This window comes from Procambarus clarkii, chromosome 20 (assembly GCF_040958095.1).
Source record: "Procambarus clarkii isolate CNS0578487 chromosome 20, FALCON_Pclarkii_2.0, whole genome shotgun sequence".
Classification (NCBI taxonomy): domain Eukaryota; kingdom Metazoa; phylum Arthropoda; class Malacostraca; order Decapoda; family Cambaridae; genus Procambarus; species Procambarus clarkii.
The window spans coordinates 37,906,064-38,018,563 of NC_091169.1; the positions used below are offsets into that span (position 1 = coordinate 37,906,064).

Sequence of the window (112,500 nt, forward strand, 5' to 3'; positions counted from 1 at the left end):
TCCTCACTCTTTTCCATGCACTTACACACACTTCCCTCTCGCACACAATTGCAGAGAATTATTGTTACAGTCCCACAGTCACTCTGGGAAATACCAGTGTTTACCCTAGTCACTCAACAAAAACATTGTGGAAAGCATTGGCCAAGCAAAGATTTTTGTGCCACAAGAAACCCAATAATAGCTGCTTGTGACGAACTTGGTAAATTTAATAGCAAATGATAAAAACAGCAATTACATGTTATATCATCTTGAGGTCATCTTGAGATGATTTAGGGGCTTAGCGTTTCTCAGGCCCAGTCCTCCTTTTTGTTACACACTCCATGAAGCAGCCTGACAATTGATGCATCATTGCCTGATGCATCAAATAAATTTTCTTTAATCACATGAATGAAATATGGATGGATGGGAGACGGACCCTTGCAAGGCCGGGTGCTGCCCCTGCCCCCAATATAACATAGTGTAATTAATATATAAATATATATTATATATATAAAAACATAAAATTATTACTGAATATATAATAAATATTTATAAATCTTTGACAATTTTATTACATAATTCAATATCATGGCATTGTATTAAATAAGGGCATCAACAGGTATTAAACAACAATCGTGAATCTTTCCTACATTAGTGATGTTTGTGCTCTGAGAAGCACATGAAGGGTAGGTGGCAGGAGGTGGAGGACCACGCATAATTATGTTGGCATCAAACCTGTTGGCACTCGAGTAGTATGTCATGATGAAACAGTCTAATATGTCAGGGTTTTACTGTTACTAAAGACAAATATTCTAACAGTTTTGTAAGCTTGCCTTATACTGTATAGACAGTAGGTAATGCATTGCATCATTATAATTAATAATAATAATAATAGTCAGCATTAATCTTGTTAGATGAGAGACAACCTGCTCAGAATAGTAGCATAATGCACAGCCTTACTCTATCATGTACAAAACTAGTAAAATCATTTACCATGATCAATTAATAATTTGGTGTCACAGTTCCTTAGTCATTGATGATAAACCCTTTTACTAAAAGTTAATATTGACGCTCTTATTTTTTTTATTTTTTTCAGATAGCTCATTACTTGGAGGAGAAGCTCGAAGATGAGGCAAAGCGCCTTCGAGAGTTGTATGGCCATATCGTCACTCTGAAAAAGATGAAATCCCTTGGGTGTGGCTCTCAACATGTTTGATTCCAATCTTTAATTTTCATGTCTTTTCAGTTCTTTTAATTCTCATTTCAGACTTAACAGAACTATTATTTTGAAAGACTATATATATATATATATATATCTATTATAATTTTAAGTATATGAACAGGACTTGAGATTTATTAAAATGCTAGTTTTCAAAAACAGCATGTAATTAACATATAAAGTTCACAAACCATATATGGTTCCCATAATGTAACTAAACCTTTCGAATTTTAATATTAATGCTGTACTGATATTAGAGGCTTGATTAAAAAAAGTACTGTACTGTATGTGCTTAAAAAAAAATATGAAGATAATCCTTGAATTTTTCGTTATACTTCGGTGATAATTATAATAGGGTGCAGAGCTTGCACACAATACAGTATAACATCCCAATTAATCTGTGGGTTATACTGTACCAAGTTGAGATGCTCAACTAAAATAATGGCTACACTTCTTTATGATGTGTGAAGGCTTTCTTCTGCTGGATGTACACCCCCCTCCCAACCATTTGGGCTGGACGGTAGAGTGACGGTCCTCGCTCCATGCTGGTCGGCATTCAATCCCCGACCGTCCAAGTGGCTGGGCACTATCTTTCCCCTTTGTCCTCATCCTACATCATTATTCTGTAGCCTAGTCCTAACCTTATGTGGTTAGGACCACACTATATCACTTTTGTGTTTTAAGTTTCAATCAATGCATTAAGAAGAAATACTGAGTGAAAACATACAAACAAAAATAGATTTCAATGTATTTTAATAAAGAATAACTGATACTGAAACTTGCTGTGTAACTCATTTACATTTTGACTGTCAACATGATTCATATTTTAAGATGCAGTATGGTAATTATTTTTTTCACAATTTATAAAATGCCTAAATTTGCTACCAATGTGTATATCCTGAGCAACTCTTTCATTTAATATTTTTTTCTGCTGCAGGCAACAGTGGTTACAGCTTTCAATGACAAAACCACACATAAGATAAAGAAACGACGAGGTTTTGGTCCATCCTGGACCATTATCAAGTCATGTGTGAGGAAGAGAAGACGGAACAAGCCGATAAATAAGGAAAACGAGTGAGGTGGGGAGCAGGTAAGAGTAAGGTAAGAATAGGAAGAACATAGGATAAAAAATCCAAACTTGTGTATTTATGTAAAGAATTTAATTTTTTGCACTCGTGAATGCTTTGTCAAGGTCTGAGTGTGTAATTAGGACGAGACTTGCATCTCGACATCTAATGGGAATGCTATCCTAGGTCCAATCCTCTTATCCTTCTTGATCTCCTGACTATGTCACCTTTCATTCTGACTGCCAATGTACCTGCGGTAATGTCTTCTATGGAAGACATTAAGGCCATGTGTCCTTTCTGTAATCATGCAAATTTGAGAACTGGAGGTGTTCATCATGATTACCAGGTTTACAGAAAGGAACCATGACCATAATTCCGTAGAAGACATTACCGCGGGTGTGTCGGAAAGAAAGGTGACAGTCAGGAGGTCAAGAGGATTGGACTTAGAATAGCAGCCCCATTAGACGTTGAGATGCAAGTCTTGTCCTAATCACATACTCCGACCTTGACAAAGCATTCAGGAGTGCAAAAAGACTAAATTCTTTACATAAATACACAAGTGTGGGTTTTTTATCCTATGTTATTACGTCTGTGAGAAGACATTACCTTTACTAATAGGAAGAATGTAGGCTTAAGTCGGGTCACTATTTTTAAGAAGGTTTAGAGCATTACAGTATGTATAGTGAAAGGGAAGAGTCAACAGCAACAGAGCCAGGACTAAGGTTCATGTTGTGTATCAGAGGCTGTTTGACAAGATGGTGTCTGAAGAGTAGAGGCAGAAAAGATTGTTTTAGAAGACCAATCCATAGGATGATCCTAACATGACAAGAGAGCTTTGTGTGTGTTTGCAGACTTAAGGAATTTGAAAGAAGTGTTGTTATTTAGTGTACAGCCAGTTTCAGCAAAGTGTTGGATAGGACAGGACGAACAGGAAATAAATACCAGCAGGAGGAGCAGTGTAAACCAGATTACTACGAAGAGTGTTAGTTTCTCGAAAAGCGAGCTTTATGTCCAGAGGATGAAGGGTATTTAGTGAGATATGAAGGGAAGGCAGAGCACAGTGGTACTAGTGTTGGAAACAGATTTGGAATGAAAGAAATTACATTTAGCTTTAGAATAGGCACAGTTGATAAAATGTAAGGGGTATCCTAGGCTAGAGATATTTGTAAATCAAACAAATTTCAGAATCAAGAAACAGGGTCACTTATGTGTAGAGCACAGAGGAAGAGAGAACACTTTTCTTAACAGGAGGAGGATGGTAGGAAATTAATTGAATATACATACCACTATTCATGGGTTTGTTGTAGACAAAGAAAAAACTGGACACAGCTGTGACAATGAACGTCAAGGAAAGGAAGGAGGTAATTGGATTCCCATTCAGCTTTGAGATTGATAGAAAAGAGCCAGATTGTTAAGAGAGGAGAGGATGGACTAGGGTCATGAGCCCATGGAGCAAAAATGTCAACATAGCAAAGCCAGAGAGAGGGACGAGTATCAATTGTGGGAAGAACAGGTTTGAAGTATTCAAGATAGAGATTGGCAAGAACAGGAAAGCCATAGCGACACTGGAAAATACTTCTCTAAAACTTTGTGTTTCTATGGCTTCCCTATTCTTGCCAATCTCTATCTTGAATACTTCAAACCTGTTCTTCCCACAATTGATACTCGTCCCTCTCTCTGGCTTTGCTATGTTGACATTTTTGCTCCATGGGCTCATGACCCTAGTCCATCCTCTCCTCTCTTAACAATCTGGCTCTTTCTATCAATCTCAAAGCTGAATGGGAATCCAATTACCTCCTTCCTTTTCTTGACGTTCATTGTCACAGCTGTGTCCAGTTTTTCTTTGTCTACAACAAACCCATGAATAGTGGTATGTATATTCAATTAATTTCCTACCATCCTCCTCCTGTTAAGAAAAGTGTTCTCTCTTCCTCTGTGCTCTACACATAAGTGACCCTGTTTCTTGATTCTGAAATTTGTTTGATTTACAAATATCTCTAGCCTAGGATACCCCTTACATTTTATCAACTGTGCCTATTCTAAAGCTAAATGTAATTTCTTTCATTCCAAATCTGTTTTCCAACACTAGTACCACTGTGCTCTGCCTTCCCTTCATATCTCACTAAATACCCTTCATCCTCTGGACATAAAGCTCGCTTTTCGAGAAACTAACACTCTTCGTAGTAATCTGGTTTACACTGCTCCTCCTGCTGGTATTTATTTCCTGTTCGTCCTGTCCTATCCAACACTTTGCTGAAACTGGCTGTACACTAAATGACAACACTTCTTTCAAATTCCTTAAGTCTGCAGACACACACATAATGCCCTCTTGTCATGTTAGGGATTTCTAATCATTCTATGGATTGGTCTTCTAAAATAAAATAATCTTTCCTGCCTCTACTCTTCAGACACCATCTTGTCAAACAGCCTCTGATACACATGAACCTTAGTCCTGGCTCTGTTGCTGTCGACTCTTCCCTTTCACTATACATACTGTAATGCTCTAAACCTTCTTAAAAATAGTGACCCGACTTAAGCCTACATTCTTCCTATTAGTAAAGGTAATGTCGTCTCACAGACGTAATAACATAGGATAAAAAATACACACTTGTGTATTTGTGCAAAGAATTTACAGTCTTGCAGGCAAAGAGTCACAATAACGTGGCTGAAGAATGTTCACCAGACCACACACTAGAAGGTGAAGGGATGACGACGTTTCGGTCCGTCCTGGACCACTCTCAAGTTGATTGTGATGTGGAAGTTGATGCAGGCAATAAATAGGCAAGAGAGTGGTGAGGAGCAAGGTAAAGTGTAGTAGAGGGGATAGTAGTAGGAATAAGAACTGCAGAAGGCCCATACGAGGCAGTGCCTATTATAACCACCAAATGAGAAGGGGATAGTAATAGGAATAAGAAGAGGATAGCAAGGGAACATAAGAGAAGACAATGAACAGAAAAAGAGAGAAAGAAAGATAAATGGAAGGGTAAGCTTATGGTAGGTCACGATTGTTAGAAAGATTAGAGTATTTGAGTATATACTGTGAAAGGGAAGAGTCCACAGCAACAAAGTCAGGACTCAAGTTCATGTTGGGTACGTTGTGTATTAGAGCCGATTCAACAAGACGGCGTCTGTGTAGAGTAGAGGCAGGAAAGATTATTTTGGAGGAAGACCAATCGATAGGATGATTAGAATCCCTCACATGACAGAAGAGAGAACTGTTAGTGTCTGCAGACTTAACACTTTTCTTGTGTTCTTTAAGTCTGTCATTGACTTAAGGAACACAAGAGAAGTGTTAAGTCTGCAGACACTAACAGTTCTCTCTTCTGTCATGTGAGGGATTCTAATCATCCTATTGATTGGTCTTCCTCCAAAATAATCTTTCCTGCCTCTACTCTACACAGACGCCGTCTTGTTGAATCGGCTCTAATACACAACGTACCCAACATGAACTTGAGTCCTGACTTTGTTGCTGTGGACTCTTCCCTTTCGCAGTATATACTCAAATACTCTAATCTTTCTAACAATCGTGACCTACCATAAGCTTACCCTTCCATTTATCTTTCTTTCTCTTTCCTTTTCTTTCTCTCTCTTTTCTGTTCATTGTCTTCTCTTATGTTCCCTTGCTATCCTCTTCTTATTCCTATTCCTATCCCCTTCTCATTCGGTGGTTATAATAGGAGCTGCCTTGTATGGGCCTTCTGCAGTTCTTATTCCTACTACTATCCTCTCGACTACACCTTACCTTGCTCCTCATCTCTCTCTTGCCTATTTATTGCCAGCATCAACTTCCTCATCACAATCTACTTGAGAATGGTCCAGAACGGACCGAAACGTCGTCGTCCCTTCACCTTCTAGTGTGTGGTCCGGTCAACAATTTACAGTCTTTTGTACTCTCCTAAATGCATGATTAGGACGAGACTTGCATCTTAATGTCTTATGAGCCTGCTATCCTAGGTCTAGTCCTTCTTGACCATGTCACCTCTCTCTCCGACTTCTGATGTACCTGCAGTAATGTCTGCTATGGAATTATGGTCATGTGTCCTTTCTGTAATCCTACTATTCTGAGAACTGGAGGTGTTCATCTGGATTACCAGATTTACAGAAAGGAACCTTGACTGTAATTCCATAGAAGATATTACCGCAGGTACATAAGAAGTCGGAAATAGAGGTGAGATGGTCAAGAGAGACTGGACCCAGGATAGCAGGCTCATAAGATGTTAAGATGCAAGTCTCGTCCTAATCACACACTTGGACCTTGATCAAAGCACACAGGAGAGTGCAAAAGACTTGGTGTAAATTCCTTACATAAATTTCACAAATGCACAAGTGTGGGTGTTTTATCCAATTCTTACCTTTCACCTTACTCTTACCTTCTTCTCTTCCCTGCTCCCCACCTCACTCTTTCCTTATTTATTGGCTTGTTCCTTCCTCTCTTTCTCACACACAACTTGATAATGGTCCACGACAGAGTGAAATGTTGTTGTTTCTCCATCATATCTTTGGCCACAGAATTCCAAAATGTTTGTCTGGAAATACAATACAATATTTTGAATGCTGTTGTCGGGTCTCCGAAATTAAAACCTAATTGTGTCCTTGGGCAACACTCAAAAAATCAGTTGGTGTAAAGAAACAGTTCACACGGCATACTGTATATGGAAAACTTGAAAGATATTGTTAATAGTTTTGATACTGATGACCTCAAATTAAAGAACATTACAAGCAGTGATGGGATAAATTTGCACTTAAGTCAACTAAAACAATTATTAAAAGAGGGCACCAAATCTGAAAGATTACTCTGACAGATAATACTACCAAATCATAAATTTCATTAAATCATTCAGGGTTCTAATAAAAGAGCAAAAAGATGACGAACAATGACAAAAAGTACATACCTGATTTGCTAAGAATTTTATCAATGGACACCAACTATAAAAAATATATTTAGCAAAAGAAAATACAACATTTATCAATCCACATTTTGGTTTAGCCTTCTGAACAATCACTAGAATTATCAATCGTTATGATTCGCCTCCTTTTGTATGAACTTGGCTGGTCACTAGCATCAGAATAACTATGTTCTGCATCAGAGGACGACTCCAGTAAAAAAGTTGCCGTCTCTGGTGATTTGGCTACACCTTTCGTATTGGATTTTTGCTCTGACTTCACCTGGCTTTTAACACAATTGCGTGCAGACTTCTTACTTTGAGAAAACTTTGATTTTTGAGTTTGGTCTTTGCAATTGTTGCTGCTGTTTTTCTTACTGTCACTTATACTGCTGGTTCTGCTAGATGCATCACAGTCACTGTTATTTCCAAATGAGAGATTGGCCTTTGATTTGATTTCACGTTTCTTTGTGGTTCCTGCTTGTTCTTCAGTTTTTGGGGCATGATTTCGTTGGCTATTGTCGGCAGCTTTTTCTGATGATTGACTGACAGAGATGCTTGATAATTTTCGAATGCCACCAACAATTAAGGCGCTTGGTGGGACTCCAGCTTCTGCTTTTGGACCTGTAACAGTAATATCTATATAAATATATTAGCAATATTTCAATGATTGGAAACAGTTGCTGTACCTGCAAACCAAACAAAATATGACAAGCAATGATGCTTTACAACTGAGCTACAAGAAAAACAACAAAATGCTTCTCAAAGCAGTGCAATCAACCAGCTGTTCCTAACAGTTGCCGAGAACTAATGAAGCTCTGAAATAAAAGATTTTAAAGTTTCCAAGAATCATGAAGAAAAAATGTATGTTCTAATTTTGTGTTTCTGGGATTTTTGTGGATCTGTTATATCCAACAATACACGTACTTATATTTTTACTATTTAGGTACCAATATAAGCACAGCAGACAATTGCTGGCGATTAGTCGGATATGGACAACCATTCTTAAAGCCCTCTTGTGCTTAATAAGTAAGTAATTATCCAAGGAGGCACCAAGGGCTTTAACAAATGGTAATACAGTATATTATCTCGCAGAAAAGAGCTAATTATGAATATTTTAGTATCCTCATTAATATAAATTAAAAAGTTGTTTGTTTTATATGAAGAAAACAATCCCAGTTTGTTGACAGCAATGTCATGGCAAATTCACCCTATTTGCTGAAATGGTGTGTAATAAATTATCACTATTCAAACTATAGCTGTCAAAGCACAAGTGAGACGATGGTTTTATCATAATTTAAAGCATATTTGCTTATGACCTTTAAATCTACGTGCATTTCATTCATCTCAAACACATTTTCACACATTCATAACATCTGATATAAGTCTAAGATCCTTTAGTATGTAATTCTCTGCTCTGTTTATTATAGTGCGTTACTGATATATCTCGTCAACAGGAGACAATGAATGCTCTGAGAGTTACCTGGTACAATGTAGCTGATGGTACTGTAAGGGGTAAAATGGAAGTCCTCTTTAAGGAAACCATCTATAAGGAAGAAAGCAACAATGTTTTCAGCTCGGTCTCTAGCTAATCCAGTTGCTATTGCTTCTTGTACGCGTAACTTTGGAGAACCCTTGCCTAGAAACAGATCGACAAGCTTTTGACCTGAAAATAGAAATGACTGGTAGAAAGTATAAACTGTAAATAATCATATAATTACTCTTCAATTTAGTTCAGTGCAGCACCCTTTATCCACAGTTTTTGTTGAAAAATAGAGGACTGGGCATAATGAAACATTTTATTTAGAGCGTGAACCTCAGATGACCCCCATAGCAGGCACCCGAATGGTCCACCAAGGACTTCTATCACCCACCAGGCTCTCAAAACTTTTATCCTCATCATAATAGTGAATTTTTCAAGGTGTCCTGTTGTGTATCTAAGGAAAGGGAGACATTGGTGAGTCTAACTCAAGCCAGCACCATGGCACTATAATACAATAATGAATGACAACTTTCAAACTGCCACCTATATATGAAAATTGGAAGTATCAAGACTACCAACTATCTCTCTTGATCTACAGGACTGAAAGTAGTTTTGCAAAGTTACACTGCCTGCAACCAGGTGACAACTATCATCCCAAAAGTGTTGAAGGAGCCAGCTACCTTCATTTGCAGTCCACAACATCCAAGTGCACTCAAGAAAGAAGGGTCCACAAGGGAGAGAATGAAGCATACGAGGGACATGCTCGGGAAAGAATAGACAACTAGGACAAGAATAGAGCATATGAGGGACATGCTCAGGAGAGAAGGGGCAACTAGGTCGAGAACAGAAGCATCTGAACAATATGCTCAGGAAGGAGCGTTTCACTGTGTTCACAATGCTATTTCTGAGCTAGGACTTTTTAGATATTTCCATAACCACTTCTGCAAAGTGAACAAATACTACATAAAAATTAATAGACAAGAGGGGCAACTTACTTGAGCAGGAAAATGAAGCTGGTTAGGCTGCTAAAGGGCTCTAGATACAAGACTGGTCAAGGTATCCAGATTGCTGGTACTGTACAACCTAAATGGGTCAAAGGCTGAGGAAAACAAGAGCACAAAGACAAAAGCTGCTCTAGAAGAAAAGCACAGGCAAAAAAGAATGAACTACCAGTTAAGAACCACACTGACAGCAGGTGGCAGTCGGGTAAGCAGTTACTGTGTGACTACCAGATGATGGTTCTGCACATCAATGTTCCCAGAGCCCAGGCTCTGACTGGGCCTCCTGGTTGGTGGATGGTCAACTAGGCTGTTAGATGCCACTTGTTAGTTAACTTGATTTCACCAGAGCAATAATAACTGGCTTTCTAAGTGTTTCCAATTACAGCTAGATGGTGGTGAGAGGTTTGCTCTGCTCTTTGGAGTTAAAACAGTTACCATACTGTTGGTAACTCCATACTTTGGAGTTAGGCTCTCTTGATGATAGATTTAGACTCTTCACTCTCCCAACCCCCTACACAATGTGGTAAAGCCATCTGCAAAATTCCTTGTCGCAATGGGGCCAAAACTCAATGAGATTCTGGGGTATGAGCAGTGGTATCCTGGGTGGACCCAGGCCCCAGGCTAAAGTAACTGAGTGGGCTTTGAAAAGAAATAATAATAAAAATATGAAACTTAAATATTAATACTTACCAGTCAGCTTCTGATCCAAACTAGCAGCCTTTGTGAGTATCATCAACAAATGCTCGCCATATTTTGTTGTGTCTAAATTTTTGGTTTCTCTTGGTGCTTTGCAATGATCACACATTCCTCGACAATCTGCAGTCTCCCATCTCTCATCAAAGTGCTCAGCTATAATATTTCTTCTGCATCTGCCAGTAATATGTAGCTATATTAATACATAATCTTTGCTATTATGCATGCTAGGTGATAAATTAATGATGCTACATACTGTAAACAAATGAGTAACCTTAGCCCAACATCACAATGAGGGGAATTTCATGGAGGCCCCCCCCCCCTCCCCTCCACTCATTCTCCCACTAAGATGAAAAGTTATATAAATTGGCTTCTGTCAGTCAATTTCAGCTGGACTGAATTGTTTTCTTTTGTTTCCTTAGCACCTATTATGATGCTGAAGTCAATATTTGCAAGCCTGTAGCAGAATGTTGTCGTATCTGGCTGTGCATAATTTATGTTCAAGGACATTGTGAAATCTTACAAATTAAATTTAATATGAAAGCAAGATAGCAAATTCCTTGTCAGGGACAAGGCTAGAAATGGAAGTTAGCCCCTGCAATAGGTAGATTTTTTTTCCCATGCAAAGAATATGCCTTACCTATGACTGTCTAGACAGTAGCTAATCAGCCCATACAGATTCTCTTGGCCAGTCTGTTCCGTGAACACCATAGTGCTCTGTCGAGATAGATCAGCAAATCTCCAGAAAATAATGCATTTTGCAGGTCTGCCATCTCTTCCTGCTCTTCCACTCTCCTATAAGCAAAAAACATTATCAAATGATTTTGTTGTTCTATTAATTTGTGAAGTAAATATAAGTATATACTTGTAAGTAAAAAATTTACCACGCTATCATTTATTCATTCAATATGACCATACCACAGCCTATTTAAATTTAGAAAAGCCAACATCTTTTATCCAAATGCCACTGTGAGTGAGCTCGGAGCACAATTACGAAGGATCTCCCAGAAATTAAGTCATTTTTCCAGTGGGGTTCTTTGCTTTTGCCGAAGAAGCTCAAGAGTAAAGGGGTAGTAGTTCGACTGGAATCCCTAGCGACCTGGGCCACCATCTGGTGGTGGTTGGGTACATCACAGTTAAATTAATAATTCTGTGGTATTGATAAACTGTTTTGTTTACCTAGACGTGGTTAGTTTCTTTCAAACAGTCGCTTGTTTTGTTGCACTTATTCTTTCTGGCAGGCTTTTCCAGTTTTCGGTTGGTGTCTGATACCTAAGCTCTCCTTTTCTTTTTAAAGTGAGTCAGATTCTGATTCTAACTGCCGGTAGGTAATGGATGGGCCTCATATGCTTAGCTAAGTCATACTAGAGCTAAGCTCGGTGAACCACTGAGGAATTCCTACCACATATCACCAAGTACGTGAACATCAAACAATGTAATAAGTGCACCATGTATAAAAACCTTGGTGGTAAGGCATGAAGAGCAATATCTCCCTCCTCCATAGTCACTGATAAGTAAGCATAGATATATAAGCACATTAGTCACTTCTGAGTTGCAAATTTTTGTATTCCATTCTATAACATGAAAGTTTGAAATGGATTTGATCCAAATTAGTTCATTCTATTGATATTACACTGTACACTACATTTTATATCTGGTCACAATTTGGCCAGACGGATGAGAAATAAATGTTGGTTATTATGCAAAAATATAATATAATTAGTTAAACACCTAGCAGTTGTTAAACCCTTCAATAAGTTAAATTCCAAGATTTTGGTCTTAAAGCTGACATAAATTTCTCCCATTATAAATACTGTATGAAGAAATATAAGAAAATTACAGCTTTAATATTAAGTGGTGATAATGACAACAATTTTAACATTATATGGTATGATTCTATGATATAAACATTAAAAATTAATTGAAGTAATTTTAACCATTCTTGTGATACATATAAATGTTTATACAGCAATTGGCTATATATTGAAAAACATCCTAGTGTATAATTTACAATTGTGAGTATGGAGTATGGGAATACCCCATACTCAGGTATGGAGTAGTTAGTACCTGACATACTCTATGTTAGGTTTTAACCACCTTCCCTCCACTGCTCCACTGGCAAATTGGCTGTAATGGTTCTAAAACTCGATAGCAGTGACACAATGACTACTGGGGTCCTAAGAGAGAGATACAAAAACCAGTGTTGAATGTAATAAAACTGCAGTTTCTAGGTGTGCCCAGGAGGCTTTCCCAGAAACTGGCATTTTTGGTTTATAACTTTTTTTTATAATATAACACTCAACTTCTTACTCACCTGGTAAAAGTTTTCCATCGATTTGGATATGCAATGGTGAATCACAAAGCGAACATCGGGTTTATCAATCCCCATGCCGAATGCAATGGTAGCTACAACAGCCTGTCGGAATTAAAATGGTGAAAGACGGGATCAACAGGTGGCACAGGATATTAGCGTTACTGTATTTGATTATGTTACTCAAACTTAAGAGAATCTAACCGATGTACAGTACTGATCATCCACACATAATAGCTTCATAATTTGTATAAAATATTTCATTATTGTAATGATTATGATTTCTAAAATCACAAAAGAACACCTTGTGGAAAGTTAGACAAAGAAAAAAAATAGTATGCTGAACCCTACCTCTTTGCACAAAAGAACCTATTTGTTTGCCCAAAAGAAACCTATCTGTTCTCAGAGCAGATATCAACATATTAATAAACATTTTTGCGCTCTGGTGACGCAGTCTGCGTCTGAAGTATTTGTATTATTTGAATTTGAGCAAATTTACCTGATATTCATTTTCCACCCACTTCCTATGGATTTTGCTTCTCACTTGTGCATCCAGCTGGGCATGGTACGGTGCCACACGCAAACCACGCGACTTGAGCCCTGACACCAGCTCTTCAGCATCCTTGATAGTCATAGTGTAGATAATGCCAGACTCATTTTTAAATTCCCCTTCAAGCAGCTGCTGAAGCTGAGTAGCACATTCTTCCTGGACTGGAGGCTTGGGTCGCACCTGTGATGAAAATATGCATGAAGGGTTGAGTGCTCAATGTATAGACAAGGAAATACCAGATGTTTCTGGTATCAGATGTATCAGATATCAATTGAACAAATTTTAAAGGTTAATTTTGTACTATTTTAAGGGTAATTTTCAGAAAAATTAAATATACAAGATTTTTTTATTTCAAACATTACTGTTGAGTAACTGGCTTGTCACAAGGGAGGTACTGTACCTACCTGTACCTACTAACCAGTTTCTCCACCATTTTCCTCATAATGTATATTAAAAAACAGTCATGGGAAAACGAAAAAAGCTGTGCTGTTGGACAGATTACTTTATAATTTTTTTACACGTTTTAATGTAATTTTGTATTATGCGTAGTGCAACTGTGAAAAAGTGAAGTATGTTGCTTACTAAATGTAGCTTGCTATATAAAATATGGATTTATACAATTAGGGGAGATTACAAGATAAAATCAATGTAAGAGTGATAATATGGATATATAGTATATGCAAAACCTTGGTGAATAAGAGGCAATGAGAGTAAAAAAAAAATTTGAGGTGAAATGGATTTATTAAATGAATGGGAAATATGTCTCCGATACTATAAAGACGCTGTCATTGGTGCCGAATACAATAAAACAAATTTGCATATAAAATACAGTACTTAAAACTAAAATAAATACTGTAAATTTTTTAATGAGGGACAAAGATGGCCGAGGCAGGTTTGACCAGCTCATGAGCTCACTCACTGCCAGACACATTCACATGTTCTGGATACCAGAAGAAATCTATTTGATGCTCACTTTTTTTGGCTAAAACTAACTTCTTTTTAATTTTCAAAATAATGGGATGCATCAATTTAAAGATTCCAAGTCTAGAAGGACACTTCTGGAATAACTAAAAATGGCAAAAATTATATAGTGTACTAATCTAACATCAAGCTGGATATCAGTAAGTTTGTTTGGTAGCTTGCAGAATGATAATTGGCTATCTTTATGTTAACAACATCTTCAAGCAATGATTGACAGAGTTTTGTTTATTTTATTGATATTATAGCTAACAGTCACTTGTTGTGTATTGGAGCTGTGTCATTTATTGTCTCCCTTTCCCTCCACCACATGGCATGATTATTTGAAACATTCCTTGTTATTTGGACATAAGGCAATAAAGCCTGACATAGGGGCAGTATCCTCGGCTGACCCTAGCCCTGGCTAGGGTCAAGCAACTGATGGGCTATTTTAGAAAGGGACATTTCAATTCAGTTAATGATTTTGTTTTCTTCAACAATCATTTTCTCCTTAAGTTCCTTCTAATCTCTATCCAGCAGATATATATATGGAGATTTCAGCTCATTCATACCTTATGATAAGTGATTGTAAATTAAATTTTATGCAAATTTACCTCATAAAATAGATTTGGCCGATTGAAAGATGCTTTAAGAACTAAACAGCCTTTGATGTCCAAAATTTTTTGCACATCTTGAATGACTCTTGAAGTAGCTGTGGCAGTAAGTCCCAAGATTGGTGTTCCTGGGAACATTTTATGCATGATACCAAGATATTTGTAATCTGCAAGAAAAGTGTGGTGTATAAAGAAAGCTGTACTTGAAAATTAAATAAAAGCTATAATCAATGTTTTACTTTATAATCAGTTTTACTTACAAAAGAAATCAAAATTTGTCAAACTTTCTTATATAGTAATACCCTAATATTGAGAACTCAAATGTTTGATCAAATAGAGTACTTGTTTCTACAATTATGGAAACTAGTTTAATGGTAATAAATTAATTTTGTATCACTGTAAATAAGGGGCTAAATGTGCATAATACAATTTCATGCCTAATATGTGCATTTGCATATGGCCATTGTGAGAGAGACTGCCATTAGTTTCATGCTTGTAAAGACTAGACAGCTTTATTCATAATGATTCAGACAATTATTATGTATATGCATAAATAAACAAACTTAATTCTACTATTTTTAGCACAAACTTTTGCTTCCACTAAGTATTCATGTGATCTAATCTGTGTTCTTACCCAAACATGAATTAAGTTGAAAGTATTTTTGTTTTTTTTCTGCAAGAACTATATTTAATAATTGAAGACAAGTTGTCTGGGTGTATATTTCAGACCTTAATATACCCAAATAAATAGAAACCATGAGGAATACTACCATACATGTATGCCTACAAGATAAATATTATACAAGTAAATTTGAAATGTCTTCAGTAGATATACACACATATGAGTTCTTTCATTAAAATTTACAATTCTGCACTATGGTAAATACACAGAATGGGTTAGCTTGCAGAATTCTTTTATGGCCAGGCTGATACAGTATAAGAATGTGATCTTACACCAACTTTGTCTAAAGCCCCTTCCATTTCTGAATGTTTGGAATTGTGGTTTTATTGATTTGTACTGTTAATTAACAAAAATTCCATGTTACTTCTAGTTAATAATGTTCATTGTTGCTAAAAATTTTGCACATTCTCTCTGTCTAACCATTCTTACTGACAAACAATTACTGTACATTATTTTTGTTGAAAAATAAATAATGTACTCCTACAACACATATACAGTAAATTATTTATGTAGCAATTTCATAAAAATCAGTCTTAAAGAAAGTCAAAGAAATATACAACATGCAGCATCCACTTACCTGGCCTAAAATCGTGTCCCCACTGTGAACAACAGTGAACTTCATCAATGGCTAAGCGAGCAAATCGACCAATTTGATGCATCTTCTGAAGCTTGGCCATAAATCGCTTAGATTTTGCAAGTTTCTCAGGAGTAACATACAGTAGCTTTAGTTGGCTATTAGGATTTGTCATATCCTGAAGATAAAATATACTCATTATAGAATGCACAGTAAACATAGTATTCACAATGAATTAATTCATTCTAGACCCTGATTATTGCAGAGGAAATTAAGTTGTAAACAACTTTAGCCATCTTAAGGCAATACTGTAATTGTGATTTGTTATACTTTCGTTATTTTCTGAGCTAAGACCGTTTGACAGCTTCCCGAAGCAGTATACCACAACTCCAGAGATTCCCAGCTAAACGCTGGGGCAGTAGGACCATCATATCCTTGATACTAATAGGCTCTTTTTACAATCATTCTCACAAGGCAATATATGGGAAAAAAGAAGAAGGCATAATGAAATGAGTTGAGGAATTGCAATGATAAAATGAAAACCAAATGATAAGAAAAATTAACTGTGGACTAATAAAATCTTTCCTATAGCTGGATTTGACAAGGCAAAAAACATGGCTGAGAAAAAGACTGACTACTATATTGTTAAACAAAACCAAGTATTAAGCTTCTAAAATATGGTGATAGAGGAGACTGCAGAAGCACAATGGGGGGTTTACAATAGATGATAATCCCAGCAGTGGATTAATGATGATGATTCAAGAAAAAGATATATAGATCATATAAACAATTAATGCTCTATGTTTACTAATTAATATGTATACCCTCAATAATTCATACAGAGTGGACTCCATTGACTTCTTCTCTAGTGGATGCAGCAGAGAGCATCCTCGCCTGAACTCCTCGAGCCTTCAGACTCATTAACTGATCCTCCATCAGTGACACCAGTGGAGAGACAACCAAGGTAATACCTGGAGAAAAACAAAACAAGGCTTTGAGAATCTAATGCATGAAAAGCACTTTCTTGGATGGCCCCTTCAGTAAATCGGGGAGCCACTGTTCTCTCTCGTGAACACTGCGTTCCCTTTTGAACACTGTGCACACTTGTGAACACTGTGCCCTTGTGAGCACTGCATCCTCGTGAATACTGTGCTCCTTCATGAATGCTCTGTTCCCTTATGAACACTGTGCTTCCTCATGAATGCTGTGTTTCCTCATGAATGCTGTGCTCCTCAGTCAGGACCAATGTGACTTTTCATGAACATAACAAACATCTTTAATGGTATAAGTACACTTCTGAAGTAAGTGATCATACCCATAGGAGGAGAAAGCAAGACACTGCAGAATCGACATTCCAGCCTGAAATGATAACCAGAAAGTGCATTCATATACATTCAAAACTTGAATTAACCTTACCCAAGCAATACTTAAGATTCAAATCTGCTGGCAAGGATTCCTCTGCTAATAACGAATAATTCAACAGCTGCTTGACCATCTGCTCACTATGTTTGACCTGCTTTTCATCTAAAGGGGTTAGCGGCAACAATCTCTCAAAACATTAATTAAAGGTCCCGGGTATTTATGTTGACACCAGTGCCTTAACACATTAAGTATGCACCATATCACAGACACCACACCCACACATACATATACACATTCACATAACAAATCCAACTCATATGACAACACCACACTCATTTATTCATCTATACACACTTATACACAAGTTCAGTTTCATTTACGTCGCCAACACACAACTACTTTCATCTACCAAAACATTGGCCTACACCCACCGTAATTCATATATATATACAGTATACGTTTTGAAGCACTGTACGTGGGTTATTTACCTTTAGATATAAGAGCTGGAAGCTGGAAGCATAAACTTTTCCCTCCTCCGGTAGGCATAATTAGAATGGTATCTATTCCAGACAATGTGGCATTCATGGTAGGAAGCTGGTGAGCTCTTAGTGTAGGGATTTTGAAGACTGTGTTCTGCAATTTCTCCAATTCTTTTGACCATGGAAAATCTGTAAAATATATATAAATCTTTTTCACAATTATAATCTTTTTTGGGGGAAAATTCTGACTTGTTGGTTATTTTCTAATGTTGGAATAAATAAAGCCTACTATCTAAATGTCAGATATCTTATTCCCCTCGAGGATCTCACCTTCCTTTATCTTGGTGCTTCAATCTCTACACATTCCCTGATGGGATGGCATCAGAGCTGCATCTTCTGATGCATTTAAATTCTTTGATGAACACTCAAAATTGTTCAATAAATTCATAAACCATAAGGACTCTTCAGTTACTAATAGATGCCTAGTTATATCCCTCTAAATTAGCAGTGTGTTAATTGAAATACCGTACATTTAGAATTCTTCACGTCCCATCTGGTTCTTAGTTCTGTATGCTGTGCCTGAACCCACTAATTGGTGGGGTTGATTTTCATAATAGCAACCCATGTAAATGTGTTCAGGCAAGAAAATGAACTGTTGTTTATGGCAACTAGCAAGTGACTAGGAATATGGGTCTTAAAACCACATTTGGTACAAAGTTCCAAATATTACATACAGAAATCACAATACCAGTAGTGTGATGCATCAAATGAACAAATCCACAAGGGCCGTGATGAGGGTTCGAACCAACGTCCAAGAGGATTCTCTACATATATTAAAGTGAATGAGAATGCAAAAATATTTATGCAATAATGCATTTCTGCACAATATTGAAAAGGGTTGTGAACTAACCTTGTCTATCCCAGTCTCGTTGAGCAAGATGTGCTGATTTCTGTTGCTGAATTGAATCTCTTAATTTCTCCTGTTTAGCCTCTAACGCTCGCTTACGCCCCTGAAGAATTTGCAGTTCACGTGTGACATTTTTCAGTTCTTGCTCCACTTTCCTAAGAGTAGACTCTGGGTCTGAAAAGTTGAGCATATGCCATTCCAGTTGAAATTCTGTTTTCTGAATATTATACCGACTTAATTAATCAGTTCATAAATAACTTCAGCAACTAAACATTATGTCTATTGTATGCTCTCCAAGAAATAAATAAACTTAGATATATGTAATGCATTTGATCATGAAGGAATCCCCAATCCTCTATGTCACGTAAATCTCGCAATACAAATGACATATATATTTAAGTGTAATAAACAAGCAATCCAGGTTGGTGGTATGATCAACCAGGCCATTTCATGCCACTGCTCACAGTCTGATGCATGAATTACAGCCCAGTGCACTGATCCTCAGAACCACTGCAAGGTAACCTCAAGGTAGGTTCAGGCCCAGCTGCTAAATCAGACTGCAAACATTGCATTAGGGTTCACATGTGAAAAATGGTAGGTATCCCACGACCCATAATTTGTATTACATATAATATAAAAATAATGTAAACTAGTGACAGCTAAATGTTAAGGTTTACTAGGTTTACTAACAGTTCAACACAGAACAAGTCTATTAAATAATGTAAAAAAAAATTCAGGTAAGGTACATACATACAAGAGATTTTACATAATTTGATCGATTTATAGATGGAGCTAGTACATACAATGCCTAAAGCCACTATTACGCAAAGCGTATATAATGTTTCTGTATAATTTTAAGGATTATTGACACAATAGAGGACACTTTATTTTTGTGTAAAAAATATGAAAGCATTGTTTTGTTATGCCCTGAGAAGGATCAAGGGTAAGAAAAAACTCACCATTAGTTTATCTTTGTGTATATCCATCAACATTGAAAGAAAGGAATGGGTATATGGGGTAACCAATGAACATATTTAAAACAAAGTCTATTATTGATTTTCACTTTGAATTTGATATGATTTCAGCACTTCTTATGCTAGGCTTTGAAAACCAGGGTTATGGATTAGCTACAACCTTACCTTTCGGTTACCTTTCGATGATATTGGGGCTCAATGTCCCTACAGCCCGGTCCACGCTCAGGCCTCCTGGTTGCTGGACTGGTCAACCAGGCTGTTGGATGTGACTGCTCGCAGCTTGAGGAATGAATCACAGCCCGGTTGATCAGGTATCCTTTGGTGGTGTATATCAAGTTCTCTCTCTTGAACACTGTGAGGGGTTGGCCAGTTATGCCCCTTAGGTGTAGTGGAAGCGTGTTGAACAGTCTCGTGCCTCTGATGTTGATAGAGTTCTCTCTCAGAGCACCTATTGCACCTCTGCTTTTCAACAGGGGTATTCTGCATATCCTGCCATGCCTTCTAGTCTCATATGATGTTATTTATTTGTACAGATTTGGGACCAGCCCCTCTACTATTTTCCATGTGTAAATTATTATGTATCTCTCCAGTCTGCACTCTAGAGAATACAGATTTAGGCATTTTAGTCGGTCCCAATAGTTTAGATGTTTTACTGAGCGGATTCTAGGAGTAAAGGTCCTTCTACGTGCTCTCCGGGGTCAGCAATTTCTCCAGCTTTAAAAGGGGCTGTTATTGTGCAACAGTATTTCACTCTAGAGAGCATTAGTATCTTGAAAAGTATCATAATTGGTATAGCATCTCTAGTTTGAAAGTTTCTTGTTATCCAACCTGTCATTTTTCTTGTAGTTGTGACGGCTACTTTATTGTGTTCTTTGAAGGTAAGGACTTTCAGCATGAGTACACCTAAAACCTTTACATTGCTTTTTCATTTTATGGTATGATTTGACTGCATTTTGTACGTGGTTTCCGTTTTTATATTTTCCTTTTTTTCAGCAGCGCACGAGCTTGAACTTATCTTCATTAAATACCATATTATTTTCTGTACCCCATTGAAAGACCTGATTGACATTTGATTGTAGGTTTGCCATGTCCTCTACGGTATCTACTCTCATAAAAATCCTAGTGTCATCTGCAAAGGATGATAAGGTACTATAGTTTGTGTCCTTGGCTATATCCAATATGAGAATGATAAAAAGTACTGTAGCAAGCACAGTACCCTGGGAGATTGAGCTCTTCACGGTTGATGGTCTGGATTTTATTTTGTTGACTATTACATATTGGGTTCTGTTAGTCAGGAAATTGTAGATCCATCTTCCTATTTTTCCAGTAATTCCTTTTGAAAACATTTTGTGTGCAATAACACCGTGGTCACATTTGTCGAAGGCTTTTGAGATTTCTGTGTAAATTACTTTCGTCTGTCTTCCATGGCATCTAACGCCATGACATAGTTGTCCAGCAACTGTGATAGGCAAGAGCACCCTGTTCTGAAACCATGTTGTCCAGGGTTATGGATATGTTGTGATTTCATGTATTTTGTGATCTTACTTCTTAGCACTTTTTCAAAGATTTTTATGATGTGTGATGTTAGTGGCTTCCTGTCGCAGCCAAAACCAATACTAATGGTGGTCCTCAGGTATATTTAGGTAATATTGATTTTCATGGCAACTAACCACAAGAGTTAAAGTTATGGAAAAGCCAATGTACTTACTAAAACCAAAATTTGATGGTGGTTTAATTTTAAATGTGATGTTTTAATTTCTTGAATAGTATCAACTCACATCATCTTACTGCCTTGTGTTAAACAGAGTTATCGACAAGTCTGTATTAAATTGGAAAAGTATTAAATAATTTCCTTATGAAGATATGAACCTCACTAAATCCCCACTGTACAGAACAAGTTTCCTGAATATAGTATTTATGTATAGTTTTCTGTACAAGAGTACAGGATTCAAAGGCCTTAGCATTGAAAAATATAAATTTTATGAAAGAACATCAGCTGCTGCTGTTGTTATTAATTGGCAAGCAATCACTCTCCTATTATTATTGTGCTGAAAATACTAACTAATCATCAAGGAATGGTTCTTGTGGCACAGTAGTAAGCGATCAAGCTACAATCGAAAGGTTCCAAGTTAGATTCCTGGTTTAGGATAGAAGTATTTGGGAAACATTTCCTTTTAGCTGATGTTCTGTTCATCTAGCTGGGAGTAGGTATCCAGGAATGAGGCAACTATTGTGGGGTGCACCCAGGGAAAGATCAGTAGTTGGCCTAAGGAGGATCTCGATAAGTCTAGGTTTCTCGTCTCTAGCTATGGGAAATAATAAACAGGAACTGCCACATGTGGGTCTGTAGTTTTCCTTAAATTATTATAATTCATTGTGTCGGGGGACAGGTAACCAGTTTATACATACAGTACATGTTAGACTTACATCGAGGCCCCTTCCCCACCTGGGTAGAATTACTGAACCTCCCCAGGATGCAACTCCATAACAAGCTGACTATCTCCTGGGTATCTATTTACTGCTAGGTGGACCGGGGACTTAGGTGAAAGGAAATGCGGCCAACCATTTCTGTCCCGCCTGGGATTCGAATCCGGAATTCTCGATTGTGAGTCGAAAAAGATTGAACCCTACTGTACTAACGAGACCCTTTAAACGTGACCGGTCATTACTATTCTTTAAATTCAATAACTCAACGTTACAAAAATACGGTACAAATGTTTTATATCTGGTGTACACGGTGTGTGATGTGTCTATAACATCATCATTTTAATGCTGGTACAGATTTTGACCATATTTCCTTAAAACCCGGCATCTACTCTACCTTGACTGCTACACTGTAGCTCTAATATTTCACAGCCATCCATACTTCTTCCTTTAATGTGAAGTCTTCTTCACTATACTATCCTCCTCCTTTCTTGTGTTATGTGTCACGTGTTGGCAGCTTCCTTTTTCCCCAAGATAGCAACAGTTTATTGTCTTCTTCTTCTTCTTGATAGTAGGTGCAGTTTATTGTACTTCAACACCGAAGCTGTTGTGATGTGTTGTTTGGGCGGTTAAACACATGTATCTGGTCCTCGTTTTCTTTTAGTGGCATATACATCGATTTCTGTCTTACGTGATTTTTCATCACCATGTATATTATAATAATATTAATATGTATTATTATTTGCATCTTAATATTATTATAGGTCTTCTATTCCATTGTCAGGAACAGGAAGCTTGTTAACGTTAGACTTATCGAGGTTTTCATAGGCCAATTACTGATCATCCCGAGGATATGGGACCAGCACCATAGTGCCCAACTCCTGAGTACCTATTGTACTGTTAGGTCAACAAAGGTATCAGGTGAAAGGAAACGTTCCCAATTATATCTGTCCTGCTCGGGGATGAAACTTTTGCCCCTCGGTTGTGAGCCGAGGACGTAGACTACTGCGATACAGAACCTATTTCATTGGTATCCTATTCTGGGGTGTTGTTATATATGTATTGGCAAGTAATGCTTCATTATTGCTCCATCAATAAAGGAGAAATAATGTTGGAAAATGCCTCTTACGTTTAAATAGATAAAAGGTTGGTTCCCATTATCAGTAAGTATAGGTATTGTAGAGTTTGTAAACAGCTGTAAAGTTGCATCCTTTATTTATTTATATATATATATATATATATATATATATATATATATATATATATATATATATATATATATATATATATATATATATATATATATATATACACGCAGCCAACCTGTCCCTCGACAAAACTAATTATATCCTATACCAAGAAATTTGTTTTCAAGTGTGTTTTCCTCAATTTGGCGAAGTCTTAACTCATTAGATTTGGGAGCGTAGATAGTTTATAATCTCTTAAAAAATAGACAAACGGGTATTGAAACACACGATAAGTCAACAATATATTCTCAATAAATTACAAGGTGGTAAGTCTAGTTCTTGAGATGAAGCGAGAGACGGCACCGGTGGAATTCATGGAACAGATGACCGGCGTTCACTGAGCTGCTGCTGCTGGGAAAGAAAAACACTTCCAAGAAGTTGAAATCCAATGAAAGCGCCAACCCATTACCACTATATAGCACTTAGAATGGATCAGGATAAGGGATGAGGGAAAGGAATGGTGCCCAACCACTTGGACGGTCGGGGATTGAACGCCGACCTGGATGAAGCGAGACCTGTCGTTCTACCGTCCAGCCCAAAAGGGTGTGATTGTTCAAGTGAGGATAGGAGAACAGTAGGATGGAGCAGGACTTAACCTATCTTGGTCAAGAGTATTTTTTTTGTGTGTGTGCATGCGGGTTGCGGGGGCGGGGCATGTATTTTGTTGAAGAGATTGTATATGTGTGCTTTTCTGGGTCTTCTGAGTACGTCACTAAATATAGTATGGCGTTCATGGCGTGTTGTAAGTGTGTGTGTGTGTGCAACCCGTCCTCGACTCAAGTCCATTACATCCAGCGGTCGACCCCACAGACACATTCATAAATTTTAATATGTTGTTCATTCAAAACTGGAATTTTCTCAAATATAAATTAATATTATAATATATTAGCATATTGTGCATATATAGGCATAGGTTAGGTTAGGTTAGGTTAGGTTAGGTTAGGTTAGGTTAGGTGTTTAGGTTCTGTTGGCGATTATTTGTATTTGTAGTACGTGGGTGAAGCATTTACAGCGTTGTGATTCGAACAAAATTCGTCAGTGAAGCACTTGTTCCGGATATGTTCGAACGTCAGCAGTTGTGAGTCGTGTGTAAACCGCTTTTCATTCATAAACAGGGGGTTTGGCGGGTGCATGGAATCACTTTTGGATCTTTGTTTGGAGGACGGGCTGGTGTGTGTGTTAATGGCGAATAAATTAACACATGATGAATAATATGAAAATATATAACCACGAAGGAAAAATTAAACAAGAAAGGACTTGTTTAATAATAAGACTACAACAATTCAATTATGTAATTGGTAAAATAATATAGGTATAGTAAATAAAAATACTCGTTTTATAGTTATTAAACAATTTAATCAATAATAACATAAAATCTTGTGGATCATTTCCGTCTCTCGTAGATCAACACGCAAGGGATATATATATACTATTCCACTTCTCGGCGTATACACACTGAGAGTAAACTTTAATCCTGATCTATGGTCAGGGCTAAAGTATACTTGCTGGTTAGTCAGTAAACTATTGTGGTGGGCTTAATAACCTTCCCGTGGATGCTAGGCTTCAAAGACCAACCTCACCCCAAAACCTACCAACCCAAATCATGAATGCTGGTATACACCTAAAGGTTCACATACACCTAGAGGTGCATATAGATCTTGATAGTTTACTTTAAGACTGAACTACGTTCAGGTTTTAAGTATACTTGCGGGTTCGATAATAAGCTATTGTGATTGAACCAAAACAACAATCTTCCCCTTGCGTTTGATAGGCTTTAAATCCAACATCAAACTAGATCAACTGCTAATGCTATGACACTCTGAAAGCCTTGTGTAATACAATTATTAAAAGGCACTTAGGTGCTATATATACTGACACACAGGACAGTAGTCACGTTCAACAGGTTAACATCACCCAACAATTAGTATAAAAATATATCACTTGTGATATGCAGATTTGGAAGCAGCGTGCGTGAAGAAATAGAGGAAGATCTATCGAGTTGTTGACTTAGAACAATCAACTTGTTTTATATATATCACGTCTCAAACGTTTTTTGTTTGTATATATTTTCCCAAAAATGGAATGAGTTAATGTATTTAAATCTGACGTTATACTAGGATAGCTCATCAACGTTAAGTAACATCTTCTGATGTCTTCTTATTGTATCCACTAGCGGCAGCTCAGGCATTGATAACATTATACAGTTTTGGTCAGAATTATTTGCTGTGACGTAGGCACTGACCAATCCTGAGTACTCTTTAAACCTGAGGGAAGCATCTCGTCCGTTGACTTCGCGGGCGCCACAATCCTCATAGTACTCCTCCCGAAGACTGCGCAGTGCGGCTACTTCGTCTGCCATGCGTTGAACTCCGAACTCAAAGACAGCATGGCGGTGCCTGGCCAGAAAATGATTATAAAGCAACACATCAGCACTGTTTAGTTCCCGGAGTGCCTGTTGTGTTGCAGGGCTCAACGTGGGTTTAACTTCCTGCCGACGGGCGTTTTTGGCAAAGACTACAGTGTCGTGAGGACTCCAGCACAAGAGGTGCCTCAGGAGTACAAGGGATTCGTCCATGTATTCAGAAATCATCACTAAGTCAAAACGCTTATCCAGTTCCTCAATAGCACGTCTTAATTCAGTCACTGACAAATCATCTAAATATCCAAAGTCAAAAAGCATCTGGTTCTTGCCAAATTTCCCGCCATATCTTGGAAGAGATGCCAGCTCCTGAAAATATAAAATCAATGTTTATTTCATCGAATGCCAGCTTTCATGTTTGTGTATCTACTATTTGTGTTTAATATTTGTGCCTGCAGGATCGAGCTGTTAGTTCTTGGACCCCGCCTTTCTAACCGTCAGCTGTCTAATACACTGATTCCCTACCTATTTTTGTTCTCTATCGTGTGTGTGCGTGTTAAATACAATAAACTGTAATAACTAATCTGAAAAGCAAAACAAAATGTTAATGCAAGGTCACAGTGGTCAGTGAACTCAAGCCTCTCAACAGCCGTCCCATCCCAAATCCTTGTCCTGACCCCTTCCCAGTGCTATATAGTCGTATTGGCTTGGCGCTTTCCCCCTGATAGTTCCATTCCATCTCCATCTAGCCCGGAAATTCTTTCTGCCATTTCTGGCACTTTTGTACTTCTGGTTTCCATCTATGGCCTACATTTCAGGCAGGTTCAAAACAACATATAATTTGGATTGTTCCCCAGGATACAACCTACAACAGTCGCCTAACACCAGGTTACCTATTTACTGTCGGGTGAAAGAAGACATCACGTGTAAAAGAAAGTACCCAAACATCTCACCCAGCCCGGGAATCGAACCCAGGACCATAAGGTTGTGAGCCGACTGAGCCAACCGCATACAATACAACAGCATCATCACAGTGGACAGCTGCTCAATAAAATTTATAAGGATAAAGGTCATACAGTTCAGTAAGTTTTACTAAGTGCGTACAGCATTTTAGGCAAGTCTTAAGACTAATGAATTGGTTGTTCTTATAAGGTCAATATATCTCAGATTATAACTTAGAGAAGGTGTATATTTTTATAGTAATCACCTTGTAGAAATTACATTAAAGTTTGATAATAATTATACGAAATTAGTACTCGGGAAGGGTGGTTCTATTAATAAATTAAGCTAGTGATGGAGTTTGAAGTTTGGAAAATAATAATAGGCAAACGAGCTGCAAGTTTGGGAGCATTTTTATGTGTGAAAGTTGAACTGCACTCTAATCTCAACTAATGAGTAGTTTGATTCTCATATTTGTTTCTGGCCATATCTCTTTAACCCCTAAACAGCGCAATTTAAACGTACTGTCGCGGGGTGCACCTCATAGTTAACAAATCAAATGGTGAAATCACATATGACAATTGCAACACAAGATAGAAATCACAAGATAAGAAATCACATATGAAATAGCAGATAGACTATTGGATCAGTTTAAGGGCTAAATATTGCTCTAAATGCTTTAATAAATAATATTCATTTATCATATTTCTAGCAAGATTTTATATCTAGATTAAATTTTGAATTTGATGGTGAATTTAGATTTTGGTCATATCTCCTCTCCTCCTTCTTCTTCGATATTCTTAAGGGTATTCTAATCTATCACAGAGTTAGGAACTCGATAATTTCAGGTTAGTGAGACAAGTTGTGTATCGAAACATATTTAAGACAGCTTTGTTAGTTGAGTGTTGTTTTACAGCATATTTTACCAAGGACTGTTATTTGTAATGATTTTCATTTTTTCCCATAAAATTCCTAATTAAATTCTATGTACTTAACTACAAAACTGAGCTTAAGATCAAGAATAAATCTTAATTAATTTATATACGCAAAAATGGTAAGTCTCGGTGTATATATATAGCTAATAGTACTTATACGTATGTATACTGAGAAGGGCAACTCATTGTACAATCGTTGAGACGGGCACATCTTGATATATACAAGCCTGCCTTGAGGAAGATATAAGAAATAGGGAATAGTTTATATATAGATGTGAATTTAAAGCAAAATTTAAGCCATGGGGGCTATGGAGTGACTGTAAAGCAACATTTTACAACGGCATAGACACAGAAAGAGGAATAATGTACAGGACAAAGACATGCTGGAAAGCCTAAGCTGGTAGAAATAGCCTAAGCTACTCTATCCTTTTGAGATGTATTTTTTTCTTGTCTCAATAAACATACTTAAACTTGAATGCTGGAATGATTCAACATGAAGATTCAAGATGAATGGAACAGGTTAGAAAGGTATGACAACATTCAGTTAGCCTGAATTTGTTTCTTACTTACCGACAGAGGTCTTGTGCTGAACTCTGATAGCTGAAAACCATAACCATTGTCCATGTGGAAAAAGTTGAATAGGCTTTCGTAGAGAGCAGAGGGATCCCGCACGATAGTGATCCAACGAGTGTCGTTGTGGAGGATCCGAGTGTGTTCCCGCGGGTTAAGGCGGGTGTGAAGGGCGAACACGTCCACTTTCTTCTTAAGAGGCATCAGCTTCTTAGGAATCATGTTCACCTGTAAATGTTGAATACTCATTAGGTGTGGCAAATCAATGAGAACGGGGCTGCATTCCGGGTGTGTCTACCTGGAATGCAGGAGGACACATTTTGAATTTGATGGTGAATTTAGATTTTGGTCATATCTCCTTTTACGATATTCTTAAGGTTAGTCTAATCTATCACAGAGTGAGTTAGTGACTCGATAATTCCAGGTCACTGAGACAGGAGAAATTGTGTACTACATTACCTTCATTACGAAGCCTCGCATGACTACTATGTGCACGCAAAATGTATGATGAATTAACTCATAGTTAATTTAAAACAAATGAGCTTCTAATATGTGTTTTGTACGTATGATTAAATATTGTTCATCTTAAGAAAATATGAGTTAATTTATCTTACATTTGGAGTGTAAATGAGAAGGTGAAAAGTAACTTACTTTGAAGGTTTCTGGGTTGCCGAGGTAGTTGTCTGCGGCAGGCAGAGCAAAGGTTAGGTTATGTGTGTATCCGTACCTCAGGAAGATATTCTGCAAAGAAATTGGTAGGTAACTCAAAATCAAATTCCCTGGGAGGTGGAGTGCAAAACGACTTTAACTTAAGAGGCTGAATCCACCTAAGAGACACCTTTGCCCGAAACGCTATGCGTACTAGTGGCTTTAGGTATTGTATGTACTAGCTGTATCTATAAATCAATCAGAATGTTTGTGACTGCATCTATGTATGTACTTTTCCTAAATAAAATATTATTATTATTATTATACATTAGAAATATGAGAATAATAATAAATCTTACATGGTTTGAGTCAGGAAAACATTGTCATATATGTATACACTCTTTTCTAAAGTAAAGCATATTAAAAATATATCAGTGTCAGGGTAGTTAACAAATGGAATGTATTGGGCAGTGATGTGGCAGAGGCAAACGCCATACACAGTTTCACATGTAGTTTTGATAGAGCTCAATAGACTCAAGAATCTGTACATCAGTTGATTGACAATTGAGAGGCGGGACCAAATAGCCTAATTTCAATCCCTACAAGCACAACTAGGGAAGTAAAACTAGGTGAGTACTCTTCTTAAAAGATTTCCCCTGATTTACAGCTGCAAGATAACGTAAATTTATGGGATGGTAAATACTAATCTTCTTGTTTGATAAGTTTTTCACTTGAGACAGATAAGTAAGTCCCACCTGCATCTGGGTACAAGTGACAGGATGAACAATCCAGCGGGTTTTCTTCCTATTGGGGAGTTTTGTACGTGCTGCTATGGCGGTGTGTTCACTCACAGGACGAGTGCCACTGCCCAATACTGTCGCTATGGCGGTATGTTCACTCATAGGATGAGTGGTGCTGCCCAATACTGTCACTATGGTGGTGTGTCCACTCACAGGATGAGTGGCGCTGCCCAATACTGTCACTATGGCGGTGTGTTCACTCATAGGATGAGTGACGCTGCTCTATACTGTCACTATGGCGGTGCGTTCACTCACAGGATGAGTGGTGCTGCCCAATACTGTCACTATGGCGGTGTGTCCACTCACAGGATGAGTGGCGCTACCCAATACTGTCACTATGGCGGTGTGTTCACTCACAGGATGAGTGGCGCAGCCCAATACTGTCACTATGGTGGTGTGTTCACTCACAGGATGAGTGGCGCTGCCCAATACCGTCACTGTGGCGGTGTGTCCACTCACAGGATGAGTGACGCTGCCCCATACTGTCAGTCTGGCGGCATGTTCACTCACAGGATGAGTGACGCTGCCCCATACTATCACTATGGCGGTGTGTCCACTCATAGGATGAGTGACGCTGCCCAATACTGTCACTATGGCGGTGTGTTCACTCACAGGAGGAGTGACGCTGCCCAATACTGTCACTATGGCGGTGTGTTCACTCACAGGAGGAGTGACGCTGCCCAATACTGTCACTATGGCGGTGTGCTCACTCACAGGATGAGTGACGCTGCCCCATACTGTCACTCTGGCGGCATGTTCACTCACAGGATGAGTGACGCTGCCCTTTGGTGGCAAAATTTAACTTACTTGTAAAAATCTGGACGACATTCAAAATACAGTTGAGGAAACACACGGACCAGCGAGAACGCTGTGAACGAGGGAAGCATTGGAATGGTAAAGATTGTTGATCTGGAAAATGTTCTGGTGGATTGCAATATTCGGGCTCAGTTGGGTTGCAATGGAAAGATCTATGGAGTGCAGCATTGCATGGTTGCCTTGGAATATTGCTTGATACCTGCTCAAGGGGGTTCTGGGAGTTCTTCTACTCCCCAAGCCCGGCCCGAGGCCAGGCTCGACTTGTGAGAACTTGGTACAACAGGCTGTTGCTTGGAGCGGCCCGTAAGCCCACATATCCACCACAGCAAAGTTGGTCCGGCACTTCTTGAAGAAAATGATCTAGTCGAAACATTAATTTTCAATATTGATATATAAAATATTAGGAAGATGTGCTTAAGCTCCTGGGCTCTATCAATAGGTTCACCCCATCCATCGACTCTCCAGCTTTACGTTAATGATTATAGAGTTAAAGAGCACTGACACAATTGCTTCCTTGTGGCTTCTGCCATCTAATCTTGAAATAAATTTGCTGGTGAGTGATTGGTCAGTTTTGAGATTACCCATCAACCTGTGATTGGCCAATTTTGAGACTAAACATGAAGCTGGTGTTTTATTGGTTAGTTCTGAGACTACCCATGAAGCTGGTATGTGATTGGTTATATGCCCACTATGCTATTACGATTAATTAATATTGTACAATAAATAATCAAACATAAGAGTATGTAAAATAGTTTACACTCTACCCAGTGGATATACAGACATATACAGTGGTGGAAGCATGGAGTATACACACCATACTCTGGGTTTACAGACAAGGGGCCAGATTCACGAAAGCACTTACGCATGCACTTACGAACCTGTGCATCTTTTCTCAATCTTTGGCGGCTTTGTTTGCAATTATTAAACAGTTAATGAGCTCCGAAGCACCAGGAGGCTGTTTATAACAATAACAACAGTTGATTGGGAAGTTTTCACGCTTGTAAACTGTTTAATAAATGTAACCAAAGCCGTCAAAGATTGTGGAAAGATGTACACGTTCGTAAGTGCTTGCGTAAGTACTTTCGTGAATCTGGCCCAAGGAACGTGGCGGACATATGAAGATATACACAGTATACTAAGAGTATACAGACCTGGACGGTGGTAGAGGCACACTTGTGAGTCTTGAGAAACATGATATGGGTGTGTGGTGAACACTTGGGCTGGTCCTCTCCTCCCAACACACTCAAACTGTCGAAACACAAATGATATCCTTAACTACCTGTCCCCAGATCTATCGTTATATCATCATGCTACTATGCCGGAGAACGGAAAGGGAACTATCAGGGGGGAAAGCTAGAAGCCATTACGACTATATAGCGCTGGGAAAGGGACCAGGATAAGGTTTTGGGATGGGACGGGGGGAAGGAATGGTGCCCAACCACTTGGAAGGTTGGGGATTAAACGCCGACCTGCATGAAGCGAGACCGTCGCTCTACCGTCCAACCCAAGTGGGTAGCTAATGGTTAGTTCATCTATCTTCACACTACCATGTGTGAAATGCCACATATCTATGGAATATCCTATAAGATTAGTAGATTTCTAGACAATAGTACTGCTAGGCTTTGGCTAGCTACTAGTAGATGGGGACGGGGGGGAGACCTATGACAGGCTGTCGGCTTCCTGTCCCTGTCAAGGCCACAAAAGATGGCCTCAGGTAAATTGAGGTAAATATCTGAGAGGTTACACTGTCTATTAATATATCATACATATATACCATATATCAGAATTTATATATCATACATTACAATGGGGGAGGGTGTGGTTGATAACAACTATGTGAGTAGTAGCTCAGGCAGAGTGTAGTAGATAACAGTCGCGAAAGTGTGATAGATAACAGCCATCGAATTATCCAGCCCGTCCTCCAAAAATGGGGAGGTAATGTAACAGCACAAGTGTAATTATGTACTATTCCTAGCAGTCAGGAATTGTACTTATTTTCACTTAGTATTAAACCGTACTGTCAAATATATTGTGAATACTTGAGTTTCCCCTGGAAAGCTGAATAGAAAACCACGACCTAACCTAACCTTCTTAGTGTTTGAAGATCAACAGCCATGGTAGTGTGGTAGGGTGCGGCTGATCACAACAATTGAATCGAAAGAGAAAAACAAAACAAACTTGTAACACAAAATATCACAATGTGAATATTACTAAATTCGTGTGAATAATTAATCCGAAAGAAATAGTAAAAAAATAGTCCTGAAGCCAAAATAGTGATGTATAAATGTATACAACAGAGCTATAGTAGCTGTATACATACCAATGTTGGTTTACAAAGGTACTCTCCCTCCCCCCCCCCAGTATTGGGATTAAAAGGATAGGCTAAGCATTGAGGTTACATTTTCTTAATCTCTGTCTCTGTCTGTCTGTCTGTCTGTCTCTCTCTCTCTCTCTCTCTGTCTCTCTCTCTCTCTGTCTCTCTCTCTCTCTCTCTCTCTCTCTCTCTCTCTCTCTCTCTCTCTCTCTCTCTCTCTCTCTCTCTCTCTCATGCTGTGAAACGTTATTTGACTGAATTATCCAAATGTACATACAAAAATATATAAAATAAGAAAGAATAGTCAAAATAAAGGGTTATAAACAAGATAGCGAAACTATCAGACCACGATAATTCGCCCTGATAGCCAATCACTGTTTACTCTTCAAAGCAGAAGGGCCACATACTTGAGATCCCTCTCATTGGAACCTAATATTATCATCTGCTACTTTCCTGTATATGGGGAGTATTGTTCCCCTTGTGTGTGGTGGTATTGGGTGGTTGTGGTGGTGGTGGGTGGTTGTGGTGGTGGTGGGTGGGGTTTCACGCTGGAGGGGACTCACCTGAGGCTGGTGGTGGTGGTGGAGAGTATGAAGGAGGTGGTGTTGGGGGTTGTGTAGAGAAGTAGAGTGAGCAGAGTAGCCAACACCAAACTCCCAACCACCGTCTTCAGATGTCGGGTGTACAGCCCCTGCAACACATCAAGAATGTTTAGCACCTGCAACACACTATGAATGAACACTCCCCCTGCAGCGCACTTTCAAATTACTTATGGATATTAAGTGGATAAGTTGAGATTCGGATAATTCCTGGAAAAATGACTGATTAGGAAAATGGGTGATCGATCTATGGCCCAAATTACAGAGTAAGATAATAGATGCGGGATCACTTGATATATATATATATATATATATATATATATATATATATATATATATATATATATATATATATATATATATATATATATATATATATATATATATATATATATATATATATATATATTAATGAATTTGGCTGGATATAAATAGTCGCTGCTTCGTAACAGGCCAATAGGCCTTATGCCTCTTTTTCTGTATTGTATCTACAGTCTCAGTTTAAACATTTATGTTCTCTGTATTCCATCATCTTATTCCTTAGTTGTTGTTTAAGATTCGCTACCTAGAACAAAAAGTTCGAAGTAGCACGGGCTATGGTGAGCCCGTCTTGTTCCTTAGTTCTGTTTCGGAATGGAATCTATGTATACTTTATTTCTTCTGAGTCCTCATGACTTTGATAAAGTCCCTAGTGTACTTACTAGGTACTTTATTTGATAAAGCTTATTTACCTAGTTGTACTCATCTGGTTGTGCTTGTGGGGGGGGGGGGGGGGTTGAGCTATGGCTCTTTGGGCCCGCCTCTCAACTGTCAATCAACTGGTGTACAGGTTCCTGAGCCTACTGGGCTCTATTATATCTACATTTAAAACTGTGTATGGAGTGTGTGTGTGTGTGTGTGTGTGTGTGTGTGTGTGTGTGTGTGTGTGTGTGTGTGTGTATGTGTGTGTGTGTGTGTGTGTGTGTGTGTGTGTGTGTGTGTGTGTGTGTGTGTGTGTGTGTGTGTGCGCGTGTTCACACAAACTATTGTAGACATTTCCATGGTACCATTATTACAATGAAAATCATCATATATATATTTTTTGTCTGGAATAATTTATTTTTCACCATCGAGTTCTCTTTCCCTTTGAATGGGCACTGGAAATGGTTTTAACAAATTGAATATGTTCGAAAATCGAACACTACTTAATAATACAATCTGCAACCAATATAGATCCGGTCAGTAATGTGATCATGAACAAAAACATCTACCGAACGACAAAAGTTATCACGATGTTTTGAAATTTAGAACGAAAATAGAGACTATTTTTGTTACGAGAAATTCTGGATTTGACTATTATTTTCACATAAACAATTTCAGTTGGACTGGAGACCCCGGATATATATTGGGGTTCAGCAGATTGGTCGAGGCGAGGTGAAAAGGGTTTTCTTCCACTGAAACGTGAGATATTAAATAAGAACCTTTGGAAATTTTGCTTTATAAGCACAGTTTTGTCTCTCTAATTTTTTTTTTTGAGATATATACAAGAGTTGTTACATTCTTGTACAGCCACTAGTACGCGTAGCGTTTCGGGCAAGTCCTTAATCCTATGGTCCCTGGAATACGATCCCCGGCCGCAAAGAATCGTTTTTTCATCCAAGTACACATTTTACTGTTGCGTTAAACAGAGGCTACAGTTAAGGAATTGCGCCCAGTAAATCCTCCCCGGCCAGGATACGAACCCATGACATAGCGCTCGCGGAACGCCAGGCGAGTGTCTTACCACTACACCACGAAGACTGCTAAACGTGGAACAGCTGACAGAAACCTTTAGATGGCAGACGCCATGCTCCTCTAATCCCCAGGGCAGACATCTGGCAGTGTTGCAGGACTGTGATGAGTGCAACAGATGTGTGTGTGAGTGCAACATGAGGGATGCTGGTGTGCCGCGTCCCTCATAATGCAACGCAATTTGCAAGATGGTCCCCATTGCTTAATTTATTACCTTTCACTCGTAGGTACACAGATAATTGGTCTTTATTAGTGGCACGGATACGTAAAACAAAATTATATGTGTGAGATATATAATAATATAACGTTTAAAAATATATATAGCCTAATGACATGTCTTTGGTCTGAATGACATGTTCTTGTTCAGAATGACATGTCCTTGTTCAGAATGACATGTTCTTGGTCAGAATGACATGTTCTTGTTCAGAATGACATGTTCTTGTTCAGAATGACATGTTCTTGTTCAGAATGACATGTCCTTGGTCAGAATGACATGTTCTTCGTCACAATAGCACATCCTTTGAACAAGAAACTCACATCCTTCGAAAGAATAATAGTCCTACTGCCGAATGGCAAGTCCTTTGAACGAATGGAGAGTCCTGTCAACAAATAGTGAGTCCTGTCAACAAATAGTGAGTCCTGAAAACGAAAGGTGAGTTCGGTGAACAAAAAGCTAATCCTGTGACTGAATAGTGAGTAATATGACCGAATAGTGAGTCCTTTAACCGAATAGTGAGTCATATGACATGACAAAACAGTGTTAGGCTCCCAGCATCGCTGTTTAAAGACTTTCAATATTATATAATTATTATTGCTATTATTAATAATTAATTGTATTGAATTTGTAGATATACAACAGTTTCGTGATCACTTTAGGCAGAGTTTGTGAATGTATTACATTTCTTAATTGCTTGTCTTAATGTTCATATAAAATGCGTTGTATTTCTTGGGGTCAAGCCGGAGTCAAGCTATTTTTATTTCAAATTTTCAGGTTATGTTTCATTTATTTCTGCATGAAGTAACTAAAAATTTCATAGTGAGCGCAAAGCGAAGTTACTTTGGTTAAGTAAAGTTTGTGAATTGCGAGTTGTAAAGGAGAGAGTTTGTTATTGAATTCGAGGTCTAACTTTCTCCATAAAAGCCAAACAGTTCGTACCTTTTGATGATACAGCTGTGTTGACTCATCAATTTATACTGGTGAAAGCTCAACACCTCATCAAACAGCCTTCACTATTTTATAATCATTTGAATGTTTACATTTTGAATGCCTTCTAAATGTGTCCAAATGAAGCCTTTGCTCCCTCGAGTTATGTAAATTAGCATTATGTAAACACACAACCCGTCCCCGACTCAAGTCCATTCCATCCAGCGGTCGACCCCACAGACGCATTCATAAATTTTAACACGCTGTTCATTCAAACCAGGAATTTTCTCAAATATAAATTAATATTATATAATATTAGCATTTTGTGCATATATAGGCATAGGTTAGGTGTTTAGGTTCTGTTGGCGATTATTTGTATTTGTAGTACGTGGGTGAAGCATTTATAGCGTTGTGATTCGAACAAAATTCCTCAGTGAAACACTTGTTCCGGAAGTGTTCGAACGTCAGCAGTTGTGAGTCGTGTGTAAACCGCTTTTCATTCATAAACAGGGGGTTTGGCGGGTGCATGGAATCACTTTTGTATCTTTGTTTGGAGGACGGGCTGCATTTACAGCGCTGTGGTTCGAAAAAAAGTCATCAGTGAAGCACTTGTTCCGGAAGTGTTCGACCGAAATCAGTTGTGAGTCGTGTGTAAACCGTTTTTCATTCATAAACAGGGGGTTTGGCGGGTGCATGGAATCACTTTTGGGTCTTTGTTTGACGGACGTGCTGAAACACAACAAACTTTGTGTCGAAGCCGTAAGAGTTTCGTGTGGATTCCACATTGTCTTAAAAAAAAAATATCAAAAACGTGTGTGCTTGACAGTAGGTTTTGGCATGACAATTATTTACACCAGAGTGAAAGTGAATGACGCGAAAGCTTGGATTAATCACCAGCTCGGTGGCTCCGAATTCTCAGTGGATCCGGGTGGAACCCAAGTTGTGAAACCTTTACCATATAATGATCCATGGGTTCATGCGTGCGACGGGGGTTCCCTAGGACGCTAGTTCGATCCCCCCGTCTTGCTCCAAAGATCTTCACACTATTATCTTCTTGTGGAGGTTCCAGTTTCCATTACATTAGTCAGTTATATACCACTCTGCTCTCGTAAGAGCCTTGAATGGCTAATGATGCTATGCTTAAAGTGAGAAAAACTCGAATTAGCGACAGGAATCAATCGGATAATATTAGTCAAATTGTCTTTACTGTGACAGACGTAATCAAATCAAATGAATTAGTAGAAGAGACCATAGAAACAACGTTAATAAACAGTTAAATAAGGAAAGATGGCAAAGAAAACGTGGAAAGGGAGGGATTACGTTGACGAGTGACTGGCTTCAAAGACAACTGATGCTTGACCCATTAAACGCATCCATCTAGGAGACCCCGCTGCCCTTCTCATCTCCCAGGGGTCCGGAACTGGTATCCTATTCTCAGCCCTCAGGTTCCTAGCTACAAAATACACTAGCTACAAAATACAACATACCTCTCTGTCAGGTGTTTATCACCTGCTTACACTGCCACAAAATACACCATACCTCCCACAGATCCTTGTAAATACTTCACCCCATAAAAGTTCCTGATAGATGTGTAAACAGAAGCACCTCAGTTCACATGTGTAAATACACCGCCACGAAACACACTACACCCCCACTCAGATCGTCGCTACAGAACACACTGCCCCACTCAACTTTCAATTGCTCGCTTTACCTCTCTGAAAAAGCTGCGGGGATCACTGTCCCTTTAAGGTTCCAGTCGTCTGGATCACGCCAAAGAGTCACAGATAGCTGGACGTTTCCCGGATCTACATTCCCAGTCTGACAAAGGCACAGGTAATCGTCAGGTGGCTTGATGTTCAGGGATATTATTTCCCCCTGCTGGCTTCACAAGGCTTCTCTAGTTCTGCTGTATAATGTATTGACGGTTGTATAATGTATTGACCACGACTCTTGCTATTTTCATACAGTTACTCGAAAATTCCTCATGTTTCCTATATTAGAGTCATCGAAGTGTCTATATTCTCTTGGGTACTCAACTGTGGTTGGAGGGGGTTGAGCTTCGGTTCTTTGGTCCCGCCTCTCAATTGTCAGTTAACTGGTGTACGGGTTCCTGAGTCTATTGGGCTCTATCATATCTGTATTGGGAGCTGTGTATGGAGTCTGCCTCCACCACATCACTGCCTAATGTATTCCGTTTGTTAACTACTCTGGCAATGAAACAATAATTATTTCTATTGTCTCTGTGGTTCGCCTGTCTCCCCCTTGTGTGTGTGTGTGTGTGTGTGTGTGTGTGTGTGTGTGTGTGTGTGTGTGTGTGTGTGTGTGTGTGTGTGTGTGTGTTTACTATTTGTGCCTGCAGAATCGAGCTATACGCTCTTGGACTCCGCCTTTCTAACCAATCTATTGTTCCTCTATTGCGTATACTACATATATTTCTCTCCACAGTTACAGCCCCGCTCCTGTGCCAGGTAAGTCCACGACGGGCTCGCCATATCCCGTGCTACTAACCATGTTCACATCTTACCAGCCAGATTTGAGCTGTCTAGTGTACCCATGTAATTAGACGATCTTTGCTAAGTGACATCTAATTGCAATAACGTCTGCCTTATATTAACCTACCTGATTGTTACTTGGTTATGGTTATATGTATATAGAGATTGTAAATAAACTGTGTCATTTATATAAGTTCGCCGCAGTAAACTGGTGGATTGTACTTAAGACTTTCACGCAACTCTAGACACTTTGAACTTACATATTTGAGGCCAGGAGGTTCACTGATTTATGAGGGAAAGTTCTACTCCACGAGCCATGGTAGAGAGCGTGACATAACAACCCATTATAACTCAAGACGGTCAGCCACCAGCAGTATCACTTTAACTCTACATTTCTCACGAATATCATTCAATTGATCATTCACTCATTAACTAATTCATTTAGAATATGTTCTAAATACAAATACATTCAACAAACTAAAATCCAGAGAGAAAGAGTTGACAGAAATTAAAATACTCGATGTTAAACTAATATTTACACCTCAAAGAGAAAACAAATGGATTAAAATATAATAGACTTTTCAATCTGTAAAAGACAAAAGAATCGTCAATGGGCTGAAATATTTCAGTAAATTGAAAGTTTACGAGGATTCATATGCCTTGTATAAGACTTCCTTGTGTCACCAGCTGCTCATTGAAAGATATAAGACTTTCTCTTGTCGCTTGAAGATTTGTGGTATATATATATATATATATATATATATATATATATATATATATATATATATATATATATATATGGGAATTAATAATATAAATCACATCGATATTGTGGGGTTGAAGAATGCCATGGGCTGAGGAGCAGCCGTTTGGTGCTGGTGAGGTTGCTATGAACTTGGTCTGCTTCGTGACCTCCTCCGCGCACGCTCGGTCTTGTTGGCCTACTGAACCGAATATTTACCTGAATTTACCTGAGGGCCACTTACCCTAGTGGCCTCGGCGAGGGACAGGAAGCCGGCGGCTTGTTAAAAGGTATTCCCTCTCCTCCATTTGCCCTAAAATTATGCGAATTAATTATTCATGTATTGACAACTGACATATGGTGTGAACCTAAATTACCTGGAGCCTTCGGTGAACCAGTTTCACCTTGACGTGACCTGTGGTTCACTGTGATTATACTATCCATATATAATGACCCTCCAAGTGTCATTCGGGTCACGACCATAGAATAACCTTCTAGACTATTATCTGGATAGATAACCACGATACAGTTTGTCATGTGTCATCACCAAAGGAGGAAATAGGGACGACTTCTAACCTGTCCCAATTTCAGACCTATTTGAGGACCAGAGGTTCCTAGTAGGACATAAGCCATAAACCGCCCAATCAGCGGCAACCTCTCATCTTGCAAATTACGTCTGAATTTGACTGTTTACCCGAATGGCCGAAAATGGACGTAATTTGAAAATTAAACAAAATTGAAAATAAAATATGGATTTTTTTTTCCGAAACAGTAAGTTAAGAGGCCTCTAGTAGGTTAGGAGGGCAGGAAGTTCTCCTAAGGTTTCAAAACGTCATGAAAACCGTTAATTGAAAGTTTCCTCTCCTAACCTAACCGAGTAAGCCGGAGGACTCAAACAGAAAACTGGACAGTACATTACTTTCGTGATCCGATTTCATTTCAAATTGCGTCCGTTTTTGGCCATAGCGCGCATACGAGCGAAAAGCCACGTTATTTTTAAGAGGACGGATTACACTGTCAACGGCTGCTGATGCGACCGTCAACCTGTCCACTGTCAAACGGTAAACAGTGTTTCCGTGACCTGTTCAGATCACTGTTTAGAAAAGTAATCAAAGGTTATCTTGTAAGTGCTTGTTCAGATAAGACGGAGCTTATCAGTATGAATATGAGGACTAATATTTGTTCTGTATTCGTGATCATGCTGCCTCGTACGGGGTCAATAGGAGCTGCTCGCATGGGTCAATAGGAGCTGCTCGCATGGGTCAATAGGAGCTGCTCGCATGGGTCAATAGGAGCTGCTCGCATGGGTCAATAGGAGCTGCTCGCATGGGTCAATAGAAGCTGCTCGCATGGGTCAATAGAATCTGCTCGCATGGGGTCAATAGGAGCTGCTCGCATGGGGTCAATAGAAGCTGCTCGCATGGGGTCAATAGGAGCTGCTCGTATGGGGTCAATAGAAGCTGCTCGCATGGGGTTAATAGGAGCTGCTCGCATGGGTCAATAGGAGCTGCTTGTATTGATCATTCATAACTGCCAGCACTCATCATGGAGGGATGATAACTTCCAGCACTCATCATGGAGAAGGATGATAACTCCCAGCACCCATCATGGAGAAGAATGATAACTCCCAGCACCCATCAATGGGAAGAATGATAACTCCCAGCACCCATCAAGGAGGATTATAACTCCCAGCACCCGTCAATGGGAAGAATGATAACTCCCAGCACCCGTCAATGGGAAGAATGATAACTCCCAGCACTCATCATGGAGAGGAATGATAACTCCCAGCACTCATCAATGGGAAGAATGATAACTCCCAGCACTCATCATGGAGAGGAATGATAACTCCCAGCACTCATCAATGGGAAGAATGATAACTCCCAGCACTCATCATAGAGAGGAATGATAACTCCCAGCACTCATCAATGGGAAGAATGATAACTCCCAGCACTCATCAATGGGAAGAATGATAACTCCCAGCACTCATCATAGAGAAGAATGATAACTCCCAGCACTCATCATGGAGAAGAATGATAACTCCCAGCACTCATAATGGAGAAGAATGATAACTCCCAGCACTCATCATGGAGAAGAATGATAACTCCCAGCACTCATCATGGAGAAGAATGATAACTCCCAGCACTCATCATGGAGAAGAATGATAACTCCCAGCACTCATCATGGAGAGGGATGATAACTCCCAGCACTCATCAATGGGAAGAATGATAACTCCCAGCACTCATCAATGAGAAGAATGATAACTCCCAGCACTCATCATGAAGGAGGATGATAACTCACAGCACTCATCATACAGGGGATCACTGCAGGTGTAATTACTGAAGTAAATGTTGCGTCATCAGAAAATCGATTGCCAGCCCCCCCCCCTCTCCTCCCCCTCTAGTCCTGTCTCGGTTTACCGCACTTGCGTTAGTTTACGTTAGAGTTTACGTAAGAGTTTACATAAGAGTTTATGTAAGAGTTTACGTAAGAGTTTATGTAAGAGTTTACGTAAGAGTTTACGTAAGAGTTTGCGTTAGAGTTTACGTAAGAGTTTACGTAAGAGTTTACGTAAGAGTTTACCTGACTAGCGTATGAGTATACCCCTCCCCCCCTTACACACACGTACATACATACATTCCATTCATTGTTTCAAATGTGGATATGATAGAGCTCAATAGGCTCAGGTACATATACACCAGTTGATTGACAGATGAAAGGCGGGACCAAAGAGTCGAGACTCAACCCTCTCTCCTCCCAGCATGCGAAATTATGTGACAGAATCGTAAATACACACACACACGCGCACGTGCACACTAGTCTAGTGGCATACCTTTTGGACTTTTTCCAGCTTCGTCTTGTGCTTGACAAGGTACGGGCTCCATGCGGCCCCAGCATGGAGCCCGTACCTTGTCAAGCACAAGACGAAGCTGGAAAAAGTCCAAAGGTATGCCACTAGACTAGTCCCAGAACTAAGAGGCATGAGTTACGAGGAAAGGCTGCGGGAAATGCACCTTACGACACTGGAAGACAGAAGAGTAAGGGGAGACATGATCACAACCTACAAAATCCTCAGAGGAATCGACCGGGTAAACAAGGATAAACTATTCAACACTGGTGGGACGCGAACAAGGGGACACAGGTGGAAACTGAGAACTCACATGAGCCACAGAGACGTTAGAAGGAACTTTTTCAGTGTCAGAGTAGTTAACGGATGGAATGCATTAGGAAGTGATGTGGTGGAGGCTGACTCCATACACAGTTTTAAATGTAGATATGATAGAGCCCAGTAGGCTCAGGAATCTGTACACCAGTTGATTGACAGTTGAGAGGCGGGACCAAAGAGCCAAAGCTCAACCCCCGCAAGCACAAATAGGTGAGTACAAATAGGTGAGTACACACACACACACCACTCAGTCTTACACAATACACAGTCATACCACACCACGCAACATTCCACACCGGCACTCATGTACCGCAATCTATTATACTATTTATCTTCTACCTTATTCATGGGTATCGAACCGAAATGAGTTGTGACGCGCACTGCCTCCCGCGCAGCTCATTTCGACCTCAAATATTATATATATATATATATACCTGTGATAGCCAATTCGAACGCCATATTGGACATCCCTGTTTACTAAAGACAGGTCAATATGTATATTTTGTCCTATTTTACTGTGAATTAGGACATCAGCCTGCTGTTAGCCTGCCAGCAGGACATCTGACGACTGCTAGCAGGCTGAGAGCTTTCCTGGTCTGTTTTAATCCCTAGTTTTCACTTGGAGTGGCTTATTACGCATATAAATATTATTTTTCGCGTTCGTGACTTATTTGCTAAACGGACTATGTGTAAGAAGCAACTTCCGATTGATATTCTTTTAAAATCACCTTGAAAGAGGTCAGGGACGCGAGTTTGATCCCAATGTATAACCTGAATATTTTTTTTTCAGCTATATCATATTTTCTGAGTTCATTGTCCACTATGCCCCTTCAATGGCTCACTTCAATTATTTTATTCCCCAAAAACTATAAATGGAGAAGATTGCTTTAAGTGGAAAGAATTACTATAAGTGGGTGGAATTACTTATAATTACAGCTATAGAAACTATAGAACGCTTAGCATTTCGGATAACATTTATGAACGCACACCTTTTCGGGCAAAATTTACGAACCCACAACGTTTCGGGCAAAATTTATGATATATTTCTGGAAAATATCGAAGTTCGATCTTCGGAGCAAGCGGAAACAAATGGGCAAAGTTTCTTTCACCCTGATGCCCTCTGTTACCTAGCAGTAAATAGGTACCTGGGAGTTAGACAGCTGTTACGGGCTGCTTCCTAGGGGGAGGGGTGTAACAAAAAGGAGGCCTGATCGAGGACCGAGCCGTGGGGACGCTAAGGCCCGAAATCATCTCATAATAACCTCAAGATAGCCCGACACTGGTTTAGTACCTCCTATCTGTCCCGTTTTCTGAATATTGGGACTATGTTTGCATTTTTAAAAATTCTGAAAAGTTTCGAGTCTCAAGTGTTTTATTGAAAAGGTTATTTCACCAGTGACAAAGAACCTCTGCAACCTCATTCAACGCCACGGTGATATTAAGTCTGGTTCTATAGCTCTGGGGCCTGATTCACGCAGCAGTTACGCAAGTACTTACGAACGTGTACATCTTTCCTCAACCTTTGACGGCTTTGGTTACATTTATTAAACAGTTTACAAGCATGAAAACTTTTCAGTCAACTGTTGTTATTGTTATAAACAGCCTCCTGGTGCTTCGGAGCTCATTAACTGCTTAATATTTGTAAACAAAGCGGCCAAAGATTGAAAAAAGATGTATAGGTTCATAAGTGCGTGCGTAACTGCTTCGTGAATCTGACCCCTGGCTTTTAATCTCGCAGTCTGATCTACACGCTGGTTCTTTTGTAGAGACCTGAAATATATTCTTGAGTTCCTCACATACCTCCTTGTCGTTTTCTGTGAGAATTCCATTTTGCTCCTTCATAATGAGGATATAGTCTCATACTATTGTTTTCCTTCTTATAGGGCTATACAAATTAATTTTGGTTGGTTCTTAGGCTTGGAATACACAAGTACTCCACAGAAAAACGTCCCAATGTCGTTTTAAAATATTCCTTGAGCTTCCTTACTGATTCAGGTGAATTAATTTCCTGAGTGGGATCCCGGGATATTTGTCAAGCATAGGTAAAGGGAATGTGCGAATGAATTGGGCTGGATATATATAGGAGCTGCCTCGTATGGGTCAATAGGCTTTCTGCAGGTTTCTTAATTCTTATGTTCATGTGTTAGAGCAAGATGACGGTGGTACATTAGTTTTTAAAAGTGTGTGTGTGTGTGCCTGAGGAGTCTAGGGACGCGGGTTCGATTCCATCGTATGACTTCATTATCTTTACATAGATACATTACGTTCATGGGAGTTCATTAGTTGTTCATGATGTTATGTCTTCTTCTTTCCTTCCTTCTCTCTCTCTCTCTCTCTCTCTCTCTCTCTCTCTCTCTCTCTCTCTCTCTCTCTCTCTCTCTCTCTCTCTACATATCATATAGTTTTCAACGCCAAATAAAACACATAATTTTAACAGAACAATGCTAATAGGAACATGTACTGAAGATACGAAATATTTACATACATAAACCCGTTGCTTTCCAGTTTCCAGTCAGCTGTCAGCTGTATAATGACAGGTCTGGTTTTTTCCAACTCTGACGCGCCTTCTTCCCTTTTTAACATAAAACCTAATTATGAGATCAGCGTAAAATTTGGGCGCGCAATTACGGTTGCCTTTGAGACGAAAATAGCATAATAGAACGCCATTAAGCCCCACTGTAAGTCTGTAGTTGATTAAATTGATAGTCTCGCTACGGGAACAATGTCAAATAGATCCGAGGCGGTCGCCGAAATGTAGTTTCTACAAGAAAATGTTGAGATGGGTATATGTCTGTATTATTGTGAGAAGGGAAACAAATGAAACTCGACGCCATTTCCTAAATTCAGTCATCCTGCAAAGTTTGGTGAGGCTAGCCGTTCGCCTCTGGCCTCCATCTTCGAAGACACAGACATTTTTGGTAAATATAAATATGTTTTATTTTAACATAAGATATGCATTTAATTTTCATGGAGCCATTATCAGGTTCTTCGGTAAATCTAGTGTAGATTAACGTAGTTAATGTTTACAAAATTGGGACCTCGACATGGCTAACTGCAGGCTTCCGGTCCCCGACAAAGGGAATTATTATTATAATGTGATGAGGTAACACGTGATCAGTGAGTGACTATCAAAACTCATTAACAGTAAACTCATGTTTTTGTTCATTCATGTTTCACACAATCATGAGTCAACATCAGTTACTCACTTTTCTCACAATCACGAGGCAGCATCACTCATCTCCCACACCATCTTGATGCAGCATCAGTCACTCACCTTCTAACAGACGTTTCCACTTTAAATCCCATGAATAAAACCTTCCTTTGAGCTTAATCAAATTTCCTCATAATTAATCCCTCATTCATTTCAGCTCTTGCCAACACGACATTCACAGCTCATAATATTTGCTTCGATATTACTCATAACTTTTATTTTACACACACGTGTCAGAATTCAAATGTTTTCAGACCTTCGACCTCATTTGGAACGTTATAAGCTTCAGGTCGCAAATGAATGTTGCTTGTATAATGAATGTGAAAGTTGAAAAGAATGAGTTACTAGGAATAACATGAGAATTAAGAAACTGCAGAAGGCATGTCGGTATATACGAGAAAGATTCTGTTTATATCCACCCAAAGTCATGTGAATTCAAAGTTGTTTGGTTAAGGGGTGAGGCGAGGATGGGAGTAAACAAACCCACAGGGGCCGTGACGAGGATTCGAACCTACGTTTCGAGAGGATCCTAGACGCTGCCTTAAGCTAGGCAGCGTCTGGGATCCTATCGGACGTAGGTTCGAATCCTCGTCACAGCCCTTGTCGATTTGTTCATTTGATGCATAAGGCTATTGTGATTTCTGTGTGTAGTGAGAATGGGGATGTTTGGTTGATGAGTGAGGCAAGAAATGGGCTGCCTGGTTGAGGAGAGAGGCGATGGTTGGGTATTAACATGTTATCAGTACATATGAACTCTGTACAGTGATACCAATGTGCGGAGTTCATTTGTCGTGTTATGGGAGCCGGTCGGCCGAGCGGACAGCACGCTGGATTTGTGATCCTGTGGTCCTGGGTTCGATCCCAGGCGCCGGCGAGAAACAATGGGCAGAGTTTCTTTCACCCTATGCCCCTGTTACCTAGCAGTAAAATAGGTACCTGGGTGTTAGTCAGCTGTCATGGGCTGCTTCCTGGGGGTGGAGGCCTGGTCGAGGACCGGACCGCGGGGACACTAAAAAGCCCCGAAATCATCTTAAGGTAACCTCATGGTATGGGGGTTTAAAACGCTCAAACCACCTTAGCCTCACTAGTCGCTGTATTACTCTTCAGCTTCATGATCTATAATACAATATTTACACCATTGTATTATGAATGTTCCAGTGGCGTTTTCCGGATGGAATCAACTAAATAATCTTGTAGTACTTCTGAGTGACGTTCTTTTGAACTCATGAACGTTCACGCATGAACGAGTGAACGTTCTTTTGAACATGGTTCCGTTGGAAGTGTATGTGCTTGGTGAGGCCAGAGACGCGGGTTCAATCCAATTGTATAACCCCAGGTATGTTCTCACAGATACATTAGGTTACTGTGATTCCATTGTGCATCAATTCATAACATAGTTTTTTTCCTTCTAACAAAAGTTTTCCTCTTCCCATACTTATTCGCTAGCTTTACTCCTACTGGGCTATTGTCCTTCTCAACCATGTAACCTCGTCCAATGGCCAGTCAGGTAGATTCTTCATTAATCACTGAGGTAGAAAAACTATCTCGAATTGTTTTTCAGTAAACCTGCCTCCCAAAGTCTTCCCACAGCTCCCTAATGCTATCTCGCAGCATTGGCAGCTGAGAGGAATTGGGGAAGAAAGGTTGGAGATAGATGGAAAGAGATAGATAGAGAGAGAGAGAGAGAGAGAGAGAGAGAGAGAGAGAGAGAGAGAGAGAGAGAGAGAGAGAGAGAGAGAGAGAGAGAGAGAGAGAGAGAGAGAGAGAGAGAGAGAGAGAGGCCAATAGAAGCTAGAGAGCAAAGTAACCACACAGCTTATCTTAGATACTTAATTATATTTACAAAGACAGTATGTAAGTTAAAACCGATTCTCACCCTTCGAAACAATTTAGAACAATATTTGTTAACATTGGAACGTGTTTTACATATTCACTCTATGTGAGAAAGCTGCATGAACGCGCAAGCCATAGATCACTCAGAACTCTATTTGACCCGGCCAGGATTCGAACCCATTCCGTCCAGGATCACCCCTAAACGTACACAGTACCGTGACCACCGCACCAATGATCGTCTATAAGGATTTAGAGAATCCTAGTAGACGAAATTTAACACGTGATGAAGAATGTGACAGTTTCAGACTACGAAAGAAGGATTGAAACAGGAATTTCCTTAAGTACTTTCGTATTTAATAATACATCTTCAGAAGGATCTTTATTTATTTAATAGTCCTTTAATTAAATGGTGACGTTTAGTACGTCGGTGATAGTGACGTCTGGTACGTCGGTGATAGTGACGTCTGATACGTCGGTGATAGTGACGCCTGGTATGTCGGTGATAGTGAAGTCTGGTACGTCGGTGATAGTGACGTCTGGTACGTCGGTGATAGTGACGCCTGGTACGTCGGTGATAGTGATGCCTGGTACGTCGGTGATAGTGACGTCTGATACGTCGGTGAAATCTTGCTTGTTATCAGTTGCATGTCATTAGTATGTTATGGACTCCCTGGGAATATGTTGCAGATGCCATTAGTACAATGTGGGGGGTCCTGTAAATGTGGAATTCTTTGGGATAACTCAAGTAGATGTTTCTTGATCTCTAATGCAGTTAGCAACAGTACTATTAAACTAATACATCCACAGGAGCCTTAAAGAGGGTTCGAATCCGTGCGCTGGGTGTAACAGAACTATTGTTAACATGCACTGTTGTGCTTCATAAATAATGTCTTATAGTTAAAGGTTTATTGGTCACGTGTCAGAAGTGCTGTGACCACTGACAGGTGTTTTCTCAACACCTGTTGTGAACAGGTGTACAGAATGAAGTACTTACACAGTTCTTGGACTCCATAGATAGTGTTATCTAGCAAGCTCCTATTGGCCAATATGAAGCAGCTCCTTCTGATATCCACCCGAACTCATAGGTCTAACCTACGCTTGAAACAATCCACCGATGCAGGCGATGAGTCACAATAACGTGGCTAAATTATGTTGACCAGACTACACACTAGAAGGTGAAGGGACGACGACGTTTCGGTCCGTCCAGGACCATTCTCAAGTCGATTGAGAATGGTCCAGGACGGACCGAAACGTCGTCGTCGTCCCTTCACCTTCTAGTGTGTGGTCTGGTCAACAATCCACCGATCCCACGTCAACTGTGTTACCCGCCAAATTGTTCCATAGATCATCCACCTTATTCGCAAATGAGTGTAACTAAACAAGCAACTTCAATCAGAAGACAAAAACTGCCTCTCCGTCCTGGTAACAAATCACCGTAACAATTCTAGATAAGATAGAGTAACAACGTTGTATTATGACGCTGTATTTATGCTGGCGGGAACCCCCCCCCCTCCCCCCCTTTTGGCACGCGATCACGTGACCCACAGACCAAACCTCCCCCCCCCTGCGGTAGAGTTTTTGCTTCTCCAAGCAAAGTCCCGCGGCGCGCTCCGTCTAATCAATGAGCCAAGCAGTTTGTTGATAATATTAACAACTTGTTAATATTAACTTACACAATAACTTATTGTGTAAGTTACCTTGTGTAACTTACACAAGGAGTTGCGCTGGAAGATCGTGGTGAATTTTAGCGTTTTATTTCATTTTATTTAAGCGAAGGAGTGGGTTTTTCTATAGGGGTTTAACTGAGTGTATTATCCCTAGTTGTATTTACCTGTATTGCTGTTGTATTTGTGCCTACTAAATCGAGCTTTTATCGAGGATGTAGACTGAGAGTAAAATCGAAATGAAAACAGGAATACGTATTGAAAATAGTCAGCTGTATAAGGTCATATGACAGGTGTTGAGAAAACACCTGTATAAGGTCATATGACAGGTGTTGAGAAAACAGCTGTATAAGGTCATATGACAGGTGTTGAGAAAACACCTGTATAAGGTCATGACAGGTGTTGAGAAAACACCTGTATAAGGTCATATGACAGGTGTTGAGAAAACACCTGTATAAGGTCATATGACAGGTGTTGAGAAAACACTTGTCAGTGGTCACAGCACTTCTGACACGTGACCAATACAACTTTTTCTATAAGACATTATTTATGAAACACAACAGTGCATGTTAATTAACACTACTACTGTTACACCCAGCGTACGGTTTCGAACCCTCTTTAAGGGCCCTGTGGATGTATTAGTTTAATAGTACTGTTGCTAACTGCATTAGAGATCAAGAAACATCTACTTGAGTTATCCCAAAGAATTCCACATTTACAGGACCCCCCCACATTGCACTAATGGCATCTGCAACATATTCCCAGGGAGTCCATAACATACTAATGACATGCAACAGATAACAAGCAAGATTTCACCGACGTATCAGACGTCACTATCACCGACGTATCAGACGTCACCATCACCGACGTATCAGACGTCACCATCACCGACGTATCAGACGTCACTATCACCGACGTATCAGACGTCACCATCACCGACGTATCAGACGTCACCATCACCGACGTATCAGACGTCACCATCACCGACGTATCAGACGTCACCATCTTTCCGATACCAGCATTCAACAGTACTTAAGCTCCGAGTGGACAGCACTTGGGGGGTCGTAGTCCAAATGGTCCTGGGTTCGATTCCCGGCGGAGGCGGAAACAAATGGGTAGAATGTCTATCACCTCTCATGCACCTATTTACCCAGTGGTAAATAGGTACCTGGGAGTTAGACAGCTGCTACAGGCTGTTTCCTGGGGATGTGTGTGTGTATGTGTGTGTGTGTGTGTTAGAGAGAAATATATGTAGTAGATATACTAGAGGAAAAATAAATTGGTTAAAAAGGCGGGGTCCAAGAGCTAGTAGCTCGATTCTGCAGACACAAATAGTATACACACACACACACACACACACACACACACACACACACACACACACACACACACACACACACACACACACTACCAGCACTACGAGGGGGCCTCACACACACACACACTTATTACACACACACACACACCACAGCACTACGAGGGGGGCCTCGTAGCCTGGTGGATAGCGCGCAGGACTCGTAATTCTGTGGCGCGGGAGGCGGGCCGAAAGAGCAAAGCTCAACCCCCGCAAAACACAACTAGTAAACACAACTAGTAAACACACACACACACACACTGAACACAAAGAAAGAATGCCATTATCTTGTCTGGACAAAAATAGATTGTTTAATTGTTATTACTATAAACACATCTAGGGATAGTTCATCTAGTGTTGCAGTCTCACGAAATACAAACAATTCGAGCCATTGCCTTGATTGGCTGTAGAAGCGCTGCTAAGTTGCCTGATATTCCCCTAAATATATTCCTCGATAAATGCGAGAATGTAGCAGTCAAGACAGGATATGAGTGACATTGGCTGGCCAGAAAGCAGCCGGTTAGCCGAACTCTCCGGACACCAGCAGCCAGAAAGCAGCTAGAGAAGGCCATCCCGTCTAGTGGTCGCCACCATAACATCTCCCATGTTGTTTCTCGTCAGCTTGGAGCATAATTCAGTCTTGATCACATAGCTTAGTTGGGTTATATTGCTTGAAATGTATTGCTATTGTTGATACAGACTAGAATCCTCCTCTGTTTCCCCACAGTCGTGGAGAAATGTTATTACTGGAAGCATGCACACACACACACACACACGCACGCAGAGAGAGAGAGAGAGAGAGAGAGAGAGAGAGAGAGAGAGAGAGAGAGAGAGAGAGAGAGAGAGAGAGAGAGAGAGAGAGAGAGAGAGAGAGAAAGAGAGAGAGAGAGAGAGAGAGAGAGAGAGAGAGAGAGAGAGAGAGAGAGAGAGAGAGAGAGAGAGAGAGAGAGAGAGAGAGAGAAAGAGAGAGAGAGAGAGAGAGAGAGAGAGAGAGAGAGAGAGAGAGAGAGAGAGAGAGAGAGAGAGAGAGAGAGAGAGAGAGAGAGAGAGAGAGAGAGACAGAGAGATGTAAACACAGAAATAGCAGACAGCTTAACCAGAGGCCCTCCCGGATGTAGAGAAAGTTTCGCGAACGCCAGATTATGACCGATAACCGCGGATTTGCTGTCACGAACGAGCATTGCCGTAACGATATGCTCGAAGAACGAATATGTTTGTGTGTGTGTGTGTGTGTGTGTGTGTGTGTGTGTGTGTGTGTGTGTGTGTGTGTGTGTGTGTGTCCCGACAAAATGAATCATTATTACACAACAGAATAACAGTCTTCTTTACAAACTGAATATTAAAAAATAGCTGAACTTCTATCGACTTGGCTCTTGCTCTCAACCCCAAACAGAAATCTATTTCCCTTCCCTAACACCCAAACCCCCAAACAAACCCCCATCCCTTAATGTCAACAAAAACTCCAATTCCCATCCCAATACCAACACCTTAAAACCTAGTCTTAAATACCCTACACCCTACACCCAACCCTGCACAAACTCTCCCTCCATCCTCCCCCCCCCCCCCGATCTGTCTGCAGCTTAACTCTTGGCGCCTTACACGATTCCCCCCTCCCTACACCCCCCACCTCAACCCACCTCTCCATCCCCTCAGTTCCCCCGCCCATGTTGCTGAGGGCCGCATGGGGGAATGTGTCTCTCCTCTTTCACTGTCACCATACCCCATTCTATCCCAGCTACTTGTCCTCATTTTTCTCCTGTTGGTATGGGTTCCACCGGAATCTCTTCTGTTTTCCATGTGTTCCAAAGGAATCTCTCCTGTTTTTCAAGTGTTCCAAAGGAATCTCTTCTGTGTTCCAAGTGTTCCAAAGGAATCTCTTCTGTTTTTCAAGTGTTCCAAAGGAATCTCTTCTGTGTTCCAAGTGTTCCACTGGAATCTCTCCTGTTTTCCATGTGTTCCACCGGAATCTTTTGTTTTCTAATGTGTTACATTTGAATCTCATGTTAATTACTCTCTGTTCATTAGTTTCATTCAGTTCCATTTAATGTGTGACTAGATTCCTTTAGTGTTTCACTGACTTCTTGCATTCCCATCTTTCTTAATATTCTATCATTATTCCTCTCGTTCAGACGTAAGATAAGATAAGATAAGTTGCAGGAGAAAGCACTAAGCCATTGCGACTATATATAATATTGAGAAAGAATAAGGATTTAGGATAAGATGAAGGAAGGAAATTTTGCCAGGAACTCAGACGATCGGGGATTGAACGCCGACCAGCAGGAAACGAGTCCATCCCCCTACCGCCCCCAGTCCAAGAACCTCGGTTTCTCTTCGTGTTTAATGACGTTCAGATTACGAGTCAGACTATATGCATGTACTAAAATTATATAAGTGGAAAATGGTAAGTGGTTTTGCCTACATAAATTAAATAATTACCATGTTGTTTGGAGCTCACTACCCAAGCATGGTAGAGTATGCTCAGTGTTACTTGTAATACTGACGTTTAAATACCATTTTTAAATGAGTAAATACACTGTTTTACAGCAAACATGGGTATGGGGCGCATAATAAATGAACTAAACTAACGTTAACTGCTGAGTGATTTGCAAAATGCTTAGCATTAATTTGCATAGACCTACTAAAGCATTATGTTAATTCCTCGGCATTTAATGCTAAACAATTTGTTAGATGTTTAGTATTTAGTTTAATGCTGATATGACTTTAGACAGTGTAAGCCATGCTGATGCCCATGAAGCCCGTTCTCTCCAGCATTCCCAACGTCAAGAAACTGTCATGCTAAAGTGCCCTTATCCTAACCTACCAGAGCACCTAAAACAGAAAACGGGACAGTATGTCAATTTTGCGAGCCATTTTCTAGTCCTTAGATAAAGAAAACGTCAAAATACGTCCTGCTATTAAGAGGTTGGTGAGACAATGTCATATATCAGACAATGCGGGAAGGTTATCTTGAGGGTTATCTTGAGATGATTTCGGGGCTTTAGTGTCCCCGTGGCCCGGTCCTCGACCAGGCCTTCACCCCCAGGAAGCTGCCCGTGACAGCTGACTAACACCCAGGTACCTATTTTACTGCTAGGTAACAGAGGGCATAGGGTGAAAGAAACTCTGCCCATTGTTTCTCACCGGCGCCCGGGATCGAACCCGGGACCACAGGATTACAAGTCCAGTGGGCTGTCCGCTCGGTCGACCGGCTCCCTAAAGTTATATTGGAGGCGATGAGGGGTAACTGACTCAATTAATGAGTACCTCAGATCAAAAAATAATGACAATAACATAACATAAATGAGATAAACGGAAGACTCCCGGAAAGTCTAGAAGTAGAATCTTTATAGACTTCGGACTTGGGAGACTTTGACGTATTTAAGACTTATGTTACCTTAACGTACTTCAGATCTGGATAAGTAACGACCCGTTTGTGAAAGTGATATGGGAGCGATCCTAAATTTGTGAAAGTGATATGACAGTGATCTTAGTTTGTGAAAGTGATATGATCGCAATCCTACGTCTGGGAAAGTGATATGGAGGCGATCCTACGGTCGTGAAAGTGATATGGGGGCGATCCTACGGTCGTGAAAGTGATATAGGGACAATCCTATGGTCGTGAAAGTGATATGGGGACAATCCTACGGTCGTGAAAGTGATATGGGGGCGATCCTACGGTCGTGAAAGTGATATGGGGACAATCCTACGGTCGTGAAAGTGATATGGGAGCAATCCTACGGTCGTGAAAGTGATATGGGGGCGATCCTGCGGTCGTGAAAGTGATATGGGAGCAATCCTACGATAAAACAGTTCCCCTTTACAAGGATGTGAGACAGGTCACATCTACAAAAGGATGGTAAGCAAGTAACTTTAAAAATGCTATATGGTAAGTCACCTTGCAATAGGCTTTGCTATCTTGGGGGCCTCGTAGCCTGGTGTATAGCGCGCAGGACTCGTAAGTCTGTGGAGCGGGTTCGATTCCCGCACGAGGCAGAAACAAATGGGCAAAGTTTCTTTCACCCTGAATGCCCCTGTTACCTAGCAGTAAATAGGTACCTGGGAGTTAGTCAGCTGTCACGGGCTGCTTCCTGGGGGTGGAGGCCTGGTCGAGGACCGGGCCGCGGGGACACTAAAGCCCCGAAATCATCTCAAGATAACCTCAAGATAGATCTTATGCAGCAAACGATACTGGCCACCTTATTCAGAGCTACAGGTCACCTCGTAACATTTTTCATAAGATGTGTCGCCTAAATAGCTACCAAACAAACCTTCACACATAGTTGAAAGGCGGGACCAAAGAGCCAGAGCTCAACCCCCCCGCAAGCACAACTAGGTGAGTACATAAGCACAGTAACTGTCTATCAGACACTCTCCCCCCCAAAAAAAAAATCTTAATAACCTGAATGGTTATTGGGATGGGTATCGGATGCAATAGCACTCAGGATGGGTATCGGATCCACTACCACTCACAGGATGGGTATCGGATCCAATACCATTCACAGGATGGGTATCGGATCCAATACCATTCACAGGATGGGTATTGGATCCACTACCACTCACAGGATGGATATTGGATCCACTACCACTCACAGGATGAGTATCGGATCCACTACCACTCACAGGATGGGTATTGGATCCACTACCACTCACAGGATGGATATTGGATCCACTACCACTCACAGGATGGGTATCGGATCCAATACCACTCACAGGATGGATATTGGATCCACTACCACTCACAGGATGGATATTGGATCCACTACCACTCACAGGATGAGTATCGGATCCACTACCACTCACAGGATGGGTATCGGATCCACTACCACTCACAGGATGGGTATCGGATCCACTACCACTCACAGGATGGGTATCGGATCCAATACCACTCACAGGATGGATATTGGATCCACTACCACTCACAGGATGGATATTGGATCCACTACCACTCACAGGATGAGTATCGGATCCACTACCACTCACAAGATGGGTATTGGATCCACTACCACTCACAGGATGGATATTGGATCCACTACCACTCACAGGATGGGTATCGGATCCACTACCACTCACAGGATGGGTATCGGATGCTCTACCACTCACAGGATGGGTATCGGATCCACTACCACTCACAGGATGGGTACCGGCTCCACTACCACTCACAGGATGGGTACCGGCTCCACTACCACTCACAGGATGGGTACCGGCTCCACTACCACTCACAGGATGGGTACCGGCTCCACTACCACTCACAGGATGGATATTGGATCCACTACCACTCACAGGATGGGTATCGGATCCACTACCACTCACAGGATGGGTATCGGATGCTCTACCACTCACAGGATGGGTATCGGATCCACTACCACTCAGAGGATGGGTACCAGATCCACTACCTCTCACAGGATGGGTATCGGATCCACTACCACTCACAGGATGGGTAACAGCTCCACTACCACTCACAGGATGAGTACCGGCTCCACTACAACTCACAGGATAGTGCATGATAAATTAACTAATCAGAATTATAACTCACCTGACAGAGATGACAGTTTGCGTGGTGTAAAAGTTCTTCCTTCATCCCGTCTCGCAAACTTCAATGAAATCTCTTCTGTCTGTTCAATGAAATCACAAAATTTTTATATATCTACAATATAATATTGGAGTCATACATTGGGATCGAACCCGCGTATCTGTTTTACCATTTGGGATTACGTTGTAGGCTAGAAATATATTTTTTCCCCCTCCTTGTGGGATTTAATGGCCACTGAAGTCATTTATTGAGGTGAGGTGCATGTTTACACTTCCAAAACTTTTCCAAGTTCAATGGCACCTTTTTTTAGCATTGTAACGTTTATTTCTGAATTGCCTTGTTAGTTGCTTGTTATTATACATGTCATATCACGCAGAGTAATCAGTAAGGGTTTATTTTTAATAAATCCCATAGCTTTGAATAATTCATTCATAAGACACAAACGTTTCTGGCACTTGAGGTGGTAAAATTAACGCTGGCACTCAACTTCCACGGGACTGGTAGTGTTGGCTGGCATGACATAAGCAGCCTCGAGGCACTGCCGGACGAGGAGGAGGCGGCGGCTCAACAAGTACACCAGTGCCAAGCGCCGGGGGCACTGTAGTCACGGTGCCAGATGCAGCAAGCGAGAGTGGCGTGCGTCCTTCCTCCACGGCGGCCACCGGCACACTGATATATCCTCGGCTCCCTCTCCCTTGGGTCTTCACGCTGAGCTCCACATGCGATTGTCGCGCGCTTCACACCGCTATCTTTTGCCCCACGCATTGTTTTTGTATACCTGGAGTATACCTGGAGTATACCCGGAGTATACCTGGAGTATACCTGGAGTATACCAGGAGTATACCTGGAGTGGGTCCTGGGAGACCTTCCACTACCCAAGCTCAGGCTATGGCCAAGCTTGACGTCTGATAACTAGGTCTAACAGGCTGTTGCTTAGGCCCGCAGGCCGATATATTCACTACATCTCAGCTGGTCTGATTATCAGGAAGATTAAGTACATAAGTGATAGGTAGATGCAAGGGGGGGGGGGGAGATAGAGTACTGCTGTATTTACAGTGTTCATTGTTCATAGTCACCACAATGAAACTTTGCATTTGCACGAAAGCTTACATATAAGTACACACACACACGCTCACATACGCGTGCACACACACACACAACTAGGTGAGTACACATATACACACAAATCTACCTGTTGACTGACGGTTGAGAGGCGGGACCAAAGAGCCAGAGCTCAACCCCCGCAAGCACAATTAGGTGAGTACACATACAAACACGCACACACACACACACGTACTCACCTAGTTTTGTAGTCACGCAAGCACAACTAGGTAAGTACAACTAGGTGAATACAACTAGGTAAGTACACACACACACACACACACACACACACACTCACCAGTTTTAGAGTATGCCGCCCCATCATGGAATCCCCTACCTGAAGAAACACACTAGGAAACTGGAAAAGGTTAAAAAATTTGCGACGAGGCTCGTCGCAAAAATAGGCTCGTTCCAGAGTTCCGAGGATGAAGAGCGACTGAAGGAACTGAACCTGACGCCGCTAGGAAAAAAGGGAGGGCGCGGGGAGAAATGATAGTGATTTATAAAATACTTAGGGGGGGGGGGATTGACATTGTGGAAATATATGAAATGTGCATACTGAATACCGATAGAACAAGGGGGACATGGGTGGAAGCTGGAAACTCAGATGAGTCACAGAGAGGTTAGAAAGTTTTCTTTTAACGTAAGAGTAGTGGGAAAATGAATTGAACTAAAGGATCACGCTGTTGAAGCAAACAATATTAATTGTTTTAAATGTAGATATGATAGGGAAATAGGACAGGAGTCATTGCTTTAAACAACCGGTGGCTAGAAAACTGGGATCCAGGAGCCAATGTTCGATCCAGCAGGCACAAACTGGTGAGTACAAATAGGGCCGTGAACACACACACACACACACACACACACACACACACACACACACACACACACACACACACACACACACACACACACACAGTGTGTGTGTGTGTGTATAGGAAGTGATGTGGTGGAGGCTGACTCCATACACACATTCAAATGTAGATATGATAGAGCCCAGTAGGCTCAGGAATCTATACATCAGTTGATTGACAGTTGAGAGGCGGGACCAAAGAGCCAAAGCTCAACCCCCGCAAGCACAATTAGGTGAGTACACACACACGGAATAGATGTAACAGGAATAAGAAGAACAACATAAATATAATAAAGATGTCAGAGAGAAACTATGAAAATAATATTGCTTCTAATGCAAAGCAAAAATTAAAACTCCAACATAGTCACATATGAAGGAAAACGACAGTGAACAACCAAGTGACTAGCTTACCAAAAAAGGGGATGTGAATATTCAGGAAATTATAAGGAAATTTGCAAGGAACTCAATGCGAGTTTCTTTAGAGTGCTCACGACTGAATCTGAGCAGCTCCCGGTACTAGAGGAGGTTACCCTAGATGAGAGACTATTACATATTGAGGTAACAGCAAGGGAATGTAAAGAAACAATTAGCATCACTACACGAAACTTCAGCTATTGGACCAGACGACGTATCACCGTGAATGTTAAAAGAATATACACAGGCCCTCAGCATAACTCTAGCATTGATTTTTACTAAATCACTTACAAAGGACGAATTACCCAGCTGCCGAAAGAGGCAAATGTGGTACCAATTTAGAAGACAGGTACCAATTTAGAAGACAGGTACCAATTTAGAAGACAGGTACCAATTTAGAAGACAGGTACCAATTTAGAAGACAGGTACCAATTTAGAAGACAGGTACCAATTTAGAAGACAGGTACCAATTTAGAAGACAGGTACCAATTTACAAAAACAGAGATAGAGAAGATGCACTTAACTACTGACCAGTGCCACTGGTAAGCATCTCCTGCAAGATATAGAAAGGAATAACAAGGGATAAGACTAGTTGCACATCTAGAGAGACTTAAATATGTAAACAAACATCAACATAGCTTTAGGGAAGGAAAATCGTGCCTAATGAACGTATGATAAACGTTCAATGATAAAGTAACAAAAGTAAGGCAGGAAATGTTGGGTAGATTGCGTATTTCCGGACTGACAAAAAGCCTTTGATATAGTACCTTTAAAGAGATTATTACACAAATTGAGAGGCAGGCGGGAGTAAGAGGAAAATTTTATATGGTGAAAAATTATCCTAACAGACAGGAGTCAGAGAGTCACAGTGAAGGGCGAGAAGGGAGTTAAGAGCACTTGTGTGCTCCTACCAAATAGATGTAATTGCAGTCACTGAAACATGGATAAATATTAAATCCAGGGAACTATTTGTGAAGTAAAAAATAGGGACATAAATTGTTTCACTGTGATAGAGCAATTTAACAACAAACCGATGATATTAGTACACATTAACAATTAAATAAAAACAGTGTCATATGGAAATCTATAGAATCTATGTATCTATGGAAAAAATCTTTAGCGCAATGTGGTGGAATCAAGGGTATTAATATTTGTCAGAGATGCCGAAACAGTGTTAAAAATAAGGTACATACGAGGCAATTTACCTGAATTTACCTTTACCTGAACCTGGACTTGCAACAAGTCCCCAAGAGCATCACAATGGGAAGCAGCAGTCACGTGTTGTCCCCTCTCGTCCATTTCATATAACCCACCTTCAATACTTTTACCAATATACAGATTTAATTGACTTAAACACTGGAATTAAACCACGGTCCTTCAAAATGCCAGCCAGGCAGATTTCCGTTCATATGACATGGGAGGAAGCAGTAGTGATAAGAGACGCTTAAGTGCCTCGTTGACTCTATAAACTATCCCTACCGCTTATCTCGTTAGATGTGTAATCAGCTAAAAATAGATAGCGGTTATCATTCACTTGCTGAAACTATGTAGAAACAAAATTCCCTGGTGTTGTGACTTTTGATGGCTGCAGATTCTATACACTATCTTCTAATGTTATTTTCTTCTTTAATGATGAGTTTAGTGTCTAAGAAAAAATGCAATCTCTTCAAATTTCTAAATCGTTTCAATGTTCAGTAACCTGTATAGTAACTCCGGGACCTTGAACCGGAAAATTAATTAATAAATTTGATTTAGTATTTTTCCATCCTCGTTCTCCTGATTTACCTGAGAGCCACTAACACTAGTGGCCTCGATGAGGACAGGAAGCCGGCGGCTTGTCGAAGGTCCCCTCCCCCATTTAGTTCAAATGGGTGGGAATTGGTTTGAGGAACACACTTTGAGATTCAAGAGTGCATTCTCATGTTTGCCTAAACGGCTTGGAACATTTGTACAGTATTCTCGTTTTTCTAAAGTCAGTTTGGAGCATCTTTTTCTTGAAGTTATCTTGAGATGATTTCGGGGCTTAGCGTCCTCGCGGCCCGGTCCTCGACCAGACCTCCATTTTGCTACACATCCCCAGGAAGCAGCCCGTAGCCGCTGTCTAACTCCCAGGTACCTATTTACTGCTAGAAGAACAGGTGCATCAGGGTGAAATAAACTCTGTCCATTTGTTTCTGCCTCCGCCGGGGATCGAACCCGGAACCTTAGGACTACGAATATCGAGCGCTATCCACTCACCCGTCAGGCCCCTTATTGAATTAAATTGAACTATCAGGGGAAAGGGCCAAGCCATTACGACTATATAGCACTAGGAAGGGGGGTCAGGATAAGGATTTGGGATGGGACGGGTGGGAAAGGAATGGTGCCTAACCACTTGGACAGTTCGGAATTGAACGCCGACCTACATGAAGAGAGACCGGCGCTCTACCGTCCAGCCCAAGTGGTTGAAGCATTCCCTTATTGAACCATTGGAACATTTGCGGAACTCTTCCTTTGTAAAGTTAATTTGGAACATAAGTGGAGCAGGTTCGCCTTTGTAATGTTAGTTTGGAGCATTAGTGGGACATTCACTTATAATGTTAGTTTCTGGCTCTACTGGATAATTTTCACCCTTGTAAAGTGAGTGAAGTGGACATTAGAAGACCACTGTGGCAAGTGTACCGCTTGACTGATTCACAAATGGAGCATTTTAACCTTGTAAAGTCCATTTAGAACACTATTTCAACATTCTCCTTTCTCTAAGGTCAGTCTAGATTATCAGCAGAACATTCTCAACCTTCAATGATCATCAAGAATTCAAAAGTCAAGTGTTAGTCCAGAGCTTCCTCCTGTGTTTTATAGTTTGGCGTGACTCAGTAAGTAAAGGGGATACGGCGTTAGGACTTCGCTACTGTGTGCTATGGGTCAAATCGATAAGCCGTGTGTGTGTGTGTGTGTGTGTGTGTATGTGTGTGTGTGTGTGTGTGTGTGTGTGTGTGTGTGTGTGTGTGTGTGTGTGTGTGTGTGTGTGTGGCCCATTTGGCTTCCGTTAACGTGGGCTTCAAATGACTCTTTTCTGTGTGACTTATGTGAAGAAACATACTCGTGAAATTTTTAATGCACTGCAAGCTAATAAACACTTATAAATTGATCTCTCTTTCTCTTGAGGTCAGGCAAAGAACAGTATAATTTTATGGTAGTAAATGTCTATGTACAAAGATTCTATGTCCCTATGTAAAGTGCACATTATTGATAGGCACTTTATGATCAATTTGTAATAGCAGCATTATCGGTCGGGAATAATGGGGGGGGGGGAACTACTGACAACCCGCTGGCTTCCTGCCCTCTCCCCCTCTCTCGCACTGATCTCCATATGTGGTGGCTATCAGGTAAATTCAGGTAAACTTAGATTGTTCTTGTACATCTTCAAGTTCGCATCCTTCGCTGGCAGAGACGGTGTTGCAACGCCCCTGTACCAGTCTGTTGCACAGTGTTGCAGCTAAAATTGGGTTGCAATGAGGTCTATATACCCATTAGAAGCTTCCACATATTGGTGACATGTTTCCTATGGTGTGGAATGATTCCTTCATTCCTTTGGTGTGGAATGATTCCTTCATTCCTTTGGTGTGGAATGATTCCTTCATTCCTTTGGTGTGGAATGATTCCTTCATTCCTTTGGTGTGGAATGATTCCTTCATTCCTTTGGTGTGGAATGATTCCTTCATTCCTTTGGTGTGGAATGATTCCTTCATTCCTTTGGTGTGGAATGATTCCTTCATTCCTTTGGTGTGGAATGATTCCTTCATTCCTTTGGTGTGGAATGATTCCTTCATTCCTTTGGTGTGGAATGATTCCTTCATTCCTTTGGTGTGGAATGATTCCTTCATTCCTTTGGTGTGGAATGATTCCTTCATTCCTTTGGTGTGGAATGATTCCTTCATTCCTTTGGTGTGGAATGATTCCTTCATTCCTTTGGTGTGGAATGATTCCTTCATTCCTTTGGTGTGGAATGATTCCTTCATTCCTTTGGTGTGGAATGATTCCTTCATTCCTTTGGTGTGGAATGATTCCTTTGCCTCCGTTCACAAAATATTTACTCGAGTCTATTCATAGATCTCACACCTTGTTCTTAACCTTATCTCTCATCTAATACCTCCCCTTATCTCTCATCTTATACCTCGCCCTTATACCTCATCTTCGTCTTCCTTTCATCTCCCCAGTCCTGGAAAATCAAGAGGAAAAATGTCTATCTGGTTTGTTGACTTCTATAAAAGTCTTATTTTGATATTACAAAATTCAGAAGCACGACATTACTAACTAGGAATGATTTCTATTCTCAATCTAACGTAATATAAAATAAAGTTATAGTTAGTAAAGTTCTCTGGGAAATATTACAAAGGTAAATTTCCCCTAGGATTACCGGGTTAATCCCACTTCTAAGAGAGAAGCTGCAGGGATTAATATGGTTCTAATCAGTTCCACGAGTTCAGGCTTATGCTGTTGCAAACGAGTGGGATTCGAATCTGTTTACCAATCGACTTCCATCCCTCTTTGAAAGCATTAATTGTACCATTGAAGATTCACCACAGCATACAACGAGTGAGATTCGAATCTACTGCTCAGCATTGTCAATAAAACTATCAGACTCTCCGGATTTTGTGATAATAGTCGTATAATATTACGACCATTATATAGACCAGAGGAGGCCCTGGTTGCGGACCGGGCCGCGGGGACATTGAGCCCCGAAGTCACCGCAAGGTAAACACAAAAAGCAACCCCCCTTCCTTCCCGGCTTAGACAGTCTTAGTACAGGCACCTTTCTAAACGGTTTACTTCTCAATTTAGAAGAAATTGTCTAAATTACTGCGATTAACTATGCATTAGTTTTTTTGCATTTCATGACAGATCTTTAGATTAAATAATTACGTTCATGGCTTTACACTACTTATTAAAACCAAAACAAAATAGTGACCTGAGAATATGAAAAGAAAGGAAAGTGGCGATGTTTCGGTCTGTCTCGGACCATTGGTTAGGGTTCAGGACGGACCGAAACATCGTTCCACGACTTGATAAGGGTTCAGGATGGACCGAAACATCGTTCCACGACTTGATAAGGGTTCAGGATGGACCGAAACATCGTTCCACGACTTGATAAGGGTTCAGGATGGACCGAAACATCGTTCCACGACTTGATAAGGGTTCAGGATGGACCGAAACATCGTTCCACGACTTGATAAGGGTTCAAGACGGACCGAAACATCGTTTCACGACTTGATAAGGGTTCAGGACGGACCGAAAACGTTGTCACGACTTGATAAGGGTTCAGGACGGACCGAAACATCGTTCCACGACTTGATAAGGTTCAAGACGGACCGAAACGTCGTCACGACTTGATAAGGGTTCAGGACGGACCGAAACATCGTTCCACGACTTGATAAGGTTCAAGACGGACCGAAACGTCGTCACGACTTGATAAGAGTTCAGGACTGACCGAAACGTCGTCACAACTTGATAAGGGTTCTGGACGGACCGAAACGTCGTCACGACTTGATAAGGGTTCAGGACGGACCGAAACGTTTTCACGACTTGATAAGGTTCGGGACGGACCGAAACATCGTTTCACGACTTGATAAGGGTCCAGGACGGACCGAAATGTCGTTCCACGACTTGATATGGGTCCAGGACGGACCGAAACATCGTTCCACGACTTGATAAGGGTTCAAGACGGACCGAAACGTCGTCACTTTTAATTCAGATTTTGGTTTTTGGCAATTTCTTTTGAGCGACGTTTTTGCGACTTATTCTCAGCAACTCAATGTTTCCTAAATGTCGGTTTGCATGTTTAACGGCGATCAACGAGAATAAACGTAGCCAGAGGGGACAATATCCTCGAGTAACGTCAAACTAAACGGTAAAACAACGTTACTCTTCGTTACCTTGCCTCGCCGGGTCAACACTCTCAAAGTCTTGGTTTCGTTGTTTGAATTTAGACGGATTTTGCTCGAGTATATTGACCAAGTGACCCTCAGGAGTGTTGATGTTGCTCTCGAGTTGTGGCGGACACTGAAAGCTCTCTGTGGTCACCACAACTCCAGATGTCAGAGTTCTTTCTTCATTCTTCTATATCATTCTTATATCTCACGTTATCGCAGAATTCTTCTTTCAAACTCTTCATATCAGAGTTTCCCCTCTGGCTCAGATGTCACATTTTCTCTCTCTCGTGATCTCTGGGTTCATCACTTTTGGCTTGTTTATATCTGAACGAGACAAGAAGGACATCTGGATTATTGTATAATTATGCTATGTATGAAATTACGTAGGTACGAATGGAGTCTTTCGCCACTAGGTACTGCAGAGAGAGACGAACCAGCGTGACAGCGAAACGACTGCAGTGTTGGAACGAACAATTCCCCACAGCAATACAGCACTTGCAAAGCATTTGCAAGTGCTGTATTGCATCAGGTGCAGCACGAAGCACGTGCTGCAACGAAGCATCGCGTGTTGCAAAACAGGTCTCCTGCTCTTAGACTACAGGGGCCAGATTCACGAAAGCACTTACGCAAATACTTACGAACGTGTACATCTTCCCTCAATCTTTGACGGCTTTGTTTACATTTATTAAACAGTTTACAAGCATGAAAATTTGCCAATCAACTGTTGTTATTGTTATAAACAGCCTCCTGGTGCTTCGGAGCTCATTAACTGTTTAATAATTGGAAACAAAGCCGCCAAAGATTGACAAAAGATGTACAGGTTCGTAAGTGCTGGCGTAAGTCCTTTCATGAATCTGGCTCCAGGTGTCCAAACGAGGGGAACCAGGTGTATGTAGTTGGGAAGACCGTAAATTGGATGATACAGCCTGCATATCCTGTCAGAATACAGTACTGACAGACTGTAAAAATTACCTTCTGGCATGTGTGGCTGATCCCAGTCTGCGACGCGTACATAAAGTAGCAGTAAAAGTTTTATTGTGATTATAAACCGCATTCCAGCTGTCCTCTGACTTGTAGATTTTTACCCAACAAGCTCTTTTGCTGCTCTGTCATGACCTCCCACGTCACCCACGCTCCAGAAGCACAGCTAGTATGCTCCAGGAACATAGAATGCTTCAGGCCTTCTAGGAGTTGAGACCACAAAGTCCTAACAACATTGTAGAGAAACAATGCCCGAAACCCTTTGCGTAATAGTGGCTTTAGGCATTGTATGTACTAGCTCTATCTATAAAGCCAACAAACTTTGTAAAATCTCTTTATGTATGTACCTTTACCTAAATAAAAATTATTATTATTATTATTATTAAACAAAAATATTTTATATACTAATGATTGGTTGTTTACTGATAAATTCCAAGTCTCGAAGATGCTCCGTATTCCTCTCTTTATGCTGTTTAAATTTGGATTGTGTGTGATTTTTTGTTCCTATTAGCGTTCTTTACTGTATTTTTTTCAATTTTTGTTGTTATCTTTGATATCTCCTCGTTTATCTGTTCCTCCTACTCCCACCGTTTATCTGTTCTTCCTACTCCCACCGTTTATCAGTTTTTTCTACTCTATTGTTTCCTTAGCTGTGTGTCCCCTTTGACAATATCTCTATCGTCGTTTTTTTACCAACAATATATTTCTCTATATTTTATTTCCTGGTCTTTATAAACCCTGTAAATTTAAATAGGAATTTCCATAAGTTTCCACTTATGGAAACTGTTTGCAAATGTTTCCCATTATCTGGGGATAGATAACTGTGAATTTGTCGAGTTTCCCTTAAATTCAACCCCATTAACACTGGTCTAACTCTCTGGTACCTATTTACTACTAGGTGAGCTGGGCCTCAGGGGACAGCAAACGTGCCCAAACGTCTCTGTTCTTTGTCAGGTATAACCAGAGATCTTCGACTGTAACTCGTCTGCGCCGACTACTGCGTTTTTCTAGTAATCAACTGCTCATCTATTAATCCAAAAATTTTGAGTATCGGGTACTATTGCTTATTGCAGGTCGGCGTTCGATCCCCGAGGGTTCAAGTGGTTGAGCTCCCTCTGTTCTATTATAGCTCTTTGTCCTCATGTCCCAGCTCCTTGTCCTCACATCTCAGCTCCTTGTCCTCCCTCATATCCCAGCTCCTTGTCCTCATATCCCAGCTCCTTGTCCTCATATCCCAGCTCCTTGTCCTCATATTCCAGCTCCTTGTCCTTACATCCCAGTTCCTTGTCCTCACATCCCAGCTCCTTGTCCTCACATCCCAGCTCCTTGTCCTCACATCTCAGCTCCTTGTCCTCATATCCCAGCTCCTTGTCCTCATATTCCAGCTCCTTGTCCTTACATCCCAGCTCCTTGTCCTCACATCCCAGCTCCTTGTCCTCACATCCCAGCTCCTTGTCCTCACATCCCAGCTCCTTGTCCTCATATCCCTTCCAAGTGCTATAGAGTCGTACTGACTTAGTGTTTCTGTTTCTTAATAACCTCATCTCGTTTTCTGTCCAGTATCGGTTTTGCTTTAAAATATATATTTCACGGTGTAGAGGAGGCAACGGACACGTCAGGGCGGAGAAGTAATCAAATTTCTGCAACTTGCACATAGAGCCATGCTCAAGTTCTTCATTGCTGGCAGACAGGATGCAATTTGTTGGGTGGGGAAGGGGAGGGGGGAGGGGTGGGGGGGGGGGTGGGGGAAGGGGAGGGGGAGGGGGAAACTTTAGATAACTTTTAGAAGAAAAGTTATCTTAAGTTACCTTAACCTATTTATGTTAAAGAATGGATGCAAAAACTGGATCAGTTTCCACATCTGATCTCCAGGCCGAGACACCATGGGGACGCTCAGACCCATCTCCTGATTGCTGTTCATACACTTGGAAATCGAAGATTTATGGGAAATGAACACTAAGAAGAGTGTTCATTTTATTGTTCAAAAAATGAACAATAACAAACTAGTAAGTATAATTTAAATAAAATTGGCGAGTTTTCCTTCGAAGGGTAATTTTTTACACATAAAATATAAATTTCTATAACTCTAAAATAAACGAAATTATTAAACTAATAATTTTTTTTAATGTGAAAGATCAGAGGGTAGTTTTAAGGTGTGGTACACCAGCCAGCTCTCTTGATTTACCACTCCGTAAAAAATCCAACCTACTAACCGAGCCAGAAACGTATCAACCCATGCAACCCGCCTAACCTATCGAGTCCGATGCATAGAAAACGTAGATATTTGTGAGCCGTTACTTTTCATAGTAGATTGCATTTGTAATATTGATTACTATGACCTGAGAGTTGAGAAGGTGGATTGAATCACTTCCATCATGGGGGGATTGAACCTGAGTCAATCGTTCTGGTGTTCCTCACATTGAATGCTCCATATATATCTATTTGGTCAATTAAAATCTTGCACGTAGTAATCATGTCTCCCCCTATTTGTTCTTGTAGTGTGGTGAGGGTCAATCCCCCCTTACACTCTCTTCGCTGCTATATTGCGTGTTTGGTCATATTTGGCGTGCATGCGTGCGTGGTTGTGTATGCTCCCTGGGTGATATACTTGCTTGCATAGGTGTATTTCAGCTGTGATTTGTTCCACTTCTATTTCTGGAACAAAGCGATCAAATTTAATGCACACTAAACAAGCCGTTAAGGCTATTAACCTGCTATTAAAACTACCTCTTCTTCTTTGACTCTTTCTGCCCCCCCCCTCCCAATCCGCTCCCCAATCCCCAACCCAACCACTTGGTCTGGACGGTAGAGCGACGGTCTCGCGTCATGCAGGTCGGCGTTCAATCCCCGATCGTCCAAGTGGTTGGGTACCATTCCTTTCCCCCCATCTCATCCCAAATCCTTATCCTGACCCCTTCCCAGTGCTATATAGTCGTAATGGCTTGGCGCTCCCCCTCCCCCCTGATAATTCCCTTCCCCAATCCCCACCCTGACCCTAGGTTTCAGAAAACACCCCAGACACAGGAGGTGTACACACACACCAGGAGTGAACACACATAGGTGTATTCTGATTTTTTGGTGAATATCTTCCGAGTTTAATTTATCATAGGACTATATTCAAGCCTAAAGTATGCTTTCTGGTTGATCCAGTAACCTGTTATCTATTTAAGGTTTCTAGAGTTATATTTCTGCTGCTGGTTTGTGACCAGCCTTATATGATGGACTGTGAGGGTGTTTGGCTTCGTAATCTGGGGCCCCCACATAGCCATCACAGCCAGGCTGATCCAGTAACCCAAACTGAAATCTGTTCAGTTCTCTCTTAAAAGCTTCTCTCCACTGCTGTTGCAGCGACATTTCATAAGAAAAAAGTTCACTACGGGCTCACCATAGCCCGTGCTACTTGAAACTTTCTGTTCCAAGGAGTGAATCTTAAACAACAGACATTTCATAAATTTGTTGGGAGGAGATTGAGAAGTTGTCATTTGTATGTTTACCAGTGTTCTCTAATGGTCTATATATCACAACTGATAGGCCTATAAAGCTTATCTCTAAACCTATTTATGTCATATTGACCCCTAGTAATGTCCAGCCTATAATCACCACATTCGACCTAATCACACTCTCCCTCCCGGTAAAATGAGTTACGCCATCACCGGAGTCATTAAACTTACAACCCTGCTTACACCGTAACGCCAGCACTAATGCCCCCAGGGCGAGGTCACAGTGCCAGTGGGAGGTCACAGTGCCAGGGGCGAGGTCACAGTGCCAGGGGGAGGTCACAGTGCCAGGGGGAGGTCACAGTGCCAGGGGCGAGGTCACAGTGCCAGGGTGAGGTCACAGTGCCAGGGTGAGGTCACAGTGCCAGGGGGAGGTCACAGTGCCAGGGCGAGGTCACAGTGCCAGGGCGAGGTCACAGTGCCAGGGGCGAGGTCACAGTGCCAGTGGGAGGTCACAGTGCCAGGGTGAGGTCACAGTGCCAGGGGGAGGTCACAGTGCCAGGGCGAGGTCACAGTGCCAGGGGAGGTCACAGTGCCAGGATGAGGTCACAGTGCCAGGGCAAGGTCACAGTGCCTGGGCAAGGTCACAGTGCCAGGGCGAGGTCACAGTGCCAACCCCAAAATTTATGAGATTTTATTTACAAGTTCAAGGTTTCACTCTCAAAATAACTCCTACGAATCTTTGTAAATTTGGTCCGTGTCTTCTCGTCGAATTAGAAAAAGCATTGAACAAGTAGTCACATTTTGGGGCAAGGGGCTTTTCTCGCAAGGATTTTGTCTCTATTACAAATTAAAGTTCATTTCATTATATAAACTTATTGCAAAACTAACGTCGCGTGCAGCTTGCAACTCCAAAGACTCCCATAATCTTTATAGGTTCAGAGTGGAATGCAATACGAAAAGGTACCCTAAATTTGAAGAGTGACAAACTCAATACATAAAAAAGGAGTTACACAGGAGTAAGACTGAGTCTTTGAGCTGGTGCTCTGATGGTGGTCAGTTGACGATGCTTCGCCAGGCGAACCAGAGCATTCTTTACGACAAGTTATTGTTAAAAAAAAATCTTGATAAACATCATTAAATGTTGATCAAACGGGTTGTGATTCGGATTGATGTTAGATTGAGAGCAGCATCCAACAGCCAGGTTGACCAAATCATCATTCCTCGTGTCGCAAGGAATCTTCGGAACTACCTCAAGGTGACCTCAAGGTAACTGCCACGTTCTGTGCTTTACCCTCGGAAGGAAGTATATAGTGACATTATCAACCCCATTCAACAGGATCAGAACCCCAGCAGTTCCTGGTTTCACTGACGACCAAACACGACATGTAACTGTGTTGCAATAGTTAGTGGCAATTGGATCATTTAAGGCATCGCATGCTGAATAACATTTAGGATAACTCGAGACCAAGATAACTCGAGACCAATAACCTATGTGAAGAATAGATTTAGTTGTTAGATAATAATAAATATATGTGGTTATAACGTCAGATTCAATAACGTTCAAGGTATAGATTTCTTTGTGGGTCTTTAGTTGGTTAGCAGTTTGTGGCAGGTTAGATTGGGGCACAACGAGGCACATGGGCAGTCAATTTGGTCTTAAAGAACGGATCAATCCAGAGGTTGAATTCCCGTGTGGAAAGGGTTGTGGGACGGGTTGTGGGAGGGTGTGCAGGAGGGCTGTGTGGGATGGAGTGTGAGAGAGAGAGTGTAGGAGTAAGGGTGTGTGGGAGTGTGCGTGGGCAAGTGAGTGTGTGGGGAAGGGGGGGAGGTGTAGTGTGTGGGAGGGTGTGTGTGTGTGTGTGGGCGTGTTCTCACCAAACGGAGCTTGCTGGAATGAGCTTCAGCTCTTGTGCTCCGTCTCTCCATATATCGGTCGTCTAATGCAACGGCCAGTTGATTCTTGTCGTGTTTTCGTAAACTTATAGTTGGTGATATAAAATACTTATTTGTAAATTTTATATGACACATTCAGTGTGGGAGATTGTTTATCCAGCCCTGAGTAGGGGAAGACAGGCTCTCACAAAATATATCCTGTATGGTGTTGAATTTTCCGATGAGTGAGGTTTCTTATTGAATGTCGTAGAGCATCATTTTTCTCTCCCTCTTGCAGCCTCCCTACATCCTTCCGTCCCTCCTTCCTACCCATTTCCCTCCCACCTACATCTTCCTTTCATCCTTCTTATCCACATCTTAACTCTCTAACACCATCCTCCTCCCTCCCTCCCAGCCAACACAGTCTCTCCTACTTCCATCCGTACCTCTTTCCTCTCCCTCTCTATATCTCTCTACTCCATCATTCCGTCTCCTCCTCTCCCTCTCTTCCCTCCCTCCCCCCCCCCTGCCTTACATACCCCTGACTATCATCCGGCAGATGGTAAGTAGCGGATGGGGGAGTTTTTATGGAGACTCCCGTAAACAAAGTAGAGTAGCATACGAGGTTCTGAGTATACAACAGTCTCCCATGATGACACACACACACACACACACACACACACACACACACACACAAGATCATACACAGGAAACGAGCTCTGCTCCCTTAAGGTGCAATTACCCTCAGTGATTGTTTTACTCACAAGTTTAGATTCAGGAACGACTTGAGTAAATATTGGTATATAGAGTGACTGTTCTAGGGAACATATTTGAGGGTGAGTTAATAAACGTGGGGAGCACTTGATTGTTTCAAGCGTAGGTTAGACATCTATATGAACGAGTTTGTTTGGATTTAAACAAAGATTTTGTCTCGTATGGGCCAATAAGTCTTCTGTAGTTTACGTTCTTCATATTCTCTTATCATCTGAACAATTACTTGTGCATCTGTTACTACACGTGTGACCTCCAAAAACATGTGCAGAATATATACTGGCTAAGAAATTACTGTTAAGTGAAGATCCTGTGCTTCTCCTCGCCTTGCACACGCAAGATAACATGAGCATGACCTTGCACACGCAAGATAACATGAGCATGGCGGATTGCAAATATTGTACACGCCTTATTTGACCATCTGTTCACTTGAGACAGTTAAGCAAGTCCCAGCTGCGTCTGGGTACAAGTGACAGGATGAACAACCCAGTTTAGTTTTCTTCCTATGGGGGGTAAGGTGAGTAACAGGGAGGGGGGGGGGGTTGTTGTGCACGCTGCAATGATGGTGGGGGTCACTCAAAAAGTGAGTGACGCTGCCCAATTAACTCACTCTTGCTATATGAATTAAAAAAAAACATTTGCTCTACAAGTCGCCTCAGTGACAGATGCTGGTCTTATTCTCTTAAATATAATACTCTACTACAACGTTTTACGAAGCATGTTGATCTTAGGTGATTATATATATTATATAATACGAGAGTGCTGGACTCACAACCACTCAAAATCCCTAATCACCACCTCTAATATTATCTACCATAACAAACTACTTCTACCTGTTGATCTCACGACACATCCACTCGGCAACACCCACGCCAATTCCTGCCCCATCGCCTGTCATACACCTCTGCTGTCAATCACTGTCACACCCACTACCACTACTGTCAGCCCTTGACACACCGACTGTCATACCCACACCCCCTTCTGTTAGCTCCTGTCACTTCCATACCACTAGTACCAGCCTCTCCAAGACCAGTACTACCAGCCCACGACAAAATCTCTTACCAGCCATTATCACACCGATACAACCACAATTAATACCATCAACAACCACACACCACTACCACCAACTAGTAACCACGCCAACCCAATAACGGTGTCGTTGTCTAATTCCCTCTCTCATCCATTAATGTCGGTAATATGCACTTGACACATTAGCATAGGAGGCCACGAGATGTATGTGTGTCAAGGATCAATTACTCTTTGGGGCTTTAATTTGAGTTCTCACCAAGCCTTAACAGTGAAACATTGCTGATGCCCTGCATCGAGAAGACATGATCATGCTTAATACCCGAGTAATATGTAGCTACACGCTTGTTCTCTCCAGGATACGTATAAGTTATTCTGAGGCATTAGGAACTTTGTTTTAAAAAGAGGCTAAGAAAAGTTAATTTTCATTATCTACAAAACCATATAGCAGAGGGGATATAACTGAAGCATACGAATGTTTATATATATATATATATATAACCAATCTTTGGACAACACCCACCAGTGGGACTCGAACCCAGAAAGCACAACTACCTTCCAGTAGCTGGCATAACTAGTATGCTTTCTGGGTTCGAGTCCCACTGGTGGGTGTTGTCCAAAGATTGTTTATCTTCACTTGTGGTTTATGCAAGTATAGGCATATATATATATATATATATATATATATATATATATATATATATATATATATATATATATATATATATATATATATATATATATATATATATATATATATATGTCGTACCTAATAGCCAGAACGCACTTCTCAGCCTACTATACAAGGCCCGATTTGCCTAATAAGCCAAGTTTTCATGAATTAATGATTTTTCGACCACCTAACCTACCTAACCTAACCTAACCTAACTTTTTCGGCTACCTAACCAAACCTAACCTTTAAAGATAGGTTAGGTTAGGTTAGGTAGGGTTGGTTAGGTTCGGTCATATATCTACGTTAATTTTAACTCCAATAATTTCTTTTTTACCTCATACGTAATGAAATGGGTAGCTTTATCATTTCATAAGAAAAAAAATAGAGAAAATATAATAATTCAGGAAAACTTGGCTTATTAGGCAAATCGGGCCTTGCATAGTAGGCTGAGAAGTGCGTTCTGGCTATTAGGTACGATATATATATATATATATATATATATATATATATATATATATATATATATATATATATATATATATATATATATATATATATGTATATATATATATATATATATATATATATATATATATATATATATATATATATATATATATATATATATATATATATATATATATATATATATATGTATTTCAGAAAATGTCGTCTGACTCCTACATGTTAGTAGGCTTGGAACTCTCCCTTCCCACAGCTCATTTTAACCCTTACCCAACTCGATTTCCCTAGAACACGATTCACCAATTGATTTGCAACCAGATCCCCCCAATTATTGCTGAGTGAACAGGGGCAAACAGTGAAAGATCTGTTGAATCTATGCCCAATCGTCCTTCTCTCGATCCCGTGCCCAATCCCCCTAACGAAGCACCTTTTTCACTTACGAACGAATCACATATACATATTTAATGCTCTAACTAATCAATGGCTCTTGCCTGACATGAACGTTTTAATGGCTATTGAGTTCTTCGAATTTAATAAAGAACTGTAAAATTCAATAATCCGGTTTATTTAGGATCTAAACACGAACTATCAGATTGAACACGTGCGCCAAAAATGTCAAGAATTTAGAGATACCTGGGTAAGGAAAGACCTGGGTAAATACTGGTTTGGTAACATGGGGTTTGGTGATTTATAGAATAAATTAAAGGAGCTGCCTCGTATGGGCCAATAGTCCTATTATTTTATTATTTCCTTTATTCTTCTTATGTTTACGAATTATAGACAAAGTGCAAACTGTGTAAGCTCGTGTTGTCTCCTAGTTTCTTGCTTCTCTTCTGGTCTCTCTCAAGGTCAGAGCGCCTGACAGCTGAGTGGACAGCGCTTCGGATTCGTAGTCCTGAGGTTCCGGGTTCAATCCTCGGTGGAGACGGAGACAAATGGGCAAAATGTTTCTTTCATCCTGATGTTCCTGTTACGTAGTAGTAAATAGATACCTGGGAGTTAGGCGGCTGCTTCCTGGGGGATGTGTAGAGCAATAAGAAGGCCTGTTCGAGGACCGGGCCGCGGGGATTCTAAGCCCCGAAATCATCTCAAGATAACCTCAAGATGGCCATACTCATAACATAAAAACCGGTTCCCTCGGCTAATAAGCCTCATTTTATACGTTATGCTTCTGAACGTGAAAATGTACAAATGACAAAGTACTGTAAAAAGCAGCGGCTCACACATACGTTTTCTATGAATCGATATTAAGGTTAGGTTAGGGCGGGTTGCTTAAAGTTGTTGCGTTTCTGGTTAGGTTAACACTATGTAATGTTATGAAGAGATGAAGAAAACGGGCTGAACATTAACTATTATAATTAGACTACTTACCGTTGAAGCCTGATCTCTAATTCAGGTAAATAAAAATGGTTTGCAACTAATTCATTGCAAAAGTTAACCTAATTAACTTTTAGTTACTAGTTAACTAAAAGTTAACTAGTAACTATAATTAGGTTAACCTAGTTAACCTAATTATACTGACAAAAGTCAGTATAAAGAATATTGAAATACAGTTCCTGTACACGTTACGTGACTGTTGCTTTTCCGTCACCGCTCACAGGATGAGTATATGATCCTATTTACTGCCTGGTAACAGGGGAATCAGGGTGAAAAAAAACTCTGGCCATTTTTGTTTCTAGCCGGCGCTGGGAATCGAACCCGGGCCTCAGGATTACGTGTCCAGCGTGCTATCCACACAAGCCAGGGCGCCGGTGGCTGTGTGTGTGTGTGTGTGTGTGTGTGTGTGTGTGTGTGTGTGTGTGTGTGTGTGTGTGTGTGTGTGTGTGTGTGTGGAAAAAAATTGTTAGTAGTTAGTAACAGTTGATTGACAGTTAAGAGGCGAGCCGAAAGAGCAGAGCTCTATCCCCGCAAGCACAACTAGGTGAATACACACACACACACACACACACAACTCACCTAGTTGAGTTTGTATTCACCTAGTTGTACTCACCTAGTTGTGCTTGCGGGGGTTGAGCTCTGGCTCTTTGATCCCGCCTCTCAACCGTCAATCAACAGGTGTACAGGTTCCCAATAGGCTCAGGAACCTGTACACCTGTTGATTGACGGTTGAGAGGCGGGACCAAAGAGCCTGAGCTCAACCCCCGCAAGCACAACTAGGTGAGTACAAACTCGCAAACTTATAAATATATTCTTGCACTTCTGAAGAAGAATTTTTAACGCTGAGAGCGACCACATATTCGCTTAAAATAGACATTGCTTGCTATACCTGTTCAATAATCGTACTACTGACGCACGACATCGTTTGTCCTGAGTTAAAAGCACAATCATTCACATCACACCACTCCAATGGTGACGTCCGTCACTCACCCTCATGGAGGCTTCAACTCCATTTGGACCGCTACTAATTCCGCATTTATGTATTTATAAGGTAAAGTTGTTCAGTGTGCTTGATGGAAGGGTTTCTGTTTTGGGAGAGTTCGTGTTTAATAAATAAATATACGGTCAATAAAGTATAAATTGTAACTGATATATATATATATGTGTGTGTGTGTGTGTATGTGTGTGAGTGTGTACTCACCTAGTTGTGTCTGCAGGATCCCGCCTGTGTGTGTCTGTGTCTGTGTGTGTGTGTGTGTGTGTGTGTGTGTGTGTGTGTGTGTGTGTGTGTGTGTGTGTGTGTGTGTGTCTGTGTGTGTGTGTACTCACCTAGTTGTGTCTGCAGGATCGAGCATTGACTCTTGGATCCCGCCTGTGTGTGTGTCTGTGTGTGTGTGTGTATGTGTGTGTGTGTGTGTGTGTGTGTGTGTGTGTGTGTGTGTGTGTGTGTGTGTGTGTGTGTGTGTGTGTGTGTGTGTGTGTGTGTGGTTCACTTTCTTTTGGTGGCTATTGGAGTTCTTCTCAGTTTCATGTTCCTGAATATCGCATGATGTATGCTGAAAGACATTATTTTTAGACTCGAAAGTCGGTCTTCCCTTTCCCCCCTTGAAAAGAGTAGGTTCTAGGATCTGAGGAAAGTATGTGTACCCCAGCAACCAGGAGGCCTGGTCGACGACCGGGCCGCGGGGACGCTAAGCCCCGGAAGCACCTCAAGATAACCTCAAGGTAACCCCTCTACGCCACACCTACTCAATATACAAACCTAACCTAACCCAACCGAATTTAACCGAATGAAGTGATACACTTGTTTAATTTAAATAGAGTGCATGAGCTTTGACGACACTGACATTGTGGTGACTATTTCGGAACAGGTTGTAGACACAGAAATCACAATAGCGTGATGCATCATATGAACCACAAGGGCCGTGACGAGGATTCGAACCTATGTCTGAGAGCCTCCCAGACGCTGCCTTAATCGACTGGGCTACGACATGGTAAAAGAATTGCAACCAGAAATTCTACTGAATTCACTTGGATCCTCCAGCCTCCCCGAGACAAACCAGGATTTTACACAATTCCCTCCATGCACTCGAGCTAGGATGTAGCCCCATGCTCTCGGACGTAGGTTCGAATCCTCGTCACGGCCCTTGTGGATTTGTTCAGGTTGTAGACACTATTGCCTGAAACCCCCCATCCTAGTCTTGTGGACCCTGGGCTGGGTGGAATCGAACGACGGCCTTGTGTCCTGCAGGACCGGCTCACTATAAGCCACATTTTCCCACATGGGAACTGAAAGCAGAATTGGTGCCCCCCAGCAGCTGAGCTGCTGTGTTCTAGGTGATTAACGATCTACCAATGGTACTGGATTGCTCACCTGCAGTGTTCATTTTCCGACTCGTGTTGGTGTGGAACTAGGGGCACGATCGTTAGTCAACCATCGTTACATCCTGTATTGAGCGTTCATCAACCATCTACGTAACATATGTCCAAGCAATTCTTTGATAAGAGGTCGGTATCATATATAAATTAATATTATTATTCAATATAATTCAATGTATAGTTAGACATAGGTTAGGTTAGGTTAGGTGTTTAGGGTCTGTTGGCGATTATTTATGCTTGAAGTGGGTGAAGCATTTAAAGACTTGCGATTTGAGCAGATATTCAAGGCGTGTGTAAACCGTTTTACACACGAAACGATTGGCGGCTGGATTTACGAGCCTTTGTTGATGAGGACGGGATGCTGTGTTGATGAGGACGGAATGCTTTGTTGATGAGGACGTACTGTATATATGAGGACTGTCTACTTAAAGAAGTGTCGGGCACTATACTCACGCAGAAAGTGACGAGGCCAAGAAGCTTCATAGGGTCGTAATCTGCAAGACAAGAAAGAAAACGGTCAGTAGCTCAAGTTTTTAACAAGACATCGAGGACTGAATTATTCATACGTCGCGAGTTTGTTGAAGTTGATATATTGTGTATGAGGGGATATGCTAAGCCTGCATCCCGCCTTCTGTGGGGGCATACACAAGGCCTGCATCCCGCCTCCTGTGGGGGCATACACTAGGCCTGCATCAGGCCTCCTGTGGGGGCATACACTAGACCTGCATCAGGCCTTCTGTGGGGGCATACACTAGGCCTGCATCAAGCCTTCTGTAGAGGCATACACAAGGCCTGCATCCCACCTCCTGTGGGGGCATACACTAGACCTGCATCAGGCCTTCTGTGGGGGCATACACTAGACCTGCATCAGGCCTTCTGTGGGGGCATACACTAGACCTGCATCAGGCCTTCTGTGGGGGCATACACTAGACCTGCATCAGGCCTTCTGTGGGGGCATACACTAGGCCTGCATCCCACCTCCTGTGGGGGCATACACAAGGCCTGCATCAGGCCTTCTGTGGGGGCATACACTAGGCCTGCATCAGGCCTCCTGTGGGGGCATACACTAGGCCTGCATCCCACCTCCTGTGGACAGAACCATAAGCCAACACCATGCATCTTTAGGGAGCACCAAGTGCCTTTCACTTGCGCTCTCGTCTTCCAAACTCTGACCAAGAAGCAAGGAACACCAAGGAGCAAGGACCGATGACCATGGACCGATGACCATGGACCGAAGGCCAGGGACCTAAGATGTTGAACCGTATAATGCCAAGTTAATGCAATAAAATAGTAGACTAGATATGGTTACCTCAGGCGTCAGATTCGGTGCTTATCTTAGAGACTGTTGTGGTTCAGCTCTTGAACAAATTGTTGACCTATATCAACAATAATATATCAACAATAATATATATGATATATCAACAATGGTATATAATATATCAACAATGGTATATAATATATCAACAATGACATATAATTGACTGTATGACTTATCAAGACTGTAACTTGCTTAGCCAAATGAATTTTGGGGTTCAGTTTCTGAGCCTGTTTTGTGGGGGGTGATAGGGGGTGGGGGGTTAGCACAACCCACAGCATGGGGTATGGGGACCACTATCACTCACAGGATGGGTATATGAGGTCCATTCCTACCTACAGGATAAGTATGGGGCCCACTGCCACCCACAGGATGGGTATTAGGTGTATTATAAATTAACTCAACTCAACCCCATACCTAAAAAGATACACCAAGAATAATTAAACTAGAATCAAATAACTAGGACCAGAGTATGGGAGACCATTCGCTTCGGACCAAAGGTCACGAACCGTAATTTGCATTGAAAAAAATGTGTAGTGAAAACGACGTATACCTTAGGGTCATAACTAGGGTGTGAGTGTACAGGTAGGGTGTGAGAGTGTAGGTAGGGTGTGTGAGAGTGTAGGTAGGGTGTGGTAGAGAGCGTTGGTAGGGTGTGGGAGAGTGTAGGGGTAGTGCTTAGAGAGCGTCATTAGCGAGAGTGATATTATGTTTGGCCAAGCCCACTTCACCTGAGTTTGCGCTTCTCTCACCTGTTTTACACACACACACACACACACACACACACACACACACACACACACACACACACACACACACACACACACACATGCACCTCACGACACTGGAAGATAGAGGAGTAAGGGGAGACATGATCACTATCTACAAAATTCTCAGAGAAATTGATAGTAGTAGATAAAGATAAACTGTTTAACACGGGTGGTACGCGAACAAGGGGGACACAGGTGGAAACTGAGTACCCAAATGAGCCACAGGGACGTTAGAAAGAATTTTTTCAGTGTCAGAGTAAGTTAACAGATGGAATGCATTAGGCAGTGATATGGTGGAAGCTGACTCCATACACAGTTTCAAATGTAGATATGATAGAGCCCAGTAGGCACGGGAATCTGTACACCAGTTAATTGACAATTGAGAGGCGGGACCAAAGAGCCAAAGCTCAACCCCCGCAAGCACAACTAGGTGAGTACACCGACTCAACTGCCATTCTTATCTTCAATCACACATTCTCCCTTTCCTTACTTATCTTTCATGTCTCCTGTTTCACTTCCATTTCTATTTGTTCCTCCTCTCTTCTCGATATCCCGTTCTCTTCATTCCCTCTCTCCTTTCTTCCCCCTCTCTCTCAAGAAAGAGAGAGAGAGAGAGAGAGAGAGAGAGAGAGAGAGAGAGAGAGAGAGAGAGAGAGAGAGAGAGAGAGAGAGAGAGAGAGAGAGAGAGAGAGAGAAAGAGAGAGAGATAGAGAGAGAGAGAGAGAGAGAGAGAGAGAGAGAGAGAGAGAGAGAGAGAGAGAGAGAGAGAAAGAGAGAGAGATAGAGAGAGAGAGAGAGAGAGAGAAAGAGAGAGAGATAGAGAGAGAGAGAGAGAGAGAGAGAGAGAGAGAGAGAGAGAGAGAGAGAGAGAGAGAGAGAGAGAGAGAGAGAGAGAGAGAGAGAGAGAGAGAGAGAGAGAGAGAGAGAGAGAGAGAGAGAGAGAGAGAGAGAGAGAGAGAGAGAGAGAGAGAGAGAGAGAGAGAGAGAGAGAGAGAAAGAGAGATACAAATAAGTGCTGATCACTAGCAAGGGGATAATATCCTCCCGAAGATGCTACTGTAAGTTACCTAAGGATGCAGCTGTTCCCAATCCCTCCCAATCCTTCCCAATCCTTCCCAATCCAACACTCTAGGCCTTCACCTAATCTACACCACAGCATCCCACAGGTCACATTTAACTCAGCTGCTGATGCAAATCTGCCCATGTGTAGGCAGGGAAGTAATGGAAAAAATGTAGATTCTTAAAAAAAAAATACTCCTGTAGTCAGAATTTTTTTCCTTCAAGGGGAATTATCTGTTTGATGATAAAGGGAAATTCCTGCTGGAAAGGAAGGGGGAAATTCTCCGGAGAAACCCGAGCTTCCAGAGGAAATGGGGAAATTTTGTGGGGAGTAAAGAAGACATTTCCTGAGGAAGAAGTAAATCCTGAGACGGGGGAAAAATTCTCAGAAGAGAGAAGTCTTCAAGGTGCAGGAGAACGAACTGGGAGAAGCCTCCTGTGGCTCGCCCCCACAAAAACAGTCTCCAAGAATACAACACACTCAAGCCACACTACAGACTACAACACACTCAAGCCACACTACAGACTACAACACACTCAAGCCACACTACAGACTACAACACACTCAAGCCACACTATAGACTACAACACACTCAAGCCACACTACAGACTACAACACACTCAAGCCACACAATAGACTACAACACACTCAAGCCACGCTACAGACTACAACACACTCAAGCCACACTACAGACTACAACACACTCAAGCCACGCTACAAACTACAACACACTCAAGCCACGCTACAAACTACAACACACTCAAGCCACACTACAGACTACAACACACTCAAGCCACACTACAAACTACAACACACTCAAGCCACACAATAAACTACAACACACTCAAGCCACACTACAGACTACAACACACTCAAGCCACACTACAGACTACAACACACTCAAGCCACACAATAGACTACAACACACTCAAGCCACACTATAGACTACAACACACTCAAGCCACACTACAAACTACAACACACTCAAGCTACGCTACAGACTACAACACACTCAAGCCACACAATAGACTACAACACACTCAAGCCACACTACAAACTACAACACACTCAAGCCACATTACAGACTACAACACACTCAAACCACACTATAGACTACAACACACTCAAGCCACACTACAGACTACAACACACTCAAACCACACTACAGACTACAACACACTCAAACCACACTACTGACTACAACACACTCAAGCTACGCTACAGACTACAACACACTCAAGCCACACAATAGACTACAACACACTCAAGCCACACTATAGACTACAACACACTCAAGCCACACTACAAACTACAACACACTCAAGCTACGCTACAGACTACAACACACTCAAGCCACACAATAGACTACAACACACTCAAGCCACACTACAGACTACAACACACTCAAGCCACACTACAAACTACAACACACTCAAGCCACACAATAGACTACAACACACTCAAGCCACACTACAGACTACAACACACTCAAGCCACACTACAGACTACAACACACTCAAACCACACTACAGACTACAACACACTCAAACCACACTACTGACTACAACACACTCAAACCACACTACTGACTACAACACACTCAAACCACACTACAGACTACAACACACTCAAATCACACTACAGACTACAACACACTCAAGCCACACTACAGACTACAACACACTTAAGCCACGATAAAGCTCCTACATCATTGTATTCCAAAGAAACCGCTACATAAATCGAAAGTCCAAATGTACACAACTTTAGAAATATGTTCCATTTATACATTATTTTCAATAGTAACGAGTGTATGGCATACAAGTAGAAAACGAGATGAATAACTGGGGTAATAGATATATGATGTATAGAAGAGGTGAATGAAGTGAATGGTGAATACAATGGGGAAACTGGGTAGCACAGAGTACGTATACTAGGGGATGGGGAGAGAATGGGTTGATCCAGTAGATAGTTCCGATAGAAGGAATAGCGGACGGTTATTGCTGTGCTTGATAGTTAGTGGAAATTGATGGCTCAATAGCGAGTATAGTGAGGATACAGTGACTGGTGAGTAGAGTGAGGTTGGTGAAGGAGGAGGAGGAAGAGGCGAAAAAAGAGGGGAAAGATGAGATGGAAAACGTCAAGAAAGAGGGAGAAGAGGAGTGGTAAGATCAGCTTGACTTGAGTATTATTGTCATAGGAAAGTTACTTCAGTATATATATATATATATATATATATATATATATATATATATATATATATATATATAATGTTTTATATATATATATATATATATATATATATATATATATATATATATATATATATATATATATATATATATATATATATATATATATATATATATATATATATATATATATAATGTTTGAAAACTCCCCACCCCAGAAGTGACTCGAAGCCCGACCGCCAGGAGCACATTGCAACTGGTGTCACGGTGCCTAAAACCACTCGACCATCAGTGACCGTACAAAAAGTGGTGATAGCCGAGGCTATTTGAACCACCACCACGACGGCACTTTGATGGTAATCATAGCTATTTCATGAAATCACCTCATTTTTGAGGGGCTACGTGAGCAACACAAATGCGAACAAGCTTGAATGGTCTCTAAGCATACATGCGTCTGAACTCCCTCCTCTTGTCTGTAATCTCGCTGTAACCCATTCTGCTTGATTCAGTTACAGCAGTCCAACAGCGGATCACTTCCTAGTCACGGCTGTAATCTCACTGTACTTAACACCTCCTAATTCTGTATTAGAAGACCTACATTGTCATTGCATCAGAGTGACTATAGCTATTTTCCTTTGGTCCTAGCCATACTAGGGTCAGATATATAGTGAACACTGAAACAAGGAAAACCCCTGCCCAGAAATCCAATGGATAAAATCAGAATGACGTGAGTAATGAAGATTTCGCTGTTGCCTTGACGAAAGTTCACAAAATATCCGGAAGTTTGGGAAGATATTCAGCGTGATGGTGAGGTTCAGGAGCCTCTATGGCAGTGATGGACGAGGGATCACCAGTGAAAGATGGGAGGAAGGAAGAGGAGGGGGAGAAATGGGGAGGAGAAGGGGGAGATAACATCATCAAGTGTCGAAATTGCGTGAGACGCCGACACTTCCGACTGCGGCCGACATCTATTTGATAGCTTCCTCGGCTCCTTCTCCCTCTTCTTCCGCCAATCGTCTTCTCAAATCTAAATGAATAATCTCTTCTCCAGATCCTCAGCCTAATCTTCCTTGCCTCCACTTCTCTCCTCCACCCCACAAGGCATCTATCCTCCCCCACAAGGCATCTATCCTCCCCCACAAGGCATCTATCCTCCCCCACAAGGCATCTATCCTCCCCACAAAGCATCTATCCTCCCCACAAGGCATCTCTCCTCCCCCACAAGGCATCTATCCTCCCCCACAAGGCATCTATCCTTCCCACAAAGCATCTATCCTCCCCACAAGGCATCTATCATCCTCCACAAGGCATCTATCCTCCCCCACAAGGCATCTATCCTCCCCCACAAGGCATCTATCCTCCCCCACAAGGCATCTATCAGTAGTAGGGAAGGCGCCTCACAGGTACCTTTTTTTCTGGGAGAAAAAAGGTACCTGTGCGCCCCAAGGGTTTCAGGTAAATTTAGAATATCCCCTGTGCGCCCCAAGGGTTTCAGGTCCAAAGGGAAAAAAAGTGCCTGTGCGCCCCAAGGGTTTCAGGTCCAAAGGGAAAAAAGGTACCTGTGCGCCCCAAGGGTTTCAGGTCCAAAGGGAAAAAAGGTACCTGTGCGCCCCAAGGGTTTCAGGTAAATTTAGAATATCCCCTGTGCGCCCCAAGGGTTTTCAGGTAAATTTTGTCAGTCGCAGATTTTAGAAGTAAGGATTTCTTATAATGAAAAATAATGGCATACGAGTTTGTTAAGTTCTTATGAGAAAAATAATTTCCGAGACTTAGAAGTTTGTTAAGGCCTTATGGGAGAAATTCAAATAACGTGTGTAGCACTTTAGGGCTTCCAGGAGAACTCTACGGACATATTTTACATGTTTTCAACTTACAAAATCGTCTATGTAAGCCTTAGTTATTCATATAAATTTAGAAAATCACCTGTGTAAGTCATTGTTTTCAGGGTTTCGTACATCACACCCCCCTCCCTCCCCCCGTACCTCGCAATCTGTCGCCTCACCTGTGTTTACTTTACGCCCGGTCAGCCAGACCTCTTATCTTATGTTATCTTCTCATAATATCTGGACCGTCCCTCCTCTCTCTCTCTCCTTTCATTCAGTTCAACTATTTTCCAACATCGTATGTTTGCTCCTTTTCATTAAGCAAGTCAGTATGTTTGCTCCTTTTCATTAAGCAAGTCAGTTTTACACAAATAAATCATGTTAGTAAGCAAGTTCTAGCTCACGTTCCCCACCTTAGTCCCCTGTCGTATAAAGAATACTATCATTCCAATCCCTCTAAAATTTAAAAATAATCATATTTCAAACGTAGTTCAATACAGTAATTAGTTACCAAGCTCCAGCTCTTGTCCTCCGCCTTAGCTCTCTCTCGTATCTTCGTTAGTATCAGTCCAATTTCCCTGAAATTTCTACCCTCTGTATTTCAGACATAGTTTAGTAAATGCAAACAATTATCAAACTCTAGCTCTTGTCCCCAGCTTAGTTCATTTGTACAAAATCATTAGTAACAGTCCAAATTTCCCTGAAATTTCTACCCTCTGTATTTCAGACATAGTTTAGTAAATGCAAACAATTATCAAACTCTAGCTCTTGTCCCCAGCTTAGTTCATTTGTACAAAATCATTAGTAACAGTCCAAATTTCCCTGAAATTTCTACCCTCTGTATTTCAGACATAGTTTAGTAAATGCAAACAATTATCAAACTCTAGCTCTTGTCCCCAGCTTAGTTCATTTGTACAAAATCATTAGTAACAGTCCAAATTCCCTGAGATTTTTAGCCTCTGTATTTCAGACACCGTAAATAAGATCAAAACAGTTACCAAGCTCCAGCTCTTGTCCTCCACCTTAGCTCTCTCTCGTATCTTCGTTAGTAACAGATCAATTCCCCTGAAATTTCTACCCTCCGTATTTCAGACACCGTAAATAAAATCAAAATAGTTATCGAGCTCCAGCTCTCGTCCCCCGCCTTAATTCTCTTTCGTATCTTTGTAAATAACCCATCAATTTCCCTAAAATTAAAAGCAGACATACTTCAAAGTTAGTAAATAAGATCAAGTCAGTTACTGAGCTCCAGCTCTCGTCCCCGCCTTAGTTCTCTTTCATATCTTTGTAAATAAACCATCAATTTCCCTGAAATTTTTACCCTCTGTATTTCAGACATAGTAAATATGAAGTAAACAATTATAAAACTCTAGCTCTTGTCCTCTGTCCAAGCTCACTTTTGTAAAATCATTACTCTCAGTCCAAATCACCCAACTACATTTTCAGACATAGTAAATAAAAAACCAGTTCAGTTATCAAGTTTCAACTCTTGTGCCCCAGCTTAGTTCATTTGTACAAGTTCTTTATTTCCAACTAAATCACCCTGAGATTTAAGATCACCTTATTTCTAACGTAGTAAAATTAATCAGGGCATTAACCAAGCTACATTTCCTCAGCCTTAGATCATCAAACATAAATATTTTCGATCAAGTCCGTCTCCTGCCTATCTGTTTATCAGAATAATTACATTACCCTCCCCTCCCCAACGTATCCAAAACTTCAATAATCGTACTGTATTTGCATATTTTCTCTATATTCAGCTGTGTTCTTCACATTTTGTCCATGTTTTCTATGTTCACTCCATGTTCTTCAAATGTTCACAGTCCCATTCAGTTCATATTTTCACAAGTATCTCCATTTTTTCTGTAATCTTTCTCTTAGTGTCATTACTTTCTCTACAAATTCTAGTCATATTTTCTATGTTTTCATGTTCATCACATGTTCTCTTTACAACTTTTATACTCAATATTCATGCTAACTTCCATATTTTGTGTTCTTTGCAATATTCATGTTCCTCTACAAGTTCATGTTCCGCACAAGATCACTTCGTTTTTTCACCTTCACTTACATGTTTTCTACATTCTTTGTCATATTCTCCATGTTCTTCACAAATCCATTGTTCATTCTTTGTATTCCCTATTCCCCTTATCATGTTTTCATGTTCTCTGTAAGTTCATATTCCCAGCATGTTCACTGTATTCATCAACTTTTCTTACATATGTTCTTTGCCATGTTCCCCATATGTTCTCTAGGTTTTTCCCCTTACATGTTATCTAACGTTCCTTAACTAAAAAATCTTTCACCAATCAACTAAAAACATAGTCACTTTCGTCATTTCTCAACTAAACTTATTATCCAGTCAACTAAAAATAGTCAGAAATAGCCTCGTTCAACACTGTTCTTAACTAAAACAACCTTTCTCTTAGCTAAAAATTGTCAAAGGAAACTTCTTTCAGCACTTTCTTAACAGGCGCTATGTTTCATCAAGAAAAAAAATTGTCAAAGGAAACTTTCCAAAACTGTTCATAACTAGCTTTTATCCATCGCCAATCAACTAAAAATAATAACTTTCATCATTTCTTAACTAAACATATTCCCCATTCATCAGAAAATAACCGTGTTCATCATGTTTCATTGTCATTTCATAACTAAAAATTATCTGCCAATCATCAGAAAAAGTCATGTTCATCATGTTTTGGCTTTTGCTCAACTAAAAGTATTCATCGGTCAACTAAAAATAGTTACTTCATCATGTTTCCTTGTCATTTCTTAACTGAAATATCACTTCTCTCATCTGAAAATAGTCAGGATTAACCTCATTCAACACCGTTCTTAACTAAAACAGCCTTTCGCTTAGCTAAAAATTGTCAAAGGAATCTTTTCAGCACTGTTCATAACTAACTTTATCCATAGTCAAGTAAGAAAATATAGTCAAAGATATCTATCATCGTCGTTCTTAACTGGCATTATACTTTGTGGAGCACTAAAATAGTCACTGTCGTCATATTTTGTCTTTTTCCTCAACTAAAAGAGTAAAATGTAACTTTTTCAACACTTTCGTAACTAAAATTATATGTCGCTAAGTAAGAAAAAATAGTCAAATGTAACTTTTTCAACACTTTCGTAACTAAAATTATATGTCGCTAAGTAAGAAAAATAGTCAAAGGTGCTCTCCGTTACACCAAAGTTACTCTTCGATAAATCAAAGACACTCTTCAATACATGATGAACATGGCTTTTTCTGTTGATTGATGGATAATTTTAGTTATGAAATGACAATGAAACATGAAGAACACGGCTATTTTCTGATGACTGGGGGAATAAGTTTAGTTAAGAAATGATGAAAGTTATTATTTAGTTGATTGACGATGGATAAAAGCTAGTTATGAACAGTTTTGGAAAGTTTCCTTTGACAATTTTCAGCTAAGAGAAAGGGTGTTTTAGTTAAGAACAGTGTTGAACGAGGTTATTTCTGACTATTTTTAGTTGACTGGATAATAAGTTTAGTTGAGAAATGACGAAAGTGACTATGTTTTTAGTTGATTGGCGAAAGATTTTTAGTTAAGAAGTTACAAGAAAGGTTTGTCTTTGTAAATTTGGAACTGAATAAATTGTAGATTTGTTTAAGAACGGGGTTGGTAGAACTATTAAGTTGACTACGAGAATTACTTTGACATAGTTTTGCAAATAAAAACTTGGTGACTAAAATTGTTGAGGAAACTGTATTGCTGATGCTAATATTTGACAAAGAACTAGTTAGTGAATGGAAGAAACAAAGAACATAAAAAAATTGAGGTTAAGTAAGGGAATGAACACAGTGAACATACGGTGAACACAGAAAACATGTAAGAAAAAGTTGATGAATACAGTGAACATGCTGGGAATATGAACTTACAGAGAACATGAAAACATGATAAGGAGAATAGGGAATACAAAGAATGAACAATGGACTTGTGAAGAACATGGAGAATATGACAAAGAATGTAGAAAACATGTAAGTGAAGGTGAAAACGAAGTGATCTTGTGAGGAACATGAACTTGTAGAGGAACATGAATATTGACAAAGAACACAAAAAATATGGAAGTTAGCATGAATATTGAGTATAAAAGTTGTAAAGAGAACATGTGATGAATATGAAAACATAGAAAATATGACTAGAATTTGTAGAGAACATAATGAGACTAAGAGAAAGATTACATAAAAAATGGAGATACTTGTGAAAATATGAACTGAATGGGACTGTGAACATTTTGAAGAACATGGAGTGAACACGGATGAGAATACGAAGAACACAGTGAATATAGAGAAAATATGCAAATACAGTACGATTATTGAAGGTTTGGATAAGTTGGGGATGAGAAGGTAAGGGAGGGAAAGGGTAAGAGTTAAGCTGGAGACGGACTTGATCGAAAATATTTATGTCTGATGATCTAAGGCAGAGGGAATGGAGCTTGGTTAATGCCCCGATTAATTTTACTACGTTAGAAATACGGTGATCTTAAATCTCAGGGTGATTTAGTTGGAAAATAAAGAACTTGTACAAATGAACTAAGCTGGGGCACAAGAGTTGAAACTTGATAACTGAACTGGTTTTTATTTACTATGTCTGAAAATGTAGTTGGGTGATTTGGACTGAGAGTAATGATTTTACAAAAGTGAGCTTGGACAGAGGACAAGAGCTAGAGTTTTATAATTGTTTACTTCATATTTACTATGTCTGAAATACAGAGGGTAAAAATTTCAGGGAAATTGATGGTTTATTTACAAAGATATGAAAGAGAACTAAGGCGGGGACGAGAGCTGGAGCTCAGTAACTGACTTGATCTTATTTACTAACTTTGAAGTATGTCTGCTTTTAATTTTAGGGAAATTGATGGGTTATTTATAAAGATACGAAAGAGAATTAAGGCGGGGACGAGAGCTGGAGCTCGATAACTATTTTGATTTTATTTACGGTGTCTGAAATACAGAGGGTAGAAATTTCAGGGGAATTGATCTGTTACTAACGAAGATACGAGAGAGAGCTAAGGCGGAGGACAAGAGCTGGAGCTTGGTAACTGTTTTGATCTTATTTACGGTGTCTGAAATACAGAGGGTAGAAATTTCAGGGAATTTGGACTGTTACTAATGATTTTGTACAAATGAACTAAGCTGGGGACAAGAGCTAGAGTTTGATAATTGTTTGCATTTACTAAACTATGTCTGAAATACAGAGGGTAGAAATTTCAGGGAAATTTGGACTGTTACTAATGATTTTGTACAAATGAACTAAGCTGGGGACAAGAGCTAGAGTTTGATAATTGTTTGCATTTACTAAACTATGTCTGAAATACAGAGGGTAGAAATTTCAGGGAAATTGGACTGATACTAACGAAGATACGAGAGAGAGCTAAGGCGGAGGACAAGAGCTGGAGCTTGGTAACTAATTACTGTATTGAACTACATTTGAAATATGATTATTTTAAAATTTTAGAGGGATTGGAATGATAGTATTCTTTATACGACAGGGGACTAAGGTGGGGAACGTGAGCTAGAACTTGCTTACTAACACGATTTATTTGTGTAAAACTGACTTGCTTAATGAAAAGGAGAAAACATACGATGTTGGAAAATAGCAAGAGAGAGAATAATATGAAGAGGAGAGAGAGAGAGAGAGGAGGGACGGTCCAGATATTATGAGAAGATAAGATAAGATAAGAGGTCTGGCTGACCGGGCGTAAAGTAAACACAGGTGAGGCGACAGATTGCGAGGTAAGGGGGAGAGGGAGGGGGGTGTGATGTACGAAACCCTGAAAACAATGACTTACACAGGTGATTTTCTAAATTTATATGAATAACTAAGGCTTACATAGACGATTTTGTAAGTTGAAAACATGTAAAATATGTCCGTAGAGTTCTCCTGGAAGCCCTAAAGTGCTACACACGTTATTTGAATTTCTCCCATAAGGCCTTAACAAACTTCTAAGTCTCGGAAATTATTTTTCTCATAAGAAATCCTTACTTCTAAAATCTGCGACTGACAAAATTTACCTGAAAACCCCCAAGCGCTATACACGATTTTCTAAATTTACCTGAAACCCTTGGGGCGCACAGGGGATATTCTAAATTTACCTGAAACCCTTGGGGCGCACAGGTACCTTTTTTCCCAGAAAAAAAAGGTACCTGTGTGGAGCCATCCCTACTACTTCTATCCTCCCCCACAAGGCATCTATCCTCCCCACAAAGCATCTATCCTCCCCACAAGGCATCTATCCTTCCCCACAAGGCATCTATTCTCCCCACAAGGCATCTATTCTCCCCACAAGGCATCTATCCTCCCCCACAAGGTATCTATCCTCCCCCACAAGGTATCTATCCTCCCCCACAAGGTATCTATCCTCCCCCACTAGGCATATATCCTCCCCCACAAGGCATCTATCCTTCCCCACAAAGCATCTATCTTCCCCACAAGGCATCTATTCTCCCCACAAGGCATCTATCCTCCCCCACAAGGCATCTATCCTCCCCCACAAGGCATATATCCTCCCCCACAAGGCATCTATCCTTCCCCACAAAGCATCTATCTTCCCCACAAGGCATCTATCCTTCCCCACAAGGCATCTATTCTCCCCACAAGGCATCTATTCTCCCCACAAGGCATCTATCCTCCCCCACAAGGTATCTATCCTCCCCCACAAGGTATCTATCCTCCCCCACAAGGTATCTATCCTCCCCCACTAGGCATATATCCTCCCCCACAAGGCATCTATCCTTCCCCACAAAGCATCTATCTTCCCCACAAGGCATCTATTCTCCCCACAAGGCATCTATCCTCCCCCACAAGGCATCTATCCTCCCCCACAAGGCAAACATCCACAATAGTTGTGAATGTTTTAGTGATTGTGTTTTTTAGTGATTGTGGCGTTTAGTGATTTTAGTGATTGTGATTTTTAGTGATTTGGTGATTAATTGCCGTTACCACTAACACATTGTCGTGCAGTGATTATTTGATCGGGATTAGTACTCTATGTGGTGATACTAGTGATTGTGACGATTGTTCAAAATGTCATGTTGGAGGTGATTGTTTCGGCATCTATAACGATTGTTCGTCGGTGGTTTTCATAGGTTATCACATGTCATGTTCACGACCAGTATGTAAAGTAACCCAAAGTGCCGTTTGTTTCTCGTTCAATCAACGCAATTTCAACGCTAACGAGGTCGATTAGAAGTTGAATTGACGTTGCTATTGGTTACTGTGGCCCAGAGGGCGTGTACAAGCAGCAAGCAATCCGAGTGACGTCTACAGTATGACCTACATACACGAAGCAAGATCGCTATATACCGTGTGTGAACTACGGCTCAATATATCAGAATAATTCATGAAAGCAATCGATCAAGATTCATATTTTCTATTTATGTGACGGTAACGAATTTATTACCGTCACAGTTAGTTTAGTTCATTTATTATGCACCCCATACCCATCTTGTGGGCGGTAGTGGAAAGGGTTACATGTGCCTCTGTAACCCTTTCCACTACCGCCCACAAGATGGGTATGGGGTGCATAATAAATGAACTAAACTAACTGTGACGGTAATAAATTCTTTACGAACATTCTAAGAGAGTGTCGGAGACTGATGTCGATATATTGAGCGGTCAGAAACCTTCTCTGCTTCGTGAATTAGTTAAACATTCGCCGGTAACACTAGTCAATGTTTCACTGCTGTTCTTTAGGTGACCGGACGCCTGTAAGACGGGTTATCTTGAGGTTATCTTGAGATGATTTCGGGGCTTTAGTGTCCCCGCGGCACGGTCCTCGACCAGGCCTCCACCCCCCAGGAAGCAGCCTGTAACAGCTGACTAACACCCAGGTACCTATTTTACTGCTAGATAACAGGGGACATAGGGTGAAAGAAACTCTGCCCATTGTTTCTCGCCCGGGATCGAACCCGGGGCCACAGGATCATAAGTCCAGTGTGCTGTCCGCTCGGCCGACCGGCTCGGTGGGTAGACATATCGACTTTCAAGACGGGTGAAAGCGACAGCTGTATGTCCGATTAAGAGATCAATTCTTAAGAATAATCGAAGCGATAGTTCGTAGGACGAATTAAGACACCAGCTGCCAAGAATGGTGCAAGCGAGAATCAATCAATAAAGGTTCATTCTAGCAATGCACATTATTAAAAACCTTATTTGAATGAAGGGAAGGGAAATTTCAGGGGAAAGCGCCAAGACATCACGACTATATAGCACTGGGAAGGGGTTAGGATAAGGTTTTGGGATGGGACAGGGGAAAGGAATAGTAACCAACCACTTGGACAGTCGGGGATTGAACGTCGACCTGCATGAAGCGAGACCGTCGCTCTACCGTCCAGCCCAAGTGGACGGTAAACCTTATTTGAACTCATATCTATTCGACTAAGGTGATTTTGAGAAGAATAAAATGTATATCTTGCTAATACCACTTTGAGACGTGTGACTCCTCAGATGACTGTTGTCTTTGATCTTGTATATTGTTTTTGTTGCGTTTAGATCCTTTATATATATATATATATATATATATATATATATATATATATATATATATATATATATATATATATATATATATATATATATATATATATATATATATATATGTCGTACCTAGTAGCCAGAACGCACTTCTCAGCCTACTATGCAAGGGCCGATTTGCCTAATAAGCCAAGTTTTACTGAATTAATATATTTTCTCTAATTTTTTTCTTATGAAATGATAAAGTTACCCATTTCATTATGAATGAGGTCAATTTTTTTTTATTGGAGTCAAAATTAACGTAGATATATGACCGAACGTAACCAACCCTACCTAACCTAACCTAACCTATCTTTATAGGTTAGGTTAGGTTAGGTAGCCAAAAAAGTTAGGTTAGGTTAGGTTAGGTAGGTTAGGTAGTCGAAAAAACATTAATTCATGAAAACTTGGCTTATTAGGCAAATTTAGCCTTGCATAGTAGGCTGAGAAGTGAGTTCTGGCTACTAGGTACGACATATATATATATATATATATATATATATATATATATATATATATATATATATATATATATATATATATTTATATTGTGTTTTGATCATGTATACTGCTTTAAAATTTTGCACTTTAATCCTCTTTGTTTTTCTATCGTGTTTTCATCCTGTATATTGTTTCTTAGTCGTGTGATCCTGTGCATTATCTTTTATATTGAGCCTTGATCCTATATGTGGATTTTCTATTGCATTTTATAGTTTCTTCCAAGAGCTTCCAGTATATAGGTAGAGCAGCTGCTTATTTGCATTATTCACCCACAGAGAGTAGATTTATTCATAGCCTTTCTCTCCAGAAGAAATGTATAAAGTCAGTTGCCTGTTTGATGGGGAGAATTTACACACACACAAAAAAAAATAACAATATACTAGAGAGCTCTATATGGCAGGATATGCTGGATAGAGCCAGGGAAGAGTAGAGGTGCCACAGGAACAATCAGACAACACTATGAACAACAGTGGTTCACGGCTGTTCAATATCCTTCCAACAAGCATAAGAAATATTGTCAGAACAAAAGTGGACTTCTTCATGAACCAAAATTAAACACTTTCCTGCAAGAAGTGTAGAACCAAGCGAGATGTAGTGGATAAGTTGGCCTGCGGGCCTCTCCGAGCAATAGTCTGTTATCACAAGTTATCACAAGTGAAGCCTGGCCCCAGGTTATCACAAGTGAAGCCTGGCCCCAGGTTATCACAAGTGAAGCCTGGCCTCAGGCCGGGCTTGAGGAGTAGATGAACTGCTAGAATCCACTACAGGTATCATTCAGGCAAGGTACAAACTTTTATAGCCTTGGCTGCCTGCTGACATCAGTGAAAAGGCTGGACAAATGGACACCATTTGACTTAATGATTTGTACTGCTCGTCTCTCTAGCCAAAACAACCCAGGATCGAAACCATAGTAGAGTGGAAAACTGGGCATCGTTCCTACACTGGTCGCCTATGTAAATCCAGCAGTACATGTATAAGGGTTACATATAAATTGATAGACGGATAGTACTCAATGAGAAACGTGTCATAGATTAACCTAACTGGTTCTAGAAGTTGGCCTTAGGCCTGAACCGAAAACAAAATACATATTAACCTGATGATGATACAAATAAGAAATATTGCCGGAACAACCGTGGACATCTTCAAGAGAAAACTGGACGGTTTTCTACGAGAAGTTCCGGATCAGCCAGGCTGTGGTGGGTATGTGGGCCTGCGGGCTGCTCCAAGCAACAGCCTGGTGGACCAGACTCTCACAAGTCGAGCCTGGCCTCGGGCCGGGCTTGGGGAGTAGAAGAACCCTCAGAACCCCATCAACCAGGTATCAATTCTGGCCAAACTGAATGTGAACTGTCTTGAAAAGACCAATGAAACTTAAGTCACCGAGTCTTGAACCAGAGGTAGAAAATTTACCATTCAGATCTCCAAAAAGATTTGTTGAGTTTCCAAGATGTTCAACTACAAAATATAACAACTATGTTAACTGATAACCGAGCGAAATACAACATGAACACCTTATAAACTATCCTACCACATGCCACGCTTAAAACAAATGCAAGTAGGAGCATAAATACATCAGATATCTTTTATATCTGATGTATCGTTATACATCAGATATCGTTATATCTTAAGGTGTAACCTACAGCTGGTTTCAAACTACCATCAACTATCGCAGGATTTACCCATTAAAAATTAAAAACAGCCGATTGTAATATGACGTATCTGATGGCAGCCATATTACAATTCAATATGGCGATTTTCCGGGTCAGAATTTTAAATGAATATTGCTTATAAATAAAATTCCTTTCCAAATCTACCAGTGTGCCAAATTCAATGCATGATTCATGACATGAATAATTTTGTGCTTATCCGATGGATTACGATGGTGGCGGTAGTGGTGGTGAGAGGAGGAGAGAGAGGAGGAGGAGACAGAGAGGAGGAGGAGACAGAGAAGGAGGAGGAGACAGAAAAGGAGGAGACAGAGAAGGAGGAGGACGATGAAGAGAAGCAGCAAGAGGAGGAGAGGAAGAGAGGAAGAGGTAGAAGTTAGAAACACAACAAAGTCGAAGAAATGAAAGGAAATCCTGACAACTTGTTCGGGTGGTCAACAAGTGGAATGCACTTAAAGAAGAAGTTGTGGAAGCCAACGCCAACCATACGCCAGGTTCTACAAAGAATTCGAACATTCAGACAGTGAAATTATAACGCAAGAAGTACAACAAGGCAAGTAGGCGGGGCCTGAGGAGCTAGATCTGACTGCTTCCTTGTCACTGATAGATAAGCTCAGTTGGGTTAGAGTAAAGCTATAAAAGTTTACACATTAGTGATGGTGGTGATGGTGATGGTGGTGATGGTGATGGTGATGGTGATGGTGGTGCGGCCTATCCTCCTACAAAGAACGTCGCTTTTCGCTCGTTTGCGTCACATACGGCCAAAAATTGTCGTACTAGAAAATGAAAGCGGCTCGCGAAAGCGACCTACTGTCCCGTTTTCTGTTTTAGGTACTCTAATAGGTTAGGAGAATAAATTAGAAGTCCTAATTTAAAGTTCTAATCTAAAGTAGAAGTTACTTTAAAAGGACACTTTAAATTAGAAGTCCTCATCCTTGCTCAAGTACCTCCTTAATATGTTTCAATTTCTCAAAATTGTTACTTGTTTAGCTAAATGGACTGTGAGGTTCAATAGGGTTCAGTTCCTGAACCAATATATGAACCTCTGTAACCCCATCCACCAGCGCCCACGGGATGGGTATGGGGTGCATAATAAAGAACTGAACTAAGAAACTCTATTGTCTGCTAACACATTCACAAGTTGCAACATTTATTCACTTGTTGCAACATTTGTAAACAGATCAAGATTCGTGTTAGCATACAACCTTCCTTGCAAAACGCTAGTGACTTTTGTCCTTACTCAGTACGGTAAAACTTGGAAGAAATAAAGTAGTTTTGTGGTATGTAAATGCTAATAAGATTTTGAATAAATAAAGTATAACAAAACTCGAATGGATATAACTTGGATAATATTAGATTAAAGAAAAAGACCTGGGTAAATACTGGTTTTGAAACAGGTAACATTTTTAGACATGGGCTCCATGGATTGCTTCAAGCGTAGGTTAAACCTGTATATGAACGAGTTTGCGTGGACATAAATAGGAGCTGCCTCATATGGATCAATATCTGCAATTCCCATGTTCATAGTTCTGAGTCATAGGATCGAATGGTTGGAAGCAGTCACGGGAACCAAGTTTAACAGCGGTAAACACTCCATTAAGACCAAGCATTAACAATGCACGCGCGTGTGTGCTTGTGTGGTAGCGTACTCTTCCCAGGGTATGGCATTAAGGCCCATAAGGGTCCTGAACACACCATCACTCCCGGCCCTAAGTGCACTGTTTTAGTGTCAGGTATATTTTAGCCAGGTGTTTAAAGGTGTGTGTTGCGCTGTGTATTACTTCTCTCTGGTGCCTCGTTGTGGCTCCGGTCGACGACACTAAATAAGGAACTCGCTCTTAAAACCTTTTTTTTCCTTGTCGACGCCAGACGACTCTTTAATGATATGAATGTGGGATGTTCCGTTCCTCTCTGACTTTGATCTGTTGGTGCGTGTTAAGAGAAACCTTCTTCTGATGGCTGGTATTCTTCTGATGGCTGAGATTCCATCAGAAGAATATTAGTCAAGCGCGGGTTGGACAAGTATATGAGTGGGATCGGGTGGTTATAGATAGGAGCTGCCTCGTGTGAGCCAATAGGCCTTCTGCAGTTACCTTTGTTCTTATGTTCTTATGTTCTTATTTTTCTGATGGCTAATATTCTTATGATGGTTAATATTCTTCTGATGGCTAATAGTCTTCTGATGGCTGGACGTGTTCGGATGGCTGGACGTGTTCGGATGGCTGGACGTGTTCGGATGGCTGGACGTGTTCGGATGGCTGACCTTGTTCTGATGGCTGACCTTCTTATGGCTGACCTTCTCTGAAGGCGGAAGTAGAACCACTCTTGATACTGGATAAAGATAATCTAGAGATAATCCACCAATAGACAGGAGTTCGACCAATAGACACTAACAGGAGGACAGAGGAACACAAGGTCGCCGCCACAGGACCGGCGGGACCAAAGAGCCAAAGCTCAACCCCCGCAAGCACAAATAGGTGAGTACAGGGGGTTCCAGGAGAGACGCCTTGATATTCTGATTACTCAACACTAGCAAGCCATTCTGGCATGTGATTACCACTTGGGGTGGACGGTAGAGCGACGGTCTCGCTTCGTGCAGGTCGGCGTTCAATCCCCGACTGTCCACAAGTGATTAGGCACCATTCCTTCCTTTCCCCCGTCCCATCCCAAATCTTTATCCTGACCCTTTCCCAGTGCTATATAGTCGTAATGGTTTGGCGCTTTCTCCTAATAGTTACCTTCCCTTCTCACCATTGGCCACTTCGTAAAAAATGCGACTGTTTTGCCTAACCAGTAACGTACAAACCCTATCAACCCACCAAACCTATCTGAAGCCGATTCATATGAAAATACGTTAATATTATGGTGATTTAACGTCACTAATACGTCATATATATATGTGTGTGTGTGTGTGTGTGTGTGTGTGTGTGTGTGTGTGTAATATATGGATACAGGCTTCCTGTCCCCAACAAAACGAATTATGTGTGAAAATATTAAGATTTTATAGAATCTGTAATTTGTTAAAGTTGTCATCTTATTGAGGATATAATATATTACAAGTTTTATAGCATGATAAATTTATTATGAGCAAGAGAGAACATTTTATGGGGGGGGGGGAAGGGGAAGGGTGTGTGTGTGTGTGTGTGTGGGTGGGGGGGGGTGTGGGGGGTGGGGTGGGTAGGGTGTGTGTGTGTGTGTGGGTGGGGGGGTGTTTGTGTGGGGGGTGGGGTGGGTAGGGTGTGTGTGGGTGGGGGGGTGTGTGTGTGGGGGTGGGGGTGGGTAGGGTGTGTGTGTGGGTGGAGTGGTGTGGGTGGGGTGGGGTGGGTAGGGTGTGTGTGTGTGGGGGGGGGGGGTAGGAAGAAGGGGGTTGTGAAGTGAATTACTGAATTGAACAATTCTTGTTATCTATTTGTTGAAAATAATTATTATAGTGGTCGAGATATCGCGTTAAAGATAACTCATAAATTCCCTGTATGTTAGAACTAGTTTTTAAATATTTGATATCTAAAGACCTGTCCTTGTGTACGGAATGACGCTTGACTCTAAGAAACTTTGGCAATAAATCTTGCACATTGTATTGTGTAGTGTATAATGGTTGTATAAATCCTGATCACTGCCTTGCTTAGTGCAGAATGGTTGTATAACTCTGGCAAATACCAATTTTCAATTCATTTGTGCAACCATTAACTGAAGTTAAATTGCAATCTTTGTAAAAAATAGCAACCTAATAACGCATTTACAGGTTCCTAACCATTAACGCTGACACGTGCTGCCCAGACAAGGGTCAACAATGCTTGCAACAAGCAAAGGAAGACTCACAGAGCATAGACAAGGCAGTTCCCGACCAGTGGTTGCAGATCAACCCGAGCAGGTTAGGCTGGGCGTATTGGTGGCGCTAACTCAGACTCAGACAGGGAGTTGTAACCTGCAGTGTTGGGTTCGAACTGGATACAACATTTAGTTTTAATGTCGACTTTGGTGCCGGAACTGCGCACGAGGACAATATTGCAAAGGGTAGAGCCCCCCTTGAGTTTCTAAACGATATTTATTCAACTTTCATGATTAGCACATTAAAAGACAGGTTTAACAACGCTTAAGATCATAAATGATGTTGACCAAACCACACACTAGAAAGTGAAGGGACGACGACGTTTCGGTCCGTCATGGACCATTCTCAAGTCGATTCACAATCGACTTGAGAATGTTCCAGAACGGACCGAAACGTCGTCGTCCCTTCACTTTCTAGTGTGTGGTTTGGTCAACATATTTCAGCCACGTTATTGTGACTCCTCGTCTGCATAAATGATACTTCAGGAAGTTGGCCCATACGAGGCAATTCCTATCTTTATCCATCCGAAACTCATTCACATACACGTCTAACCTGCGCTTGAAACAATCTCACGACCCCACTGACGGCGGAACACGAAGGTAGCACCTTGAAACTAACCCACTCACAGACGAGTTAATTCAATCCCTCTGTGATAACATTTCGAACGTGAGAGTTATTTAACACTCACGTAAATACCTGCAAATGTTTGCACACTATGCATGCAGGAATATTGCTGCAATAATTATATGCAAATGCAAGGGATGGGATTGGAAAGGCAGTTACGCGAGTCCAAGTGCCACTTTGGATCACAGCTCACAGTTAAGTGAGCCCTTCTGACACTTTGTATCACTGTTAACAGTTAAGTGCGCCCTCGTAGGAAGCGTTGGTAGAAGATACTCTGCTATAAATGTATATGAAATTTAAAATATTTATGGTAAGTTGTGTGGATAATATTTATTATCCACACACACAGACACACACACACACACACACACACACACACACACACACACACACACACACACACACACAGACACAGACACAGACACAGACACAGACACACACACACACACACACACACACACACACAGACACACACACACACACACACACACACACACACACACACACAGACACAGACACACACACACACACACACACACACACACACACACACACACACACACAGACACAGACACACACACACACACACACACACACACACACACACACACACACACACACACAGACACACACACACACACACACACGGTCGTGATAACTGCTAGTGTGTGTACAACCGTCATAAATTTATAGAAAAATATAAACTATTAAAAATATTTAAGAATATTATTGTCGCAGAATTGTTTTAAAAATAGGCAGGAGTAGTGACAGACTCCACGAACTTGGGTCGATGCGTCGACCTAATCTAGCGGAATGTGTTGATCTCTTGTTATCACAGTTGGAAGATCCCTAGCTCTATCCACCAGGCGGCAAGTGACGTTTGGGCAAGCTTTTTTTGTACACTTGGTACGTCTCTAGCTAAGAAAACGAAGGTGCCCCAAAAAAATTAGAAAGTTTTCTTTTACAAACAGTGATACAGACGGTTGGTAGAAGCAAAGCAAGAAGGCGGAGGCCAAAACAGTCAGTAGTTTCAAAGCGTTATACGGCAAAGAGTACTGGGAAGACGGGACACCACGAGCATAGCTCTCATCCTGTAACTACACTCAGATAATTACACTTAGGTAATTACACACACACACCTACCCTTAGACTGTGGGGCGTGGTCATCTCTCCCCTACTCACAGTAGGGGAGGGGAATGAGGGGTTGGTGGGGAGGTGCTGAGAATAGATCAAGATGAAGTATGAGAAGCGTCTCTTATGTGTGGTAGGGGAACCTTCTAGCAGGTTATACAGCTCCCAGGGACCTCTTCCCCTAGTCCCCTCACCTCATAACTCCTTCCTCGTTACCTTCTTACCTTCTTCCCTTCCTACTTCTTACCCGCCACCCTGCTTTTCCTCTCCTTCTCTTCTCTTCTCTCTCTCTCTCTCTCTCTCTCTCTCTCTCTCTCTCTCTCTCTCTCTCTCTCTCTCTCTCTCTCTCTCTCTCTCTTTCTAAGGAGATTTTTTCAGAAGATTTTCGAGGATTTTTAGTTTTTATGTTTTCTATACAAATTTACGAGTGATCGTAAGTCGTAAGAGGTGGAGGACGAGGACGTAAGAGGTGGCTCATGCACGTATGTCCTATAATTAATATCTAAAAGAACTCCATTGTTTACAACTATTTGCAATTAATCCAATAATGGTGTCCATTCAAGAGGCTCTGTAGACTATATTGAATAATACTTACCTAGTTATATTTAAGTGTGGGGGGAAGATGAGCCTCGGCTCTTGGGTCCCGCCTCTCATCCCTTAATCGACTTGTACTCACCTAATTGTACTCACCTAATTGTGCTTGCGGGGGTTGAACTCTGGCCCTTTGGTCCCGCCTCTCAACCGTCAATTAACAGGTGTACAATCAACAGGTGTACAGGTACAAGAACAGGTGTACACCAAGTTCCTGTACTTGTGTGTGTGCATATATGTTCTAGAGCCTATTGTATTCTACCACATATATACCTCCCAAGCTGTGTATCTTAGCTTCTCCAAGTAGACTGAGGCTAATGGCGATAAAAAAGCATACTAGACTACTAATTATGGGACAAGTTTCTGTAAGCTGCCCTACACCATTGTAAGCCTACAATGTAAGCTTTCCTATGCAGGCGATGAGTCACAATAACGTGGCTAAAGTATGTTGACCAGACCACACACTAGAAGGTGAAGGGACGACGACGTTTCGGTCCGTCCTGGACCATTCTCAAGTCGATTGTGTGTGTGCTCCAGGACGAACCGAAACGTCGTCGTCCCTTCACCTTCTAGTGTGTAGTCTGGTCAACAATAAGCTTTCCTAATGAAGCTTAACATCGACTGCTCTTTAGCACTGTAGCAGCTCTTTAACACTGTCAATGTCAAACAGACGGGAATATAAGCTCTCTAAACCCTGTCTATGTAGGACAGAGCAAGTTTGGATGATTCTGCAGACATTTCAGTAAGTTTAAGTGATTTAGCTTACGACTCTCGGCTAGTTTTAAGTGTCTTGGTGAGTCTGGGGTTTATGACCTCTTGAGTTCTACAACTCTCTTACATTCTAAACAGCGCTCAATAATGTTCCACAGCGCTCAATAATGTTCTACAGCGCTCAATAATGTTCCGCAGCGCTCAATAATGTTCTACAGCGCTCAATAATGTTCCACAGCGCTCAATAATGTTCTACAGTGCTCAATAATGTTCTACAGCTCTCAATAATGTTCCACAGCGCTCAATAATGTTCTACAGCGCTCAATAATGTTCTACAGCGCTCAATAATGTTCCACAGCGCTCAATAATGTTCTTCAGGGTTCAATAATGTTCTACAGCGCTCAATAATGTTCTACAGTGCTCAGTAATGTTCCACAGCGCTCAATAATGTTCTACAGCGCTCAATAATGTTCTACAGTGCTCAATAATGTTCTACAGCGCTCAATAATGTTCTACAGCGCTCAATAATGTTCTACAGCGCGTATTAATGCTCAACATTTTTCCGGATATTTTGTCTGGAGTTTTGAGATCCAAAGCATCTAACAAGGTATTGTTCCGTCATCTATAAATAACATGACGATAATATCTGCGATATATCTGCGATATATCTGCGATATATCTGCGATTTATCTGCGATATATCTGCGATTTATCTGCGATATATCTGCGATTTATCTGCGATTTAACTGTGATAGTCTTCCGTGAGATCAATACCACCCACGCTTAAATAATACTGATATTAAAAATAAGATCAATATTCTCACAGCTGAGAAAATTATTTTTTCTACGAGATATTTACCTTTCCATAGCAGCTATATTCTTCTAAATAAAGAAAATATCCTCTCAATATAGACATAGCGATATTATTTATAGTCATATCCTTTGATAAGGGCGACACGAGAGCACATTTCAGAGGAATATTGCTCATAAAATATGACTTTATGATAGGAATATTCTCTCATAACAGAGGTAATATCGGTATTCCTTTTTGAAAGCAATATCCGCCCATGACAAGGATTATGGCAAACGCGATTTGAAAGGAATTTCATTGCAAAATGGAAATTGCAATATCTGCCACAATTGCTAGGGTTAAGTTAAAGGATTTAGTTAGCAGATATGACAATAGACAATACTATTACCTGTGTGGGGAGGGAGATTATATGCAGGTGGTGCTGGTGGTCTGTACATGGGATCAGGTGGTGGGTAGGTGGCCCCACTGTTTTGTGTAGGTGGGGGACAGGTGATGTGAAGGGGAGGTCAGGTAGGTCAGGTCAGGAGGTCAACTAGCCTGTAGGTGTGGCTAGTTGACAGGTAACATCAATAGGTCACAAAAAAACATCAACAGCTGACAGGAAACACATCAACAGCTGACAGGAAACATATCAACAGCTGACAGGAAACACATCAACAGCTGACAGGAAACATATCAACAGCTGACAGGAAACACATCAACAGCTGACAGGAAACACATCAACAGCTGACAGGAAACATATCAACAGCTGACAGGAAACATATCAACAGATGATATATTCCGCGTTTCTTTCAAAATATCTATTTTTCAACATTAAAATTTCCCGTGGCAATTAGCGTATGCAACACATTAACACAGAAAACTACACATCTGAAACTGGCCAGTAAACTCATTTATAGTATAATCACATGCTTTGATGTTTCATATATATTGACATGACTCTCTATTTTGCTGTATTAACGCTAACTCACATTTCCTCTCAGTTGATCACACACACACAAAATATAAAGTGATGTTTATGTGTTAAAACCACAAAGTTCGAACCAAAAATATGTTTTTGGCAAATAATATATAGACAGAAGGTAACTTATTTTGAAATCTATTCAAGTGAATGTCTCTTTTTGACTGTGCTATTGAGCGGTAATAATAAGGAAAGCTATGAATGAATATATCTTGGTCTGTATTTCTGAGGTTGCAGGGCTAGGCACTCAGTGTTAGATTCACCTTTGACCTTTGCAGATTGATAGGTAAGCAATATGGGTTGGTTGGGGCGTTGGCCAAATCGCCCTCATCAACAATTGGGCAGCTCCCATTGATAGCAACTCCATGAAGTCAGTATGGAGGGACTACGGGCTCACCATAGCCCGTGCTACATGGACACTTCGTTCTGAGTAGCTAAGTCTGAAACAACAACAACAGTATGGAGACCCAAGACATCCTGGCCACCCAGCTAAACCAAATCAAAACTGTTAATTTTTGGTTTCTACATTACAAAACATCACACACTGATGTCAGGAAAATTACACAAATTAATCTACTCACGAGTAGTTGGCTGTAGTGAGGCGATAAACTGTTGATGTTATGGAAATTATATAGTTACCAGAGAGTTTTGTAACGTGTTCGTATATATAAGTCGGAGGTGGCATATATATATATATATATATATATATATATATATATATATATATATATATATATATATATATATATATATATATATATATATATATGTTCCCATTTATTACCATTATATCTCATCGTGTTTCTATTTTTATTCTCTCAGTGGAATAATACCGGGTGAAGCACCAGGTCGACTTGGCCACTGAGCTGACCCAGACGTCCCTATAGTCACCCCAGCGGGAAGAGAATAAATGACATCCGAGAGAGCTATTATGAACACCGTGTATGTACTTGCATATTATCTCATCCTACGTCCCCCTGGCCCCCTCTGTGTGTACTTTAATGTGCAATGTTAATTGGTTACAATCTTGATTAGCAACAAAACACGAACTCTGATTTTCTTTTTAGATTTGAGCATCAGGTCTGTGTATGAACTCAATGCATCAGATTTGAACATAAATTCTGAGCATTAAATAGGACGGGCATCAAGTCTGGCCTTTATGTTTGGGCACGACTTTCTGGGCATCAAGTCTAGGCATAAATTCTGGAAATTATGTCTGGGCATCAAGGATGAGCCCCAAGGTTTAGGCATCAAGTCTGAACATCAAGTCTGGGTATTAATTTAATAGTAATACCTCATAATACCATAGTCAACCTTGACGTCGCCACCGTGAATCACAAGACACTAATCCTCGAATAAGAAACCAAATTTAAAAATCATCTAAAATACGAACATTAAAACAAAATCCAATTTCCAAAATTGTCAAAAAATTATTCAAATAAAAATCTTCGATAAATTCTCCAGACACTCAAGAAGCGAGGCTCGCTAACTAATGGGCTGTGCTCTAAATCAATGAACACCTTTCTGATCATTAAGAAACATAAAATACCTTGGATGAAAATCATGTCTTTCTTTCCCCCCTGGCGAGTCGTTAAACACTTTCTTTTCAGCTCCGCGGACTAAAGAATTTTGCAAAACACCATTAACGATCAGAACGCAGCGATCCACCCTAGATATAATGGACGAAGCTGGGGAGCAATTTTGTGTGTTGAAGCGTAATGGTGAAGACTCTGGGCCCCAGATACTTGAAGTGCGCCATCTGAGCTTTGTTGAAGGAGGTGAACTTAGTTGTGTGTGGGGGGGGGGGGGGGGGGGAGGAACTTAGCTGGCGGGGGGAAGGGGGGGGGGGGTTAAGAAGTTTTGGCGAACTTGTCTCGGCTTAAAGTGTATCTGAGGGAAGCTTGCTTCACGTCCGCTTCAAGCCAAGCTTAAAAGAGCTTTAGCAGCTCTCTATCACATTTATTTTATGATTGTCTTTCTCTGAACCCTCAGTTGTCTAATGGGAAGCGGCAGGTATTCTATACACTTTAATATAAAGGGGACTCCATTCTCACTAAAAGGGACATGATAACGACATTTAAAATTCCAATATAAATTGGCAATGCAGATAAAGAAGCAAAAACTAAAGCTTCAAACGAGAGAACTGTTAAGGGTAGTGATGGCATTTTGAGAAACGAATGAACTACAGAGATGTTAGAACGTCTTCACAACTGCGCTATCAAAATGGTGTCACCTGATCGTTGTAACTGTAGCTATTGGCTAGTTGAGTTAACGAGGCTTCTCCCCCTTGCATGTCATTGGACACCAAATTCCTTTAAGATGTCTCATCTTGCTAGTGACGAACGCTGATCCGATACAACCTCACAAAGACTACGAACACTTAGTCGTCTACTTCAGACAACTAAGTGATGAGACACACACAAAGTCACAGAATCTCCAAGCTGCACGCTAAAAAAAAATACTTAATCTGAATACTAGGACGATAAACTTGATCGCAAAAAAAGGTTTTAGAGCGACTATTGTCCGTCATAGTGAGGACATTCGACACTGTCGAATGAATGAATTACTGTCCAAGAATGAGCCTTTAGCATTTTGCTAACACCTCCAGACTAACGCTTAGATCCTTCGCACACACACACACACACACACACACATACACACACACACACACACACACCGTAAGCGAAGCCTCAGGGTTGAGTTACGGAGTGCGGAGTTGAGTCTGTTTACTATCTGATGTTAAGAAATAAAAGAACCCGCTCACTGTACAATCAGACAGGAGAATACCACACCGTGACATCACAGGACGCCTCTCATTGGCTGGAACAGATCACATAGGACGCCTCCCATTGGCTAGAACAGATCACATAGGACGCCTCCCATTGGCTAGAACAGATCACATAGGACGCCTCTCATTGGCTAGAACAGATCACATAGGACGCCTTTCATTGGCTTGAACAGATCACATAGGACGCCTCTCATTGGCTAGAACAGATCACATAGGACGCCTCTCATTGGCTAGAATAGATAACATAGGAGGGTGATGGCGATTGCAATGCCAGAGCACTATCAAGCGCTATCTAATCTGGCAATGAAGTGTACTTCACAGAGTCAGTACCTGGATTGTACCTGGATGGGTTTCTGGGAGTTCGTCTACTACCCAGGCTCGGTCTGAGGCCTGGGGGCTCGACTTGTGAGCTATGTTGGTATTTGTGTGTGACTTTGAAGTGGTAAAATAATGTTACGTTGCATTCCTGCACCGTTACAGTGGCCACTAGTTGAGTGTACTTAGCCAGTTCAACATACAAGTTCAACGTACCTAGCCACTAGCTGAACTTTAGCCATAATGCTCAGTAATGTTGCTATAGTACCAACATACCTACTTTTTTGCCCATAGTTGATAATCACAAACTGAAAACTTTCCAACCGAAAATATCATCTTCGCACGCCACAAAGCCCATTTCGACCACTTGATTACCTCAGGCTGACTCCCCCGTCAGCAATGATTTCCAGAATATAATATCAAAAACAGATTTACTGTAAGCCCTGGTTTTGACTGTCTTTGGACATCTTGAGAAAGCAAGTGGACATTCAGTGGCAACTGACTTCCTTGTCACTCGGTGGCCCTCTCACAGACACTCTATGGTTCCTACACAGACCCTACAAGGACATCCAAGGACATCTCAGCGCCTTAGGACCTTTCAAGGTTGAAAGGGTTCCAGCTGCACCAACTTTTGCAGGAACTGTTGTATGTCTGTTCCTCCTGCAGCTTGAAAAGGTTCCAGCTGCAGGAACCATTCAAAGACCTTTCAGCGACCATCCATGGCATTCTGACCTATGTTACCATATCAGAGAGAACCAGGGCAGTGCCTTCCTGATTCACCTAATTCTTGTTGATGCTTTAGATTCAGCAACTCAGAACAAAATTTCCATGTAGCACGGGCTATAGTGAGCCCGAAATTGACCTGACCCATTCACGAAGTCGTATAGAGAAGTATGTTAAGGGCATATACTCTATGTGTACCTCTATGGCAGGTCCAGGATTGTTAGTGACTACATACAGTGATGTAATGTGTTGGTACATGACGCAAAATACAAACACACGTGAAAAGTTGCTGTGAATGGGACAAACAACCAGCAGGGCATAATAAACTGAGCACACACACATATACATGTAATATCAGTGTGAGGCTGACAGGCGTGAATGAATTGTTACTGTCAGTCTGTCTGTTAAACACTTTAATAGATCTCTAACCCTGTCTATGGAGGACAGAAGAAATTGTATATAAGCTGGTTAGCATTGTAAATGTGTGGCCACGTCTGTGACAAAAAAAAATGAAAAAACATCTGTATGTGTCTGTGTCTGTCTGTCTGTGTGTGTCTCTATGGTTTAATCTTTGAATTCTCTTACTTTCGTTCCTTTCGTCCTGAACGTCTCTGTTTTTCTTGTCATATTTCTTGGCTTCTCAACATTTATCTATATTTTTTCTTTTTGTATTATTCTCACAATTACGATACTTCCCTTTTCTGACTCAACTCCTTCACACACTTCCTCTGTCCCTGCCACGACTCCCTGACCCTTCCTCCATTTCCCTCTCCCCAAAGCATTTCTCTTGCTTTAATCCTAAGTGATCCCATTGTGCTTCACTGTTTTAACTCTCTCCTCCATCCAGTCTTCCTCTCTCTCTTTTTCCATCCCATCTTCTCCAGCCTCCTTTATAACCTCAAGGAACGGCATCACCAGCCTCCAACATCTTCTCCACCAGCCCCTATCTTCAACACCACCATTCTCCACCATCAATAGCGAAAAAAAATCTCCACCACGATCATTAGGACATTTTCCATAAGATTCGCAGATCACCTTACCGGACTGAAGCATTAGTTGGACCGGTTTGAAGGACCAGCTGGATTGGTTCGAAGGACCAGCTGGATCGGTTTGAAGGACCAGCTTTATTGGTCTGCTTTTGCACCAGCTGCTATGGTCTCAAGGATCAGCTGAAATGGCTATCGAGGGCAAGATCCAGCTGCTTGTTTAAATCAGCTGCACTAGGGAGTTATACCGGCCTGGCCGGTTGAACGATAGCGGCCTCTATTTACATAATCTGTAAACAAACAGCCAATTTTCATGGGCTATTACCTTGCATAACCCGGGTAATGTATCGACGATCATAACATGGTTTTTGTTGAGAGACTGAAGGAGTAAAGGACCTTGTGGAGGATGTACAGTGGTGGGGGGGGGGGGGGAGGAGGGTTGTTTGTGGTTGTGAGGTGGTTGAGGGTATGTGTGATGATGATTCTCGTGAGGGTGGGGAGAGTGGTTGTGGTGATTGTGGTTGGGGTATTGTTGGTGGGGGTTGACTGTGGTGATGACTGCAGTATGAGTGGTGGTGATGGAGAGTGATGGTAGTAGTGATGGTGGTTAGAATTTGGGTGGTGGTAGCTGAGGTGTAGGTGGTGATCGGTGATAGTAGTGGTGACGATGATGTGTGGTTTACGGTTCCTGGTGGTGTGGTGGTGGTGGTGGTGGTGGTGGTGGAGGTTTAGTGGCAGTGGCAGTGGTGGTGGTGGTGGTGGTGGTGGTAGTGGTGGTGGGGTAGTGGTGGGTGTGGGCTATAGCGGCTTAAGAGGAGAAAATGTGTGTGTGGGGGGTGGAATGGTGTAGCTGGTGGTGGTAGGGGGAAGGAGGAGGGGAGTGTTGAAGATTGGGAAAAATAGCCTCTATATTACAGCACCGTCGGACGAAATTTGCCCATTCAAATAGCCATAACTTACGCGAGCTAGACACACACTATCATCAAGGCAGAAATGCCCTCCTGGTATAGTTCCTTTCATGACTTACCGTGGGAGAGGGGATGGGAGGGGGGAGAGAAGGGGCAGAGAGGGGAAAGGAGCATAAGAGGGAGAAGAAGGGGAAAGGGAAGTACCAGGTGGGATGGAAGAAAAGTATATTAGAAAAGGGGGGGGGGGATAAAAATTATAAGATTTAAATAACACAATGTAGACTCAGGCTAATCCCTCTTACTTCCCCCCTCCAACTCTGTTGATAAATTCCTCAGTGAAAGTATTGTAATTAGGAACATATAGTTCCCTGACGTGCTTCAGAATATATCATGTCATACCCACATATACTCAAGCTGCATAGACAATCACCCTGCATATATCATGCAAGGTGAAAACAACAGAAACAATCATCCCACTTGAAGCCACCATTCAACCCGAGACAGCAGAGGCTCGTTACTATAACATATTGAGGTGGTTTGACCTGTGAATTATCAAAGACAGAGTGATAACTCAGGCACTTGCAGGCGATGAGTCACAATAACGTGGCTAAAGTATGTTGACCAGATCACACACTAGAAGGTGAAGGGACGACGACGTTTCGGTCCGTCCTGGACCATTCTCGAATCGACTCGAGAATGGTCCAGGACGGACCGAAACGTCGTTGTCCCTTCACCTGCTAGTGTGTGGTCTGGTCAACATTATAATAGCAACTTATTCCATCCCAAGCCTACGCCTTCAGTTACAAGGTTCGTATATCTATCTCAAGATTCTCGGTAACATCTTTCGTCCACTGAAGGTAAAACTTGTGTTTGTGTCAGACTGGAGAAGTTGGGGCTGGAATACCAATATCCGGTGCATTACGACGATGACTCTTGACTTCCTCGCTGGAATGGTGAAATTGCTCACTCCCTGGAAGTCTTAACTAACACAAGTGTCCAACTTGTTGGTTTTGGGATACTAACAGCACATGAATCTGCTCCCTCAGGTCGTATTTCCTTTTCCTTGTCTCCAGAGTGATGGGTTGATGCTTGACTCTAATTGTAATGGTCCACGGCGGATCGAAATCTTGCCATGCTTTAAGCCCGAAACGCTTTGCTTACTAGTGGCTTTACAAGAATGTAAATTCAACTTAATTCTATGTTCTCTGTTAACCCCCAATGTACCTTTTTGTATATAAATAAATAAATAAATAAATAAATAAATATTTTCAGATGTGTGTGAGTTGGATGTCTAATTCTGCTTGTTCATGCTTTAAGGTGGTACAATGTCAGGGAGGAAATTTGTACTTGTACGTGTGGAACTTGTGGAACCTCCTACAAGTCATAGCTCACAACTGTCATCCCAAGTTCATATTGCCATAAATCATTCCCAATTTGTCAAAATCTCCCCACCTCTCAAATTCCCTGATATAAATTATGTTAATGTGGGCGAACAAATCAAGTTTTACTTTTTTTATTTACGTAGTAGTTGGTTTGTCATTTGATTGGACATCGAATCTATTTTTAAAAGCCGCATTTACGCGCTTTGAGAGTTTGATATTTATTGGTTCCAAATGTTTGGGGGGGGTCAGTATTTATTTGTTCCAGCCACGGTATTGTGACTTATATTCGTGAATGACTGATACTGTGAGCGTGTGAGGTACTGTGAACAGTTTAAGAGTGATTAATGCTTTTGTGGTTGGCTAGAAGGGGTTGTGGGGGAGGGTGAATGTCCAGGAGGGCTGTTGGTGCTGTCAATGTTTAGGTGATGGAATGGGGAGCAGCCCCATGGCGAATGTGATGGGGGAGCAGCCCTCATGGCGAATGTGGTGAGGGGAGCAGCCCCCATGGCGAATGTGGTGGGGGGAGCAGCCCCCATGGCGAATGTGGTGAGGGGAGCAGCCCCCATGGCGAATGTGGTGGGGGGAGCAGCCCCCATGGCGAATGTGATGGGGGGAGCAGCCCCCATGGCGAATGTGATGGTGGGGAAGCAGCCCCCATGGCGAATGTGATGGGGGGAGCAGCCCCCATGGCGAATGTGATGGGGGGAGCAGCCCCCATGGCGAATGTGGTGGGGGGAGCAGCCCCCATGGAGAGAATGGGTGCATGGCCAACCACAATGGAAATAGCTAGTCATGTAAAATGGGGGAGGACGAACGAGGAACAAATATGCGAATAAACGAGCAATTTACGACAAAACACGTATATAAATGTATAAATAACAATAGCAGAGAATAACAAAATATTTCATAATTAACACGAGGGGGGGAAATAATCACTGCTAATATATGATACAATACAGATAATAAAATACAACCGTTACATAAATTACACAAAAATTATTAATTTATCGCGTGGAAAAGTACTACGCATCAGAAAATATTCACGAAATAAAACCACCCATTTTTTTGCCCATCACAGCTCTATTTCACCGGATTATACACCAACCAGATATTTTTTTATATATAACGATGTTCGATATTCAGTTCTGTGTATCGACACCCTGCCAATTTCTCTCTCTCTCTCTCTCTCTCTCTCTCTCTCTCTCTCTCTCTCTCTCTCTCTCTCTCTCTCTCTCTCTCTCTCTCTCTCTCTCTCTCTCTCTCTCTCTTTCTCTCTCTCTCTCTCTTTATTCCACGATTGTGAGTCGAGAACGAATCCTATTCTACTAGACC

At 41.1% G+C, this 112,500-nt stretch overlaps 2 protein-coding genes across 3 annotated transcripts; both read right to left on the minus strand.

Moving 5' to 3' along the window:
• Positions 1-7,241: 7,241 nt before the first annotated feature.
• Positions 7,242-22,775, minus strand: LOC123755344 (ATP-dependent DNA helicase Q1). The gene is made up of 12 exons (XM_045737882.2): positions 22,557-22,775; positions 18,765-18,935; positions 17,864-18,043; positions 16,854-16,984; positions 16,017-16,191; positions 14,758-14,924; positions 13,136-13,366; positions 12,640-12,741; positions 10,966-11,120; positions 10,323-10,501; positions 8,632-8,814; positions 7,242-7,772 (listed from the first exon to the last, which is right to left on the minus strand). The coding sequence occupies exons 1-12, from the start codon at positions 22,597-22,599 to the stop codon at positions 7,249-7,251; spliced, it is 2,241 nt and encodes a 746-aa protein (XP_045593838.1). The 5' UTR covers positions 22,600-22,775; the 3' UTR covers positions 7,242-7,248.
• A 1,965-nt stretch (positions 22,776-24,740) lies between these two features.
• Positions 24,741-78,051, minus strand: LOC123755345 (galactosylceramide sulfotransferase). 2 transcript variants are annotated; one of them, XM_069327885.1, is made up of 6 exons: positions 78,007-78,051; positions 33,351-33,478; positions 31,625-31,721; positions 28,861-28,950; positions 28,210-28,437; positions 24,741-26,134 (listed from the first exon to the last, which is right to left on the minus strand). In XM_069327885.1, the coding sequence occupies exons 1-6, from the start codon at positions 78,034-78,036 to the stop codon at positions 25,520-25,522; spliced, it is 1,188 nt and encodes a 395-aa protein (XP_069183986.1). In that variant the 5' UTR covers positions 78,037-78,051; the 3' UTR covers positions 24,741-25,519. The 2 variants fall into 2 exon arrangements, with proteins under 2 accessions (XP_069183986.1, XP_045593840.1); XM_045737884.2 differs by lacking the exon at positions 78,007-78,051 and adding an exon at positions 56,293-56,960.
• Positions 78,052-112,500: the final 34,449 nt, after the last annotated feature.

Bases quoted from the DNA above. Each gene is read 5' to 3' on its own strand.
- LOC123755344 (XM_045737882.2), bottom strand. From the start codon at position 22,599: ATGGATGGCTGTGAAATATTAGAGCTACAGTGTAGCAGTCAAG. The intron at 11,121-12,639 runs GTGAGTAAGAAG...TTTTGCTTATAG, and splicing joins CGATGGAAAACTTTTACCAG to GAGAGTGGAAGAGCAGGAAG. The intron at 7,773-8,631 runs GTAACTCTCAGA...TTACTGTTACAG, and splicing joins CATCAGCTACATTGTACCAG to GTCCAAAAGCAGAAGCTGGA.
- LOC123755345 (XM_045737884.2), bottom strand. From the start codon at position 56,337: ATGAAGGAAGAACTTTTACACCACGCAAACTGTCATCTCTGTCAG. The intron at 31,722-33,350 runs GTGAGTCCCCTC...GTGTTTCGACAG, and splicing joins ACCACCACCACCAGCCTCAG to TTTGAGTGTGTTGGGAGGAG. The intron at 26,135-28,209 runs GTAAGTAAGAAA...TTATATTTTCAG, and splicing joins TCAGCACAAGACCTCTGTCG to GAGCTGGCATCTCTTCCAAG.